Source organism: Lygodium microphyllum, unplaced genomic scaffold (genome assembly GCF_053477565.2).
Source record: "Lygodium microphyllum isolate KBCC unplaced genomic scaffold, Lygodium_microphyllum_v1.1.10 scaffold_106, whole genome shotgun sequence".
Classification (NCBI taxonomy): domain Eukaryota; kingdom Viridiplantae; phylum Streptophyta; class Polypodiopsida; order Schizaeales; family Lygodiaceae; genus Lygodium; species Lygodium microphyllum.
In genome coordinates this window covers 127,751-271,929 of record NW_028229589.1, presented here as the reverse complement: position 1 = coordinate 271,929, position 144,179 = coordinate 127,751, and the positions used below count along the sequence as shown (strand labels likewise).

The 144,179-nt window shown below is 42.5% G+C and overlaps 1 protein-coding gene and 1 long non-coding RNA gene across 2 annotated transcripts; one reads left to right on the top strand and one right to left on the bottom strand.

The window, feature by feature from the left end:
* Positions 1 to 23,558: 23,558 nt before the first annotated feature.
* Positions 23,559 to 97,603, bottom strand: LOC148008632 (agamous-like MADS-box protein AGL11). The gene is made up of 8 exons (XM_087674143.1): positions 97,050 to 97,603; positions 96,792 to 96,972; positions 57,246 to 57,295; positions 57,044 to 57,149; positions 56,902 to 56,943; positions 56,773 to 56,814; positions 24,291 to 24,445; positions 23,559 to 24,114 (listed from the first exon to the last, which is right to left on the bottom strand). Exons 1-8 carry the CDS (start codon positions 97,232 to 97,234, stop codon positions 23,991 to 23,993), a joined length of 885 nt encoding a protein of 294 aa, XP_087530269.1. The 5' UTR covers positions 97,235 to 97,603; the 3' UTR covers positions 23,559 to 23,990.
* On the top strand, positions 72,634 to 75,200 carry LOC148008633 (uncharacterized). Its single transcript, XR_015689978.1, has 3 exons — positions 72,634 to 73,460; positions 73,608 to 74,135; positions 74,219 to 75,200. It is a non-coding gene; the product is annotated as an uncharacterized LOC148008633 (long non-coding RNA).
* Positions 97,604 to 144,179: the final 46,576 nt, after the last annotated feature.

Genomic DNA, 144,179 nt, shown 5'->3' with positions numbered 1-144,179 from the left:
ACATAAACATTGAAAGAGCTAAAGATTGGATTTAATGGTTTTCTCTTGCCAACAAAAAGGGATTGTTTTATGTTGATGTTATAGCAAAGCATAGAAAGGCCTTTGCATTTCAACTTACTAAAATTGGGTACGTGGATCCAACTATTGTGGCTCTAGTGGCGATCTATATAGTGCCATGTGTTCCATGTAATCTTAAATCGATTCTCGTGCTTCACGCATACTTGCATAAGTTGATGAAGCTATTAAATGAGAAAATTAGAATGAAGATTTTGGAGCCATCTTCAGTTCCATACTCTAATCTCACTGGTTTAGAGTCCTAAAGAAGAATAGGAAATTGTGATTTATACATGATATACAACTAGTCAATAAGGTCATGATAAGGAATGTCAGTGCAATGCCTATTGTAGATGAGTAAAGAATTGGATATTCTCATTACCAAAGCCATTTTCTACAAGAAGTTCATTCCACAATGGCAGAAACATATTACCATCATGATGCAGGCTCTATGTTGGTGGACTATTTTCTCTCCTTGTTAAAGCAATAGAGACATGCATCTTGGTGAAAATTTGTTTAGGAGCCAATTGAAGTGCAGAGATAGAGAGAATGATCATCCATGGGAGATCTAGCATTCATTGAGAAGGGAAGTTGGTGGATAGAGCATTAGGAGAAATATCGACTCTCTTTTTTGCCCCTTAAGGGGTTTCTCTCACCTCTCTCTCTCTCTCTAAAAAGAGATTCCAAAATAATATTAAAATAAAAAATCTTCTACAATCAAGAAAATCTTGTATTTGCATTTTCAATAGATTTCACCTATTATCTTATTCTCAAACTATAAGATAAGATTACTTTTTCTCAAAATCCTCATAACTAAAAAAATACAATTCTTTTTTTTGTAAAAACGGAGCCAATCATTAATATACGACTCTTTAATGCCCTCATGACTTTTCAACATGAAAATATATTAGAATCATTCTCATTCTTGCTTCTTAAAAGGACGGAAGTTAAAAAACGATATAAAATGACATACACATCATATTTTAAGATTATTCTTTATCCAGAGATACCTTTTTGACTCGAGAGTTTCCTTGTAAATTTTTATTGTTTTTGGACAAGTGTAGCCCATTTCTAGGCATTTCTTCATTCCCTCTCAAAGCTCTAGTTTTGTCCAAAATTTTGTGTACTCTTCTCCTTCCCTCTAGAATATGGTTTCTTGTATATGAATTCTTCTGAAGCAATACTCAGTACTATCTACAATACTCTCTACCCTGCTACAAGCAATCTCAGGAGTGGTTTTGATAGCATTTACTGAAATCAAATAATCTCTATCTACAACACTCTCTACCCTGCTACAAGCAATCTCTCTCCTCAGTACTGTGCTATAAGATATCTTCCTCTTCAACACTCTATACTACAAGCAATCAAGTGATAATGGAGGTATCTTTATTTTTAAAATCTCTGTGATGTTATTATTCTTCATAGTTGTTGTTTAATCCTTAAGTGTCAATTCATATATATATATATATATATATATAGAGAGAGAGAGAGAGAGAGAGAAAGAAAGAAAGAAAGAAAGTTATATTAACGTCTTCTAAAGACCAAAACTGGCCTATGAGACAAACTGTGATAGAACTGATGAGGTCCAGCTATCCAAAATAAAAGTGCTGAATGAAAAGCTAAAAATTGGAAATTGAAAATACGGTGCTGTGAGTGTGATAAGTGTCATGTATGTGTATGTGTGTATGTAGCTCTGGTACTCCAGATAATGGCTACAAAAGGGGAACAAATGTCCGCTGTGATAGGGGAACAACTGTCGGCTGTGATAAAGTGGTGCGATGTGTATATGTAACAGATGCAGGGAGATATACTATCCTGGGATGTAGTAGCAGTCATCGAAGTCGCTAATAGCAGGTGATCCCTCCTGGATGCAGGATGTGGTACATCGGCAGTGGAGAAAGAGCAAACTGGAGATCTGAGATCCAATGTGTCGAGTGTCGTCGGATCTCAGTCTGCTGTCAATATAGATCAAGAATCCTCCGGATCTCCTGTCGGTGTGGTTGTGGGAGAAGGGAGGGGGGAAAGAGAGAGGATTGTGTGAGATGAACTAGGAAAATAAGTGATAGAGTGACATAGAGTAAATTAGGATAGAAGATAAGATGATGTTATTGTTCTCCACTAGCCAAGATTCTGTATAAATGTGTTTAAATATCTTTGATCATTTCTTCTTCTTCTTCTGAGAGAGAGAGAGAGAGAGAGAGAGAGAGAGTATTTTGGATAGAACAGAAGATAAGATTGGATGCTGATTAGAGGTAGATTAATAGCTAAGATTACATGCAGATTAGGGGTTGATTAGAGTGTATCATGACTGAAATCAAGAGAAAGAGACAAGATCCAATTGGGTAAAAAAGAGCACAGATATAGTGAATCAAAGAGGTGTAATTGTGTGATTTGAGCCAATCCAAAATTAATTGCATGCTGCTAGATTGATGCTGACCTGCTGCTCCCAAATATTTAGACGTTCTTGCTATTGATAAAAAAATTGGCATCGACTCCTTAGCTTACTATTAATCAAAGAGGTGTAATTGTATAATGTTAAAATTGGCATATATTTTTCTTTATAGGATGCAGGTGCAGGGCGTACCAAGAGAAAGAGAGATATTCACTTTCAAGTGGAGGATGAATACGCACCAATGTTCAAAAGAACTACAGAAAGGGATGATGCAATAAGATACAGGATGCAACAAGAAAGAAATGTAGGGAAAAAAATGTGGACCTTTGGGTTGATGGGTGCATTTATCCACCCGATTCAGTCACTCAAAGGCCACCACAATTTGAAGGGCTTACATCATTTGTAAAGTTTGTTTGTGAAGGCAATGAAGGATTGTATGGATACACATGCAGACTTGTCACACAAGGATTGGCAGGGGTTCATCAAGCCTTGACAAATATGCAGACAAGATTATAAGGGAATATGCAATCTTTGATGGAAAAGGATAGATTATTGGTTGAGAAGGATAGGGAGAACTAGAGCCTACAACAAGCAATGTCTGTCATTGAAGATGCTATGCAGGCTACACACGTGCAAAATATGGAGTTACAGTCTAAAGTTATGGACTTGGATAAGGAGAATCGAAACATAAAGAGGAAGCTCACTAAAACTTTGGAGATTGGGCCCACTTTAAAAACCAAAGAAGCATGTCAGTGCATCTGATTAATTAAACCAATTCACCAATTAACCAAAGAAAGTGGACAATATCATAGACAGATATATGCTCAATTTGCTACAATGAGAAATATGTTCTCTTATGCAGAGAATGATACGATTGCAAAAGTCCTAAGCAAGGATATGGTAAAAAATGCATTGGAAAATCGTAAATTCAGGGACATTGTAGATGGTGTCGCAAGTGAATATCTTAGGGATGTGAGCAACTTGTTTACTCCTACAGATGCTCAGGGGTTATGTGACAAGGTGGGAATGAGTTTTGAGTCATATAGTATGCTCTATCAACAATTGGATACAGGATTTAAGCAACTCTTCAAAACTAAGCAAGTAATGCCTTTTCCAAAACCACTTTATGTGAAGAAGGCTCAAAAACAACTAAATGAGAAAGTTTTAGAACTAATTGGTGAGCCAAAACATCCGGAAAATATACACATATTGAAGTATGGTTCCAAAGAAGTTGCATTTGTATTGAATGCATCCAACAACTTTGTATTGGATATATGTAGGGTTCAGAAACTTCCCTTCGAGGCATATTTTAGTGTTTTAAACAAGGTATACTATCACACTCCTTATAATATATAAAAGCAATTCTCTTAACTAATGTTTACACTTGATTCCTTGTCGCATCCTTAGTTTACAAACTATAAGCAATCTATTTAAAACAACTATTTTTAATTTTCTTATTCCCATATATACAATCGCCACAATAGCAAACTAATACATGAATTGGGTTACCACCTTTGCCCTATTCTCCTTGAGCCTTCCAACATTGAAGTACGCTAGGCTCATATAGGTTTCGAGCCCTATCTTAGGTCTGGGATAGAGATTACAACTCAAATCAGAGCTCAACTAGTTCTCATCTACCATATGTGGTGTGTAACCTTTCTATATGAAAGACCTAAAATGTACTTAACGGTGGTTAGCTACACAAAGCAGTATACAAAACCTTCAGGTGAAGAGTAACCGAGGTAGCTCCTCTAGGGATGGCAACACATCCCATTTCTTTTTGGCTACTCAAGCCATGGATGTAATTAGTATAAGTTCTACCATATTTAAAGGCAAACAAGATGAATTGCTAATTTTTCTACCATTCAATCTTTTCAAAACAATAATAAAAGAATTTTTCCATGAATTCACAACACAAAGTTCATCTTATGTGCTTACATGTATTTTGTTTTTCAAGCGTGTAGATTAAGCTTTTTTTAGAAGTAAATCAAGTATCACAATTTATTTTTTCTTGTCAGTGTGAATGTATCTAATTTTTCTATTTGTGGAAACAGTCTAATTCTTCTCAATACATATAAACAATCTTTAGTGAATGCATTTTACTTTCATGTATGTAAACACACCTTATTTGAATATGGAGATCTAGATTGACTTTTCTTTATAAAGGGAGAACAAATTTCAACAATCTAAAATACTACCTTAATTTATGTGAGTAAATAAATAATGAAAAACTTTGATTTTTAATTATGAGTATGCTATGAAGATGATGGATGAGGATGAAGAGGAGGAGTTTCTTGCTGAAAATGATAAAATTATAGCATGGATTGATTGTATAGGTACTATATATGCAAGTACATGTGATCTTAAATGCTAGTACAACTATCATAAATATTGAAGCAACGATAAATTCAACAAGTATAGTAGGTACACTATCTAGAAGTGTTGACATTGCAAGATTCAGCAGCAAACAAGGAGTTTTACCATGGGAAATGTAGGTATAATAGGAAGGAAACATCATAGGTATTATGTTTCAACTATGGAGATATTTTTCAAAAACGAATATGAAGGGGAATGGCTGAGAATAGGCCAATATCTTAGCACTCTTTCCAAGAGGAAAGAATGGTAAAGAGAGGAGTTCAAGTGGATTAAGAGAAAGGCAAATGGTCTCTTCTTGAAGGATGGATATTTATGGAAGCATGCTAGAAAGAACAGGGAAGCTTCACTATGAGTTATTGGCGATCGAGCCACACAGTTACAGATTATGCAGGAGTTCCATGAAAGGTTGTGGGCTAGTCATAGAGGTGTCTGAAGCACCTTTGAGAGAATTTAAAAAAGATATTGGTGGTAGGGGATGTATGCAAACATTTCTCTTTTTGTGGAATCTTGTGCTACCTACTAGATATATCCGTTAGTAAAGGATCGGGAAGCCAACTTATATCTTGTCTCTTCATTTTAAATGGGTAGTGGATTTAGTTACTATACCTACAAGTTTATGGCAGATGCACTACCTCATGCCTTGCACGTGAAGACTTAACAAATCAAGTAGATAGGAAACCACTTAGGACAAAGATTACTCAAGTAGTGTGTACATTTCTCTTTGCAGAGATTCTCTGTCAATATGGGTGTGCAAAATTAGAGCAAATAAGGGTAAATTGGATGTAGATGAAGCACGAGATTTCTTCTCTCACTTGGAGATAAAGCTGGCTCTTACTTAAGCCTATAATCTGGAAGGCAATGGCAAATGTGAATGTGGACATTCACCTATAGATAACACCTTGGCCAAGTCATGTGGACAGAAGATGAAAGAGTGGCCATAGCTAATCCCAGATTCTTTGTGGGTAGATAGAACAACTCATAGTACTGTCACGAAATATATGCCGATTAAATTGATTTATGGTGAGAATCCCATCATGCCAATAGAAGAGATGGCTATTACATAGAGTGTCATACCTTGGGAAGAGGGGTTGAATAGAGAGGAGTTGTTACCTTTACGCATTAGAAAATTAGAAAGGAGATTAGAATACATTAGGACAATAGGAGCAATTAAAGGTAGCCAAGATTTAGAATAAGAAATGGTTTTATAATAGATATAGACACTAGCCAAGAGCCATACAAAAAGGTGATTGGGTGCTAATTTATGACAATAGGTTGAAAAATCAACATAGTGCCAATTGAAAATTTTCTAAGTGATGGTTTGTTGAGGGTTTATTCCATATGTAGTAAGGTAGGTATTTGATGATACTACTTGATCACAAACTAAATTGGAGGGAACATTATTGTGCATTCCTATAACTTGTAAATGGATCAAGCTCTTTAAGCGAAGAGAATCTATAACGTATGAATTGGATGAGCTAGATAAAAGTAATGAATTTGATAGTGTGGAAGAAGAAGAAGAAGAAGAAGAAGAAGAAGAAGAAGAAGAGGAGGAGGATGACATGGATATGGATAAGGAAGACTCTAAATCCATTGAACACTAATACTCTAGCATATGCCAAAGGATGTGTAGATTCCGAGATCCAAGAAAATAAAATGGTTGTAAGAGACTACAATGTGGACAGGTAGGGTAGATTAAAAGATGTCAAAAAATAATAATCAAAAACAAATTAATGGTGATCAATGCATTCAAAATGGACTTTCATACATGGGGAAAGCCCCTACAATTTTTGGTTGTCATCTAGGTTTATATGCAAAAGTTACAGGGTCGAAAAGGGTGATGTCTATTCGAGACAACATTGTTAAGAATAGATGTAGACTTTGCAAAAACTATTTGGAGCTAATACCTTCAGAATGTGGCCATGGTGTCTTCAAAAAACTTGTAGATTGTGATTAGGGCTACATTTTTGTTTTTTAAAGCTTGGCAATTCAAGTTATGGTTTGGAAGATACAAGTAGTTTTCAACAAGTTGGTCTTATATGGCAATTTTTCGGTCAAGAGAAGAGACTGAGTCTGATGGATGTAATCTACTACATGTGACAAATGCTTCACCAAAGATACATAAGGATGACATGTGGGCACCTAGAAAATGGAAGAGGATTAGGATATACAAAAAGAGAGATGCAAAAAAAAAGGTCTCTCCAAAAGATGGAGCAGATTGACAGAAATGAGGAAGAGAAAATGGTAGATATTGAAGATGCAACTGAAGATGAGTTGACATATAAACTTGGGATGCCATGTGGATTTATAGGTATTGAAATGTTGCATGAGATATTATTGCTAGAGATGGATGTTGAGGGATACATGTAGGATGGGATGCCTATGTTCTTGATGCCTTGTGATATGGGTGGGAGTAATTGGACTTGCAACATGAAGATGATAGGTATTTGGATTTTGATCCTGCTAGGTTACTTGTATGGCACCTCCAGAGGACATGCAGGTTTGGGGGGGTGGATGTCATGGGATTTTTGACATGGAGTGTGAAAATGGGGTATGTCTTGTGGAAGAGTTCACGATTTTTCTACAGAATGGAAAGTGGCAAACTTCTTGGTCAATTGACTTCTCTACCTTGCTCATTGTCATGATAATAGGAGTTGGTCAAGTAGAATCTTGGGAGTTAATGACTATGTGGCTTTGAGTAGTGATTAAGAAGAGTGTTTGACTTAAGTGACTTGTTTTGTGGGCTATGTGGTGGAGAATGAAGCATGAGATTAAGAAGACCATTCACCATAGATATAAGGGTGCCAACAAGACTAATTGGGTGGCTACTATCCAATGTGGCCACATTGAAGGAAATAGCATGCTCACTAGGAGATGACACAAGGAAAAGGTGGGGAAAAGAGCCGACAAAAGTACGTGCGCTAGAGGCTCATGCATTGAAGAGGAGAGAGAAGTGTATCGGGATTTTTTTTGAACAAGGAAAATTAGGGGAAGACAATGCAACAAATTGTCCTTGAAAATATTCATGTCTTACAAGGTCTTTGAGGGAATCTCTCACTTGATTCTTGGTTTTGAACATCGAGGGAGCTTCCCTTGATCATTAAAGATGAGTTTTGATGGGTTTACGCTCTTCATGTGGACTGTCTTGGGATGTGTATAACAGCCAAGAAACAAGAAAGCAAGCTAAAAATGGAGTATTGATGCTCAAGTAGGGCTTCTCTTGAATTCTACCGCTTGATTCTTGATCTCTACCTTTGGCAAACATACTATAGATTCAAAATATAGAGTTTCTCTTTGATTTGTGGCAGCATCTATACCATGTTTTACTGCTATAATACAATTGTAATTACAAGGCTCAAGTGCTTGTGAAGACCCGTAGAGGGTATTTACAGGAAATTATGTATTTTGCTTCATGTGTCTTGTCTATGGTAGTGACATCTATCATGTTCCATCAACAAATTGAGGTATGCATGAGATTCTAAGGTGTTACCTACAACTTTTGGATTATGCTTAGCAAATATTATTCATGTATTAGTGTGTATACTGAGCCATAGTCGTAGTTTGTGTCGGGCTATCGTCCCAACTGTGTGTACATACCGTTTTCTTGAGCATATCTTTAATATCTATTAGATGTATTGTAGATTAATTACTCTACTGAGATGTATAAAATGAAGTCACTCAATTCCACCTCCATCTATCTCCACTAAATCTTCCAAATTCTAAATTCTTTTTCTTTTAACTTGTTCCATCTCTCAGTCTCCCTATACCCTTTTGTCTCTTACCCCTGAGCAATAGACCATCAAGCCTACATACTCCAATAGTGTAACAAAGTGTGCATGTGCACAAATGCTGAGGAGGAGGCATGGGAAGTTACTATATGTATATCCTCTACATCACATGCGTTCTAGGCCTATTTGTAAATATCCTTATCTATGTATTTTAGCTAAATAAAACATAACCCTTTTCTATTCAATCTGTAAATAATCCCTTTATATTACAGCTTTCTATATGTAAAAAATATATAAAATCAATATTTTAAAAATATCTTATTTTGAACTCACGTGATGTACACATATATTCATGAGTAACTTACCTTAGGGAGGAGGAGGAGAAAGGGAACCCTCCCTAGCACTTTCACACATGCAAACATAAGACAGGGGGGCATTGGCACCCCTGCCCATGCAGGGGGACCAAGCTTTTTAAAACCCCTACTAAAGCATTGTGGGGGGTCCCCTCCACCTCCCTCCAAACCCCCACTTACGTTTTAAAAAAGTGATTTTTTCTTTTTAATATGGTTGTGGCCGGCCATGGGCATCCCCGCCCATTCACGATGGGGGTACCCTTGGGAAGTGGCAATCATGATGGTGTTCAATAGGGGCATGACAATGTACTGAGGTGAGAGAGGAATAATGCTTGTTTCATTGGGAAAAAAGTCTACTAAAACATTTTAAAAGCTAATCCCTCACAACCTAACAAATGAGTACCTTGCCATGTGTGACAAATGACAGCTATTTCAAACATGTGAGATAGTAAATAACAGTCATTCATATAAGGCAATAATGGAATTTCCATAAGCTACCAAATGAAAAAATCAAAGCTTTGGAAGAATGGCTAAAGTGGTGGGAGAGTAGAATTGACCATTGGGGCAATCAAATATGTGTATTTTCTTCTTGCATTTTAACAATTCATAAAATATTTTGTAATTGACTTGAAAAATCACAATGGCAATAGCATGCACATCTCACGCTCTGGGAGCTTGCTCAAATTTCCAATACTAACTTGTCTAAGAGAGTGTATGCAAGTTGGTTGGCTGGGGAGGATGGGAAAAGAAAATTATCCTTGTACAATGCCTATGGGGCAAACCTCATCATCACAAAAATTCAATGTTCTCATCAATTGGCTTTCATGATGCGGAAGGCAATCCAAGGTGCAATGGCAATGGTGGGCAATCCATTATATGGAAGAGTCGATTCTAAAAGGAAACATGGAAACAATCCAAAGGAAAAGAAAGAGCAAAAATGCTTTCAATGCTCATAAACCAGACTATGTTATGGACTAAAGGGAGAGTGTCAAAATGCAAATATTGCAAAACAATATTTAAGCTTGCTCAATATGAAAGTACGACTATTGACTTAGAGGGGACATTGGTTGGTGGAAGTGATAACAACCAACCTTCACTAATCCCCAAAGAAGAGGTGCATAGAAGCTCATAGGCTTGGTGAGCCTTTGCATTACAAATTTAGTCAATAGTAAGTCTCTCGAATTGGTCATACCTTGTTTTTTGTTTGAGCATAAATTCCATGATAAATTGATCACTATGTGGTTTTGGTTTTGCAATCATGACATTGAACATGCTTGGGATATTGACAAACAAGCTCAACATATTCCTATATTGCCATTGGTTTAGCCTATTGCTAAAGGGACAAAAGTATCCCAAGATGGAATCCTATCTCTTAAAAAGGCTGAAGTCAAATGTTAGAGATGGGGATATTCCCTCTACCCTTGCCATCAATGTTCATTTGGGAGTATCAAGACAAGGTTCTTCAACTGCAAAACATGGCAAGAAGTGGACGCATGGTATTTCAAGAGATGCAGAAAATAAAATAGATCTAGCTAAGTCTTTGGATGTAATCTTTGTGGAAGAAAAGGTGGTACATCCTAATGCTATGGTCTCTTCTTTTGTGATGATGACAACGTACTTGTATGAGGTGCAAATCTTGATTATATTTTTGGAAAAAAGAAAGAGAAAACAAATCATACCTTGTGTGCAAACATTTGTATTCTGTATACTTGAGTGTTGGGATTGGATAAGAATCAACATATGTTGGTTAATCATCAGCCCCTGCTCTCACCAAGGGATGTATACTTTGCAATTAGATGACCAAGACACATAAAACCCACCACCATTGTTGATTAGAATAATCCATGTGGTTTAGCATGTGATATATTTTGTTTAAACAAAGAACCTTTGTACCTTTTTTGTAAATCATAGAGTAATTATAAATAGTGTTATACTACCTAAGTGTTCTCAATATATTATTATGTGCATAATTATTGCCTATTGTATTTATTGCAAAATCTAATTGAAGAATCTTTCATATAAGTTCTTATTTCTTTCCTATTTGCTTTGTTTTAGTGTCTTATCATTCTTATACAATACAATAATTTACAACTCTCCACTATGTTATGGTGGGACCGCATCAATCTTCATAGGTCTCTTTTGTTTCTTTCCTTTTCAAGATATCTTTCTTGTTGGATATCCATGACTTTTGGGCACTCTCCCCTATACAAGAGTTGAAGAATCAATAAGAAACAATAAATTGATTACATTTGTTGTCCACTTTAAAAGTTTTAATTTACAAGCACTAGGCAAAGCCATCTTAGTACTCAATAAATAATTGACCTAAATCGGTCATGAAGTTTTATAGAACTATTAAAACTTTTGTTCTATTTTGATTCGCATGGTTTACTACTGTGAATATAGGAATCTTTAGTATGACAACTCTTTGTCACACCTCTCTATAAAATTTTGTCATTTGATCCTAGATCATCACATATTCATCTCTTCCTCTCTTTCAAGCTCCAGAAGGACTACAAAGTAATCAAAAGATTTTTTAATTTCTCATGAAAACTCCAAAGGTAGTCTCAAAAACTCCAAATGAAAGACTCGCTTTTTTAAAACCGCCGCCATTTGCATAGAAATACTCTGAGCCTTCTAACATGACATTAGGGAGGTTATTCTCATTGGTGATATTCACACATTGTTGAAAGGAAAAGGCATCATTTTGTTTTCATTAATTTTATTATTGGTCTCCACCTACATGCAATCCATACGAAAACCCACTTTACACATATTTGAATGTGATAGATATTGAATTATAATCAAAATGATCCAAAATAATTTGATGCATTTTACCTTATTATATGAACTTATATTGAATTTTAGTGTATTCAATAGTTTTAGCCTCATGCATTCTAGTGTACTTTAGCTTATCGTATGAAGTTACATTAAATCTCAAAAACTACATAATATAGCCCACTTAGGTGCCTTAAGTGTAGATACCAGGATAAGTCCTTTGTCTCTCAAATTTGGAAAATTGTACACTTACCCCATGTGCACAATTAGGGTCTAAGCTCCAAGAAATTACACTTCACATGAAGCGCCACACACCTAGCTCATGTGTCTTTAGGGTGCAAATGCCAAGGATCTATTGGCTACCTCAAACCTAGAGATTACACACCTAACCCACATGTGGCGAGGTCCAATAAGTTATCAGCTACTCAATACTTAAACGTTGCACACTTAGCCCACATGTATAGCTAAGTGCAACTACTAGAGATGTATTGGCTACAATAGAAGCTACACAACTAGATTGTATGCATGGCTAGGGTACATGTGACAAGAATCTACCCTAAACGAACACTTAAGAGGCTACACACAACCCATATGTATAGCTAGGGTGTATGTGCTAAGGATATAAGGTTCCCAATCCCTAAAGACTATAAATCTAGCCCACGTGTGCTTAGATACAAGTGCAAAGTTAATATAAGACTTGCTCATTATTATTTCTTACTCCGTAACACTTTTCTAGTGGGGGCATTCTTGGCCTATAGATATGGCTAGGATGAGAGCACAAAGATTATCTTAACTATATAAAGTTAGGTGCTAAACTAACTGCTTGATTCAAAAAGCTAAGGAAAACATATGAAAATGACCCCTAACAAATAAAAACAAGCAAAGCTACAAGTCCTAATCTAAGAGGTACATCATATATTAAGGTTAAATTGATCTCATCTTTTAAGATGCCAAATTGGAGTGCGCCATACCACACTACACTACATATTAAAGTGTTGAAGCATATCTTTGAGCACCTGGCATGCTCCACAACTTTTGTCAAAGTTGGATACATGTGGGAAGCAAGCTTCTCATGTACACTTCATTTATAATGGGCTTAAAGTTGAATGAATGTGCAAGTATAATCCTCCACAGATATGAAGCTAGCTCACAACACAAGCCATGAGTTTGAACACTTAAGATACTCTCATAATAAGCTTGTGAGGTAAAGGAGCTAGTAGTAGAGGTGATGCCCAGCAAGTAACAAAATACACTCTGCTCCAATTTACTGATAGTTGTGCAAAAGCAATGGGTTTCTTAAAGCCACTTAAAGCTATGATGCATATTCTAATGTATTACATAAGAGCTTGATATGGGTTAGAATGATTAAGCGATTCGTGTCTTTTTTTATATTGAAATTTGTATACCTTAAAACAATGTATCCTTGAGTGTCATTCTATTCGCCCGTCATTCCTTTTTTGTGGACCCTCCATTTATAACTAAGTCTACTTGATAAAAAAAATCAAAAAGCACCAATTTTCTTCTAATTTGTGCATCATATGATGTATATAGTTGGGGAAATTGTAATCACTTGGGGAAAACCAACATTGGTGACTCTAACATGTCAACTAGATCTTCCTCATGATCAAGGCTTTAACAAGATTCTAAAAATGTGCCAACCCTTCATTTAGTTTTACCATCGCTCCCAAGAGTAACTTCCTTATGCAAAAAGTGGAACAAAGATCTAATTATGGATCAATTTAGAGAACTTGTTCCACAACAAAAGAGTTGCCCTCTCTCTTGAAAAGGCACACACGATGATAGGTACTTAGTAATGATGATTTTTTTCTTCTATCATGATTACCATCCCAACTAGCATCCTTCAAGGTTCAAGAATTTATATGAATTTGGGTCAAATTCTTTGATCCAAGTTTCAATTTGAAAGACCATGTAAGATTCACAATGATTCTTTCAAGACAAAAGAAACTCTACCTCCTTCATTTGACTTCTAGCGGCCAACCTTCCTCTAGCTTAATAGCAAAACATGTTCCCATGATACTACATGCCGTTGTTCAAAAAGAGAAACTCAGCCTCCTTGCTTTGACTTCTAGTGGCCAACCTTCCTCAAGCTCGATAGCAAAACAGGTTCCTATGATACTTCATGCAATTGTTTACTCTTCACAGAAGATCACAACAATTATCATATTAACTTCCTCAAATTTGTTCCACTTGCTCTATTGAAGCAATAGAAACATGCCATGTACACAAGCATGAAAGAAAACATAGACTTTGCGATTTATCCTATCATGCTATTCTCTTTTTGTTTGGCATTTTGATTTAATGAAATAGAACCAAGTCGCGACCTCTCCACTGGTATATTCCACCTTTGCACTCTCATTTTTACAATAATTATATACTTCTACGTAGTGATACATTTAACACTTCGCAATAACGGATGCAGCCCTAGGAATCATGGTTTGTGCCATAGCTTCCCACCTTAACATTTCATAATAAATCATGCACATTAATCCATGCAAACGACCTTCATCACTAATTATCATATTCCAATTCCTTGATGAAAGGGCATTAGTACTTAATATTTTACTGCTTAGTAGATACAAACCTATGGCCCCCTTTTAAGTGACATGTTCAATGAACCCACAGAAAGGACATCCGAGCTTTCCTTGTCAATCATGGTGTAAAAGCAAACGTAGCATCTATTCATAGAATTGAAGTTTAAGTTCCACTTAACTAGCAAGATAGTACCCGCTTGACCACAGCTCCCAGACTCTCAACAGCATCCATAACCCTAATCAATGTGCCCTATTTAACCTCTTGCAAGGCAAGACCAGGTTTGCACATAGCATACCATCTGTTGCTTCCCCAAATAATCTCCTTACATTTTGTGACACTATTAAATGTCTTATTTAGAGCTTGCTCATCTTATTACAATTCAAAGTCATCATCCCTTTAGTGACTGCATCTCTACTTCACCTTGCAGCATGAGGGAGTGCTGCCCCTTATGAATATATCACACTCCCTGATTTACCTACTCCATATTATCCTCGTCCATTTTAGTATCATTGTTCTCTATATTGTTAAGAAGTCTGTTGTTGAGGGGGATTTTCTTGTGGTTTCTGGTCAAGCTCCAATTTATCAGGGCATTCTCAAGCTAAGTGCCTAATTTTGTGCATATCTCTATATAGCCACCAGTGGGAAAATGTTGCAAATCTGACCTCGGGCCAGTTCAAGCCCATTTTGCATCAAACAATCCCAGAACAGAAGGTGATTCTCCACATCTGTCCCACAGAAAGCATGCTTTCTTATCAGTATGCAGAAGACCCCCATATAAAACCCTCCCAAGTACCTCAACAATGGCTCCAACCTCTCCATTTGAGCCATCAGGAAGTGCTGTAAATGACACCACATAGAGCACTCAGCAATCAGGCATAAAATTTGCAGATTAAGGAAACTTGTATACAAAAATCCCCTTATGGCAAACTGAGCTTTGAAGCACACTCACCTCTGCTATCGCACATCCAAAATGGTAAAATAATATCTATGGATGCATGGATGGGCTCTAGGAGCCCTAGCACACTACGCATTCAACGGAAAATCAATGGGAATAATGTTTTCATTTTAGTGGACAGCATTAGTAGCCACAGTTTTGTAAATAGATCAGCCATGCATAGGCTGCAATGCTTTCCCATTGAATTACAGCACCCCATTGAAGTACAAGTGGCGAATGGTTTTAAGGAAATCAACAGGAAAATATGCTCTAAGGTGCCCCTATGCTCGGCTGAAAATTATGTGGCATCAGTCAGTTTGATTGCAGTATAAATGGGCCCCATTGATGTTGTCTTGGGCCATGATTGGTTGAAACACTCGGAGCAAGCTTGTTATGGACTTCTCTCAGCTATATATGTAGTTTGTCATGCACAGGCAGCATGGTTGAGGAGGCTTGTGTCATATGTAGGTTGTTAACCACTTTTCAAGCTCTTATCCCATTCAGGATCCTGACCATGAGCCCGCCATCGTGCCGTTGCTGCCCTTCGTCCCTGCTCGAACTGCCGCCGCACCAGTCCTCCCCTCCCCCCGCCTCCGCCAGTCCCCCCCCGCCGCCCTGCACTAGGCATCCTCCCTCCCATTCGACAAAACCCCCCCCCTCCCCCCCCCAATTCGACAGCTCCTCTCCCTCCCGTTCTCCCACCTCCTGTTTCACCAGTCCTCCCCTTCCCTCTCACCAAGCCTCCCCCCCCGCCCTGTGGCCGCTTGCTCGTCCACCACCTGGCCTGCACCCCCCCCCCCCCCCCCATCCCTATCCGCTCCGTCTAACGTGCCACCCTCTATCGTGCCATCCCCGACTGCTCGCCCCCGCCCTAACAGCTCGCACCCGCCCCGTCTGGCTGCTGCCAGTGTGCCCCTCTGCCTGCCCATCGTCCTAGGACACACCTCCCCCATCCGCTGCCAGCGTAACCCGATATCCGCGGCGTCCAACACCTCCCCCACTGCCAAAACAGCAAAAACCCCCCCCCAACCCCCCCCCCCCCCCCAAAAAAAAAACCCCCTCTTGTTGCTCCCTCCATCTGCAGCAACTTCCCCCTTCAAGCAGCACCGCAACGTGACTAGTAGCTTTTCAGCGCAATGGAAACCTCTGGTGAGATGCCGGCGTACTCAGCGAGTGCCCCCCCCAGTCAAACACAACCTTGTGCGTCCTCCTCTCTTAGGAGCAGCTCCTAGCCATCCGGGCTAAAGAGCTAGAGCTAAAGGAAACAGTGATTTATGGTCAGGTAGTAGGACATTCCCCAGCCAAGGCCCAGCTTCGAGATTGGCTTCACTCCACGCTACGCATCAGCACTGCGCAGATCGTGGAAGCAATTCTAATGGGCCAAGGGATCTTCATGGTTCGGCTAAGCTTGGCAGACATAGCTCGGGAGTTACTTGCCAGCTCACCCTATGCGTCCACGAAGGGGGTTATCTACATGGTCCCTTGGTACAGTGGCTTCACTGTGGAGGCTTTGCATTCCACAACAGGTTTCTTCAGCACCCGGTCACCCTTCTCTTTCCCGGCCTGGTGATAGAGTATTGCCAGTTGGTGGAAGATTTTGGATGGCTCTTCGGCACGGTCCTTCCTACGTCCTTCGCGTATGCAGTGACTGCCGCAGAAGTCCCCAAGGTACAGGTGGCAATGAAAGAGGTTAAGAATATCCCACACTTCCTAGAGATTGAGGCAGGAGGACACTCCTTTAGGCAGTAGGTCATTGTGACGAGGCAGTCAGGGTAGTGCCTGCGTCGCCATGACTTTGGGCACCTGGCAGCAGAGTGTACGCACTTCGGTGCTAGGGTGGCTCCGCCGATAAGCCCACAGGTGGATGCGGATCGTTTCATACGAGTACAGAGACGACAGAGAGGGAGACGGCGGGGGGAGCGACACAGAGAGCAGGTGGGCGAGCGCCCCCCCCTCGGTAGAGCACTCCACAACCCCCCGCCCATCCCACCCAACAGGATTGCAGCCCCCCACATCCACCACCCACGCCACAAACTGCCTCACTTGAGTTCCCACACCCACCCACCTCTACATCTCATACCCCCCCCCCCCCCCCCCACTGACCCTGGCCCATAGCCCCCCCTTTCTAGGGCCACCACTCCCCCCATACACCCACCATGTATCCTTGTCCATTCCACCATCCCTCGATCCTCTTCCCCCCCACCACTTTCCGTACCGAGCACCCCCCCCCTGATCCACACCCGGTTCAAGTGGTCCCACCCGCCCACAGAACGTGATGAGCCACACACACCTACTTTCTCCTCGCACCAGCAGTCCTCCCCCTCCCATATATCCACCAGCTCATCTGCCCCTGCCGCCCATCACATCTTCCCGAGACAGGCACAATTGTTGCCACAGGAGTTCTTCCGCAGTGGCCCATGGTCCGACTTGAGAGTTGCGGAGAGCGGAGAGTTCCCACTACCTCTAGATGTGGTGATATTCATGGTTCGTAAGTCAAGGAGGGGCAAGGTCAATCTACTAGCACCACCAAATGGATCAAACTACGTCTTTTTTCTTCAGTCCTCTCACTTAGGGGAGTGGACAACTACACAGATAGAGGAGTTGAAGAGTCAGGTGGCGGATCACATCTCCCAGTGGCTGGGAGATGAAGGATTAGCATTATTTGCATAGCAGTGGCCTGGGTGCATGATGGACATTAACTAGTGGGCTGGTATCGAGGTCCCACACTTGAGCATTATCTTTCAAGCCCCTCCACAATGGAGAGCTCCGAGGGACGTGATCGAGTGGCCCCTAGCACAAGTGGCCCGTTTCTACCAGTGTACCGAGTCACGACTCTCAACATGACTGATAGATGCATTGATAGTACTACCTGGAGCATCTATCATCCCTATAGTCCAGCTGAGGGCCTCCATGGGGGACTGGAGTTCGCCATCCAGACCGGCGGCAAAGCATACTTGCACACCTCACAATTTCTCCTCCTCATCAATAGCCTCTACACTGAATAGATGCCTATTCGATCAGTCACAGGATTCCCCATGAGTTTACACCTAGCATCCTGGAATGTGAATAGCCTCCACTACAGTGGGGCATGTGGTTATAGGAAGTTGATTGTTCGGCAAGAGCTGTAGCCTGCCCTGGCTGGACGGATCGACATCCTGCTTCTATAGGAGCACAAGCTCACCCCCATTCGATGCCTGGAGAGACCCTCCCTTCCACAGGAGGGAGAGATCGTTGGACTTCTCTTGGGGATACAGGCGACTAGGTAGAGTTCTGCTAGAGCGGTTGGACAGGTTTTATGTGGGAGAGTGGGAAGTCTCTTGTGGAGGCTAGATTGAGCAGTTGAAAGGCACCACGTTGTCCGATCACTATCCGGTTCTCCTGACACTTGACCCCCCAGCATCCGCCCTAGACACATAATCTTGTCGGATCCCTGACTCGATCTATGGGAGGGAGGAGGTGACGAGACGGATAGAGCAGATTTGGACCAGAGAGTAGGGCAGGAGGGACCGGATAGCAAAGGAGGTTGTAGAGGTCCTAGCCGAGTCAAGTAGAATCTGCCAAGAGGCAGTCATACAGGCCAGGCAACAGAGCTGGGAGGAGGAGAGAGCACTCCGACGGGACCTTGCAGCCATGCAGAGATTGTTACAGGCGACACAAGGGGAGTTTGGCATGGATACCTTTGTGGCTAGAGATCTGGCCGTTGATGGATCTTGCAAAATCAGAGAATTCACAAGTGGCTCCATGCACGTGAATCCCTTGATATTCGTTGAACTCCATCCGTGGACCTATTCTGCGCATGCCACGTTGTCAAGCTCGCCATGACAGATGTACGAAACATGTGGTTTATGCGGGGGATAAGCAGAAAGTGTCAGAACTTTTTGAGGGATGGTTTGCCCTTGCAAGTCCTGTCGATACCTGTGAGCAACACACCAGCCGCTCGGAGTTCTCTTTCCAAACCTCAACAACCTTTCGGGCGTAGAAGGGGGACATGATATGCAGGGATTTTTTCCAGATGCACCAGCCTCGCACCGCAGGAGAGCAGATACACAGCCTTTGGGATCAGTATGGGAGGACTCGTTCTAGCCTAGATGAGGTGATGGAGATTGCCATCAACTACTACACGCACCTCTTCCAGCAAGAGAGAGCCTCAGCTAGAGGACAGAGATGTAGACAGCAGGTCTGGGATCACATCTTGTCCCTCGTCACAGACGAGATCGAACGCTCCCTCCTAGCCCCCTTCACAGAGAAGGAACCAGAGAAGGCTTTCCATACACAGGATGGGCAGAAATACCCGAGGGAGGATGGCCTCTCTAAGGCCTTCTTCACTACCTACTGGGAAGTGGTGAAGGACGCCTTTCAAGAGATTTTCACCGCAGGAGAGATGCCACGGAATCTTGGCAGGCCTTATCAGTCCTCTCCCCAAAGGGGGAGACCGGATGGAGCTTTCCCATGGAGACTAATCACCTTATTGTCAGTGGTCTATAAGGCACTGGCAAAGATGATTGGTAGGTGACTACACCCTGTGCTTCCAAATATCATCCATGACACTCATACAGGCTTTGTCCAAGATATGAGCATCCTAGACAATGTATTTATCTTCTTTGAGGCGACAGAGTGGGCTCAACACAATGGGCAGAGACTGGTTATACTACTCTTGGATTTCGATAAAGTTTATGATAGGGTGGACTGGGATTTTCTAGAGGGCACCGTGGTGAGGTTGGGATTCCCCTAGGCGTGGATTAGTGGGGTCTCGGCCCTGTACAAATCGGCCACCAGCAAGTTTTTCATAGGCGGAAGACGAGGGGAGGAGTTTTGGCTCGAGAGATCAGTTCAACAGGGTTGCCCCTTGGCCCCATACCTGTTTCTACTCTTCACAGAGGCGATGTCTCACTTCCTCAGGTCACGTGTGAGTGGATTACACGGCCTCCGACTTCCAGTAAGAGAGGAGACTAAGTTGTTAGACTCAGAGTACGCAGATGGTACAACCCTCTACATAGAGAACGATGAGTTGATGCTGGAGAGAGTGAGGCTCGCCCTTGACGTATTCTGCTCTGCAGCGGGAGCGAAGATCAACTAGCGAAAGTCAGTTTGTTTCCTCACAGACCCGGACTCTAGCACAGAGTGGGGAATCCACCTGGGTTTTAGATGGTGAGCAGAGGGCAAACCCTCCAGTACCTAGGGTTCCAGGTGGAACTCCGCATCACTCCTGCCCAGCATTTTCTTCCTGTCCTTGATTCTATTCAGAGGAAACTAACCTATTGGAGTACGATCCGCCTCTCACTAGCCGGCGAACGAGCCCTAGTGGTTAACCAGATCCTCCTACAACGGCCTGGTACATCGCCTCATGTTGGTGCTTCTCCTCATCATGTGTAGTGTAGCTTCGCCGCCTAGTGCAGAATTTCCTTTAATCAGAGTCTGATGGTTCCAGGGACTCTAGGGCCAAGGTGGCGTGGGCAACCATCATACGACATAGGTCAGAGGGAGGGCTTGGGATCATAGGCCTAGAGTATCAAAGTATGGCCCTCTTGGGCAAGCTAGTTATCTGCGGTCTCACACCAGGCGGGCAGACCTGGAAGGTCTTATTGCAGGAGGGCCTCCAGGACTGTAGACCGAGGCTTGGCGGTGTGAGTGGAGGCCGTCCCTAAGATGGATCTTCACATCAGCCCAAATCACCCCCCCTCCCAAATCACCTTTCCTTCGCAGCTTACTCCGCATGTGACAGGGCCTCCGTAAGGCCCTAATCTAGAGTCCCCAAAGCTGCCAGGAGGAGATACACCGTCAGCCGGTGATCTGGAACCCCGAGGTCAAAGATCGAGAAGGGGCACAAATAGGTGCGCGCCCCCACATCCAGTGGGTTGGGTAGGAGGCCAGCCCAGCTCGTAGCATCAGGACATGGCAGGAGGTGTATAGGATGGTGGACGAGGAGGTGTTGCAACGAGTATCAAGCTGCCAGAGAGGAGTGGAGTTAAGAAGAAGGAAGATAAACGCAACAATATCTTCGAAGTGGCTTGCTCCCCCGATACGAGAGCCTATAGAGCCTGGGGAGGTATGGGCAGCTAGGTTTTCACCAGCAAGCATCCACCCTTCACGTCGCAAGTAGAGTGGGTGATGTCTCGCACGGGACTTTCTTCACCGTTCAGGAAGGGGGTCGTCTGGCCCTTGACAGAGGGCAGCAGGATGAGGGGATTTCCGCCCTTTCGTGGAGGATTCAGGTGGTGGGCCTTCAGGGAAAGATATGGCGACTAAATCCCTATGGCTTTTGGAAGGAACTCAGGGAGTGGCGCCTTTGGATCTGGGAGGGCAAACCACTTGATGAGTTGGAGTGGGATCCAGGAGAGTGGCTATGGTTGGCCTCTGCGGTCGCCAAGAAGCCACCCCGGTTCCTAGAGTACACTGCCAGGATTGGCAGACATATACTGATGCAAGAGGATATAGACTGGGCGCCATCATGTAGTAGGTACCGGGCGGAGCACAGCATCACGGAGCCCTTCCAACGGACCTTCTGGCGCCGCCTATGGGATAGCTGGAGGCCAAGGAGGATGTCGTATTTCTTATGGATGGTGGCACATGGAGGCTTGGCGGTTGAAAGTTGGCTTGCCCAGATGCAGAAGAAAGGAGGTTGTAAGCGCTGCACACAACATCCTCTAAAAACCCCAAAGCACTGCCTTTGGTTATGTGAGGAGGCGCAGCTCATGTGGAGAGGAGCATGCCACATCCTTCGCCATATAGCACCCAGCCTAGGATGTATCTCATGGGAAGCTTTCTGTTGGCAGGTAGTAAGCCATGGCCATCACCTTCTGTATGAGACCGGGATGCAGGACACGATATTCATTATCGAGGCAGGGTCGTGCCCAGTGGTCGGTTTGGAGGCTCTACCCATCCGCCAAGTACTAGAGCCCACAACAGACCACTCGGAGGTATGGGAGATCATAGGGACTCTTACTGGATGGCATATCTAGAAGGCGCGGTGTTAGGAGGCTTTTGGTGGAGAGACTTTCAACACGTGCGACCTTAGCAGAGCTTTGGACCTCCATCATCCACTCCCTTCGTGGCCGATGGGATCAAGTGCAGGGCGAGTCTAGGGCTTGTCAAGAGCTCTGAGGTCACTTCATGCGCACTTGGGGCAGCCAAGGTCTGTTCTTCGTGATGCAAGCAGGCAGCCCCAACTGGCGATATCCCCCCCCCCCCCCATGGCTTCTTGCCCGCATCCCCCCTAGACCGCCTTGAGAGGCTTGTATACATGATGTATTGGTGACTTCGCATCAGCTCCAGCTAGTCTGTTGAGCATAAGCACTCTGTTGTAATCAGTTTTTTGAGTAATATAATCAGCCACATTTTACTTGCAAAAAAAAAGGATCGTGGCCATGAAGTGTAGATACACACCAGTGGCAGAAAATGAAGGATAACTCTATTGGTTGAGAAGGCTTTGTCATATGTAGTTGTTAACCACTTTTTAAGCTCTTATCCCATTCAGGATCCTGGCCATGAAGTGTAGATACACACCAGTGGCAGAAAATGAAGGATAACTCCATTGGTTAGGACAAGATAGTCTACTTAAGAGATTTGTCTATTGAGCATGAAATGGAAGATATTCTTCCTACTGCTTAGCAGATGTGTTGGAAGACACGTTGCAGGAAGCACATAGAGGGAATCACAGGAGACCATTTCAATGCCAATACCACAGCCTGAAAACTGTTGCAATCACAATTTTGGTGGCCCACACTATTCAAGGACATGACTTGTTTGATAAAGCACTGTGATGAATGTCAATACACAGAGGTGCCAATGCAATCCTATTGGAAATCCTCTAAACCTCTTAGACCATCAAAGAGTATGTAGATAAGAGAAAGTGTTAATTTATTTGCTTGTGGGAAGTCCGCACAAAGGCAATGAGCTTGTAAAGCCCAACCTCATGTGTACCTATCCAAAGGACATAACCTATACTAGAGTCCTCAATGGTAACATCTTGAGTGAAGACCATATGCATACGGAGCTGTGTCAAACTGTGGGAAAAAAGCCAGTCCACACCCCTTACTAATCACCTTGCCATGTCTGCCAATTTATACAGAGTTCTAATTTGCCAAACAACACAAAGTCCTGGTTTCCAATTTCTTCAAAAAAGCTATTTTAGGTGGTGTAGCTCATATATAAGTACCATAAAATCCAATTCAATACTGTCAATTGGTGTCACTAAAGGAATCTTGCATTCTGTGCAGCATAGAATTGACTGTAACAACATAAAATATTGAATCTATAGGCAAGTTCCTATTAACAACTGAAAAGACTCTGATACTGAGATTGCTCTCAAATTTCCTTGTGCTTCAAGATAGCATCAAGTATGTGATGTAAAAAAGTGCCAACAAGGAGATCATGCACACATTAGAAACAAATAATGTACATGATGATGCAAATGAAACAACATAACCCATGTCATGAGAAACCCTGGTGTACTGAGGATAAAATTCACAGTAGTTAGCCTGCCAATCTCCCCAAAAAGAGAAAACTTCAAAACTATAGATAAACCCAGGGTTTGATCAGAACCATTTGGCACTTGGAAGTAACATTAATGTGAACAGTAAGAGATGAACAAAACCTAGAACTGTCTACTAGGTTGGAACAATAATTGGTTTGTGAAAATTTCCACCACAAGGCTATCCATGCCATGAAAGATTCTTTCTTCTAAGTAGTTATATGTATATGCATTCTGTATACACATGCTGAACAGCAGCAACTCACAGATTTTGTACGATCGGAGCATTTTGTCTGCCAAGTTCTCATGATTCATCGGAGTATTTTTATCTATATATGCAGCACGACTGCTATCATAATCACATCTGCATTGTGTTGTCAATTGCATCATCTGAAAAACATGCATCTTCATCATTGCTCCAAGTCACTGAGGCTCCCACCTGAAGATGCTCTTCTTGCCTCACATAACCATATGAGTTTAACCTGCTTAAAGGTTTCTTGTAAATGACATATGCATTTCACTTGGAAGCATTCATTGTGCAAGTCAGATAAAAAGAATGTTGTATAAAAATTCCCAAATCTTCCCTTCCAGTTGTACACAAAAATGCATTAAAGTTGAACTATATGCAACACATGGCATAACACATCCTACTACTTACCTCAGTTCAAGCAGAGATCTGGAGGAGCTGGTCTCCTGGATCACATCATCTAAGGGCTGAGGTTCAGAATTGGAGGTCTGATAAGTTAAGAATTCGTTAAAGGAGATCAATCTTTTTGAATCTGAAGGCAGGTTAGCATTTTCTAGCTCCATGACCTACCAGCACACCTCAATTAGTAAGAGTGCATAAACCATGTACATACAGCACACAAAACATTGAATAACCAGTACAAAGTCTTAATAATTGATTATATTAGTAGAATGATTACAACTAATGTACGACATTGTATACTACACAAATAAAGCAGTTAGCTTAAAGAGAAGAACACATATCCAACATAGAGAAACCAATACCAAGTCCCAACCTCACAGAAGCCTAGAATGCAGAGCAAGAACTGAGACTGCTGTGTATCAGCTACTTTTGAGCCACTACATTCGTCCAAGAGTCATCACAGTAGACCATCAAAATCCATGATGTGCCCAGCAGACATAGATACTTCTGTTGGTACCATTAGGATCCTCGTCAGACTGAGATTGAAGTATTCCCATCTATAACGTGTAAAACTCTTATCCTTTGACTAAACTAGCCTCCTTTTGAAACATATTCTCACATAGATTTACAAATCATCCTCACAAACATGGAAAAAAAAATCTCAATGACATCTGCTACTAGGTGTATATGCACCTTTCACCAGTCACTTTTTGCCCTCTTGCATGGGAGGGGATTTCTCTCTATGTGACCACCCACTTTGAGTGTCCATCATATGCCTTAGGCTTTCTACCTTTCATTCTACTCTTGCATTAGTGCAGCTACACTGACGCGCAAACTGTAACTATTGCTCTTTTTATGTGCACAACCCTCCTGAAACCAGCCTTCCTGTTTACAGACAGATGGTGGAACCCAAAATAATTGGTTACAGCAAGCAATTTAAGTATAAAATCAATAACAAAATTCTAATCTCTCATATGGTATCAGAACTCGGGTTGGTGGACTTGGGCATCACTAGAACCTCAACGGGGTGGGGGTGGGGATGGTGTTGGACATGCAATCCACACTTCCTAGAGAAAACCGACTCAACATCAACACAGTAGCAATGTGTTGGGATTGGGTTTGAATCCTAGACCAATAGAAGAGGATTTCCATAATTGGATAGACCCAAGGTCATCCATCACCTTAAAGTTTTAGGAGCTAGATGGCTAGTCCAATTTGTGGAATCTTCCAATTAAGCACGTCCTAGCATGTGTACAAAATAGGATGTGTGACCTCCTCAGAGTTGTAGGACTCCCCTGCTAGTTTCAGATAGAAAACAGTGGCAAAGAAGAGAAGAAGGAAGTGAATGGAAAGGAAGCCTACAAGAAAAAAAGAGAAGAGTAGAAAGAGAAGGAAAAGGAGCAGGGCCCCACATGCAGTAGTGGCCACTAACAGGATCGAATCTGTGTCATGAGATTCAAGGGAGTCTCCCAACATCACCTTGATAAACGAGTATAAGTGAGGAGTAGAAGGAAAAGGAAAAGGAGCAGATCCCCACGTGCAGTAGCAGCCATCGGAAGGATCAAATCTGCATCATGAGAATTCAAGGGAGTCTCCCTACATCACGTTCTGAAAAAATGATATGGCAAACCCAAAAAAAGTAAAATGTATGGCAACACACATAATAAAATCTATAAAATGTTGAATGAGAATGTAGATGATGTTAAGAAATACCCTAACACAAAAACATAAACAAAAACCATACGACAAAGCACAGACTAATAAAACAACACAATCAGGGTTAGGGTAACTCAGAGACAATGAACACAATGAATAAATGAAGTGATATAACTACTGAATAATACGATGCTCATGTAGCAAACACACTATGCAATGAATGGATATTGAACCTCGAACTCGTATATCTCAAGGATCAGGGCAGGGGTAATGAGGTGGAGAGTGTGTCATACTCTGAACGGATCCCAAATCGCAACAAGGCAGCCTCCGGATGTCAAACACTAGCAAACGTAGAAGTGAGAAGTTGGATCTGATGCAGATAGCAGTGAGGAGAGAGAAAGACTAAAAATGCAGGCAGGACAGCCTACAGGAGAGAGAAAAACTAAAAACGTAGGCAGCAAGTGAGAGAAAGACTAAAAACGCAGACAGGACAGCTTGCAAGAAAGAGAAAGACTGAAAACGTAGGCAGCATGACTGTGATGACATGGCAGGCTGTACGGCACCACGTCTACACAAGAACAACAATCGCCTGACTGAAATCAGCTCCAAACTCCATGAAGAGAGCTAGAAATCAGGCGCCACAACTGATGAAGATAGCAATGGAAAACATCGGTTCAAATGTCCTCCGCGAAGGGGTGTGGGCAGCAAGCTGAAACACCTGAAATCTGCAAAAAAGAGATTGAGGGAAGAGTGGAGGACTGGTTGCCAATTTATAGAAAATTAGGGTTCTAGATCCTCTCCCACTTGACTCTCTCGATCCGCTCCCCGTTTTAGGGTTTTGGCTAAAATAAGCCTAAAATAAGCATGTTTTGGGGCTGTTTAAGTGACTAAGTGCATTTCTTAGCACAACACCCCCTTTCAAGCCCAAAATAGAGCTAGAAAAGTAGGCCAGCCTAAATTTTGATTTACCCCAAGGTATCCCACTCCAAAGTAGCCAAGGCATCAGACAAAGGCTGCACATCGGCTACCCAGTGGCCTACCAAGACTACAGAGGCGATGATTATCTTACCAAGGGAGCCCAAGTGATTACCCCAGAGAGACCAGGACATCGGACCAAGGGTGCACGTCGGCTGCCCAAGGGCCTACCAAGTCCTACAAAGGCGGGACAATGGACTATGTTGGCTGTGTTGTGGTTTTTTTTTTTTTTTTTGAAAAGTGTTTTGAAAATAAATAAGGAATATAGGGGAAGAGGCCAATTAAGTGACAAATAGGAAAGGATAAAGAGAGTTTTAAACCCAGTTCTGACACTTTGAACAAAAGTGCAACATGCACAGAAGGACAATGAGCCCCTATGGGTCTAGCTTTAGTAGCAGGAGGAGGAGCTTTAAGAGAAATGGTAGTGCCTCCAAGCCTATTGTGAGGACTTCTTAGATCTGACATACTCGTTCTAGGACCAGTTCAAGAGAGTGGCAAGAGATTCCATATTCCTTCATCGAAGATTGGTTGTGCTCACACCCATCTAGAGAATGGAATGCTTATCAATTAGGATGCCTTGTAGGACTTCTAGACTAGCTTTGAGACAATTGTGGGATGATTGGGAAGTTGTAGCCTAAAAATTTTAGGATACCTTGAAAGATCACTGCTCCTAGTTGCCACCCCAACCACAAACAAAAAATAATTTGGATATTGATGCCCAATTCCACCATCCAATTCACCCTAAAAATTCGTGCCATAGCTATTACTAACCCCGACACCACCACACCCTTCTCTTTAGGTCCTACAATCTCTCCCTCCATCACTGGCTCAACAATTGTTGACCCTCAGACAAACAAGGTGGAAAATCTAGAAATTCTAAAGCAAAAGATAAGGCCAATGCAAAAGCAGAATGGAGGATGAAGGCACATCAAGAAAAATTAAACAAGGTGACGATTAAGAAGAAGCATCCAATTCCAAGGATAGACCAATTACTTGATCATCTTCAAGGTGTAAAGATCTTCTAAAAAATCGATTTAAGATGACGTTATCGCATTGTATTGTCACCTACCAAATCACTACTATTTCAAACATCAATAGAGTTTCTTCGCATTGAAATCAGCCAAAGACATATCAAACTCCAAGACCATGTGCTAACAAAAATTCTTGACATGCCGGATACAATGACTTTAGTTAAACAGCTATAACAATTTCCCGGCTATTTAAACTCGGTTAATTCCCCTACACCAAATATTGTTCATTATTCAAAGGACCTTTACCCTTTACTTCATTAAGAAAATTTTATTTGGAACTAGCAAGCCAATCCCTCACACTGACTAGAATAAGTACCTAAGAATGATAAAAGTATGTGTGTGTGCCAATCATGTGGTGAATAATATATGTAGAGGCAAAAAAGATGATGGTGGGGTTAGCAAGACAAGCAAAGCAAGCAAGCAAGATTAGGAAAACTGCCTTTTAGAAAAATTGCCATGTGTTATGCCACGAATATGGTGGATCCTAGAGTCGACCACTCCAAAAGACCAAAGAGGAATAAATACGCATAGATGCATGTTTACATGAATAGAATGCCAATACATGGGGTAATGCAAAGGGAGATGCAAGATGACATGCTCATGCAATATGCTATGCAACGATGCCACTTGGACAGTGCTCTCGTACGAGAATTGTTCACTTTTCCAAGTGCCCTTTTACAATCATGTCATCCTGACAATGCGAATGAAGTTACAAATGTCCATAATACAATACAAAAGAATAAACGAATGTAATGTCTAAAAAATGTAAGCATCATCATTGTCACTAGCAAGAGTAGAAGCCGTCCCCTCTCAAACTGGAAGGGAAAGCAAGAGGGAAGTACCCTCTCCCCGTCAAGCTGAAGAAGTAGGGGAGAGTGTACCCAAGCTGATCCTGGGTAGCAGGTACTGAAGGACTGGCCGGTTGACCACTTTGGTGAAAATTTCTGCAAAATTATCTAATGAATGCACAAACTCTAGGTGAATAGTGCCTAGCTCAATCTGCTCTCTGGAAAAGTGAATGTGGACTCTCACATGCCGTGTCCGTGGTGTGATGATCAAATTGCCCGCAAGAGCAATGGCACTCTGGTTGTCGCAGTAGACAACTGTGGGAGAGTCACATGGTAAATGAAGTGCCGACACTAGACTCCTCAGATAGATGGCCTCGGTGGTGCCATCAAAGAGAGCCCGGTACTCGACCTCCACAGTGGAAGGCGCTACCGTCTCCTACTTACGGCTGGACCAAGAAATGGGAGCCGTGGCCATGGTAAAGAGGTAGCCGCCATGGAATGTCGGCGGGTATCAAGATCTCCTGCCCAATCAGAATCAATGTACCTCTACAAACATAAACCAGAACCATATGTCAGGTCGTAAGAATAAGTACACCACAAATAACGCAACACACGAAGACATGCAATCCAATGTGACATCCTAGGTGCTGTGAAATACTGACTGAGTATACTAAGTAAGCTAAATCTGGCCTAGTGTGAATTAACCAAAGAAGTTTTCCTACAACAGAGCAATAGGTATGTACATGTGTCGCTCTACAACTCCATTCTGAGAGGGGAAGTTAGTAGAGGTAAGATGGCGAGAAATGCCATGGTGCTGTAGAAACTCGAAGAACTCTTTGGAGATAAACTCATCACCGCTATCACACCTCATGCAACCGACACGACGACCAATCTGGTTATGAACCAATAGCACCCAAGCAGAAAAGTAGCATCGGATTTATGCTCGAGGAAGTATACCCACAAGTATCTAGAATGATCATCCACTATAAAAAAGAAGTACACTGCGCCATTCAAGGCAGCAGTGGATGTCGGCCCACAAAGATCAACATGAAACAATCTAAGAGACGCCTCAGCTCTATGAGAGGACTGCTGAGGAAATGGGGTACAGTGTTGCTTCCCAAGCTGACAAGCTTTACAGACATCTCAAGCGAACTTCAGGCGTGAAACGCCCTCAACCAGCTCACGGCATGACAACTCATAAAGTGAGTCATAACCAAGATGCCCTAAGCGAAAATGCCAAAGACGCTCATTGTTCGTAGGCTCCCGAGAGATGCTAAGGCCTGGAAGCTATGGAACACGGAACCCTCAACAGTCGGCTCGGTCAGAAAGTGTGTCATGTAGTACAGGCCATTAGGCTGTGCCTCACCACAAGCAATTACTAAATTAGTCAAAGAGTCGAGCATCTCGACTGTGGTCACTATAAAGAAAACAGCTCGCCCCAACTAGCAAAGCTGCTAAATTAACAAGTTTACCCTATACATTGTCCAGCATAGCCAAATCTGGACCCTTATTATCAGTGGCAAAACTGACACAACCTTGTGCCTGAATCTTGACCGAGGAGTTGTTTCCTACACGTACCCGCCCGGCTGCAAGGGCTCGGGTACGGAAGATGTCCTCTATAGGAGTCATGTGATGTGTAGCTCCACTGTCCACAATCCAAACAGGAGCTGAAGTACTTGGCTGTGTCGAGTGGGCCTCTGCAGTAACCGCGTCGGGAGGCAACTCACAGATATGGACGAGACTCGCATTGGATGTCTCTATGGAGATGATATGGGCCTTTGTAGACCAATCAGACAAGCTCTCTGGGGTTGAGAACGTTGTCGACTGAGATGGCTGTGCGGTGGCAGTGTGAGTTTGACCTTTAAACTGTCCCTTGCTATCACCCTGCCTCCCCTGCAAGGGATTGCCCGACTGAGGGGCAAGGGTCTGAGACTTAGGTTTTGGTGTTGTGCCTCTTGCCTTTGATCAGCACTCGTCATCAAAATAGCCATCCTTTTGATAATGTTGACAATACCTATTCTTTTTAGCTACATTCTGCCACCCAAGTTTGAGAGATTGGGATGTTCCTTGTGATTTTGCTTTTGATTTTGTTTTTTATTTTGATTTTGATTTTGAGTAGAGGTTTGGTTTTGTTTTCCCTTCCCTTGTTGCCCTTTCTGAGAATGAGCAACAAGAGGTCCCTCTGAAGGGAAATTCATATGAAACTGATCGAACAACCGTGTGTAACATAACAACTAACACTTAAATTCATAGAATGTAGGCATGGTAGGTTTTGAAATTATGCCTTCCACAAAATTATTTCCTAGGAAGTTTGTTTAGGAACAATGTGACCTGATCGTCAGAGGACTTAGAAGTCCCCGTAGTGGAGAATTCAAAGTCAGGAGACGCCGAAACTCAGTCAACTTGACTTTCAAGTCATCTCGATCAGTGATTTTGAAAAGCTGAAGCTTATGGTCAAGATTAATACAACGGGTCCTATCCCGAGCCGCATAGCGGTCACTCAAATGTGTCCATCGCTTTGATGCTAAGTCAAAATGCTGAAGCTGAGAATGAAACTCAAGCATTAAGCCCTGCATCAGCTCAACAATAGCGGAGGCATTCCTAGCCTTCCATGAGCGGACAACCTCGTATTGAACAATTGTAGGATCAGGTTGGGGTTCCAACCCGTGCACAAGATCCCATAGGTTCTGGGAGTCAAGAACATGTCTCATCAAGTTCGACCAAGTAGTAAAATTTGACCTGTTAAAACGAGTCTTGTCATTAAATGCAGCCTGAGCTAGAACCATGAGGTGTCGAGTAGGTAGGGTAAGATGAATACGGGGGATAAGATTGTGAAGGGTAAGATGGTGGAGGTGGATGTGTCTGATAAGAAGAAAGAAAAAGAGGGGGGGGGGGAGGGAGAAGATGGGTAGGCAGAAGTAGGTTGTGAGTGTCCAATGAGTGCCGATTGAGGCGGAGGCACTGGAACATGAATGTTTTATTGGCCCAGAGCATGTTGTGGGATTTGTTGCAGATGGAGAGCCTGCAAATAGGGCAGCAGGTGCTATTATTCAGGGATATTATCCACATATCACTGTTTCATATTGTATGGCTCATTGGTTGAACAACCTACTAAAGGATATTGGTAACCTGTCATGGATTGCACCTGTCATAGAGTAAGGAGCTAAAATGGTTAGCTTTGTTTTGAATCACCAATTTCTTCGCCATCACTTTTCTTTGCGGTCGAAGAAGACACTTTTAAAATACTCTGATACCAGACTTGCCTTTAACTTCTTGATGCTAGGCACGTTAAGAGAATGCAGTGGTGCCTTGAGGCAGTTATTTCTTAGTGATGAGTTTACCTCATCAACATTGGCAGATACTCCTACAGGTATCTTATGCTTGGAGAAAGCAAATAACTCCACTTTTTGGGATGATGTAAAGCTGATAGATGCTATGGTATCACCCATTGTACATTTATTGAGGGTTATGGATGCTATGCAACCTTGCATTGGCAAGGTATATGAGGCTATGGACAGGCTGAATGAAAAGTTGCAGGAGTTGGCACCAAATGATGAGGCGTATGACGAAATACACCATTTAGTTGTGACGAGGTGGAACTCCTATAGCTCACCCATGCATGCAGCTGCATTTGTTGTGGATCCTGAGTTCTAGGGCAAGGGTCAGGAGAATGATAGTGAGGTTATGGATGCATGGAGACTTATATTGTCTCGTCTAGTGCCTGATCATGGCACTAGACGAAAGATCAGAGATTAGCTTTTATGTTATAGGACCTTTCGGGGTTCTTTTGGTTGTGGGGATGAACAGGAGGATCGCTGTAAGATTGGGGCAGCTTTGTGGTGGGAGGACTATGGTTCGGATGGTCCTGAGTTGCAGCAACTAGCCATCCGTATTTTGAGTCAGTCAGTTAGCTACTCTTGTTTGAAGCAATTGTGGAGTACCTACGCTTACATTGCTTCAAAGAAGAGGAACCGTCTTGGTATGGAGAGGGCAAATTTGAGGATGATATGTAACAGTATGACAACAAAGCCTGATCCATTCACAGAGTAGGAGATGCAGCAAGAAGAGGAGACACATGCTGATGTTGAGGGAGATGCAGCAATTCATGGTACACATGATGATGAGGCTGGCACTTCAGGAGTGACTAGAGCAGCCTCAGATCATGATCATGATCTTTGATTTAGCTTACTTATCACGAGTCTCATGATACATGACACATTTACATTATATATGATATTATGATCATTGATGATACTGTGACACTTGGGTTGTTGACTGTTGTGCCATGTCGATATTATATTTGTACTTGAGTCTTGCAGTCTTGCAGTTGCCCTTTGGGCTATTTTGGCATGCCGCATTTTGCTTTAGTCTAGAGATTAGACTTTATATTTGCAGTCTTTTTTGGGGCAATGAGCATGTTCTTTCAAAGATTAGACTTCAATTTCATATTTGTAATCTTTTAAGTTTTTTGGCAATGATACCATAGGCATGTTCTTTTAGCTTAGACTTTTAAGTTTAGTTCATTGTTCATTGTTTTATCATTTATGATTTTTGGCATATGTATTATGGATTTTATTGTTTATAATTGAATAGCTTATCTCTTGAGCCTTGTAAGTTGCAATTCAATTTCTAATGAGTAGTTTTAGAATAATGCATGATATCTTAAAGTTAAAACTTAAAATGATTTGTCCTTGTGGATTATATACCTTGGTTTTAAGTTTTAACACTCCAGAGTCCACATGGATTATGAGTGAAATATTAATTTTTTTTCATGAATTTTGATTTTTTAAATGCCGTTCTCGTTCCCACGTCCCCGTTCCCTAGGTTTGGCGTTCCCGTCTCTGTCCTCGTCCCCGTTCCCCGTTCCCGTTCCCCGTTTCATGTTTCTATGCTTAGATGAATTGGTCAAAGCCATGCGGGATCTTCAATTGAAGGTTGCAAAATTGGATGAAAACGAACAAGAGGAAAGGGGATGGACAGCAACCCCTAAGCCAGGAAAAAGATGTATGTGGTGTGATAGTTAGCAGCATGAGAGAAAGGATTGTGCTGCCTATCAGGAGGCCTTGGTACGACAGCTCATCTTTTGGAAAGATGGCAAGATCCATGCACAGGAAACGAGATTGCCTCTTGCTTTGAATTTTGAAAAGAGAGGTATGCAGAAGTTGTTGAAAGACTTGGCTGTCCGAAATGCTTATGCGGCAGTACATGCTTCTACTTTTGGTCTACAATTGGATAGAATGCATAATCAAGTGATGGTTGGTCCAAAGGCTGAAATATGGACACATGATTTACATGCAGCTGAAAAGAGAAAGGTCACTGATAGTGAAATAACTCATGCAGGGCAAGACATTCGTGGCATAATTGGTTGGGAATCACCGGTAGATGCATATTCAGTGTATGCATATTTAGCAAAAGTACAAAACACGGATGTACTTGTGGAAGAAAAACGAAAGAGAGATGAAGATATTGCAAAAAGAGTGACAAGAAGTGTGGATCGACTTAAAGCTACAAATCAGCCATCTCCCAAGCATATTATGGAAGAGGTCAGTCAGGAGCAAAAACAGGATAACAAACAAGAGGGCAAAAAGAAGGGCAAGCAGCGAGGATATAAATTGCAATCTGACATTGAGACAGCTATAGATCTTAAGAAGGTTCTTGAATAACAGATCTTAAACAATCACGTGGAGTTCACCTTGGGAGAGGTGCTTGGCATCGCCAAGCGAGAATTTCATGACGAGATCATTGATATAATTAAGAGGAATCATCAGTTTCTTGGTGATACCACTAGTGCATCGCTGCAATTTGAAGAGCAAACTAGCTTGTTGGATATTCGGGCTGAATATGAGCATGAAATACGTATTGGATTATCTATGTAGGATACTATTAATCAGTGGATAGAATGTCGAAAAGAGAAGAAAGTGGCTGAAAATGCATTGTCTTGTAGCAATATGCATGGTGGAGTAAGGCAAATGCAATAATATGGGGAAGAGACTCTAAGATTTATTCCTCGAAGTCACTACACAAGAAATCATTGGGCTAGGGCTACCACTGAAACGGTAGCGAAAATAGAGAAACGTGAAACTCCTTGTGTTGCTTTACTTGACCATGGGTCTGAGAAAAATGTCATTGAGTGTGGATTGTATGAAAATGGTGCATGGCCTGTAGACACTAATCATGGTTGGCGTATGAGGGCTGCAAATAATTCTTCGAGAGAGCTTTATGCTGCATGTCCTAATGTAAAAGTGACAATTAGTGATGTACAAGAAGAGCAACACTTCTTTGTGTAAGATAATTCCTCATATACATGATTTTGGGACAGCCCTATATTACAAGAGTGCGTATGGAAACAAAGGTGCTTGATGATGGTTCTGCTTATACAAGAGTCAGAAGCAAGGATGGGAGGAAAGTAGTCCAATTTCTTACTGTTTGTGTTAATCATCCTAGAAATCGTGATACGCTTCGAGAGTCTCCTTTGGCTCCAAATACAAGGGAATTCAAAGACTTGGATTTTCATTAAGCACTGTTGTAATGCGAGGCTACAATAGTGCTGTTCAGAGGATGTACTCGCCCCTTAATGAAATGAAGCATGTATTTACTATTGGTTATTCTCAGTTTACAGCAAACAATTCATGTTGGTTTACGCCTATGGAAGCTATGTGCAAGGCTGAACGCATATCTATGAAACGCGCTACTAAGGAACTAAGAGCATTGGGATTGATAGCTGAAAATGAAAGCATTTCACACATCTTTTATGGGCTGAATATTAATGACACTATGGCTGAAATTTCAGCAACTATACATGCAAAAAATGAGGCTGAAAACAGAGTGTTGTCAGTATGTTCTTTGGATATGTATGATGTTATAGCATTGTTTGCTCAATCGGGAAGGATTACAATGGGCTGAAGCACTTGTGGAGACAAAGTATAAGATAGTTGACAAAAATGTGAAACCAATTGCTTTGCCACTTCCACTAGAGAGTGAGGGTTTGTATGAAAAAGTGTCAAGGCAGCCAAGCTTTCGAGATCCTAAAGATATAGGTCATCAGTTTACATCTGAAACATTACAGAAATTGAAAGTTGGTGCAAAACGGTTTCTTTTTCCTGCTGAGAGATGGATGCTCATGATGCATACAGTTTATTGCAGACCATTATGTGGATTATGAGAGGATTTTGACACGTCTAGAACAGGTGCATTTAACTCTTTCTGGACAAAAGTCTGTCTTTGGAGTTGAAGAGATTTTGGCTGTTGGGCATATGTGTGGGCCCTATGGGCGAAGACCATCACCAACAAAAAATAGATGGGATTGATAGAATGCAAGATGTATGCACGAATGTATCAGAGGTGCGTAGATTCTTGGGAGCATGTGTGTTCTATTTGATATGGATTCCTCACTTTGCACATGTAGCCGATACTCTATATCAACTTCTAAGGAAAGGTCAGAGATTTCATTCGAAAAGGAAGCATCAGAAAGCAATGAAGAAATTGAAGCAACTCTTAAAATATGCTCCTACATTAAGAAAAGCTGACTATTCACATGGAAAGCCTATCATTATTACTGTGGATACGAGCCCAATCGGGATTGGATGGGCAATTGGGCAAAATAATGAGGAAGGGCAAAGATATGCAATTCGCTTTGGTGCTAAAGTATTGACTGAATGACAGAGAAGGTATCCACAGGTTAAAAGAGAATTATGAGGAATTGTGACAGCACTTAAATGTGATAAGGAGTATTTTATGGATGCTCATGTAGTCATTGAGACTGATTGTTTGCTGGTATTGCGTATGATTACTAGTTGTGCTACCCGGGACATTGCTATGCCCTGGTGGATTGCATACATTAAATCTTTAAACCCTAAATATCAGCATATTGCAGGAAGAGCTAACCCAGTGGCAGACATGTTATCTTGAGCACGCTATGAGAATGGAGATGGGATGATGGATGAGAAGGAAGAAGATGACTTTCTTGCGGCTGAAAATGATGTTGCAAGAGTGAATTTAGCAATGCAAGGTGTTGCTAAAGCATTAACAGAAGCTTTGACAACAAAGAGAATACACTTTAGATGTTTTGCATCTTGTGTAGAAGTGTTTCTGGAAGACAAATATATAGGAGAGTGGCTCAGAATCGGTCAATACCTCAGTACATTAACAAAGATAGATGAATGGTCAGATGAGGAGTTTAAGAAGATCAAGAGGAAAGCCTATGGGTTTTTTTTAAAAGATGGATACTTATGGAAACATGCTAAAAAGAAACAGGGTATACCATTGCGAGTTTTGGGTGACAGAGCTTCACAAGTAAATGTTATCCAAGAATTTCATGAAAGCTTGTGGGCTGGCCATAGAGGTGTTTGGGGTACTTTTGCAAAGATCAAAGAAAGATATTGGTGGCAGGGAATGTATAAGGATGTTGCTCACTTTGTGGAAACATGTACAACATGTCAAATGTATTCATCTGTGAGACATCGGGATGGATCGCAGCCCACATATCCATTGTCTCTTCATTTTAAATGGGTGGTGGATTTGGTCACAATGCCTACAGGTCTTTGGCAAATGAGGTATCTGGTGCTTTCTCGTGAAAACTTCACTAATCAAGTGGAAGGCAGATCTTTACGTACTAAGACAACAAATGTTGTTTGTACTTTTCTCTTAGAAGAGATTTTTTGTCGATATGACTGTTTGGAAAAAATTACTGCATGTAGAGGTGAACTGGATGCAGATGAAGCTCATGATTTCTTTGCACGGTTGGGGATAAAGCTTGCTTTAACTTCATCCTATAACCCTAAAGGAAATAGAAAAAGTAAAAGAGGTCATCCACCTATTGTGAAGGCATTGGCAAAAGCATGTGGAGAGAAGGTAAAAGAGTGGCCACGATTGCTCCCTTATGCTTTGTGGGCTGACAAAACAACTCATAGTGCTATTACAGGATATATGTCTGCAAAATTGATGTATGGTCAAAAACCTATCATGCCAATAGAAGAGATAACAGTTACATGGAGTGTGCTACCTTGGAAGGAGGAGTTGAATCGAGAGGAGTTATTGGCCTTACGCATTAGACAATTGGAAAGAAATTTAGAAGACATAGAGACAGTAATTGCAAAGTTAAGGGCAGCAAGGATATAGAACAACAAACGGTTTGACAAAAGACATAGACTGAGACCAAGAACCATACAAGATGGGGATTGGGTATTGGTTTATGATAGCAGTTTAGACAACCAGCATAGTGCCATGCGTAAAGTTTCCAAAAGATGGTTTGGACTCTATGTGGTAAAACAGATGTTTGATAATGCTACTTATGCATTAAATGAACTGGATGGGACAGTCATAAAACTTCTGGTAGCAGGGAAAAGAATCAAATTATTCAAGAGACGAGAATCTACTACCTATGAGTTGCCAGAATTGGAAAAAAATGGTGGCCATGATACAGGGGATAGCCAGGAAGATATGAAAGATGAAGAAGCAAAGGATATGGTTATAGAGGATGAGGAGGACTTAGAATTCGGTGACAACTAGGATTTTGGCACATACCGAAGGATGTGCAAGTTCAAAGGGGGTGGATGTCGTGATGCTATGCGGACATAATGTGAAAAAGCATAGAAAGCATCATCATCCGACTTCTTTATTGATCTAGAGAGTCAATGTGATCTGAGTCATTAGTACTAGTGTGAGCATAGACTAGGATGGTATGCAAAAAGCAAGTTGCTTTTTCAGCTAGTTATGAGATTTTTCATTAAAAAAAACAGATTGACGAATTCGCGCGCATCGCGATCGCTATTGACAAGCTGAAAACTACAGTTTGAACTAGAAGAGAAAGAAGAAGTGATCTGGGAGATCCGTGAGTACACACACTGGGGTTCCGAGCAGCAGATTTGGGTTCCGAGCAGCAGAGGAGAAGCTGTAATTTTGATGCACGTCTTGTTCTACGAAGAAGCTCCAGGAAATCTAGTGCCTGGAGATTGCTTCTGAGTAGTGCAAGGATTCCAGGTTCTTTCAATACATATTGATTCATTTCATTGTGCTTTGTCTTTGTCGTGTTTACCACTTGTGTATTCTTTTTCTTCTCTTCCATCTCCTATCTCTACTTCCTTCTACCTGTGATCCCTAGTGGATTCGACCTTTCGACAAAAACCCCTCCGACAACGTGTGTTAACATACAATAATTGGGAGTTAAAATACTTTTTGTTTCGAAGAGAGTCTCAAAAACCGTCACGTCACAAGCTCTCCCCCACTTGCTCCGTCAGATCGATCGTACCCACCCCCCCCCCCCCCCGACTCTGTTTGATCACCCCTTCCTCACTCCGCGTGATCACGCCCAACCCCCCAAACCAAGCACGCCATCAGCGGCTCGTCACGCTGAGTCCCCTCCCCTCCCCCCCCCCACCCCCGGGACGATTCGCAACTGTCCGCCCCCGTCTGTCGTTCCCCCCCCCCCGCCTGGCCGTTTCCCCCAAACCTGTCCGTCCCTCCTAGCCTTTTGCGATTGCCACCCCCCCCCCCTCCCGGCCAGGCCTTCCTCGCTATTGATCTTTCGCCAGGCCTCCTTCCCACTGAAGGACAGCAGTTCCCCCCCCCCCCCCCCCCCCGCCATTGATCCCCCCACCCTCTAGTTGTTCCCTCTATCTGCAACAACTTCCCCCCCAGGTAGCACTGTGGCGTGATTGGTTGTTCTCACAGAAGGAACACCCGATGGAAATCTTTGGTCAGACGCCAACGCACTCAACGAGTGCCTCCCAGTCAAACACCTTGCACGTCGTCCTCTATAAGGATCAGCTCTTAGCCATCCGAGCTAAGGAGCTAAAGATAAAGGAAACAGCGATTTATGGTCAGGTAGTAGGACATTCTCCACCAGCTTCGGAACTGGCTTAACTCCACACTGCGCATCAGCACAACACAAATCGTGGAGGCGGTCCTAATGGGCCAAGGGATTTTCATGGTCCGGCTTAGTTCGGTAGACGCAACTCACGAGTTACTTGCCAATTCACCATATGCGTCCACGAAGGGGGTCATATACATGGTCCCCTGGTACAACGGCTTTACCATGGAGGCATTTGCACTCCATAACAGGTTTCTTCGGCACCCAATCACCCTTCTTTTCCCCGGCCTGGCGATAGAGTATCACCAGCTCGTGAAAGACTTTGGACATCTCTTTGGCACTGTCCTTCCCGTGTATTTCGCAGATGCAAAGACAGCAGTAGCAGTCCCAAAGATACAGGTGGCAGTAAAAGAGGTCAAGAATATCCCACAAGTCCTAGAGATTAAGGCGAGCGAACACTCCTTTAGGCAGCAGGCATTGTGACTAGGCAACCAGGGCAGTGCCTGCGCTACCACGACTTTGGGCATCAGGCAACAGTTTGTATGTGCTTCGATACCAAGGCGGCTCCGCCGACAGGCCCGCAGGTGGACATTGACGGCTTCACACGGGCCTAGAGACGACAAAGAGGAAGACTGCAGGGGGGGTCGCAGCCAACCCCTCAGACCCAGCCTCGGCAGCAAGGAGCAGGTGGGCATGCGACGCCCCCTCGGCAAAGCACTCCATAGCCCCCCCTGCCTGCCCCACCCGGCAGGACCGCAACCCCCCACATCCACCACCCGTGCCACAGACTACCTCGCCTGAGGTCCCATAGCCGCCACATCCACTTCCTATGCCCCCCCCACTGACCCTGGTCCACATCTCCCCCTTTTCATGGCTACCAGCCCCCCCTCCCCCCACTAACCATGGCCCATATCCCCCCCTTTTCAGGGCCACCAAGCCCCCCAACACCCGCCATACACCGCCGTCTATCCCACCATCACTCAATCCTCCTACCCCCCACTACCTCCCCTACCGAGCACTCTCCCCGACCCGCACCCAGTTCAAGTGATCCCCCCCAGACCCATTCCTCTTTCTCCCACACATGGTGATGAGCCACACGCGCCTACATCTTTCTTGCACCAGCAATCTTCCCCCTCCCATACAGCTACCAGCTCACCCGCCCTTGCCGCCCATCACACTTTCCTGAGACACGCACAGCTGTTGCCACAGGAGTTCTTCCGCAGTGGCCCATGGTCCTACTTGAGAGTTGCGAAGCGCGGAGAGTTCCCACTACCGCTAGGGGTGGGGATCTTCATGGTTCGTAAGTCAAGGAGGAACAAGGTTCATCTACTAGCACAACCCGATGGACCAAACTATGCCTTTTTTCTTCAGTCCTCTCACTCAGGGGAGTAGATAACTACACAGGCAAAGGAGGAGTTGAAGAGTCAGGTAGCGGACCACATCTCCTAGTGGATGGGAGAAGAAGGACTAGCATTGTTTACATGACAGTGGCTTGGTTGCATGATGGACATTATCTGGTGGGCTGGCGCCGAGATCCCACACTTGAGCATCATCTTTCGAGCCCCTCCACAGTGGAGAGCTCCGAAGAATATGATCGAGTGGCCCCTGGCACAGGCTGCCCGATTCTACTAGTGTATAGAATCACGACTCTTAACATGGCTGATAGATGCATTGATAGTACCACCTGGAGCATCTATCACCCCTATGGTCCGCGGCCGAGGGCCACCATGGGAAACTGGAGCTCGCCGTCCAGACCAGCAGCAAAGCGTATTTGCATGTATCATAGTTTCTCCTCCTCATCAGAGGCCTCCACACCGAACAGATGCCTGTTCGGTCAGTCAGGTTTCCCCATGAGTCTACACCTTGCATCCTGGAATGTGAATAGTCTCCACTACAGTGGGGCACGTGGTTCCAGGAAGTTAATTGTTCAACAGGAACTGCAGCCTGCCCTTGCCGGACGGATCAACATCTTACTTCTACAAGAGCACAAGGTCACCCCCACCCAGGCCCAACAAGTAGGGCACGTACTTCCGGGCAGCTCGCACAGTTACTGGGAGCACGCTATAGGTGCCCACAGCAGGAGTGGAGTCATATGCACCTCTATTGGCCCGAGCTTCACTGCCTGTGTACGAGACTACGGGATGATAGTGACAGGGAGGGTTCTTAGGATCAGATTGGATATTGGGGACTCCTGCCTTGGAGTCCTCAATGTCTATATGCCCCTACACGGAGGTTAGGACACGCAGCAGGTTCTAGATGGAGATCGCGGATGGACTCCCAAAGGTGGACTCCTGGATCGTTGAAGGAGACTTCAACCACCTGGAGGCTTTGGAGAACCAGCAAGGCAGAGGCAGAAACTACCAGGGCATGGCTAGGGAGGAGCAGGAGGCATGGAAGGTCTTTCTACTAGCAGTAGGAGCACGTGATGCCTGGAGAGACCGTGCTTTCCATAGGAGGGAGAGGTCATTGGATTTCTCTTGGGGATACAAGCGGCTAGGAGGAGTCTTGTTGGAGCGGTTGAATAGGTTCTATGTGGAAGAGTGGGGAGGATCTCGTGGAGGCCAGATTGAGCAATTGGCAGGCACCACATTGTCCAATCATTGCCCAGTCCTCCTGACACTTGATCGCCCAACATCTACCCTGGACACACGCTCTTGTCGGATCCCTGACTTGATCTGTAGGAGGAGGGAGATGACAAGACAGATAGAGCAGATTTGGACCACAGAGTGGGGCAGGAGGGACCGGATAGCAGAGGAGGTTGCAGAGATCCTAGCCGAGTCGAGCAGAATCTGCCAAGAGACAGTCATACAGGCTAGACAGCAGAGCTGGGAGGAGGAGAGAGCACTCCGGCGGGACCTTGCAGCCACGCAGAGATTGTTACAGGAGGCACAAGGGGATCCCACCCTCCATGCACAAGATGTGGGTGTGCGAGCAGCCATTGTCGGCCTAGAGGACAGCCGCTCAGAGTTCTCTTTCTGAACCTCAACAACCTTTTGGGCGCGGAAGGGGGACACGATGTGCGGGGAGTTCTTCTAGGTGCACCAGCCTTGCACCGCAGGAGAGCAAATACGTAGCCTTCGAGATCAATATGGGAGGACTCGTTCTAGCCCAAACGAGGTGATACAAATTGCCACCAACTACTATACACGCCTCTTCCAGCAAGGAGAGACCCTCAGCTAGAGGACAGAGATGTAGACAGCAGGTCAGGGATCACATCCCGTCCCTCGTCACAGAGGAGATGAGACGCTCCCTCCTAGCTTCCTTCACAGAGAAGGAATTAGAGGAGGCTTTCCAAACGCAGGATGGGTAGAAATGCCTAAGGGAGGATGGCCTATCTAAGGCCTTCTTCACTACCTACTAGGAAGTCGTGAAGGACTCCCTATTATTGGCCTTCCATGAGATTTTCACTTTAGGACAGATGCCAGGGAGTCTCTCGGCAGGCTTATTAACCTTCTCTCCAAAGGGGGAGACCGGTTAAAGCTTTCCTAGTGGAGACTGATCACCTTATTGTTTATGGCCTATAAGGCACTGGCAAAGATGATTAGTAGGCGACTATGCCCCATGCTTCCAAACATCATCCATGACACACAGACAGGCGTTTTCCAGGATAGGAGCATCCTAGACAATGTATTTACCTTCTTTAAGGCGACAGAGTGGGCTTAGTACAATGGCCAAAGACTAGCCCTACTACTCGATTTCGAGAAAGCTTATGACAGGGTGGACTGGGATTTCTTAGAGAACACCATGGTGAGGTTAGGATTCGCGGGGTCTCCGCCCTTTACAGATCGGCCACCAGCGGGGTTCTCATAGGCGGAAGGCGAGGGGAGGAGTTTCGGCTGGAGAGATCTGTTTGACAAGGCTACCCCCTGGCCCCATACATGTTTCTACTCTTTGCAAAGGTGATGTCTCACTTCCTCAGGTCACGTGTGAGCGGACAGCGCGACCTGTGAGTAAAATGCAGTCCAAAGAGGGATCAAATCTCTGTACAAGTCTCCTAACATGTATAGACCTCCTCACCCAATGATCTGTGTTATCATGCAATGGATCCACATCAAGGAGCCAAGCCATTGACCTGTGATGTGTCGCCTGCCACCTATCGCCTACTCGCACAGGTTGCATATCTGTCTAACGTGCCACACGCTGCAGTTCAACCTGCCTGCAAACTGTTCCCAACAACTGTCGCCTATAGAAAACACAAGCTATCTGTCACAATTCCGCCTAGCTTGCCAATGCTCTGATACTGTTTGAAGGACGTGAGAGGAAGCAATCATGTAGTGTGTGTATCAACTGATGTGTATTCATCAATGTAGTGCAATGAAAGAGTGTAGAGTCGAGAGATGGGTGTGTATTAGTGTGGTACACACAAAGAATAAAAGAATGTATTTATACTTAGGGTACGGTACACTTACACCCGCAAGGGTGTGTTCACATGTGTAAATAAATATATACGCAAGAGTAGCGTAAGGGCTTTTACACCCACCACATTTGGCTTTGCCACATGCTAGTGAAGATTGGCTTTCCTTAGCCTGGCCCTACAAAGCTGTGTGGACAACCAAAGTGCTCTAGCTCTAGCAAAGAACCCTCTGTTTCATGCTCGCACAAAGCACATTAAGGTTCAATAACACTATGTTCGAGAGCAAATCATAGATTTTGAGTTAATGTTGGCCTATTGTCCCATGGAGGACAACAGAGTTGATCTCTTCACGAAGTGTTTACCCCAGGCTTCTATGCTTCATTACATGAGGTTGTTGGGTCTTCAAACACTCCCAAGATCTAAGAGGGGGTGTTAGTCTGCCTGTGTTAGTCTTGTCAGTCTGTCATCTCTTGGTTGTGAACTCCTGTCATAGTTTGATGGAGACACAGGAGCTCTAGCAGTTTGGGTGCATTTGCTTTATTTGTCGGCTTCCTGTCTGCATTTCTAGGCTAGTTTCTGCTTTCCACAGTCTACCTACACCTGCCAAACATTGTCATTGTCATCTGAGATTTTGCCAAGGTAACTCCTAATTTTTCTTCCATGACCAGCATTGAATGCTGGTCAGTCAATTTTTTTGGCACCTATTGGTGCAAGTCCGCGAGATTTGGACATTTATGGCTATTCATAGCCAGTCCTCCTCACTTGACAAGCACACATACTCTTCAGTCTCCCCTTTGTAGGGGCACACTGCAACGCTCCGTGCTTGGTGCTGCCATTATCATTAGCCTAATCTGGTGCCCTCACTAATGCTTTAGGCTGCGTAGGGATTGATCAGTCCATCCCCATTGTATCGACATTCTTCTTCAGACAATGCAGTTTTCTTCATTCATCTTCTGCTTCCTCTCTCTCTCTCTCTCTCTCTGTGTGTTCATGTTTCTCTTCCGTTGTGCACTCTCACAAGTTGATCAAGCCAAACATATGCCTCATTGAAATCAATGAAAAACCCTTTTGGTCCCACACGAGATCATCAAAGCTAAGGTTGGGCTACACCAATTATAGTATAAGCTTTTACCATATCAATGTCATTCGTACATAGCTTGCAGGAGCTACCCAAACATAGATTTGAATGACTTCTTAAGTCCTCCGATAACCTAGATGTCATCTTGGTTGGAGTTACATGGTTGTAGCATGGATAGTCCATCATCCATTTAATATTCTTTTGATGCACTCTCTCTCACTTTGAGCCACTCATGGAGATTGGTAGGATCATTAGATAGGACCTTATTCATGTGGATACTATGAGAATAAGGTGGACACTAGTACATGAGCTAGGAACAAAGATGGCTTTCTACCAAGATCATCTTCTCCACACTACAAATGATGGCTTTATTGTGCACCCAACATATATATACACCGACCTTTCTCATGAAATCAAATGCGATATTAGCCAATTGTGCAACTCTTCACAACAGCTAGAGATTTGAGGCTAGACAATAAAGATCCATGCCTCCTAAAAGCACATGCGCCAAATTTGTCACCTAGAGCTTGAGATAAGGAGTGCTACATCAGTTCTTCTATTAGTAGTGCACATTTCATGGGTATTAGGCATGTTTATTTGGCTTGTACTAGGGCACCTCCTTGGGCAGCTCCATGGCTCATTTTGGGTTGGTCTTTTGTCTAGGATAGCATCTTGAGGCCTACATATATGACTCCACTCCACTCTTTGTATCTTGTCACATCCATCTTTGTCTTAAGTTATGGATTCCATTGCCCGTTCATCTATTCTCTAAGTTCTCGTGTTTCTCTCTTTCATTGTTCTTCATTGTTCTCAATGTTTAGCATTTGTGTTCATTTGTTTCTATTGCTTTGCTCAGTCTCACATGGTATCAAATGACCACCCTTACAACTTTCCCATTGGATCTTGGTGTAATATGAAAGGAGAAAAAGAAATTTGGTGCAGCAGTCAATCTCCAAATAACTTCAGTCCCCCCACCAACAAGAAAGCCTATACCATGGGAGTCTTACCTCTTGCAGGAGCTGAAAAAAGGTTAAGGAGAGTTGGCAGCAATGAAACAAGAAATGATCAAGAAGGAGCAACACATCAAAGAACTCCAAGAGCAACTGCAAGGCATGAAGAACAAACAAAAAAAAGCAAAGGAAGATCCCATAACAAAGTCACACAAGGAAAATTGGCCAACCAAATACAAAAAGTGAATTCATCTGATTCAACACATTTTGGTAAAGAGGTTATGTTCATAATTGAGAAGAACGAGAGGATTGAAAGTAGAGAGAGAGAGAGAGAGAGAGAGAGAGAGAGAGAGAGAGAGAGAAGGATTAGTGGTCTTCCCTCTAAATAGAATAGGGAGAATCTTGCTCCAAAGTTGGCAGCAATGAAATAAGAAGTGATCAAGGAGGAACACATCAAAGAACTGCAAGAACAGCTGCAAGGCATGAATAACAAACAACGAAAAGAAAAGGAAGAGCCCATAACAAAGTATTTACAAGTAAAATTAGCCAACCAATTTAAAAAAATGAAATCATCTAATTCAACACATTTATGTGAAGAGGTTATGTCCCTAATTAAGAAGAATGAGAGGATTGAAAGTAACAAGAGAGAGAGAGAGAGATAAGGCTTGGTGGTCTCCCCCCTAAATGGGGAAAGGGAGAATCTTGCTCCAAAGCTTGAACAATATTTCAGTCTACAAACAGATGTTTTATTAGCACAGTTAAGCAAGGTTGTCCCTTTCATAGATTTAGGAGAGCCCATTAGCATTATTCCAAAAGTCACACAAGCAAAAGTCAATTACATGGATATGACACAGAAGGTAGCTATGATGAAATGAATGGGAAGAAAACTAAGTCCCTACAAGGAACAAAAGTATGGGTAGCGTACAAGTTGACCCACTACAGCTTAAAAATCAACCAATACAATTAGCCAAGTCAAAGAAGCACGAAGCAATGGCAAGTGGCAAGTGTATCAAGAAGGAAAAGCAGTCATCATGAAGTTCCATACCCCACTTTCCCATAAATAAATGTCTCTTATAATGGGATTTAGCAACCCTCTATTTTTGTAATGGAACTCAATGTTGTAATTAAAACTCTTACGAGTCATAAGAGCTTAGAGTTTATTCGCTCTTAGTTAATTTCATTTTCTTTCGTTTTGTGTGCCTTAATGGCATTAGTACTTGAAGTGGAATGTAATGAATCATTTGATCTATCCTATAGGTCAATTTTGGCCTCCAAAGGATGCTAATAGAGCTTTCTTTCTTTCTACCTGTGGCTGTTGCAGTTCTTAGAAGATAGAGGTCTGCAATCAATGCATTTTACTAATGTGGAGCTGTCCCTAATTATGCTTTGGCCCCTTAGCTTGCTGATTGGTGTGGGCAGCCTCAATTTGACAATCTGTTTTTGAGCCTCAACACTGCTGGCAAACCTGCACTTTGGGCTACTCTATTGTCACCAGGGCTGGCTCTATTGTCACATGCTGTTCCATAAACCTCCTCAACTTTGTGTTTTGACTGGACTTTTCCTCTTCACTAAGGTACCTAGTGTTTTGATGATCTAATCATTTTCACACTTACATTTTGCTTTTTCAGCTTAAGAGAGGGTCATGTGTGTTACTTGCGATCTCTTATTATAACCACTTCACTATCCCAATCTCTGTGCTTCTTGAATCCTTGTGCTTTTTGACTGGCAACTGCTTGTGTGTGTGTGAACTATAAACTATCAGTGCCCTTGGTATTAATGCCAGGAGGCATATTCTACGGTGGATTCCATGAGGTTTTGCGGTGGATTCCGTAAAATTATATTTATTTGCCGGGGCTTGTACACAAGGTGGATTCCTTGTGTGAAAAGTAGATGGAGACGCCTGTTCTTTTCGGGTGTCACATTAATTTAATGTGCAAGTGGGTGATTCCATAGCGGGTGATTCCGCAAAATACATATTTAAATTAAAGGACGTTTATGAGTTTACAGTGCGCACTCGTATTAAATTAAGGTTAAAACAGAGTTCCAACCTATTTATTTATTTTGTAGCCGAAGACTACTAGATATTCACTTTTATCGGTTTAATTTTATTATTTTCTAAAAATTGTGAATGCTTCAGTTGATATGTAGAGCAGATGGCGATGGAACTAGGAAGCACTGGGCGATAGCGTGTATTCAACTTATTTTAAAAAAAATATCATTTTTTATAGGCGCGCGTTAGGTGTGGCGCAAATATTTATTTTAACGCATTTATTTATTGAAGCGCTTGATATATATTTATTATTTTTTATGTGCATGGGCATACGATTTAAATATTCATTATTGGTCATTGTATTTGGGCACAGCCCAACTCTTGGGACGCCCAACTGCTTTATTCTTTATTTGGACAAAAGCAAACACAAAAGCTAAAGCATGCTAATTGTAAATTTGGGCTATTTTTTATCTTGGAGATCAATAAAATATGAAATACATGCTTTGTAGAACGCTCACACAAGGCATGGGGGGAGATTGTACCCAATTGATCTTTTTGCTTCATGTCGTACAAGATTCTCTTGGATTTTGAGCAAAAAGTAGAATATCGCGGCAATCCGTCAATACCAGCGCATTCCTGGCAGTGAAGAATCCCCTACACGCATTCGGATTATGAAGGACCACTCCTTGCTGATGAAGGACCACTAGGGAAACTCCCTTATCAACACGTTTTTTTTTTCTCAATTAGCAGAGAGAATAGAGATTAGAGTTTAAAAGCTTAATAAGCTTTAAACAAAAAGCTTAGTCTCCAAAATTCAACACATTACGGCGGCAGCATGTACTGTTGTCGCCGATTGCACTGACGACATGCCGCCGTCTTGATCGAATTGTTTAAAACCATTAAGCTTTTACTAAAGCTTAAGGTTATTAAGTTTCCTAAAGTCTAAAGATTTCAATCTCTCCCATAGCAGCACTTCACACTAGTTAATCTCGAACCGGTTTTTAACCTCGCAAGCCCCTGTTTACACCTGCGTTGTGACAAAGACGAATTCCAGCAATCAGAGAATCACACACAGACTATACGGAAGACGTATCCGCTTGGAAAAAGGCCGACATCAATTTCCGTAACCGCGGAAAAGAAAGATTAATAGAAAGCCACTAACAAAAAAAGCAAGCCTTGTAAACCCGACTTAAGCTACACCCATCCCGCTAACAGCATTTCGAGTGTGAGATTGTTTGAAATTTTGCAGAATGGCTGATCAAAATATGGAAGATTTTATGGTCGAAGGTGATTTACAAGAACCAACGATGGAGCCAAAACTGGACCTAATTATGATGCAGCTTCAAGAGGAACAAAGAGCACGTCAAACTTTGCAAGCTCAATTGGCCAGTCTTTAATGATCTACTGCCGATCAAGATGGACCGCAACCTGAAAATATTATACGGCGCACAATCGATGCGACACTTGAAGCACAATCTATTCGGAAAGAAGCAAAGATAAGTAAAAGAAATTTCAAATTTCGTACTTTCAATGGGTTACGCGATGGAAAGACTGTACTTGTTTTTATCAGTCAGTTTGATGATTATTTCCATGAAGAACAATATGCCGAAAAAGACAAAATTAAGTGTGTCACTAATCATTTAGTGGACAGAGCATCCCTATGGTGGACTGTTGTCCGTAAAAGCATTGATTATTCTATTACTTGGGAGACTTTCCAAAAGAAGTTTTTGCGGAATTTTCTTACATCCCAATTCCACAAAAAAGCAATCAAACAGTGGGATCTCCTGCAACAAAGAGATCGCGAGCCTATTTCACAATATACCGAACGTTTTTTGAATGCTTTATTGCAACTTCAAATGCTTGAAGATGTACTTGAGGCGATCCATAAGTGCAAGTTTATGTTTGGTTTGCTTAGTCACTTCTATGCGAAAGTGAATATGTTCAAGCCAACGACTCTCAAGGATGCGATTTCTTTGGCTCATGACGCTATAGACAAAATTCAAGGACGAGAGAAGCGACCACAGCAATTCTCAAACAATGGTAACTTCGGTACACAACAATTCAATTCTAACTTTCAAAGATTCAATCAAAACCACTTTATTCCATTTTCATTTCGTAAATCTTGGACACGACTCTCTGCTTTACCATCAAACACAAATCCAAATTCTAAGCCATCTTTTCAGCCAAATCCCAACATTCCTAAACTTCCCGCTATTACCAATAATCCATACTCTGTTATAAATGCCATCAACCTGGACATCTAGCGGTGAATTATTAATCCAAAAAGTGACTGAAGATAAAGACCATGAAGAAATGCCAGATTTCACGAAAGACAATGACGATAACGACACTACTTCAGATACTTTACCAAGTACTAAATCTCCATTCTTTATTAACGATGAAATGTCTTGTGCATGGTAAAGAAAAGACTATTTTACATGATGATGAAAGCACACACAATTTTATTCATGCGAAATTGATCAAAGAATTAAATTTACATACTGTTTCCACTCATTATCGCATCAAGGCTACATTTTTAGGCACTAGATACAATGAAACACAATAAATACATAACTTAGAAATTAAAATTGGTGATTATGCTGAACGTAGAAATTTCTTAGTTATGCCTCTGCAATCTAGTAACATTATCTTAGAAATGCCTTTACGTCATCAATATAATCCTGATATAGATTATTTCACGCATTCAATGAAGATTTATTCTCATGGAAAACAAATCACATTGTATGGTATGCACACTTTTAATAATTTTTCATTGCTTAGTCATACACAAGCTAAACGTGCATTAAGAAAAGGTAACAAATCCTACTTAATCTAGGTGAATGAAATTGAAGTTAAAGAAAATAAGATGCATTCTAGGCACGCACAATTTCTTTCACAATTTAAAGATTGTTTTGCTGCTGACTTACCACTTAGTTTACCACCTACACGTCCTGAAGATCATAAAATAGACTTAATTTCAGATTCTCAACCACCATGTAAAGCATCTTATCGACATAATCAAATTGAACAGAAAGAAATTCAAACTCAAGTTGAAGAATTGTTAACCCGAGGACTCATTAGGCCCAAAAGTTCTCCATTTGGTACACCTGTCCTATTAGTTTTTTTTAAAAAGAACACCTATAGAATGTGCATTGATTATAGTGCCCTAAATAAGATCACTGTCAAGAATAGATATCCAATCCCTAGGGTAGACCTCATGGATAAACTACAAGAGTATGTAATATTTAGCAAAATAGATCTTAAATCTGGATACCATCAAGCATGACTAGACACATCTGATATTTTCAAAACTGCATTTAGAACTCAATTTGGAAATTATCAATTCATTGTTATATCTTTTGGTTTAACTAATGCACCAACCACATTCAGTCGTATCATGAATAGTATATTTTTGAAGCATCAGTATTATGTCATTGTTTTCTTTCATGACATATTGGTTTTCAGTAAGAATGAGAACGAGCATTATGAACATTTATCTTTGGTTTTCAAATTATTGAAAGAGAATCAATTATATGCTAATCCTGAAAAAAATGAATTTTTTCAAATCCAAATTAAATCCTTAGGACATATTGTTTCATCTGAAGATATTAAAGTTGAGCCTAAAAATATAGAAGCAATTTTGAGTGGGCCGATACCTAGAAATATATATGAATTACGTTCTTTCTTCGGTCTTATTAGCTTTTACAGAAAATTTGTCAGAAAAATTTCATTGCTTGCATTACCTTTGACAAAATTATTAAGGAAATGTATTATATATCATTAGTCTGAAAATCAGTAAAAGTCTTTTGATTTACTGAACCATGCCTTAACCCATGCTCCTGTATTGCAACTCCCTAACTTTAATAGACTATTTTTCCTAGTAGTCACTGACGCTAGTGGATCTGGAATAGGAGTTGTCCTTATGCAAGATTCCCATCCCATAGCGTACTCTAGCTGCAAGCTTAAACCCTCTGAACTCAAGTATTCTACTACGATAAGGAATTGCTAGCTGTATTATAAGCTTTACGTCAATGGAAGCACTATTTAATGGAATCTGAATTCATGATTAAAACTGACCAACAAAGTATCAAGCATCCCCTTAGTCAACCACAAATCTCTAACCAACATATTAAGTGGGCTGCTTTTATTCAAAGTTTTCATCCACTTATCCGATATCAACCCAGAAAAGAAAATATTGTTGCCAATGCCTTGAGTAGAAGACCAACTATTCATAATATCTCTGTGATATCTTTTGATTGCCTTATCCCTATGATCAAGACCCCAGTTTTCTAGCTAATTGAAATAAATTAATTGCCAATAACTGGATTCCAATTGATTCATTGTCTTATGCTAATGGATTTATGTTTTATGATAAAAGGTTATGTGTAACTGTTCCATTTAGATCATTTGTGTTACACGAAATTCATTGTCTCCCATATCAAGGCCATAGAGGTATTATTTTCACTTTACGTACATTAATTGAAAATTTCTACAGGCCATAGATGGAATCTGATATTTCTAACTTTGTATCTAAGTATTTAATTTGTCAAAGAGTTAAGCGACACCATGGTAAGCAGTATGGTTTATTAATGCCTTTACCAATTCTTGAAAGACCATGGGAACATATTTCAATGGTTTTTATTACTGGTTTGCTTATTACTCAAGCTAATCACGATATGATTTGAACTATTGTAGATCAGTTTAGCAAACAGGCATATTTCATTTCATGCAAGATAACATTAATTGCATCTCAAGCTGCTCAATTGTTTCTGAAAATTGTTTTCACTAACCATAGTTTACTAAAAGTTATTATTTCTAATCATGATTCTAGATTCTGCAATAATTTTTTGACTACTTAGTTTGCAAACTTAGGAACAAAGATTAATTTTTCATCGACATTTCATCTTAAAACAAATGGACAAACAAAAGCTACAAACAGTACAATCTTGGATTTTCTACATGCATACACAATTTCAAAACCACAAACATGGAATACACACTTGTATTTACTTCAGTTTGCATACAATAACACTCCATATACAGCTACACGAAAAGCACCTTTTAAAATCATTTATGGATATAAATTACCTACACCTATTACTTCATTGTCAAACAAAGTTAAAGCTGCTGATGATATTGCCAATATGCATGCTACTACTTTTTATGAAGTTAAAGATATAATTGCGAAAGCCCAGCAATCATATACTAAACAAGCTAACAAGAAAAGAAAAGCTATGAATTTCAAAGTTGATGATTATGTTTGGTTACGAATTGAAAAGCAAAGACTACAAAGTGTTGAGAAACACCCGGTTGTAAAGTTAGCTCCTAGATTTTATGGACCTTTATAAATCATTCACAAAATCAATGACAATGCCTTCAAATTAGAACTACCCCAACACTGGAAAATCCACAATACTTTTCATATAAGTTTGTTACAACCTTTCAAAGGCCAATTACCTGTCCACCCTGTCTAGGAAAATCCTTTTTTGTTAGAAGAATAAACTGAAATCCTTGAATCTGAGACTATTTTAGATACCGACTTTATGGCCACTAGAACTGGCCGTAAATATTCTAGATATTTCGTGAAATTTAAAAATCATCATGTTAAAGAGGCCCAATGGATGCACGCGCACGACGTAAGTGCTTACCCCTCACTACTCGCTCCACATTGAGCTAATAGAATTGAGAACAATTGCTATCCCACCCCGAGGGTATGATGCCAGGAGGCATATTCCACGATGGATTCCGTGAAATTTTGCAGTGGATTCCGTAAAATTATATTTATTTGCCAGGGCTCGTACACAAAGTGGATTCCTTGTGCGAAAAGTTGATGGGAACGCTATCCTTTTCGAGCGTCACGTTAATTTAATGTACAAGTGGGTGATTCCATAGCGGGTGATTCCGCAAAATACATATTTAAATTAATTGACGTTTATGAGTTTAGAGTGTGCACTCGTATTAAATTAAGGTTATAACAAAGTTCCAACCTATTTATTTATTTTGTAGCTGAAGACTGCTAGGTATTCACTTTTGTCGGTTTAATTTTATTATTTTCTAACAATTGTGAATGCTTCAATTGATGTGTAGAGCAGGCAGCGGTGGCACTGGAAAGCACTAGGCGATAGCGTATATTCAAGTTATTTAGAAAAAATTATTATTTTTGATAGGCGCGTGCCTTAGGCGTGGCGCCAATATTTATTTTGACGCGCTTATTTATTAAAGCGCTTGACATATATTTATTATTTTGTATGCCCATAGGCACACGATTTAAATATTCATTATTGGTCATTGTATTTGGGCACAACCCGACTCTTGGAACACCCAACCGCTTTATTCTTTATTTGGACAAAAGCAAACACAAAAGCTAAAGCATACTAATTGTAAATTTAAGCTATTTTTTAGCTTGGAGATGAACAAAATATGAAATATATGCTTTGTGGAGTGCTCACACAAAGCATGGGGGAGATTGTACCCAATCGGTCTTTTTGCTTCATGTCCTACAAGTCTATTCTCTTGGATTTTGAGCAAAAAGTGGAGTTCTTTGTTCTTGGGGACCTTCCGGCGCTCGCTACGTACGCATATGGCATCGGATTGGCGCACCAGGTATCTCTTCCTCTCTTGATTCTACATTATCATATTGCATATCACTTTCAGTATTCTTTATAACAGTTCATCTAATTGGCTTGATATTCTCTCACTATCACCTCACCTTTATCCTCTGAGGTTTCCTTTCATGGCTTGGAGGATGCATTCAAACTTCAGTTTCCAAGTATAGGTTCTCCACCTTATGCTTGGAACCTGTTCTGAGCTTCACAGATTTGATACACACCTTGATGAGTCTAGAGGGTTCTCCAAAGGATAGTGGTTTCAGCACACTTCATCGACTTTTATTGGTGGCTGCTTTCTCATGGCCACATCTCTGTGCTATTGAGATGAGATGGAGTCACAAGAATGGTGACTGATGAAAACTGGGTGACTCAGCTATTTGATGGCATGGCCAGTCCTGTTCTAGTGGTGGATACTGGCTGTTCTATTGCCCTTCACCCCTTGAACTGACTTGGATGGTGGTTCCATGTTAGGAAGGAAGTTTTATTTCTCTTACGGCATGGCTAGGCACAACCAGCAGTTAGTGGGTTTGCACATGAGAGTTGTAGCATTTTCTAATCTCCTCTATAACAACTATGATCCTCCAATGCATGCCTTGGCATGGAAGGAGGATGCCCCTACCGTATAGTAGTAAAGTGGTGCTCCTTTGATATCCATAGGCAAAAGAGGCATGATTACCAGAGGGCAAAGGTAGGGCATGTTGATGTGCATTTCATGGGTGTTGGCCAATTTATTTGGCTTTTAGTAGGGTACCTCAATTGGAAAGGGGCAGATCATTTTTGGCTGCCCTATTGTCTAGGGTGGTGTCTTGCAGCCTATATATGTGACTCACTCCTCCACTCTTTATATTGTGTCACTTCCACTTGGAGAGAGGGAGACTGGAAGCACTGCTGATCATCATTGTGCCATCACCTGTGTGGTTTGTACTTTCACTCTCCTGTCTGGAATTACTGATTCCATAGTCTTTCATCGTCTGAGTTCTTTATATATGTGACTCACTCCTCCACTCTTTACATTGTCCCATCACCTGTGTGATTTGTACTCTCACTCTCCTGTCTGGAGTTATTGATTCCATTGTCGTTCATTCTCTGAGTTCTTTATATATGTGACTCACTCCTCCACATAGGTGTCCTGCAGCCTATATATGCGACTTAGTCCACTCTTTATATTGTGTCACTTCCATTTGGAGAGAGGGAGACTGGAACCACTGCTGGTCATCATTGTGCCATCATCTGTGTGGTTTGTACTCTCACTCTCCTGACTGGAGTTACAGATTCCATTATCATTCATTCTCTGAGTTCTTTATACATGTGACTCACTCCTCCACTCTTTATATTATGCCATCACCTGTGTGGTTTATACTCTCACTCTCCTGTCTGGAGTTACTGATTCTATTGTCATTCATTCTCTGAGTTCTTTATATATGTGATTCACTCCTCCACATAGGTGTGCTGCAGCCTATATATGTAATTCAGTCCACTCTTTATATTGTGTCACTTCCATTTGGAGGAGAGAGACTGGAAGCACTGCTGGTCATCATTGTGGCATCACCTGTGTGGCTTGTACTTTCACTCTCCTGTCTGGAGTTATTGATTCCATCGCTGTTCATTCTATGAGTTCTTGCGTTATCTCTTTCACTGTTCATTCTTCTCAATGTCATTCATTCTGTGAGTTCTTGCATTATCTCTTTCACTGTTCATTCTTCTCAATGTTCAACAGTTGTGATCTTTTGCTTCCCTTGCTTTGCTCATTGTCAAATGTGATGAACAAAACAGCAGCCAACTTGACATCAAACCATCACTAGGTCCGTAAGAAACTGCAGAATATTAAGGGTGCCTTCGTCCATCAATGTGGGCAAAGCCCTTAAGCTGACAATGCCATCCTTGCTAAGCAGTTTTGGGATGAGTTTAAAGCAGAGAGTGGGTCCACACTTGCATAACTTCTCACTGTAGGTCATAACATAAATCTGTGGCATTGAGAACCATATCCAGAAGTTGAAAGAGCTTTCATTGATAGTGTTACTGTATGTTAGTAAAAAATAACTCCTAGGCCTTTCTGTAGCCTATGGGTGAACTATTTTCTTTGATTCTTTTACAACTGGTTTATACACACTTCAGACTATATTGTTTTGGAAAAGTTAAATTCGTGGAATACTGAAAAACCTGACAAAAGTTTGCGTGGAAATCAGGACCTTTGTTTCAACAACAAATGGTACTAATTGAATGTGGCAACATTGGCACATGTTTTGAGATCTACCAATTTTCGAAGGCTGCCATTTTCTTTTCGAAGCTCTTTCTCCTGCAACAAATAGTGCAAGATCAACGAAAAGTTATTTCAACTCCTTAACTGCAGCTCAACCAATGACAGGAAGTATTTAATGCATACCTTTTGAGCCAGAATCTCCATGCGTTCCGTGATCATTTCATCCTAAAGAACCGAAGCAATCATCAGTAAATCGACCACTTTTAGAATCTTCTTTTTATTTTCCATGTAACGCAAACAAATTCCAGGTTCAAAGAATGCATGCCTTTCTATGACGGATTTTCCTCAATGCCGTAGAGACATCTTTTTCAAGCTGCTTCATTTGGTCAAGTGAAAGAAGCCTTAGCTCTTGCATGTCCCCCTTCATTCGCCTACAAATGAAAGCACACACAAACCTTCATAGAAATCCCAGGATTTACAATGAACTTCATAATCTCAATGTTGTCGTCTGACGACGAGGAGATGACCTTTGCTCCAGTTGAAGCTGCTGAATCTCCTTCCTAAAGCCCATCGACTCCTACAGTAGTACCATGCAGATTATACATTACAAACATACTTTATCTCACAAGTACAATGCAGCACTATAATAGCACTTAGAAACGATTGCATATGCTCTTGCAATCTGCCTAGTTACATTACGTAATGCAAAAATAAATAAACATTACACAACACCTTCTGAGGAGATTCCCCAATTGTCTGGGTTAACTTTACCTAAGGTGCATTGGATTCAAACAAGTAATGTCGAAGACCAAAGAAATGGGCCGCACTGGCTTTTAATCCAAAGCAACTGGAAATTCAGGGTATTTATCTGGTTGCCCAAACTAAAGCTAAGAGAGACGGATGAGCCAGCTGATTGGAAGCTGCGCAATAGAGGTTGTGCAGTGGTCATGTGTCCGAAGAAACGCTGCAGTTGGTTGTGACTCAAGTATGGAAGGCTACACTATTTAACACGATAAACTCCTAACCTTCGAGGAAGAGACTGAGAACCTGGTCTCAGATGCCCTTTGTCTGCCCTTTATGCCGAATGAATGAGGAATCAGTTTAAAATTTGCTGTGGGATTGCAGGGAGGTGAAGGGTGGATAAAGAAAGACTCCAAAATGGCTGTAAACCGAACGGGCACATGCAAGACTGCGTGGAAACAAGCGTAGAGTGCAAAGGAAGAGAGAACCTTTCTATTTGGTTCAAGTGGCATGTGATAATAAGAGGGCTTACCTTCATGGCAATTCCGGAAGCAACTAATCAGGTTCTTTTGAGGACTGCCCCATGGATAATGGCTGACCACCTTGATAAGTTCTCCAAGCTCATACAATACAAGGTCTGCGGTCTATGTGCCGCAAAGGTCGTAAGAAGCTGCTACTTTTGCAAGCTCTCTCCTAAGGCAGATAAGTCACGTTTTTAAAACAAACATTTTTTTACTTTTTTGGTAACAATTCAAAGTGCCATATGAATGAGATGAATAAAACCCCAATGCAGAAACACAAATGTATGGGCGTGTGAAGCCTTTTTTGTTTTTTTGGCATAAACTCAGCTATGCACCAAAATGTAGGGTACCTATATATAGGGAGACTTTAAACCCCACATGAGAGAAGTCCCAAATCACAGGGTACCTACAGGCATACCTCACTAATTTCTTCACTCATTTTGTTTAAATGTGTAAATGTTGAAATTTGTATTTTTAAGAAGAAAAAAATTACAACTCCATAAAGGATAGCCTACTATCACTTTACAACACAAAACATTCTAGAGACTCTTCTTAATGAGGCTTTGTCCAAATTTTGCGGCACTTATGTTTCTTGCCTGCCTTCTTTAGACACAACAAAATATCTTGCATCAGCAAGTTGAAGAAGTTGGCTAGCATGCCCTTAGAGCTAGGGCATGCTTAGGTTGATTCAACTTGCGCAAGTCCAAGAAGTCAAGTTGAAGGGAGTGTGGCCAAGCAACTTGATTTGTGCTCAGATAAAAATGGAACTCCAGCAAGTGAAACTAGTCTCACTAAAATTACACATACTTGATAGACTCAACAAAGTTTTGTTACATGCCAACAAGATTCTCTCTCTCTCTCTCTCAAACCCCTTTTTTCAACAATGCTATTTTTACTGTCCAATCTGCATGGTCCACACAAGTCGACACGTGTGTGGCCGCAGTGCTTTTCTATCAGAGGCCCTCCACCCTAAGTACATGAACTTAGATGGCAAGGCTCTTGGTGCTCTTGAGATTGCCTGCCATAACACCATTAGTGGGCCACACTTATTTACTTACAAAGGCTCTAGTCACGTCCCAAATGATCTTCGTCTCCTCATTTTAAATTCCCTTTCATCCCAATTAAATGTTTGCTTCATGCTTAGTTTCTAAAGTAAACTAGCTTTGATCATGATACTGAAGATTCTATTCCATAACTGCTTAGCTTTTGGGCGAGACCAAAAGATGTGGATAGATTATCCTCTTGATAATGGCACAAAAAGCAACACAGGATTATGTCCTTGAACTTGGAGAATTTATCTTTAGGAGGCATCTTCTTTGCCAAAATCCTCCACAAAATCAAATTAAGTCTTGGCGAGGAGGTCAACCTCTTAACTTCTTGGGATTTCTTACCCCAAGATTTGAACAAGACAACCAGCATAGTTTTGAGTCACCTATGAGCTAGTACTAGGATCCACCTGGAGCTTGGGTTGATGAAATTCTTCCATTTTCTTGGCTTGTTAGAGAGGAATGCCAATATTTAGCTATCATTCCTATATAGGGCTGATCTCTTTAATTATGAAGGAGGTTGACCAGGTAGGGTCTAGTCTGCCCATTGTCTCCTCCACCCATGTTTCCTAGTCCCTGAGGCCCGGCTGCTCCTGAATCAATCTTTGACAATGAGTGCGTTGAATGGTTCTCCATTGTTATAGGACATGTTCTTAAGAGTGAATTACTTTTCGTCTTAGGTGGAAGGTTGATGGGGACACCTATCCTTTCCGGGCATGAGACTTGTAAGTGTGAATGTGGGTGAAGCCGTACATGGGTGATGCCACAATATTCATATCTCAAGTGCTAACATATAAGTGATTTGATTATTTAATGGAATTCCAATGATTAGTTGATTTAATATGGCTAGCTACATTTATTCAATTAATTATTTTTCTAACATGATTTTTTGAATTTTTGACAATTTATGTGTACAACAAGATGATTTTGATATATGCGACAATCATAATTTATTTCAAAGACTTCTTTAATAAATAAACACACCGCCATTTATTCTAAGGCGTGCATACATCCTCTTTATAAACTTTTATTGATACTTAAGATTTTCAAAAGACATAATAAAGATATTTTAGAAATAATTTACGGCTCTCACCAGTTGTGAGTTGTGTAACTAATTGTAACCATCTATTTAGTTAACTCAAGCTCTTTTGTGAAAACACTCATGCACAATGTGCACATGCACATGGTAATTCACTCCTTTTGCACTTAACCTTTAAATTGAATCATGCATTTAATATTCACATTGGGATGCATGTTCACATTCACTCTTGTGTACTCATTTGTTGACACACTCATCTTACAACACTATCTCAAACTCTTTACCCATCCTCTCACACATATTCACTGGTTCTTTCTTACATATTCATACTCTTTCCAACACTCCTAGTACACATTTCTCACCCATATTCTCTAAACGCCCTTATGTACGACGAGTGATTGTAAAGGGCCTATCTTTGGGCAAAGCAAGATTCATTTTAATATTATAAATACAACATGGAGGAGATCCCCACTCCATATATGGGGGAAAATTGCACCCAATGGTGTGTTGCTTAATTTTATTTTACTCTTCTTTAAGTCTATTTTGAGTTTTATGAGTTAGTGATTTCAATTTCATAAGAAAAGAAAGTAATGGAGAGCTTCTTTTGCTCGCTATGTGCAAATCTTGCATCCGATCTAAGGAACATTGGTATCAGATCTCAGCTTACATTTGGGGCTTCCAATCACCCATCATCTTGTGCAAGGGCGAGCTCTTTGGAGCACTTGGGCTCTACGGTCCATCTCAACTCAAATAGGCTTCACAGTTAGATTCCCAGGGCTTTAAAACCCCAAACCCCTCTATCTCTTCACGATCTTCTTCCTCCTCAAGCAATCCTGATGCCCCTTGTCATTCGATGTCGCACACTTAGCCTTCGTTGCTTTCTCATTTTTCTTATTTGTCGTCTACAACAGCTTCATCGCCCCTTAGTCCCGACTTCTCGTATTTCTTCTTGCGTCACCTTTTACATACTTTCCGTCCACCTCGATTCTTCCGTCAGCATCTTCATCGGCTCTCTGTGGCATGTTGTCCCTCCTATCGTCATCTCGTTTCTCCTTTGACTCTCCCACTTCTACATCTCAGCATCTTCCTCTCTATTGCACCTTTGTCTTTAGCTCAATCCTGAAGCTTCGTTGACCTCACCCATCTGTGTCATTGCAGCATCGCTCGCTCCTCCCTTTTGCAATCGTTATCCGCCCCCTTCTTCATCGTTGTCATTCAAGTCTTTCTCGTCCATCCTCCGTTACCCTCCTCTACGACTACCTCCTGATTGCCTTTTTATATTTGCCCACCACCTCAAAAATTCCACAAAAGCATCATAGCTTTTAAGATATTAATCTTCCTATTCCCTGCTTTTCTTGACACACACTTTTGACGTCATGATAAAGCAAACCTCGTCTTCCTTTTTTAATCGGCCCAACACCTGAAAGCACGTAGCTTTCCTATTATGAAAAAACTTCTGAAAAGCATCATACAATATCATCAATGATGACTCCTTGCTACGTTCTCAGTTTTGAGCGCTAATAGCCATTCTAATCGTCTTCATCTAGTAAAAACCTTTCAAACTTAAAAGTATATCATATTGCCGTCCTCCTCTTTTTTCTCCTCCATACTAACCACTTCTACCTTACCCCATATCTTGTTCTCGGTTTTCTCTTCTTTTTAGATTAATAATCCTATTCGTAGATACCATCCAAGCCTCCATGTGATGGGGTATACAATAATGCCATCTTCAACCTTGACACTACCGTGTATAAAGAAAAAGCGATTAAGGAAGTACAAAGAATCATGATTATGTAAAGTCCTTACAGGAGTAGAGAGAGACGGAGCCATTGTTTATGTTAGCTTTTGTTTTTCTTCCTATAGTGCAGTGGGTAGCTCCAATTTACATGGCTATCTCAGGCCCGTGAAAAACCTTGCCAAGAAGATAATGCCAGGATATATAAAAGATAGAAGGACAATAGTCAAATCTCCACTATCTCCACAAAGAATGCAGGTGTCTGATGTAGCAATTTTCCGCTTAAATATCCATGATATGAGTGGATAACTTTTAGCTTTCATGGACTGCTAAAAAATTGATCCAATTTTGCTTATGAAGAGACATATCATGTGCGTTGGAAACATCCACTACAAGGAAACAAAGGAATAGAGACGGCGGGTAGTGACACAGAAATAGCGGCGTCGCTATTTGCGTTGCATTTGTGACTTGCAACACTAATAGTGACTCCCCACAGAGAAAAAAAAGCGGGCCGAAACCCGAGCGCGTTTCATTTCGCGCATTCGTGAAACATTTCGAGAGGGAGAGCGACCGTTTTTCATAGAGGGTGAGAGAGGGAGAGGAAGAGAAAGAAGGCTTGCCGCCGCCGCCGCTGTTGTTCGTAAAGGAGAGGAGAAACTGCTGTCGCGAAGAGGAGCGGCCAAACCCTCCTGCAAATCTTTATGGTGAGTCCATTCTCTCTCTCTTTTACTTGTTTAGGGTTTAATTTGTGTATATTGAGAGAGGGAGAGGAAATGAGAGAGAAAGAGAGGGAGAGGGAGAGGGAGGGAGAGAAAGAGAAAGAGAGGGAGGGGGAGGGAGGGGGAGGAAATGAGAGAGAGGGAGAGGGAGGGAGAGAAAGAGAAAGAGAAAGAGAGGGAGGGGGAGGGGGAGGAAATGAGAGAGGGAGAGGGAGGGAGAGTGCATTCTCTCTCTCTTTTACATTTTTTTATACAATTTGTGTATATTGAGAGAGGGAGAGGAAATGAGAGAGAAAGAGAGGGAGAGGGAGGAAATGGGAGAGGGAGGGAGGGAGAGGGAGTAAATGGAAGAGGGAGGGGGATGAAATGAGAGAACGAGAGGGAGGGAGAGTATATTCTCTCTCTTTTTTTTTTGTATAATTTGTGTATATTGAGAGAGGGAGAGGGAGAGGGAGAGGGAGGAAATGAGAGAGGGAGAGAGAGAGAAAGAGAGGGAGGAAATGAGAGAGGGAGAGAGAGAGAAAGAGAGGGAAAGAAAGGGAGATCAGGGAGGAAATGGGAGAGGGAGAGAGAGAGGGAGGGAGAGAGAGAGAGAGAGAGAAAGAGAGGGAACCTTTTACGAAAAAGAGAAAGAGAGGGAGAGGGAGAGGGGGAGGGGGAGGAAATGGGAAAGGAAGAGGAAGGGAGAGGGAGTGAGAGAGAAAGAGAGGGGAGGGAGAGGAAATGAGAGAGGGAGAGGGAGACATTAAACATAATAGGGAGAGGGGGAGGGACAGGAAATGAGAGAAAGAGAGGGGGAAGGAGACATTAAACATAATAGGGAAATGAGAGAGAGAGAGGGAGAGAGAGAGGGAGGGAGACATTAAACATAATAGGAAAATGAGAGAGGGAGAGGGAGAGAGAAGAAATGAGAGGAGAGGAAGAGAGCAAAAGGAAATGAGAGAGGGAGAGGAGAGAGAAAAAAATGAGAGAATGAGAGGAGAGAGAAAAAGAGAGAAAATGTTAAACATAATAGGAAAAGAGAGAAAGAGAGGGTGTGGGTGAGGGTGAGGGCAAGGGAGGGAGAGGAAATGAGAGAGGGAGAAGAAGAGAGAAACAGAAATGAGAGAGAGAGAGAGAGAGGAGAGAGAAAAAGAGAGAAAAATCATTAAACCTAATGGGGAAAGAGAGAAAGAGAGGGTCAGGGTGAGGGAGGGAGAGGAAATGAAAGAGGGAGAGAAAGAGAGAAAGGGAAACGAGAGAGGGAGAGGAGATAGAAAAAGAGAAAAAAATCATTAAATCTAATAGAGAAAGAGAGAAAAAGAGGGTCAGGGTGAGGGAGGGAGAGGAAATGAGAGACAAGAGAGAAATGGAAATGAGAGAGGGAGAGGAGAGAGAAAAAGAGAGAAAAATTATTAAACCTAATAGGGAACGAGAGAAAGAGAGGGTCAGGGTGGGGGAGGAAGAGGAAATGAGAGAGGGAGAGAAAGAGAGAAAGGGAAATGAGAGAGGGAGAGGAGAGAGAGAAATTACTAAACCTAATAGGGAAAGAGATAAAGAGAGGGTTAGGGTGAGGGAGGGAGAGGAAATGAGAGAGGGAGAGGAGAGAGAAAAAAATGAGAGAGAGAGAGAGAGGTGAGAGAAAAAGAGAAAAAAATCATTAAACCTAATAGAGAAAGAAAGAGAGGGTGAGGGTGAGAGAGGGAGAGGAAATGAGAGAGGGAGAGAAAGAGAGAAAAAGAAATGAGAGATGGAGAGGAGAGAGAAAAATAAATATGAGAGAGAGGAGAGAGAAAGAGAGAGAAAATTTATTAAACCTAATAGGGAAAGAGAGGGTAAGGGTGAGGGAGGGAGAGGAAATAAGAGAGGGAGAGAAAGAGAGAAAAGTAAATAGGACCTTACAATAAGCTCATCCTAGGCTCATAGAGGTTAGGCCGATCCTCAACAAACCTAAGGGATATATGGCTAGAGAGCCCTAGCATAATTGTGCCTCCTAGCATAATGTTCTTCTTGCAAAGAGACCTCTCATATATGGGGCTTGTCCTAGCCTCCACCACGCAAATATACGACAAAGGCAATCAGCCTATCAGTATGAAAAACATTCATTTTTCATAATGTAATCCCAACAATAACTTTGGATATTCCATAAAAATCAATCTCTTCTTAAAAAGACAAATACAGAAAACTAAAACAACATCATTCATATATATGCTTTGCAAAACTAAAACAACATCATCGCAAGATCTCTTAGGAAATTCATCTTCAACTATCAATTTTAATTAATAAATATAATATAAAATCACTTGCAAGGAAGGACACTCTTTTATCATTAACCCTCTTTCTTCCTTAGAATAGTCTTAGGAACAAATTTATGCTCTAACAAGCATATATTTGAGCATAATAACTATTTTAAGGTTTATTCCATGAGTAGTAGTAGTATATCAAACCATCAAGCTAGAGATCATACTTTGGTATCTGTGGAGATCCCAATCTCATGCCCTCATAGAGATTGTAGTGTGCAATAGTGCGGAGAGAAGATGGGTGAGTTGTAAATGGTAAAGGAGAATTCTATTGATGATGGAGAGAAGATGAGGTGAATCGCCAATCCTATTCTTAGTGAGTGCAACCTACCCATAGTCGTGGTCGTGGTCGTGGTCGTGGTCGTGGTCGTCGTAGTCGTGGTTATGGTCATGGTCGTGGTCGTGGTCGTGGTCATGGTCATGGTCATGGTCATGGTCATAGTTGTAGTCGTGGTCGTCATAGTCATAGTCATGGTCGAGGAGAATAGGAGACTATGGAGACATGTTCAAAGTGTGGTGCTCACAAGTATCGACAGGACTTGCAAGGGCAAACCATCCCTCAAAAAGTTCTCAGACACTTTCCGCTTATCCCCCACATAAACCACATGTTTCATACGTTCGGCATGGCGAGCTTGACAATGCGGCATGCGCAGAATAGGTCCACAGATGGAGTTCAACGAATATCAGCGGATTCACGTGCATGGAGCCACATTGACTCTACCTTCCCAGGCTTTGCCCGAGAGCCAAGGAATCTTCGGCTCGTCTTGCAATGGATGGCGTGAACCCATTCGGTCTGCGCTCAACTTCTTACAGTGTGTGGCCTATAGTCCTTGTCAACTACAATATCCCTCCATGGCTTTCTATGAAGAAATAACATCTCATTCTTAGCTTACCCGTCCCCGGCCGCTACAAAGTCAAAAATATGGACGTGTATCTTCGTCCGATGAGCTTAAGATTTTGTGGGAGGACGGGGCCACCGTGCAAGATATGAGCAGGCGCGATGGTCAGCAGTCAGCCAATACTCGAGCCATTTTCATGTGGACGATGCATGACTTTTCGAGATTCGGAGAATGCTCAGGTGAACAGGCCTCCGTTCTCATTGGTAATATCTATATTTTATCTCGTTCAAGCTTGTATTCACTGGGTCGTGGTATTGGAATACATCTGGTTACCTCAGGTTATCATGCATGTCCATTGTGCGGGCCACAGTTAGACTCCCGAAGGTCACGAACCATGAAGAAAATGGTATATCAAGGACACGCTGCTTTCTTGCAAGAGGATCATGAACTTAGGGAAGGTTTTCTTGGATGACCTTCAACATGTATGAACGCCGTAAGCTCGTACGAGCTGAAAATGGTCCATGCGGAATCACATTCAAACGGAATGCGGCGGTTCTCAATTTTCTACGAGTTGCCATATTGGACCCACTTACATATCAACCACTTTTTTGGATCCCATGCATATTTTCAAGAATGTGGGCAGCTTGCTATGGGACCACATCATAGGAAAGAGAGACATTATAGGGGCACAAATGGATTTGAAGGAGGTAGGTAAGATGGAGGCGCTTTGGCCGCAGTCGAGTGCTGATGGTCACGTGCAGCTACCTCGCGCTCCTTGGGTTTTGTCCACTAAAGAAGAGCGCATTGTGAAGCAAGTAGTCAAGTCTATCCACACTCTGACGGGTATGATGCGTTCTCTCAGGTTTGCATTTTCTAAAGACGACCAATTATCAGGGCTAAAATCCCATGATTGGTATAAGATATGTAAGGTTTGTACTACAAATGGATTGTAATTGGCGTGCACATGTTACTATTTGGAGTATAGCCATTATTCATAATGCTTTCTCATTTATGGTAGTTTGTACTACCGATCGCGATCGCAAGATGTCTTACTCTAGAAATACGTGGAGCCATTTACAGGTTGTAGACTTTGGTGCAATGGATCTCACAGAAGGAGATTAAGATGTCCTCTATTGAATCCGCGAGGCGGGGAGCATTGGAGACAATCAGTCTCTTTGAGAAATACCTGCCCATCAGCATGCTCACGATACAAATCCACCTTCTTGTACATCTTGTAGATAAAGTGGAGATTGTTGGACATGTTTATACGCGATGGATGTTCTTCTTGGAGCGCTTCATGAAAACCCTGAAAGGCTTTGTGCGACAAGAGCTCCGCCAGAAGGTAGCATGGCTGAAGGTTGGTTGGTGTCTGAGGCGCTAGTGCATATTTCACAATGGCTACCAACGGTGGATCCAGACAACGAAATGCTATGGTCACTGAAGGACGATGATAGATTGATTAGAGATGTGGTGGTTGAAAATGGGGCAGAAAAAAAAATGGATGCCTCAATGGAGGAGAAGGTGAATCGCTTTTGTATGTTGCACCATGTCTCTATGGAGACATGGCTCGCCAAGTACCACATTGCTAGGTAAGATCGAGAGGAAGCGCGAGCTCAATTCCAACATAGTACGCATCATTGACCGATTCGATATCCCGAGGGCATGGAGAAGATGCCGCGGTTCATGTCAACGCGATGGTTGCATGGAGCTTTGACCGCAGCGTCTCGCGAAGGGATAGAGGTCTCAATGGAGGAGTGGGAATTCTCGAGGGGATGTAGTCCAAAGGTGATGATGTGTTTAGGATTTGTCGTATCTAAATTTTATATGCGACATCTAATTTGAGTGTTTTAATGTACAGTACAAAATATATAGTGCAGCGTGGTCGCGCGGACGGCATACTTGGAGATTGACATGGGACCATAGGATACTTCATACTTGGAGTATCCATTTACTCAATTCGTTGACCAATCGCTTATAAGGGTACACAATATATGCATTTTAAGCGAGATCTTTTTTTAAGGATTTATATTACTCTGCTTTGTATGATTTAAATTGATTATTCTAACATCATTTTTTGTCTGTGCAGGTGACATTTTCAAGATGAGTCGAGGGATGAGCGATGAGGAGTTACAAGATACCTTCACATGCATGTCTCCAGACCAGATTGCGAGTTTCAGAGATATGGCAGACCAGGAGCTGTCTCGGTCTCGATGCTCTGCTAGATCTACTTCAACGCAATCGGATGCTTTAGCTTCGAGCAGACGAGCTCGACGCTCCAGACTTGGGCCAGAGGGAGGGAGTGCTTCGGGGTCAGGGGGATGCTGTAGAGATACGGATACAGTGAGCCCGCGGTCGACACGGGATACAAGTGCGACTCCTCGCTTTCATGGCGGTTCCAGGGAGCGTGGCTCAGGCTCAGGTGGATGCTGTGGAGGCACGGACGCGGTGTCTCCGTCTCATCGTTTAGCTGGAGTTGTGGCACCTCCAAGATTTGTCACACTTGTGGGGATGTCTACTCCAGTTACTCCGGCTTTTGCTCAGCCCGTCAGCAACAGGTGGTACCCCTATGGATACCACTCCGAGAGATATTATCCCCGTCGGTACACCGGATGCACAGGGGTCTCCTGGATATGCCTAGGAGCATGGACGCAGATGGGAGAGGACCCATCTTAGGTAGACCCCAGGGGGATATGCATATCTAGTCGATGATAGGTTAGGAGCCATCATCATGAATGATGAGGGGAGGAGGGTGATGGCTCGTATGAGAGAGTTGTGCCAACAAGTTTTTCGCCACAACGTCTTAGATCATTGGAAGAATATATCGGAGGGGAGCAAGGACTACATAGTAGCATCCTTGCATGAGGAGTTTCCGGTTCCAGCCTCAGTAGATAGATTTTCTACGGGTTGGATGATGGATTGCATGCGTACATATATGTCACACAGACGATTCGATGCACGCAAGGCAATCAAGAGTGGGGCTGCAAAGCCCAAGTGGTTAGATGTGGACGACTGGCGCCGATTGAGGGAGGAGGTTACAGATTCTCTAGGGCGTTAGAGTCAGCAGCTCGAGGCGGCGAGGGCACGACTTGAGGCCGGAGTGGTCCATCATCTTGGGAGTGGCAGTCACAGGACATATTTGGAGGACTTTGTAAGTTTTTCTTTTGTTTTGCTTGTTTATTTTTTTGCAATATCCTTTGTACTAACAATTATATTTCTAACAATTAGCATTTTTATTTTTTTGCAGCACTCCATTACAAATCGCGATCCGACCGGCCTTGAGACTCGATATGCAGAGAGGCATGGTCTCACTTCATTGATTGACAGATTGTATAGACGCGGCGGCCCTGTAAGTCACTCATATTTCTTGTTCGTAGTTACCATGTTTAATTAGAATGCATTATTGTATGGTGGACTGATGTGTTGTTTTTTTTTTTTGCAGAGTCCATTCAATGCTCCTTTGCGGCGGGATGAGCTTTCGGAGGGCGAGGATGTGTAGCTCGCCCTTGAATCCTTGGAGCTCACACACCTTTATTTTTTGGTCGCCTGATATGTATAGACATTTTCTATATATTAGTGATATCTTGTCATGATTGTACCAATCGCTTATTATGCGATCATGTATTTATTTCATATATCAGTGTTATGATTTCAGTATATTTTGTTTTTGTTTGCAAGCGCATTGTACACAGTGCAGAAACTATTTTGTATGGCTCAGTCTCACAAATTATTTTTTTTCACTGTTACCGTCGCTATTAGCGTCGCAAATTTACTGCTCGTGTCGTTATTGGCATCGTTATTTTCGTCACAAACAATCGCTATCAGTGTCGATAAATGCGACGCTGATACCGATGCCAATATTTGCGACACAGATATCGACACCAATACCGACGCTGATAGTGATGCTGATACCGATTGTTCTATGGCGTCGCCAATAATGATGCTTTTTACGACGACAGGGGCAAATTTTGTTATTTGAATTTTTGTCATTTTTAACGTCGGTATAAGGCCTATATCTTGTAGTGATCGGAATTAAAATATTTTCATCAAGTCCTCGAGTCTTCAAAATGGGAACCTTCATGTGAACTGATTTTCCATGAATTGTGCCCTATTAAGAACATGCTTTAGAAAAGAGCTTTGTGCCCAATCACTCATGCAGTTTGCAAATTAGAGTCCATGCTATGCAATCAATAGAGCGATGCTTCCATGCAAAAAATTATGAATGGATTGAAGAAATCGTGCCTAGCCTAACTACATGTGCTTGTGCATCATGCAATTGCAAACACAAAAGATACACACGATGGAAAACAAACTCCTAATGACGTTGACTAATGTTTTTAAAATCTTGGTGGAGAACTTCCCCCTCAAATTTGCAGTGGTGGATGCGCATCGTCATATCACCATCATCATGAATCATGAGGGGAGGAGAATGATGGCTCGTATGAGAGAGTTGTGTCAACAAGTTTTTTAACACATCATCTTGGATCATCGAAAGAATATACTAGAGGGGAGTAAGGACTACATAGTAGCATCCTTGCATGAGGAGTTTCCGGTATCCATTGCAGTAGATAGGTTTTCCATAGATTGGATGATGAAGTGTATACGTACGTATATGTCACACCAATGATCGCACGCATGCAAGGGACTTAAGAGTGGGGCCTCAAAGCTTGAGTGACTAGACGCATATGAATGGCACCGACTCAGGGAGGATGCTACAGATTCTCCAAGACGTTGGAGATAGCAGCGTGAGGTAGTGAGGGCATGACCAGAGGTAGGAGTGGTCCATAATCTTGGGAGTGGGCCACACGACTTATCTTGAGGACTTTGTAAGTTTTTCTTTTGTTTTTCTCGCTTATTTTTTTGCAATATCGTTTGTACTGACAATCGTGTTTCTAACAATTGTATTTTGTTTTCTTTGCAACACTCCAATACAAACCGCAATCCTATTGGCCTTGAGACTCGATATGCAGAGAGACACGGTCTCACTATATTGATTGATAGATTGTATGCACATGGTAGCCCACTAAGTCACTTATATTTCTTATTCATAGTTACTAATTTTAATTAAAATGCATTATGTTTGATGCTCCTTTGCGGCGGGACAAGGGTGGAAAGAGCTTTCGAACGGCGAGGATCTATAGCTCGTGCTTGGATCCGTAGCGCACATCCTCTTCTTTTTTGGTTATGTGATTTATGTAAGCATTTTCTATACACTATGTTATTATCATCCTTTGTATCTTGCCATGATTCCACGAGCACTTTCATTACACGATCTTGTATTTATTTTATGTATTAGTCTTATGGATTTAAGTACACTTTGCCTTCATTTTGACGAGCATTGTACACTTTAATGTAACTCTTTTGTATGGCATGTATTTTATAGTGACATTGGCAGGATGAGTGCCTTGAATGGTTCTTCATTAGCATAGGGCATGTTCCTAAGAGCGAATTGCTTTTCGTCAGACGGAAGGTTGATGGGAATGCTTATCCTTTCTGGGCGTGAGAGTTGCAGGTGTGAATGCGAGTGAAGTCGTATGTGGTTGATGCCACAATATTCATATCTTAAGTATTAATGTCTATATGATTTGATTATTTAATGAAATTCCAATAATTACTTGATTTATTATGGCTAGTTACATTTATTCGATTAATCATTTTTAAAACATAATTTTTTGAATTTTTAACCAATGCTGTGTAGAGCAAGATGAATTGGATATATGCGACAAGTGCAATTTATTCCAATGACTTTTTCATTATATAGATGCACCACTGTTTATTCTAAGGCATGTGTATATCTTCTAAGCCGTGAGACTTTGGTGAAGTGGTTATAGATCCCACTTCTTAGGTGGGATCATGTTCAAGTTATTGTCCACGAACATTTGTGCTATGAATTTTCTGCCATCCACGACCGGAGTCATGAGACTTTGATGAAGTAGTTGTCGACCCCGAGAAGGGCTTCCAAAGAGCTCTTCTCATCTGCAATGACATTCGAGTTATTGTCCATGAATGTCTGTGCTATGAATTTACTGCCGTTGGGGAGTGGTGAGGCATTCATGGCTCCTCCTCTCACTTTGCGCTCGAGGTTCCTCAGTAGGAGATCATTGATCCGCGTGAAAAGTAGCAATGCCAGAGGGGAGCCGTACCTCACCAACCTTTGGGTGTGAAAGAGCCAACCTCATAGCTCTTAATAGATACCAATGCTGTGGCATTGGCAAATGGCGCTGGAACCATGTTACAGAAAGCAAGCCCAAACCCCAGGGCCTCTAGCACCCTGAGGATGAAAGGCCAGATCACTCTATAGTACACTTCAAATTCCATGTGGATGACCATTATTTTTGGCCTTTGCTAGCAACATAATCCATTACTAGAGCCTGTCTATTCATTACTAGAGCCAGTCTATTCATTATGATGTCACAAAGTTTTAATCCTGGATGAATCCGAACTGATATCTGCAAGTAAATCTGGTCAGGAGGAACTCGACTCTCTCTGCCGATGTCTTGGCCAGGACCTTGCATCACATTACGCATAGCTAGGGGGCACTATTGAAAGGGGTAGCCTGTGCAGCAAATGTAGTTGAGGGCATCATGCATGTTGCAAACAAGTATCCCGAAAGTGTTTGTAGAACTCCACAGAGATACCACCAGGCCCCAGGACTTGCCCTGTTTCATCTTTATAATCATGTAGGGCAGTTCATCAGTGGTGAATGGCCGACAAAGGCCTGCATCTTTCTCAGCCGTGATTTACATCTGAAGGGCCCTATCAAAGTTAGAGGAGGCAGCTCATGAGACTTCGTCAATCTTGGGGTTGGCCCAAAAGATGGCTGAGATGATCCGTAAATACTAAAAACCTTCCCTATGGCCCCATCATCCTAGTGCACAACACCATTGTCAGCCTCAATTATAGTAATGGTTCTTGCTGCTGCGCTGTCTTCTGCACCTCAAGGTAAAAGGAAGACTGCACCTCCCCCTCAGTGATCCATTGTGCTTTTAGTTGGATCCATACAGTCTCTATCTTCCATTGTGCTGCCCTTAGTCTGTGCTCGATTTCACTGGGTGCCTCACAGAGATGAGGATTGCTCCGGTCCCATGCCAAGACAGCTAAGGCTTCTATAGTTTGGGTCACAGCCGCCCCTAGCTACTGCCTTCTAGCACTAGCTGTCATTTTGCCAAATGCTAATGCCACCCCAGTCATGGCAGCCACAAAGTGCTCCCTCCTTTCCAATAATTAGTATTCGCTACTTCCCAAAAGTTTTTTATGACCTCGAGTGACCTCCCCCCACACTGCTCTATATAACTTCGTCAAAAGAAGCAGGCCCCTTCTAACTGGTGTCGGGATGCTCGGTTTGCCCGAGATGCTAATGGGCACATGATCGGACGCCTGGATATGGCGCAGTTGATTATTAATCTAGGGTGTGGGTGCCAGCCAACAGCTCCAGCTCCGAGATGCGTAGGCCCTGTGGAGAGTTGCCCGTCTCCAAGTATCTACTCCGTGTTTATTGTGCAAACTGCATTATGATTTCGTGAGGTCAATCAATCCATGAGCGGATATTAGGACTCCTGTCCTATACTTTTACTTCAACCTCAAGACCCTTGTGTTTGGAGCAACCAGTTGCCAAGTTTGCATTAATCTCTCTCTTTCTCGAGAGTCATCTCTCTCTCTCTCTCTCTCTGACCGTTAGTCACTCCTGACGTGATGGTCGCTGGTCGCTGACCTGTGTAGCTTGCTTCAGTAAGCTCTCTGGTCGCTGAATTTGTTGGTGTGAATGGATCCAAAATCCATCCAGACATGAATAGCCATGTGTCTGTTCAGATCATGCAAACATCCAGGTACAAATCGTGAATGTATCGCCCAATGATGAATGAATCAAGTCAATAATTTTGCTTCATATATAGATCATTCTCTCTTCTTGTCTATCGTACTGCTGTTCTCTTTTCTCGGTTCCTCACATGGCTCCTCTCCTTGATGCTCTACAGCCCCCAGGCTATGATTCCAACATGGTAACAGAGCAGGGCGATCCTACTGCCTGCGATGAGGATGATGCCATAATTTCCACTTTTCTCTTTTCTTTGGGAGTGATCAATTATCGGGACATGACCCCAACAATTCATGATGATGGCGACTTGTTGCTGCTGATGGTGCCGCTTTTATTGGTGCTGTTCATGCCTCTAATTCTCACGATGATCTTGATGTAGTGACTCACTTTGCGGATGGAGACACTGAGTATTCCCATGAAAAATCTTGCCACTCATGATCTTGCAAATGTTTCTGATCATGTTGTTGATGCTAATGCCACAATTACTTCCTAGCTGCTTCATTCTGCTGAAAACCGGGATCATAATCCAACGGCCCATCATGCGGAAGGACAATATACTTTTGTGGCCATGCGTGCCTCTGATCGAGATTCTCCATGCAACGTCCATGCCAATTTCCCACCTGTTGTTGCTATTGTTGTTTACCATGATGTTGGGAGGGGAGCGCTGTTCATTACTCAACAGAAAGAGGTAATGGTGAGTCATGTAATTCCTGCCATCAACACTAATATTTAAGCATGCTCCAAAATTTTCAGATGAAGTATTTCCTGCAGCATGCAAAAATTTATGGGAATCTCTCAATCAAGACGATGGCCTTTATGGTTTTCGTCATGTTGGTTCTCCAATATCAAAGCCTGCAGAAGCAGCCATTCCTGCAGCAATACGAAAGGTCTCCTCTTACTTAGGAAAAATTCAGAGGGTTCAATCCCCTCAACAAAGACAATCATTTTGGCAGGCTCAATCCCCTCTCCAAAGGCAACAACTTTAAAGGGTTCAAGCCCCTTTTCCAACGGTTCAATTGCCTCTCTAAAGACAACAAAGTCACAAAGTTCTATTCCCTTATTGCAAACGTCCTGGGCAAGTGTCACACAACCAATTTGGCATGCATTGGGACATCATCACATGGATTCAGTTGGTTCTTATGAGGTCATGATTTCAAATTTAGTTCTTTCTTTGGATTCTAATCGTGCGGATCTCAAGGCTTTTCTAAGTTTAGCGCAAAGGGAGCAGCAACAACAGAATGATCCTATTTCAACAATTATTCAATATCTTGCCATGCTTCTTATTTTCACTGATGGTGGACAAATACTCTTCATTATCGATATCATGAAAATTCTTCCCTTCAACTTGACGGAGGAAGTGGATGGAGCTCAATCAAGACAAGTCAAAGTGAAGAATTTCATTAAAAAATCTTGGAATGTCAACATCACAAGTCATGAACCACAAGTGGAAGCAAAAGTCAAGAAAAAATTTTCACTTTGTATTTTTTTCATGAATCAATTTCCATTTGAGCCTGGATAAACAATGTAAGGTCTATAAGTTGATCTATAAAGCTATAGACTTCTTTTCTTTCTAGTGCACAGTTGTCTCCTTGACAAAAAAAAAAGAGAGCACAATTTCATACCATATAGGCACTACATCATGCACTTGTAGTAGGAACACCAATGTAATAAAATACATCATCCCCTTTGATGGATTTTCAATCCAAGGGGGGGTGTTGGTGTGAATGGATCCAAAATCCATCTAGACATGAATAGCCACGTGTATGTTCAGTTCATGCAAACATCCAGTTACAAATAGTGAATGTATCGTCGAATGATGAATGAATCAAGTCAATAATTTTCCTTTGCATATAGATCATTCTCTCTTCTTGTCTATCGTACTACTGTTCTCTTTTCTCGGTTTCTCACATGGCTCCTCTCCTTGATGCTCTACAGCCCCTAGGCTATGATTCCAATAGAATTGACATGAATGTTTTGAATGCAGCCAAGTCAACGACGAACACACACAAGGCACTATGGACAATTGAGAATGCAGCAAATTGACATATGAATGCCTGAAAAGTGTTGTGACAATAATAAAGCCTATATCCAAACCCTATATCCTGAGGAGATTCATAAGACAAGGGTGTCCACCACCCCTGCTATTTGCAAAAGCCACGGATGCTCTTGGCTGGTTTCTAGAAGACCAATTGAACAAAGGGATGATACAAGGGATCAGATTGCCCAAGTATGACAAGTAGATGCTCCTGAATCTGTTTGCCAATGACACTACTAAGAATGATGAATTGTCTATTTGGACTTTCTGGAAATGTTTAAAAGTTTTCTGTCTTGCTTATAAACCACTCCAAAACAGGGATCCGGTCACTTCTAGGTGGCATTCCTTAATGGTTGAAGGATGAAGCTTGCAGGATAATCCCGGAAGGCCAAATCTTCCGCCTCCTTGGAATACCAATGGGCTTTAGGGTGACCCTCAAGCAACGATGGGAATGGATCATGGACAAGTTAGGGAAGAAACTTGAAAAGTGGAAGGGATTCCAAAAAGGCATAGCTACTAGGAAACCGGTCTTGCACCACTTTATATATCCCGTATGTGTCTACTTCTTGACCTGTGGAGACCAAGCAATGCGTGCCTGACGTAGTTTGACAGACTATGCAAAAGCTTCCTCTGCATTGGAGATATCTACTCTAATGTGTCCACCTGTTCCCTTCAGGATATGTCTTAGAAGTCCATCAGAAAGAAAATCTAGAAAGCTCCGCCTTGCACTCCCATGGAATGTTACGGGGTTTGCGATCTAGGACTTTCCGCGTCTGCCACGTAGCGGAAGTATTCTAGCCGTTCCCACTTAGGACCGACTTGAATCAAGGTTTTCCCTACTGGTCATTTCCTAAACGGCAACAAGCCTCGAGCCCCGAGCAAACTACTTTACGCAGAAACGCCAGGGTCGAAGCGGATTCACGTTGCACTTGGTTCAAGGAGAATGGGAAACGAGAGGGCTGCACGGCTTGACCTCTCTGCCATAAGGCATAGTCCCATTCCGTTCCCCTAAAACAACGTAAACCGGGATTATTGTAACCTAGAATCTATGTCAGTGCCCTTGCTGTTCATTTCCTTTGAATGATCTTCTTGCCGCCCATTATGATTGAGAAAAGTTCCTGGCCAATCGGGACCACCCATCCGTAGGACTGACCCATGGCCACATCCATCGCACTTTCCTCATTTGTTTTAATTGTCTAATTACCTACCACATTTAGTTGGACATGCATCAAGCAGCTTCCTTAATTAGCCCGTTAGGCACTGGTTCCTTCACGTAATCATAGCACTTGACATAGAAAAAGCAGTATCAATCAAGTTTCTCTGTAACAGGTTATCATATTTATCTTTGAAATACATTTATAAAGTCCAGCTCGTAAGCTTATCCAAAATCCGCCTGAAGGCTATCCAGCGATCCACATGGATTACTAATCCAAGATTTCGCCCGTAGACTAGTATGCGGGCCTCGAGATCCAATCCCGAGTCACATTGGCCTCTTGTGCAGGGCCCAGAAGGCGAGGGATTTACGCCCAGAGCCCCCCTCGCACCCAAGCGTCTTTCTGCTCCAAGTAGCGCTCAACGGAGAGACCTCACTCGGCGGGTTCGGTCCACCTTCCCGGCGTGATTAACAACCCCCTTGGTTAGGGTCAGACAGACAGTCAGGGGTAACTGAGGCTACCTCTCCCTTCAGGTCTTCAACCTCAAGCATTAGATATCTTTTCATCCTTTAATTCCTTGAGCAAACAAAGAAAAACAATGCTTTTTAAAGTGTTACAAGCACAATCATTTCCAGTGGTCGTTATTTGGTCAACTGCTAATAAAGGAGTGAATCCTTCTCTCCGAATGCGTCCAGTACTCGATCCGGGATCAATTGCGATTTGGCAAGATCCCCATGGGTTTGTTTGTTAACCCGTATGTCCTTGGGTTAGGGCCGTACCCTATTAACCCAACTTAACCAATACCTTAATTCTGTTAGCAGTAACTATGTTATTCCAAATTACTGATTGGTCTTTTGTTTCCAGGCAATTATCTAATCCCCTTATCTTGGTCACCTTTTCCAAGAAAGGTACTATATCAGGATGACTACTCGTACTCTTGCAAGATAAACTTGCGCAAGAATCTGCCAATCTCATTGCGAGGAATTGGCCATTCCCTTGTAATCAAACCACAAGATCATGCGACTCTGCAACTTGTTGCACAAGTGCCGCATCTAATCCATGGGACTATCTTACCCATCGAACGACGTCTTCTAATCACAGAATCAGTTTCTCGCAAGTATGTGCTATTGTCCCTACATTTCGTGAATGTGGATAGGTCTTTAGGGTATGAGAGTTTCAGCTTGGCAATAAGAGCGACTATGTCACGTCCTCAACGTGTTAAACCCTAGTTAGCATTTGGGATATGTTGCATCAATTTAACCACTCCTAAGCGAGTCCTTTGCGGTTTAGGTGTTTAGGGTAAACCAATTTACTTGTCTATTCTTGAAGATATTTACGATACCATTTTCGTAATCACATGATTCATTGCCTACGTATGATTAGATTTACAAACCCTAACTTTTCTAGTTAAGATCAAAGCGTAGGTTAAGTTACGGCATAATTTCCATTGATCCTTCTAAAACATGCATTCACGATTCATGTTGCTAGGCTTTTAGGGCTTATGTTAAAACGAACCATGTAGCCTTTTCCTAATTTCATTTCTGAATGAATTATTCGTATGCTGAATGAGCATTACACAACCTTTCGTAACTACTTACGTAATTGATTGAGATTTATGCCAACTGACTAGATTTTAATCTACTTCATGCAGCCCTAGAATCATTTCTATGCCTTGCAAATTCCTACTGTTGTTAGCCATCCTCTTTAATGAATCATTGCGAAGAAAGAGATGTCTAATAATGCAACATGCAATTTATCTTTCCATGCATAATCGAAGTGTACAACAATAATTTCGACTGTCATTAGTTGATCTAGATTCATTACCTTGCAATGCATAAAAACCACTTGCTAAGAATGCATAGAGATCTTATGCTCTTTTTTCATTCGTTTATTTGAAAAATACAAATGACCGATTCTTTGATTGTGAGTTATTTCCTTTAAAATAGCCAATAGTGCATCGTAATTCCATAAATTATCCATGCACAATTGCAATATTTCGTCGTAAACCAAAATTAGGAAGAAAACCTAGACTTATGGATTCGGTGAAATGTCCACATGAATGTTAGGAGATGATCCTCCTGTGGTTGCGCCTTGTGCCTTTTTAGGGGCCATCGCGAATTCGACCTTCTTGCCTTGGCCGCAGACTTATGATCTTGACCCGTCTCCTTCGCATGTGAAACTCCCTTTGAGATTCGGCTTCCTTGATCAATGCTTAGTCTTGTGGAATTGGGCTTTGGAAGACCTTATAGGCTTCCTTCTCGAAGCTTAAGAGGGAAAAGAAATTTGGGCTTTCGGAGGGTTCAAAAGGGAAGGGCCTTTTTGATTCGGTTAGAAAAATAGGCTTGTGGGAGTTGAAATGGGAAAGGGTTTAAAACCCGGCTAATATGGCTTTTGGGGATTGTAAGGGAAAGGGAACTTAGAAATTCCAGATATAATAGGCCTTCACGAAAAAGGATTCAATGGTTTTAAAAGACTTGTGTGGGAAGGGTTTTAAAAGGAAACCCGTGGTTAAAAGCCTTGTGGAAATGCTATGAAAAAGGGCTTAAAAAACCTGACTAGTATGAGCTTTATGGGGGATGCAAGGGAAAGGGTTAATTCTTGAGGATTCAACGGGAGGGAAGGGGGCTTAAATTCCAGGGGAGGCAAGGGGAAGGCTTAATTTCCCGGGGTAAAAAGAAAACCCCTTGTATAAGAATGCAAAGGGGGGAAAGGGGGCTTAAAGAGCCCCCCCTTAGAAGCTTCTAAGGCTTCTAGCTATAGCACGTGGCAGAGAGGGAAGAGGATGGAAGCTCGCTAGTGGCCATGATTCTTCAAGCAGCAACGAATGGAAACGGCACTAGCCGCGTACTCAGCCTTCAGGCGGTGGCAGCTGGCACAGCACGTACCTCTCATCTCTCTCCTTCAACCTCACGACTCCCTCCTCACGAATGGCGGCCTGTACCTCCTCACGATTGAGAATACTCTCTCTTTCTCCTCCCCCCTTAGAAGGGGTTTATATAGGACAAGGGGGGGGAGAGGGCTCCCTTCCACGTAGTGCCTTGCGTGGCTATCCCCCCCTGTGACCTCTCTCCTTCCCATTTCAGTCCTCTTGACCTCCTCCCAAAGAGCCCCTCCTTAGAAGCTTCTAAGAAGCTTCTAAGGCTTCTAGCTATAGCATGTGGCAGGGAGGGAAGAGGATGGAAGCTCGCTGGTAGCCACGATTCTTTAGGCAGCAACGAATGGAAACGGCGCTGGTGGCGTACTCAGCCTTCAGGTGGTGGCAGTTGGCGTAGCACGTACCTCTCACCTCTCTCCTTCAACCTCACGACTCCCTCCTCACGAATGGCGGCATGTATCTCCTCACAATTCAGAATACTCTCTCTTTCTCCTCCCCCCTTAGAGGGGGTTTATATAGGACAAGGGGGGGGGAGAGGGCTCCCTTCCACGTAGTGCCTTGCATGGCTATCCCCCCCTGCCACCTCTCTCCTTCCCATTTCAGTCCTCTTGACCTCCTCCCAAAAGGAGGTTCATACGAAGATATGCGGGTTTCTTTAAACCTTGTCTCGTTTGGCCAATGGAGATCAGGATACGTCGTGTACACTTTTAAAGATTGCACCGTCCGTATCTTCAATGCCGGCATCGTCATTGCATGAGACTCACGCGTGCACGTAATATTTTTCAGTAGAAATATTACATTCTCTCCCCCTTGGAGGAATCGAGTTGTCCTCATCTCGAGATAAACTAGGGATGTTGATGGTTGAGAGTGCTTTCATCCATCCAAGTGGCATCCTCCTCGGGATAATGTTTCCACTAGACGAGGTATTCTCTCAAGGTTCGGGATCTCAGTTGTCTCTCCCAAACATCTAGGATCCTGTCAGGCCGTAGCTCAAGGACTCCTTGGCTAGGCATTACAACTTGTTGGTCATCAAGTACATGGCTAGGATTAGGTACATACTTCTTCAATAGGTTGATATGGAATACATTATGAACCCTCAAGTTCTCAGGGAGTTGCAGTCTATAAGCATTAGGTCCTAGGCACTTGAGGATCTTGTATGGTCCACAATACCTTGGACTCAGCTTTTTGCAGTCTCCTAAGGATAGGGAACTCTTCTTTGGGCGTACGCGAATGAAGACCATGTCTCCTTCCTCGAAGATTCTAACTTGACGCTTCAAATCCGCGTATGCCTTCTGTCTATCCTTGGTGGCTTGGATGTCCTGTCTTATTGACTTTATTTGGTCATCCATCTCTTCCAACATCTGCCTTGAAGCTTCAACCCTCAAAGTTGGATCTCAGAAGTTTAGGGGACTTTGACAGTCATGACCATACAATGCTTGAAAAGGGGCCATCTAAATGCTTTGTTGGTAAGAAGCATTGTAGGCAAATTCAACCAAAGGCAAGTATTGAATCCACCTTTTTGTTTCACGATAGCAGTGTGCCCTTAGCATATCCTCGATGACTTGATTTACTCGCTCCGTTTGGCCATCAGTTTGGGGATGGTAAGCTGTACTAAAACAGAGTTGAGTCCCAATGGCTTCAAAGATAGCTCTCCAGAAATGTGATGTAAAGAGAGAATCACGATCACTAATGATCCTCCTAGGTAGCCCATGTAGATTGAATATCTCCTTGATAAAGGATCTTGCAATGTCTGAGGCTTTATAGTTTGTCTTTACTAGAATAAGGTGTGCAACCTTAGTAAGCATGTCAACCACAACCATGATGGAGTTCTATCCTCCCTGAATTTGGGGTAGGCCAACGAGAAAGTCCATATTGATGAATTTCCATTTCATTTGGGGAATGTCGAGTGGTTGTAACTTTCCTGGCATTTTGACATATTCAGCTTTGATACGTTGACAAGATAAACACTCAGTGACATATTTGAAAATGTCACCTTTAAGCCTCTCCCAATAGTAGCTCTTCCTAACTGCATTGAGAGTCTTGGCATAGCCAGGATGTCCTGAGAAAGGGGAATCATGAGCTTCCCACAATATCTTCTGCTTAAGTGACTGGCTTGCCGGTATACATACTCTCGTTCTATAGTAGACAAGTCCACTATTGATAGAGTATTCATGATACTTAGCCTGTAGCTTTTGGTCCTGGTCCTTGATAGAGATCTCCCTTAGCATCTTTTGATAGGATGGATCATGGCATGCTTCTTCTCTAGCTAGCTCAAGTATTGGGTTGTTTGGCATGGACACCTTTGTGGCTAGAGATCTAGCTGTTGATGGATTTTGCAAGATTAGAGAATTAAGGAATGCCTTGCGACTGAGTGCATCGGCAACTACATTCTCCTTTCTAGGTCGGTACTTGATTTCAAAGTCATACTCCTCTAGCACTTCAATTCACCGACGTTGCCTCATGTTGAGCTCGTTCTGGGTAAAGATCCATTTGAGACTTTTATTATCAGTTACTAGTGTAAACTTGTTACCCAACAGGTAGTGTCTCCAAAGCTTTAGGGCATGGATGACAGCTAACAGTTCTAGATCATGGGTAGCATAATTCTTCTCATGGCTCTTCAGTTTCCTTGAAGAGTATGCTACAGGATGACCTTCCTGCATGAGCACACATCCTAAGGCAAGTGTGCTAGCATCAGTTACTACCTTGAACTCCTTACTGAGGTCTGGAAGTTTTAGGTTATGTGCTGATATCAAACTTTGCTTCAATCTATCAAAGCTAGTTAGTTCGGCAGTTGACCATGCAATGGATGTTTGCTTCTTCAGTAAGTCCATCAGAGGTGCTGCAATCAAAGCATAGTTTTTGATGAAGACCCTATACCATCCTGTCAATCCAAGAAAACTGCGTATTTCTTTGATAGTTGTTGGTATTGGCCATTCTAGAACATCTCTGACTTTGGCCGGCAGATCCACTGAGATTCCTTCCACTGATACGATGAATCCCAGATATTTAATCTGACACTTGAAGAATGCACACTTCTTCATCTTAGCATGGATCTTATGTGCTCTCATTGTCTCAAGGACAATTCGAAGTTGGGGTTCATGATATTCTTCCTTTTGGAATAGACTAGAGTGTCGTCGAAGAAGACGAGTACGAAGTCATCAAGATATGGCCTAAAGATATCCTGCATTAACCTGTTGAAGATGGCAGGCGCATTCGTAAGCCCGAATGACATATCTAGAAACTCAAAGTGTCCATATCTTGTGTTAAAGCCCGTCTTTGGGATATCTTCTTCCTTGATTCTTATCTAATAGTAACTAGACCTGAGATCAATCTTGGAGAAGATCTTCGCACCCTGAAGACGATCAAGAAGCTCATCTATTCTAGAAATAGGGTACTTGTTCTTGCCAGCTGATTGATTTAACCCTCTGTAATCAACACACAGTCGAAGCGTTCCATATTTCTTTTTCTGGAACAGTACTGGAGCTCCCCATGGTGAACTGCTAGGATGGATGTAGCCGTGATTTAGCAGTTGCTTGAAATGTTCCTTCAGCTCAATTGCTTCTGGGATGGACATTCTATAAGGTCTCTTTGCAATTGGCGCAGCTCCTGGCACTAGCTCGATCTCACGATCCACTTTTCTTTGAGGTGGGAATTCTGTCAACTCTTTAGGAAATACGTCCGCGTATTCCTTTAGCCATGAAGGTTCTTCACTAGACTCCTACTTCTGATCTAACTTATTGAGCTTAATCAAGTAGAAAGGTAGTCTCTTTCTAACTCCCTTTATAATCCGAGATGATTTGGCCAATTGAATTTTTGGCTTCCCAACCTCACCTTGTGCTGTGACAAATTCCCCTTCAGATTTTCGAAAGGAAATTTGGCCCTTTCCACAATGGATTTGGGCGTCATTAGGTTTAAGCCAATCCATTCCGAGTAGACACTCATGGATACCTAGATTCATGACTCTGAACTGGACCGAAGTCGTCTTTCCTTCCAGAAAGAATTCCATCTTAGCAGTTTTCTTGGTACAAGTGACTTCACGACCATTTGCTAATTCCACAAGCAAGGTAGGTGCTTCTAGTGTGGCTATTCCTAATCTTCTTGCACAGGTTGGTGAGATAAAGGAATGTGTACTGCCATAATCAATCAAGGTCTTGAAACCTTTACCTTGATAGTCCGACGATGTCTGAATCACCGAGAATTGGCGATTTGGGCCTTTCTTGTGTAGAGTGGCATGTTTTGTTGCCCTTTTAAACTCTGCTTCCATGGTCAGATCTTCTTCTTCGCACATTTCCCTGTTGGCAACACAGGCGGTTTTTCCTCTGCCTCGGATAGCAGCTCCCTGGCCATGGCCATTTCCTTGGAAAGTTGCTTGGCGATGTCCTCCTCCAAGCTTGGGACATTGCCTGTTGAAATGATCGGGCTCGTTGCAATGGAAACAATGGAAGTTCCGGCCATTGCTTTGGGTAGGGACAAAGTTGTTGACATTGTTAGTCCTTGCTTTCTTTCTTTGTCCCTGATTCTGACCTTGAACTCTCTTCATTTGAGGTCTATATGCTCCTCTGTTCAAGTCATTATAAGACCAAGTTTTCTTACTTCTTGGCCTAGCCTGCACCTCCTGAATTATAGGTGCAGTTCGAATGAGTGCGTCCTGAAGATCTGATGGGCGCATAGATTCGAGACGGGTATTCATTGGTGGGTTTAAACTAGCACAAAATTTTGACACCTGTGCTGTGTCATGTCCATCTGTGGCGCATACTTAAGAAGTGAAACGAATTTAGAGTAGTGTGAGTCAAGAGTGAGTCCCAGTTGTTTCAGCTCGTAGAACTCATTTATTTTCTGTGCGTTCGATACGCAGGTGGTAAGTATCTTCCTTGCACAGATTTCTTCAATTTTTCCCAGGTAACGGACCCTTCCGCGATCCCTTGATCTCTGCACCATTGCTTCCACCAAAGCCTGGCTTCACCAGTGAGCTTCAGCTTGGCGAGCATAGCCTGGTTGGCGGGTGCAGTACCGACTGCTTCAAAGTAATCCTCCATAGACTCTATCCAAACTTCAACATCCGCTTGGACAGACCTAACTTTCCCGTCAAATTCAGGCGGTTTAATCTGCTTGAGAAGAAACTTCTTCTCTTGGATTACGGCAATACTTGATGTAGGAGGTGAACTGGGAATCTGTACCTGGGGTTGTGCCTGGATAAAGGATTCTTAACGTTATAACTCGCTAATCGTTATGATTCATATTTCATACCCAATTCAGCTATCAATCAAGAATCCTAGCCACTTAACTTTTTATCAATTCTCATGGACAAGACAGACATTGATAAAAAGAAGTCTTATTGCATTTATATGGGCATAGCCCTTTCGGAGTACAATATTTCCTGAGATGATAGAGTAACTGTTACATTTAGTTTGGGGAGAATAATGTTGTATTACATTTATCTACGGGAATTGGATAATAGTATGGTTTCGGGTCATGAATCTTCAGTAATTTGTAAGTCATCGGAAGATTAGGATATCCTTTTCTTTGAAACCCATTCTTCTCATAGTGCCCCAACACCTTGATCCTGTCGGCGGGGATTACACGGGTCACTTCCTCATATACATATGAGTACAGCTCAACCCTCCGACCTTGAATATGTAAAGTTGAGTTTACGTGAGCCTCCACAAACTAAGTACAGGTGTTTTGGTGGGCAGCCCAAAATCCTTGACCAAACGACCAAGCCAATTTGCTTCTTTTGAAGCTTTAGTGGCTGAAATATATTCAGCCTCAGTGGTAGAAGGGGCTACTATTTTTTGCAATCTAGAGCACCAAGAAACCGCCCCACCAATCAAGGTAAAGATGTACCTGCTAGTAGACTTGCAAGTATCCAAGTCACTTGCCATGTCTACATCACAATTACCCTGCCGATCTAACGTACCCTTGCCATAGCAAATACATTTTCTTTATGTGCCCTTTAAGGTACCGTAAGATAGATTTCACTACTTCCCAATGTGCTTTGCCAAGATTTAACATGAACTTGCTTACAACTCCCACTTGAACAGCTTTACGATCTTCACGTCTTCCAGCCACTTGATCCTCTTTAGGTTGGTTTGAAGGTATGCAAATCGGTGGGTAGCTATATAGTAGATTCTTGATTAACCATCCATCATCGATCCACGTACAAAGGTGATGGATTATAGATACGATCTAGGATGTTCATCATTTCAACCCTTTGTTGATAACTTGGGGAATGCATCGCGGTCATAAACATGACTCGGAACACTAAGAACCTGTTCTCCATGCTTCATAATTCTACAAGACAGCATTGAAAGTAAGGAAATGTTCGGAACAACAACATTTGCTTTACATCTTCTTATTAAGATTTCTTAAAAACAAATCCTTTGTTGGTTTGCTTTGATACCTATTGTAACGTATCCACCTGTTCCCTTCAGGACACGTCTTAGCAGTCCATCAGAAAGAAGATCTAGAAAGCTCTGCTCAGCACTCCCATGGAATGTTACGGGGTTTGCGATCTAGGACTTCCCGCGTCTGCCATGTAGCGGAAGTATTCTGGCAGTTTCCACTTAGGACCAACCTGAATCAGGGTTTCCCCTACTGGTCATTTCCTAAACGGCAACTAGCGTCGAACCCCGATCGAACTACTTTACGTAGAAACGCTAGGGCCGAAGCGGATTCACGATGCACTTGGTTCAAGGAGAATGGGAAACGAGAGGGTTGCAAGGCTTGATGTCTCTGCCATAAGGCATAGTCCCATTTCGTTCCTCTAAAACAACGTAAATCAGGATTATTGTAACCTAGACTCTATGTCAACGCCCTTGCTGTTCATTTCCTTTGAACGATCTTCTTGCTGCCCATTATGATTGAGAAAAGTTCTCGGCTAACCTGGACCACCCATTCGTAGGACGGGACTCATGGCCACATCTACCGCACTTTCCTCATTTGTTTTAGTTGTCTAATTATCTACCACATTTAGTTGGACATGCATCAAGCAGCTTCCTTAATTAGCTCGTTAGGCATTGGTTCACGTAATCATAGCACTTGACATAGAATAAGTAGTATCAAACAAGTTCCTTTGTAACAGGTTATCATATTTATCTTTGGAATACATTTATATATTCCAGCCCATAAGCTTATCCAAAATCCGCCCAAAGGCTATCCACCAATCCACAGGGATTACTAATCCAAGATTTCGCCCGTAGACTAGTATGCGGGCCTCGAGATCCAATCCTGAGTCATGTTGGCCTCTTGTGCAGGGCCCGGAAGGCGAGGGATTTACGGCCAGAGCCCCTCTAGCACCCAAGCATCCTCCCGCTCCAAGTAGCGCTCAACGGAGAGACCTCACTTGGCGAGTTCGGTCCACCTTCGTGGCGCAATTAACAACCCCCTTGGTTAGGGTCAGGCAGATAGTCGGGGGTAACTGAGGCTGCCTATCCCCTTACGCCTTCAACCTGAAGCATTAGATATCTTTTCATCCTTTAATTCCTTGAGCAAACAAAGAAAAACAATGCTTTTTAAACTGTTACAAGCACAATCATTTCCAGTGGTCGTTATTTGGCCAACTTCTAAGGAGTGAATCCTTCTCTCCGAATGCGTCCAGCACTCGATCCGGGATCAATTGCGACTTGGCAAGATCCCCATGGGTTTGTTTGTTAACCCGTATGTCCTTGGGTTAGGGCCGTACCCTATTAACCCAACTTAACCAATACCTCAATTCTGCTAGCAATAACTATGTTATTCCAAATTACTGATTGGTCTTTTGTTTCCAAGCAATTATCTAATCCCCTTATCTTGGTCACCTTTTCCAAGAAAGGTACTATATCAGGATGACTACTCGTGCTCTTGCAAGATAAACTTGCGCAAGAATCTGCCAATCTCATTTCGAGGAATTGGCCATTCCCTTGTGATCAAACCACAAGATCATGCGACTTTGCAACTTGTTGCACAAGTGCTGTATCTAATCCATGGGACTATCTTACCCGTCGAACGACATCTTCTAATCACGGAATCATGATTAGATAGGAAATAGGGTTAGGGTGTCTTCATATCCAATCCGTTCCTGATTGCACTAGGCTGACCTCGTCGGTCCTAGGGTTCCAATTCAAACCGAGTTTCATCTTTTTAGCGAGCGATCCTTAGGGCAGAAACCCTAGATCGTTTCTCGCAAGTATGTCCTATTGTCCCTACATTCCGTGAATGTGGACAGGTCTTTAGGGTATGAGAGTTTCAGCTTGGCAATAAGAGTGACTAGGTCACGTCTTCAACGTGCTAAACCCTAGTTAGCATTTGGGATATGTTGCATCGATTTAACCATTCCTAAGCGAGTCCTTCGCGGTTTAGGTGTTTAGGGTAAACCAATTTACTTGTCTATTCTTGAAGATATTTACGATACCATTTTCGTAATCACATGATTCATTGCCTACATATGATTAGATTTACAAACCCTAACTTTTCTGGTTAAGATCAAAGCATAGGTTAAGTTACGGCATAATTTTCATTGATCCTTCTAAAACATGCATTCACGATTCATGTTGCTGGGCTTTTAGGGTTTATGTTAAAACGAACCATGCAGCCTTTTCCTAATTTCATTCTAAATGAATTATTCATATGCTGAATGAGCATTACACAACCTTTCGTAACTACTTACGTAATTGATTGAGATTTATGCCAACCGACTAGATTTTAATCTACTTCATGCAGCCCTAGAATCATTTCCATGCCTTGCAAATTCCTACTGTTGTTAGCCATCCTCTTTAATGAATCATTGCGAAGAAAGAGATGTCTAATAATGCAACATGCAATTTATCTTTCCATGAATAATCGAAGTGTACAACAATAATTTCAACTTTGTAATGATGGTCATTAGTTGATCTAGATTCATTACCTTGCAATGCATAAAAGCCACTTGCTAAGAATGCATAGAGATCTTATGCTCTTTTTTCATTCGTTTATTTGAAAAATACAAATGACCGATTCTTTGATTGTGAGTTATTTCCTTTAAAATAGCCAATAGTGCATCGTAATTCCATAAATTATCCATGCACAATTGCAATATTTCGTCATAAACCAAAATTAGGAAGAAAACCTGGACTTGTGGATTCTGTGAAATATCCACATGAATGTTAGGAGATGATCCTCCTGCGGTTGCGCCTTGTGCCTTTTTAGGGGCCATCGCGAATTCAACCTTCTTGCCTTGCCATAGACTTATGATCTTGGCCCGTCTCCTTCGCACGCGAAACTCCCTTTGAGATTCGGCTTCCTTGACCGATGCTTCGTCTTGTGGAATTGGGCTTTGAAGACCTTTTAGGCTTCCTTCTCGAAGCTTAAGAGGGAAAAGAAATTTGGGCTTTCGGAGGGTTCAAAAGGGAAGGGCCTTTTTAATTCGGTTAGAAAAATAGGCTTGTGGGAGTTGAAATGGGAAAGGGTTTAAAACCCGGCTAATATGGCTTTTTGGGATTGTAAGGGAATGGGAACTTACAAATTCCGGATATAATAGGCCTTCATGAAAAAGGATACAATGGTTTTAAAATACTTGTGTGGGAAGGGTTTTAAAAGGAAACCCGGGGTTAAAAACCTTGTGGAAATGCTATGAAAAAGGAATTAAAAAACCCGACTAGTATGAGCTTTATGGGGGATGCAAGGGAAAGGGTTGATTCTCGAGGATGCAACAGGAGGGAAGGGGGCTTAAATTCCAGGGGAGGCAAGGGGAAGGCTTAATTTCCCGGGGTTTAAAAAAACCCCTTGTATAAGAATGCAAAGGGGGGAAAGGGGGCTTAAAGAGCCCCCCCTTAGAAGCTTCTAAGGCTTCTAGCTACAGCACGTGGCAGGGAGGGAAGAGGATGGAAGCTCGCTGGCGGCCACAATTCTTCAAGAGCAAAACGAATGGAAACGGCGCTGGCGGGGTACTCAGCCTTCAGGCGGTGGCAGCTGGCGCAGCACGTACCTCTCATCTCTCTCCTTCAACCTCACGACTCCCTCCTCGCGAATGGCAGCCTGTACCTCCTCACAATTCAGAATACTCTCTCTTTCTCCTCCCCCCTTAGAGGGGGTTTATATAGGACAAGGGGGGGAAGAGGGCTCTCTTCCACGTAGTGCCTTGCGTGGCTATCCCCCCCCTGCCACCTCTCTCCTTCCCATTTCAGTCATCCCCTTCCCTCAACCACGCTTCGGCTGGGGGAAGGAAATAAAAAAAAATTGCACTAATTATAACATTATTCTCTTGACCTCCTCCCAAGAGGAGGTTCATACAAAGATATGCGGGTTTCTTTAAACCTTGTCTTGTTTGGCCAATGGAGATCAGGATACGTTGTGTACACTTTTAAAGATCGCATCATCCGTATCTTCAATGCCATCATCGTCATTGCATGAGACTCACGCGTGCACGTAATATTTTTTAGTAGAAATATTACATCTATGGGTACAAGATTCCTAAAGTTGCCTGGACTACTTGTTGTCATGCAAATGATACATCCTATAGTAATTGGTTTAATTAGTGTGGTTAATTGTTATGTTTTAGTGGCATTGAATGTAATAATGCAATAAATGATGTACAATACTAACTAGTACGGAAAACTATTATGATCAAAATCATAGATGTCGAGTCAAATTCAAATTTTTTGAGTTTTCACTTAAAAGAAAGCTGAGAGAGAGAGCCAAGTGGTGTACAACCTGCTTTTCCAGCCATTTATTGATATTAACATAGCTTTCTCTCCCTACACACACACATGCACGCACACACGCACGGCAAAGCTCATCAAACTTACAAGATGTAGATGCTAACATTCCACTACACAAGCTCACCTAGTAGTTCAGTGAGCTCTACACACGACAATAGGAGCAACCTTTCCACATCCCATGCCGACACAGAGAGCCTCCACCAGGATGATATGGGGATGATACCTTGGAATAGCTAGTATAATGGAGTGCTACAAGACCAAAGTTCACCTAGAGAGAGAGAGAGAGAGAGAGAGAGAGAGAGAGAGAGAGAGAGAGAGAGAGAGAGCATTGGGATCCACTACCCACACACAGACACAACCACTCATTAGACACCTCATGCAATGGAAGATGAGCGCATTCTTAGCCTAGTTTTGCAGGGAATTATATCAACTGTTCCTCAGTCAGGATCCTAGAGAGGCATGGCAACTTTTCAAAGACCATTGCTCAACCACACCCATTACCTCGATACATGATGGCAACATGTAGTTAGTCTCTACACATTAGCAAGTCAGCCTCCTCTCCTTGATCCACCAAAATCGAACACACAGACCACCATTTTCTTTAAAGAGAGCAAAGTCTATGTGGCTATTGACAGACTTAGAAGAGGTCAAGCATAGGATCATGATGGATTAGTCCGCAGAGAACTTGATTCATGCTAGAGATTTGGTATCAAAGTTCCTAGCTTACATGTTTAACAAGGTCATGTGCAAAGGCCTCTTAGAAAATTGGAGTGCAAACACCATTCTACCTATCCTCAAGTTAGGAGATCCTAGTATATCGAGTAACTATGAAATTATTATGGTTGGCTACACATTGGCTAAATTATATGCCTCCATTATTGAGTAGGAGTTGAGAAAATAAGCAGAGATGTGGGGGCTTGGAGCACATAGATACGCTGGCTTTAGGAGAGGCTTCTCTATTTTGGATCACATCCTCACACTTAGAGTAGTCATTGAGGAGATCAAGGCTTATGGTTGTCAGATATATTGCTATTTTGTAGATTTCTACAAAGCATTTGATAGAGTGATGAGATACTAATTGATACAAAGACTACATGCTAAGGGAGTGCCTAATGAGCTCAATTGGGGGATTTAGACACTATATGAGGGGGGGTTGTTAGTTCCTATTTACTCCACCATTGGGGTGAAGTAGGGATGTGTCCTTTCTCCACCACTATTTGGCATATACATTGATGGAATTGTTGACTACATAACCTAGGGAGGAGATAGAGGAGCTCCCCTAGGGAGTCAATCATAAATATATGTATGTATCACGTGAGTTCAACATAAGGGATTTTCAAAATACCATTTTTACACATTTTTCACATACAGAAGGGTCCCATATAAAGGGGTTACTGACAAATTCAATAGAAATGGGTTATGTTTTATTATAGAAAATTCATAGATAAGGATATTTATAAATACACCCTGAACACACGTGATATATAGGTTATGCATATAGTGAATTACCCAAGGGAGCTCCACTAGTTGGTAGTTGGATACCTCTCCTCTTATATGTAGAAGTTATTGTATTGATAGTTGATTTCCCACAAAGAATATAGAGACATTTGAATGCACTACACTCTTATGGCTCAGATAGTGGGCTCTCAATGAACCTTGGTAAAACCAAGGTGATGGTGTTTAATCTACCACCATAGTGGGTTAGCAGATTAGCACTTAAACTCACATATGGGAAGGAGGAGCTAGAGTATGTGGATTCATATATGTATTTGTGGATGTTATATTTATAGGTCCCACTTTCTCTCTGAGGGAGGCAATATATATTAGATTGACACAAGGTTATGCAATAATAGATGGATTGGAGAGGATGTGCTCATAGGTCCAATTTTAGGAACCTCGCACTAAGATGTTGGATGGATGGAGCCCCACTTTGGATCACCATAGCCAAATTAAGTCCCACATTCTATGGAGTCCCATTTTGGATCACGACCACTAATTAGTGGTGCACAGATCGGTCGCCGTATGTGCGCGTAGTGAGTGTCTGAAGGTCCCCAAGAACAAAAGAACTCTACTTTTTACACAAAAACCAATGAAGAAAGCTTGCACGACATGAACAAGAGACCAATTGGGTGCAATCTCTCCCCATGCCTTGTGTGAGTGCTCCACAAAGCATGTATTTAATATATTATTCATATTCAAGCTCAAATAATAGCTAAAATTACAAAATAGCACGCTTTAGCTTTTGAGTTTGCTTTTGTGCCAATAAAGAATTAAAGCTAATGGGTGCCCAAGAAGTCAGGTGGTACCCAAATACAATGTCCAATACAAATATTTAAATCATGCGCCCATGCACATACAAAAATAATAAATAAATATCAAGCGCTTTGATAAATAAGCGTGACAAAATATAGGCGCCGTGCCTAAGATACGCGCCCATAAAAAATTGACGATAATTTGAATACACGCTATCCTCCAATGCTCCCCAATGCCACCGCTGCTTGCTCTACACATCAACTGAAGCATTCACAATTGCTAGAAAGATAATACAATTAAACCGACAAAAGTGAATACCTAGCAGTCTTCAGCTACATAAATAAATTGGTTAGAAATCAATCCTAACCTTAATTTATTACGAGTGCGCACTCTAAACTCATAAATGTTTATTAATTTAAATATGTATTTTGCGGAATCACCCGCTATGGAATCAACCATGTACACATAAAATTAATAAAACGCCCAAAAAGGATAGGCGTCCCCATCGACTTCTCGCACAAAGAATCCAATTTGTGTATGAGCCCCAGTAATAAAATTTTACGAAATCCACCGCAAAACCTCACGGAATCCACCGTGGCATGGAATCCATCGTGGAATATGCCTCTTGGCATCAATTAGGCCCCACATTCGATGGATGGAGGTCGATGGAGAGGCCAATTGTATCCATGATCTCTAGGATGATTAGATGTAAAGCTTCAATACTACATGAGATCATTAGAGTTGAGCTAGTGACCACACTGATTGTAGTAGAGGCCCTCGCTTGATCAATCACATACATACACAATCTATGGGATCTACACAGACATAGATTTGTACGATCGGCTCTTGAGTCCTCTTGACAACTTACCAATAAGGATAAAACTTCTTGTTGTTATGTGTAGATGTCAACTTGGTTTGAGTTACATGGCTTTAGCATAGACAGACTACCCCAATTCCAATACTCCCTTGATGCACTATTGTTGACCTTGAGCCACTCAAAGATCACCATAGTTATTATTATTAGGATGGATCTCACCTAACTAGACATCAAGAGGATATGGTTGGCACCAATACAAGAGTTAGGGATGAAGATGGCTTTCTACAAAGAGAATCTTCTTCATACTATAGATGTTGGATTTATTGTCCACCCAAGATACATAGACACGCACCTCTCACATGGGATTAGATGTGCTATTGGTTAGTTGCGTGCCTCTTCACACTTGTTAGAAATTGAGACTTGAAGATACATATCCATACCACCAAGAGAGTGCACATGCCATTTGTCACCTAGAGCTAGAGATAGAGGAGCACTAGGTTTATTGATGCCCAACATACTATGAGATCTAAGGCCGTTTCCACCGTTTATTTAGAAATGGATTCGAGCCACTATCTCGAGTCATGGATTTGAGCCACTATCTCAAGTCATGTATTCCAGCCCAACATGCTATGAGATCTAAGGCCATTTCCGAAATTTATTTAGGAACGGATTCAAGCCACTATCTCAAGTCATGGATTCCACCCACCAAGAGTGTCTTAGTATCTCTCTCTTAGAGATATGACAACCTTGGGATTTTATTGTCATGAGAATAATAGCTCCAGGACACTGAGGTCCCACCCAAAGGCAACTTACACATTTCTTTGTGAGAGAGACCCAAGAGACTTAAACACAACCACAATCTTACTCATCTACACATACACGTAGGACATTGATTGATCGAGCCATCTAGCTTAGTGATCTAGATGCCCTAAACCTTGACATTGGTGTTGATGACACTTTCATAGGCAAATACAAGAGATTGTTGCCTTGGCTAGAGTGAGCTCCTCCACATCCCCATGACTTTGTATCAGCTAGGGCTCTTTATTTGTTAGTTTGAGTTCTCCTTACTTCTAACTTCCAGCCTCATTGTATTGTTCATTATAGTTTCATTTATTGTTCTTTCTAGATAGTTGTATTGTCATACAAATGATTGTAACTCATGATCTCATTTCCCTGTTTTAATATATCATATCATTTCTCTTTCTCAGCTTCTAAAACCTTGCCCAACTCTTGGGGCACCTTTCATTACCATGCATATTCTACTCAATCCGTCCAATGCCCACAATGTTCTACTCAATCCATGCCCACAATGTTCATGAGTTCTACTATTCCCATGGCCATTCTAGGTATGAATAACCTTAACAAATAAAACATAATTCCAATGCTCCATTGCATTCCTACTTCTGCTGATGGGACATATGAGAATCAAGATGCTCTTTCTTTTGAGTCTAGTCAATGGTCATGCCACATCATTGTCACCTAAAATGCACCAATTCTTTTTTTACTTCAAGTTAATCACTTGAGACTTGCTTTCATGTGCAATTTGTGGTTACTCTGTATTACCAAGCTCAAGAACACCATGAAGAATGTTCATGGTAACATCATTCCTTCCAAGAGGAAGATGAGCTTGGAATGCATTGCCATCAACATGATGATAAATCTTCCTCCTAGTTATTTATGATGTTCTTAACTCCAATCTACTTAGTTCTCACCTTTTGCGATACTTTTAGTAGTTGGGAGCAACTAGTTCCTATAATCTTGGCCAAGAGGCTCAATGTAAAAAATACTACTAACCCTCATAGTGGTGTAGCACCAATGCATTGAGCAACTAGGGCCTCTTCTTGTGCTAGAAGAAGAGGAAGAGAGAAGAAAGAAGAAGAAAAAGAAAGTCATGTTAACATTTACTTGAGGCCAAAATGACCTATGACACCAAAATTGTGATCATAATTAACCCATGTCTCTCGTCATGAAAGAAACAAATAAAACAACTTAAAAGTAGACCCACTTGTATAAAAGAGCTCTCGACTCTCCTATTATCTAAACTATAAAGCATAGAGCTATTATGAAGGAATTTGTATACATCAATGACAGAATCTCCTAAGGTGAGGCTCTAATTGGAGAATGTTCGATGATCCATATTCTTGGATCATCTCATAGTCCATATCTAGTGCCAAGGTGTGGGTCCTCCTAGCTCTACACAACAATGTGGCTCTATCATTGGTCACTTTAGGGTGGTACTTTACTTTGTGTTTAGGTAGGTGGTAAAGCCTATGCTAGTGGCAACGAGGCCCTCGAGAAGTTACTTGGTTCATAATTAGCTTTCACTAACGACTATAATTGGTCATGATAATGAACGAGATGAATCACGTTACATGTATGTTTCGTGATTATTGTTTTGCAAGTTCCATGTAAAGTCAAGGTCAACAAATGACACATTGTGAAGGATCGCTACTTCAATTTCAGGAACTTTTGGATAACCAAACCACTCGAACTCACCTTTGTACTTTCAAATGTATCCCTCTAACTTTATTTGGCTCCTCCAATGTCGAGTTCGAGAAGGTAACTCCATCTTTGTCTCAGTGCTTGTATGCACGGTGAACTCAGGGACACAAGATGGGAGTTGATTGCTAGTATCATTGCTTGACACCTTTGAATTGCGAGGTGTAGTCATGTCGTCAACCTCCAAGATGCTTTCTCTACAGAAACTCTCTCCAGGATTTGGATAGTGATCGCTCATACTCTTCGTGAGAGATGGAGATGGTTCTAAAGGGAGGATGAGGAGGAGAGAGGCTTTCTTGTGGACATGGGATTCTTGCATCTTCTTTCACCTAGCCCCTCATCTATGGTCTGGCAAGATAACCCATTAAATTGTTTATTTAGTGCACAACCATTGTATTTACTCCTTACAGGGCCTTATTTGTACTTCATTTTTTACATTACGGGGAATTTCCCGAAGGTGTCATTCGTAATGATGATGATGTTGTTGATGATAAAAGGAAAAAGGGACAATGATAATGATGCTGATGGTGATGATAACATCATCATGGTCAAGATCTCATGCCTTGGCATGTTTGTGTCAAAATCTCTATTTCTTTCTCTATCATGCTGCCAAAACAAGAAACGGGACTGATACTTCGATGCCGGTGACACGAGGGTCATGGTTGAAGCGATACAATAGAAAACATATTGGTGGGTTGGTTTGATATAAGCATATTAAGCACTTGGACAACTCTAACTTAGTAGAGAAAGGAATATCCCATCTCCTTCTCCGCCTACTTGTCGTCAATGATTTATCTTCTACCACTTTCCATAAGAATCGGCCACACTCCTACAATGATACACACTGCGAGACTCCCTGCTTAGATTGCTTGGGAGAGCAACCATACGAAAGAAACATTGCACATAATTTTGTATGCGCATGAAAGCATGAGCCGTTAAAGTTGCATTTACACATGGAGTTCTGCTCATTGCTGCAAGAAAAGATAGTATACTGACTAAATGTCGTATGAACAAAAAGCCATGGATCATGGAACATACATGAGCAGCTACACGTTGAAGGTCGTCCGTGCCAGAGGCGGATGCGGAGCTGGGTACAGCTGCCCCACAGCTGGTAGTAGTAGTATTATTATGGAAGCTCTGAATCTCCTTATGATGACGAATATCCGTCAGGCTGCTGCCGCTCTGGCTCAAGTAGGCTTCCAGAATAGAGCGCATGGACCTGAGTCCATGTATATCCTTTACTAAATTTGTGCTACTACATATGATGAATTTTGCAAGACTGAATTTGTGACGTACCTGCGCGGACTGTTGAAGGTGAAGAGCTTGCCGGCGGCTGAGAGGACCATGAGGGCCACGTCGACGTCGCAAAGCACGGCCAGCTCCTGGGCCTTCTTGAAGAACCCAACCTTGCGCTTGCAGAAGCTCACGTTCCGCGTCGTCCCATTCTCGATCCTCCGCAGCTCCACCTTCCCTCGCCCCATTAAAATTACTCTTTTTGTCTTGTTGCTATCCTTATCAATGTATTTGTATGTACGTGTGATACCCTGTGTCTCTCTCTCTCTCTCTCAGAGTCGGAACACGTCCGCCGCCGCCCGCCGTATCATCGAGCCGCAATTACTATCGCTGACGTTATCTTTCTGTCATTATCGTTGTCATCGACATTTTTGTGATTCATTGCTTGTATGCCGATGCATATGGTTTCCATAAGTAGAAACACCGAATCACCGATCAGCCGCAAAGACGCGGCTGCCCTCATGTCTTTTTACAAAATGCTTTTTGTCGTGCTATGCTCGTCCTAATGTAACCTGGTTGAAAATGACTGTCCTTCCAACCTCTAAGTAGATCATCAGCTCTGCCTTTGCCAATGCCGAGCCAAGATCATTTTTTAAGCTTACAAATTTCTCATAGGTAGTGCAGCCCTTCAGAACACTTCCAGCTCCTCCACAATGACAAACACGGTGTGCTGCTGTATGGGTAAGCATAGTAAGATTCAATGGTGTCATGGTATCATCCCTTTGGATTATCATGATCCTTGCCATCTTCATTGTGAAGGAGGGCACTTCCTTGCTTCTTTGATCTATGTAGTATCTCTTCAACTATTGATTCATGTCTTTTTCATGCTTAAAATTGATGTATTGTGTATGTTATAAGCATCTTATATTATGAATTTTAAGTACAGAAGAAGTTCACTTGATCATCATTTAGATTGCAGATATGTTGAATTGTAGATATGCCTTGGTTGGACAACCTAAAAGTTTTTATTTGGAAAACTCTTAAGGAATCACATTTCTCAAGAAAACCAAGTTTTTTCATGTGCTAGGATTTACAAGCTTTCTTCCTATCAAATCCGTACTCAATTTGGAGTTCTGTGTCAAAACTTATGTCAGTTCAGGTAAATTGGACTTGAAACAAGAAAACAAACAAGACAATAGATCTTCGTGCACACTTCTACGACACAGGTTTCGTCACGATTACTCACTCTTGTATTTCTACGTTTTTGCCAAAATTAGACAGATCATCTTCAATTTTGGCCAAAAAGTAAAGCCATAACATTTTGAGTGTTGTTCATATTTCTTATCTATGTTGGACTGATTTCTCCTCTCACACGTTTTATCTATTTTGGGTTGCTTTATTCTTGCTCACGTTTAGTCTATCTTGGGTCTCTTTCTTTTGGAGAATACTTTTTAAACTAAACATATTTTGTTATAGCATAGTTTTTGCGTATGATTTGTTGTGCTGTAGTTTCGTCTCGTCGTTTCGTACATGGTGTGCAGATTCTGTGATATTATATTGTATGTATTCTCTCAGCCACCTATGTTGAATTCGATAATTGTCAATGGATTTCTTTCCAGGCAACGTTCCGTTCCTCACTTTCAAGGATAAGGATTCCTTGGGTGGAAAGTAAAAATGCTGCTAATTTTTTGAAGGCGATGACTTGCATAATGGCAATTATGAATGTCTGCCTCAACCAATTGATCAGGTTCATGATAATACCCTTGTAACTAAAGGACCTATCTTTGAAGAATGACAAACTCTTTATAATGAGTGGGTCGTTAGATGCAACAAAGCAGCTTGTCAATATATTCTTTCTACTCTTCAAGAACCTCTTATGCTTGATGTATGTAATCTTTAAACCTCGCAAGTTATATGAAAGTATTTGATATCAAATTTTGAGAAGAAATCTATTACAAAAATACTTTACCTTTGTAGTAAGCTCACTGAGTTACAATACAATATCATAACTTCTATGACAACACATATTGAATAATTCAAGAATATTATCAATCAGCTTGCTGCTTTTGCTAATGCTATTCCACGAAAGCAATTGGTAACACAACTTCTTGATACTGTAAAGGATCTTGCTTATGATAATATTGTTACCATATTATCTAACAAAGATGGGATCAATTTTGATAAAGCTTATATATCTTTGATTGAATATTCACAATAACATGAAAGATGATACCACAAATCAAGAAACGGTTATGATCTCACAAGAGGACACACATCTGAACAAATCGACCAAGCTTTACTTGCTCGAAGGTGTCCCTTTCCACGTTCTACACGTAGGAGCCGTGGTGGTGGTAACTTCTCTGGTCTCAAGCTTCCTACAGACATTGTTCTTATTGCAATAGAAATGGTCACACTACAGATGATTGTTGGGTAAAACAATATGATGAAGAACATAGTATTACAAATAAACAACCGTGTTTATCCAGAGATTCTTCCCCTTGTGACTACTGCAAAAAGAGTGAACATCCAACCCACCTATGTTTCAAGAGGCGTTTTGATTCAAATCGTAATAGAGCATATGCTGCTACACATGACAACACTACTGAATAAGCAAATTGTGTGAGTTATTCTCTCTCTCCGAAAAGGATACTTTATGTTCATGATGAATCTCTTTTTATTATTGATTCTAGTGCTACGGGAAACATGACATATCAGTCCCAATGGTTACATAATTATCATTCTATTCCCATCAAGAAATTGGTTTATATTGTTGATGACACAACTTGTCAAGTCAAAGGTATATGTGATTTATATCTCGATACTCTTTCTTCAACAAGAATTTTGCGTGGAAATTTACATGTCCCAGATCTACAAAGGAATCTTCTTTTAGTTGCAAGACTTGTGGATCTTGGTCTCTTTGTTGGTTTTGACCATACCAAGTGTCACATTGAGAAAGATGGCCAAACCATAGCTGTTACTCCTCAAAATGGTAATGTTCTTGAGTTATCTTTAAATGAAGAGGTTGCAAATGTTGTTACACCTCGTGGTGATCTTAACATCAAAATGTGGTATCATTGCTTTGTTCACTTTGATTTTTCTAAGTTTGTAGATCTTTATCGGCATGACCTTGTTCAAGGTGTGAAATTCAAAGCTCGTCCTTGTATGGGTATTTGTAAATATTTATACACTTGGAAAGGATTTTTGCAAAACCCTTTTCGTTTCCACCACAACTCATTCCAGAGATTTTTTTGATCTTATTCACACTGATATTTGTGTACCTTTTTCTCCATCAAAATCTCAATATGAGTATTTCATGACTTTTATTGATGACTTCTCAAGATACACCACTGTTTTTCTATTGCGACAGAAATCACAAGCTTTATTATATTTTAAGCAATATCAAAAAGCTGCAGAACTTTATATTGGTTATCACATCAAGAAACTTCGCAGTGATAATGGTGGAGAATACATTTTAAATGATTTTGATGATTATTGTAGTAATCACAGTATTCATCAAGAATATACGGTTCCCTACTCTCCTCAATAGAAAGGTGTTGTTGAACCGAAAAATAGAACTATTCTCAATGCCATGTGATGTATGCTCATTCATTTTGGCTAATCTTGATGATTCTTGGATGAAGTAATCTTAACAGTAGTATTTGTGCGAAATCATCTTCCTACAATTACTCCTTTTGGTAAAATACCAATTACTACGTGGACATGTGAAATTCCTTCTATTTCACATTTCGAACTTTTGGATGTATTGCTTATATTCATGTACCCAAAGAGACTCACATAAAACTTGATTCTCCCAGTTTGAAAGTAATTTTCATTGGATATTCAACTTTTTCTAAGGGATACAAGTTTTATGATCCATCCAAGAAGGTAATTATAAGTCGTAATGCTATTTTCAATGAGCAACTTATGGGCAGCGCATGGTCTCAACGGGATGGTGGGCGGATATGGTTAGTAGAGGACGTTGATAACACAAAGTTATTACTCACTTCTTTTCCTTTTCTATATGATGATGAACCTCCTTTAGGGGATAATATTGACTCTTCAAATCAGGATTCACAACCTGCACCTATTATTGCTGATGATTACAAGCTTGGCATCATCTTTATGTTGTTCTTCCAATTGATAATGAGCATGATACTTGTCATGTTTATGATGTTGATATTCTTGAGAATGCTCTTAATATTTGTGAAGACCGTGTCTCTTATATTGATGCCATGTCATCTTGACAAAGGCAACAATGGTAGGAGGCCATGGAAACCGAGTATGAATATCTTCTCTCTAAAGGTACATGGGTTCTAACTGAGTTACCACCTGGACGTACTGATATTCAATGCAAGTAGGTTTATAAGACAAACAAAAGCAGATGGAACATTTGAAAAATATAAAGCAAGGCTAGTTTCCAAAGGTTTCTCACAAATTGCAGGAGTTGATTATCAAGAAACTTTCTTACTTGTTGTTCGTATTACCAATATTCAGGTCTTGTTAGTTTTTGCTATTGAGTTTGATTTGGAGGTTCACCAAATGGATGTGAGAACTGCTTTTCTTAATGACGATTTAAAGAAGAGATATACATGGAGCAACCATAGAGATTTGTAGTCAAACATAAGGAAAATCATGCTTGTAGACTCCATCGGGCACTCTATGGTCTCAAACAATCTTCACGAGCTTAGTATCAAAAGATTGATCTCTTCCTTACAAAACAAGGTTTTATCTCTTTTTCTTCATATCCTAACTTATATGTCAAGTGTTGCAATGATAGTTTTGTTATTATTGCTTTATATGTGGATGATATCATACTTGTTTTTAACAATCTCAACTTCCTTCAACAAGTAAAGAAGGTTTTATCTCCTGCGTTTGACATGGTCTATCTTGGAGACATACACTCATGCCTTGGTATTTTGATTCAACACTATCGAGAAAAGGGTGTTTTTTTTTTGCGTCAAACAAAGTTCATTGAAGATATTATTTAGAAGTTTGGTTTGGGTTCTACACATCCTACTAATACTCCTTGTTTTCTGAGCTCTACTAAAAATTCTCACTTTTTGCAAAATGATGAACAATTAGCATTACATAAACCTTATGCTAATCTTGTTGGATGTCTTCAAATTGTTGGCTTAAATTCTTGCCTTGACATTCACTACAAGGATATAGGGGCATAGCAATGCATATTTGCAATGCAGATTCGTGGCGTCTCTAGTAGCAATGCAAATAGCAACGGTACTCTGAGAAAAAAAAAGCAGATGAAACCTGAGCGTTGCAAAGAGTTTGAGAGAGAGTGAAAGAGAGGGCAAAAGAGATCGTGGCTTTGGGAAGGAGAGGGGGAGGAAGAGAAAGAGAGAAGGAGAGCTTCTCATCATCGTTGCCACTACCATCGCCGTTTACGAAGAAGAGGAGGAAGTGCACGAAGGAAGAAGAGGGGCCATTGCGAAGAGGAGACGAATAATCCATCCTCTGACCTTTGCGGTGAGTACATTGCCCCCTCTTGGTTTGTTCTTGTTCTTTCTTTTTTCCTTTTGTTTGTTTTTCTTGAGAATGAGATGCATTGAGGGAGAAAGAGATGAAACGAGAGAGGGAGGAGAAGAAAAGAAAAGGAAGAGAGAATAAGAGAGAGAGAATAAACATGAAAGATAACAAAGAAAGAGAGAATGATTGAGAGAGAGAGGGAGGGAGAGAGGAGAATGAGTAAGAAAACATGATGGGGTTCTTGTTCTTTTTTTTGTTTTTGGTTTGTTTTTCTTGAGAATGAGGTGCATTGAGAGATAAAGAGAAGAAACAAGAGAGTGAGAAAAAGAAAGGAAAAGGAAGAGAGAACGAGAGAGAGAGAGAGAGAGAGAGAGAGAGAATAAACATGAAAGATAACAAAGAAAGAGAGAAAGTGAGAGGAGGAGGGAGGAAGAGAGGAGAATGAGTGAGAAAACACGAGGGGGTGGAGAATAACAAAGAGAGGGGCAACAAAGAAAGAGAGAGAGAGAGAGAAAGAAAGAGTAGGGGGAGAGAATATAAAATGAAGAGTGTAAAGAAAGCTGGATAAATTGTGTTAGGTTAGCTAGAAAACTAAAGCCAATTTTTTTTTTGTAAAGGGGTGAAGGGGGTGTTTAAATTGCCCATAATATAGCAAAGTGGTCTTGGTTAGCCAAGAGAATTCCATTAAAAATGTGAAATGCTAAATTAAGTCAAGTTAGGAATGATCGAATGTCAACTATCCTAGTGTGTTATCCTAGATCCAAATCAATGTTATTTTAGGGGGTGTGAGTTGAGACTATATCTTATTAATAAATTAAGTGGTTGATGCATATTACTCCCCTCGTTTCTCACTCTCTTTAAAGCAATGCAATGTTGTACTTAAGTTTGAGAGATGATAGCAAAGTAGTTATCTCAAGCTAATATTAGATAACCATGGTAGGAGACTATAGTCACAACTAAGGCTTGCTTTAGGTTGATCCTTGTGGGGTTGAGGTGGAACTTTCCCTATGAGGTAGATTTAATTTGGATGAAAATGGATCAATTTGTATAGACCTTAGATTGACTTTATTATCTTTTTGCATTATGAAAGGTGTTGGATATGGAATGACATATATTGCTTTATCAATGCCAATCATCTTCCCTATATTAGAACTAACATTAAGTAGATATAGTGGATAGAAAATCTAAAGTAAGGTGTCCAATTTCCATGTAGCTAAAGTTGTTATATGTTGTAAACTAAGATGTTTTAGTTGATGTTAATTTTATTGAGTTACAAGAGAAGAAATCCCTTCTCAAACAAATTAAAAAAGAAAAAGAGAATGAGAACAAAAACGAATTGTTTGTCATAACATAGACAAAATGGAAAATGATGATGGTCGTGATGTTCAAGATCGTGAGGCATATCTTAATCACTGTGTCACGTGTCCTTGCACTCAATGTAAGCTAGCAATTAGACGAAAGCGTCGCTTGTCTATAAAACATGTACGATGCTTTGGCGAGTTCCAATCGGAGATCATTGATCAGGCGATCTCAGACCTTGAGCAAAAGGTAATAAAAATGTGTATCAATCATGCCTTATATTCACAAACTAATTGAATATCATATACAAAAACATTAGACGTGACCTCAAAATTTATACAAGGAGGTGACGTCTCATCCCAAGGAGGAATACACCTATTGCGGCCAACTAGAAGAGTTCGTGGGCGTGCGATGGATGGAGTGCTTGAGCCAATCCAACAGTTGGAAGGCACAAACTAGTGTATACCATCAATACCAGATGAGACACGCAGCCTTTCAGACTTTCCTACAATCTTCGAGTCTAAGAAGGAGGCAATGATTGATGCATTGATGCCCATGGATGTTGAGACATCTAATCCGCTAAGAGAGAAAGCATCCATACCATTATATGATGGGTGCCTAGTATCTCGCCTGAAGATGCTGCTTGCACTCTGTATGTAAGCAAAATACGAGTGGAGCGATGTGACTATGATCGAGTTGTTTAGGTACATTCTACGTACGCTTGGTTGATTTCTTTTTGATACCATTATAAAAAACAATTGTGCTTTTTCAAGGTGTTTTATGATTTTTTTTCAGGTTGCTAAAGTATTATATATTGCAACTTAGAAATACTATGCCTGAGTCTCCTGATGATGCGTGTCATATTTTAGAAAAGCTTGACATGGACTACAATAGCATCCATGCATGTGTCAACGATTGTGCGCTATGTCGAGGAGAGTACGAGACTATGGAGACATGTCCAAAGTGTGGTGCTCATAGGTATCAATAGGACGTGCAAGGGCAAACCATCCCTCAGAAAGTTCTTAGACACTTTCCACTTATCCCCCATATACGTCACATGTTTTGTACATTGGGCATGATGAGATTGACAACGTGGCATGCACAAAATAGATCCACAGATGGAGTCTAATAAATATCAGTGGATTCACTCGCATGGAGCCACATTGACTCTACCTTTTCATGCTTTGCATGAGAGCCAAGGATCTTCGGCTTGGTCTTGCCATGGATGGTGTGAACCCATTGGGTCTCTGCTCAACTTCTTATAGTGTGTGGCCTGTAGTCCTTGTTGACTACAACATCCCGCCATGGATTTCTATGAAGAAAGGACACCTGATTGCTTATCCTGGCCACTACAAAGTCAAGAATATGGATGTTTATCTTCATCCATTAGTTAATAAGCTTAAGATTTTGTGGGAGGAGGGGTCACCGTGGAAGATATGAGCAAGTGTGATGGTCAACGGTCCACCAATATACGAGTCATTCTCATGTGGACCATGCACGACTTTTGGGGATTTGAAGAGTGCTCAGGTAAGTAGGCTTCCGTTCTCATTGGTCATATTTATCATAGCTCGTTCAAGTTTGTGTTCACTAAATAGGGGTGTTGGGAAAGGTCTTGTTACCTCAAGTTATCATGCATGTCCATTGTATGGACCACAGTTAGACTTGCGAAGGTTACGTACCATGAAGAAGATGGTATATCAAGGACATGTCTCTTTCTTGTCGGAGGGTCATGAACAGAGGGAAGGTTTTCTTGGATGACCTCTAATACAAATGAATGCCCAAAACTCGTACGAGTTGAAAATGGTCCATACGGAGTCACATCCAAATGAAATGCGATAGTTCTCGGTTTTCTACAAGTTGTTGTATTGGACCCACTTACAAATCTACCACTTTTTGGATCCATGCATATTTTCAAGAATATGGATAGCTTACTATGGGACCATATGAAAGGAAAGGGAGACACTGCAAGGGCAGGAATGGATTTGAAGGAGGTAGGCATGATAGAGGCGCTTTGGCCACAGCCGTGAGTGCTAATAGTCGCTTGCAACTACCTTGCGCTCCATGGGTTTCGTCCACTAAAGAAGAGAGCATTATAAAGCAAATTATCACATCTATCCACACTCGGACGGGTATGATGCATTCTTTCATATCCGCGTTTTCTAAAGATGACCAACTATCAGGGTTGAAATCCCATGATTTGGATACGATATGTCATGTTTGTACTACGAATGGATTGTAAACGGCGTGCATATTTTGCTATTTGGAGTCTAGTCGATGTTTGTAATGCTTCTTCATTTGTGGAAGTTTGTACTATTAATCATGATCGCAGGATGCCTTACTCTAGAAATACGTGGGGCGATTTACAAGTTGTCAAATTTATTGCAATGGATCTCACATAAGGAGATCAAGACATTCTCTATTGAATCCACAAGGCAGGGAGCAGTGGAGACGATCCGTCTCTTTGAGAAGTACTTGCCAACCAGCATGCTCATGATACAAACCCATCTCCTAGTGCATCTTGTAGATGAAGTGGGTGCATTTTGTCGCTTTGAATGTCGGTATGAGGCCTATATCTTGTAGTGATTCTTTTTGTTGCAAATTTTATTGCACAACATCTTAGTTTTCCATACCTTAGACATTGGACTACAGCTAAACGAGTTTTGAAGTATTTGAAAGGCATTAAAGATTTTGGGTTGGTTTGTTGACACCAACAAAACTCTGATTCTCTACATTCACTTCAAATTTTAGGTTGTATAGATGTAGATTGGGCAAGCTCTCACTTAACTATGCATTTTACAAGTGGATATTATTTCTTTATCAATGGTTGTCTTGTTTCTTGGACTAGCAAGAAACAATGTTGTGTTGTTGTTTCCACTACATAGGCTGAATATGTAGCTACATCTTTAGCAACTTGAGAGTTAGTATGGCTTCGACAAGTTCTATTAGATATTGGCCATCCTCCTCTCTCCAGCACACCACTTCGATGTGATAACCAAAGTGCTATTAGTCTTGCAAAATACTATGTTCAACATAACAAGTCTAAACATATTGCAGTGCACTATCATTATATTCGATATGAAGTAAAGAAAGCCACGATCATGATTGAACATTGTCCAAGTGATTAGATGACTGTAGATATATTCATCAAAGGACTCAATGAAGCACCCTTCACTCTGTTGTTGCCCTTGGAACTTGGAGTTGTCTCAACTTCAATCTTTGGGAATGAATCTACTGTGACATTGTAGTGCCATTGTACATAATCTTGTAGGCACCATACACTTCACATATGCACATACACCATACACTTGTAGTGCCATTGTACATACTCTTGTAGGCACATTCACCATTCACATTGTACATACTCTTGTAGGCACCATACACTTCACATATGCACATACACCATTCACATTGTAGTGCCATTGTACATACTCTTGTAGGCACCATACACTTCACATATGCACATACACCTCAGACCTCTTGGTCATCTTTGTACATATATATTCAATTTCACTTCACATACATTCACTTTACATGCACACAATAATCCTTCTTGATCATGTTTGTACATTTGTATATAGGAGCTTGGGTTTTTCCCTTATGCTCCCCACCAAGGGTATTTTCCCTTATGCGACCATCCTTCTTGAGGGAGGGAGAAGTTATCCTAGTAGGAGACTTTAATACCAAGTTTATGAGCTAAGAAATGCATTTCATACTGATTAGCCATTTAAACAGTCCCAAAACAAGCTCAATTTAATGAAAACCCTAAAACAGGGAGTGGTTTGAGAGAGAGTTCAATGAAACCCTAATTTGGAGGGTCCATCCTCATCTAAAAATAGACAGGTTGCCCCCATTCACTCTCATCTCTTTTGTGCAAGTTTCTCACACTTGTGTATAGATCTTAGCCATCAGTCTCCCACCACGTGGCGGTCCAGTCTTCGCGAGTATTGTCATCATCTTATTTTCTCCTCTAATGCGGCATTCTACTGCTATGTTTTAGAGTAGTGTTCTACTGCTATATTGTGCTATTTTACCCACATCATCAGGCATCATTCTCTGCAGCCCCCTCAGTTTCCTCACACTCTGGTGATCAATGTTTGGTATTTCTCACACTTTGTCACTCCCACCTAGTGGCCACATCACTTGGATTCGACACAGTACTCTGCCCTTGGGCACACTATATACTCTTACATTCATTTACAACATTCATTCACTTCAGAGTTGTGTTCTTTCTAAAGCATTCTTTTGTTTGTGTTTGAGTTTTGAGTTTTGCGTTTAGGGTTTGAGTTTTGCTTTTTGTGTCTATGTTTGTCTACTTCTATTGTGGTATCAGAGGTGATGGATATTGTGGAGTACTACTCTTTGCACGAGGCACACAATATGGCTCGCAACTGAATCATAATTTCATAGAAACCTTCTTCTCATGACCCCATGATATCTTATTATGCTTCTCCATCACTAGAGGCCCTGAGGAGGCATTATTGACTCGGCAAGGAAGACAACACTCAATATTCACCCTCATTATCACCCTCTATGTTTACACCCATGCCAGATATTTTAGATTTCACTAACCTCATAGAGGAGGAGTTTGAGGAGTACCAACCCATCAAATATGGACATGAACACATTGCTTCTTCTAGTTTTGCTATTGCTTCTAGACTGATTGGTAAGGCTGGCCACCTTTTTTATCACGGAGCCAATACGGCATTTGGAATGACTAGCGATCCATCTTCATCATATTGGCCATGCCCTGTGACAAGTTCGTACAATCCTTTCGAGTCATTTGAATTAAAACCCTCTCTTGTTTTGCCTTTTGGTGTGTAGGATCCAGATGGTCAAATGTATTTAAACTTAATAGATGGGGCTCAAGAAGCAGATATTCATCATCAAGTATACCCCCATCTTGTATTTCATTTGAGTAAGTCAATTACTCTTCTTCTCTCCCTCCCATCGCATACTCTTCTCTTGAAGCCATATCAAACTCATTTAGTAAGTCAATTACTCTTCTTCTCTCCCTCCCCTTGCACACTCTTCTCTTGAAGCCATATCAAACTCATTTCATGATCTCCGCTTACATTCCACATTTTCCTCTACCACACTGGGAGTTGGACCTTCTATCTCCCCTCGTAGCACATTCTCATTCTCTATTCCATATTCACACATTCCTACCACCTCACATCACGGTGTATTGTTAGGGGGCATCCCACCTCTTAACACTATCACCACCTACCCTTTCCCACAAGCCATTCCACACTATGGGGTGTCGTTATTACAGGGAATGACACCCTCTAATATAGTTCCCTCTACCTTTCCTCATGTAGGAACCTCTTTTCCCACTAGGCTGGCTATGATGGGCATCCCTCTCACTAGCCTTGGCTACACACATATCATGACCTCTTAGATGTAAGGATTTCCATCTTTGGTTATGGTGTGTCATCACACTTTTCATGGGTCACTCCAACACAGGGATTTCCATCCTGTGCTCCATGTGTCCCTATCCCTCCACCATGGGGTACTCTTGCAATGACATTGCCCATGCCTAGTCATCCCATGAAAACATTTGAATCCATTGTGCACACTTCTCGTATGCCTAGTGGGCACTCTGGGATCCATTCCCAAGTATACTCCCTTCCCTCACAATGCCCCCCCTAACTACCTTATCCTAGCACTACCACTCCTGTTGCATTGGCCAAGAATGCCTTCATGGATAAGACTCATTTCAACAGGTCAAATTTCACTACTTGGTCAAACTATATGTAGCAAGTGCTTGAGTCTCAGGGTCTTTAGGACCTTGTTATTGGCCTTGAGTGTATGTCTGACCCTCACCTCACCCACCCTAGTTACTTTCATCAATGATGAGCTCGTAGTACCATAGCCAATGTCAAGACAATGTGGGTTTTGCTTCTTAAGTTTCAATCTTAGTTACAACACTTCCCTCTTGCATTGGAACGTTGGAGTCATCTCATCCACCACTATGTGGCTAGAGATTGTACTCGGTATATAAACATCGACTTTAAGCTTTAGGAGTTTTCCATTAAGCAAGGGGATGATCTGAAAGTCAAGTTGGCCAAATATTGGCAGTTACCTACCACGTTTGTTACTACCATTGGCTCTTCTAAGTTAGATGAAGGCCATGTTCTTCTTGAACAAGTTGCCTAACAAATACTTCCATTTTATCCTGCACATTATCCCATTGCCTAGATTGCCGACCTTCTATGAGTTTGAGTGTTAGTTCTTGTGTTATACAAGACTGCATAATCAAGTCCATAAGAAGTCCTTCACTCACATCTATTTAGAGGACATGAGGATTGGTTGGCTCTTCTTAGTAGTAAAAACTCGCAAGATGCAAAGGCAAGCCAAGACAAGGGTAACACCACTTCTTTTGATGAAAACAAAGAACATTGACCCCTTTGGCAGGAAATTCCTAAGAGAAAAAGGTTTTACACTCATTGTCAGAGGTCAGGCCATGTGGATGAGGAGCATCATACCAAGGCAGAAGATCTTCCTCTTAGAAAATCACAGCAGACTACTATGGCTACATAGTCTAGTGGGGTTACTTCTCCTGTTGTTGCCTCATCTGCTCCTTCAACCCCCACGGCTACAAGACATGTGGCATATGAATAGCCTCAGTGGTCATCCTACTCTACTCATGAGGGGTTGACTGATTGGTCTGCTAGCACTGATCCTGTTGCACTTTACACATCCATTCCTAGGAACTCCACTACATCTTCTAGGCCTTCTTCCCCACCTCGCCGTATGCAATGGTGGCCACACACTTAGCCTTTCATTTTCAAATCTTCCATTGCATTTACACACACATACACATTTGCATTATTGTACTTGTTTATTTAGTTCATTTTTCATTTTAGTTTTTTTTTTTCTTTTCAAAGCATCTCACTATTGACCTCAGTGATTGTAGATCTTACCATGTTTTGTAGAATTTGTTTTTAGTGCAGGGCTAACAAGAAAGTTTGTCTAGTCCTCCATGGGTTGGAGACACGGAATGCACACAATTCCCTTCATGGTTTCATCTTCCTAGGAGTTTTGTTGTTCTACCCGCATGGAGGCTTTCCCTCTCGAGGTAGATTGTACAACATCTCTCTTGATGCCATCATGGTGGTGACTTCTACCTTGCTCTTCCTTTTGGGATGCTTCTTCTCATCATGGTTCTCGGCACCACATCAAGACCAACATTTGGCTCCTCTTCCTCCTTCGGCATTGCCATTCACAATTGAGAGGGGATTCCTACTCTTCTTGGTATTCTATAGGATTTCAACACTTGTCTTAGACATCAGCCTTTCTCTCCTATTGTACGTTCACCCTTTGCATTGTATGATTTCATCATCTTTCTACTAGGGCTCTTGGGTAAGTGAACAATTTCCCCATGAGGGACACTATCCAGGTGGAACCTTCTACATGAGCATTTCACATCATGTAGCAGACTCATTATGCACACCACCACTAGAAAATATCTTAAGTTGTTTCCACCAGTGGTTCATCCAATGCACCACAATTACTTCCTCACCATTCCATCGTCCTCAACATTCTTAAGTGGATGGGTAACTTGTCTGTTTTGTGATGGGTTGGACCTTATCATCCCTTCTCATTCTCCCATCTTCTCCTCAATCGATCGTAAACCATCTCTCACTTAAAAAAAAACCAAAAATCACAGTTCATTGTAGTTCCATCTTCCTTTTTAGGGCTTGGTAGACCATTGGGCAACTGGCAGTGATAAAGTTTGCAACGCAAATAGCGTCGCTTGTTTGAGAGAAAAAAAGCATCGAAAACCCGAGTACAGCATTGCCGCAAAAATGAGTGTGTGAGAGAGAGAGAGAGAGAGAGAGAGAGAGAGAGAGAGAGAGAGAGAGAGAGAGAGAGAGAGAGAGAGAGAGAGATTGTTGCCTTGAGAGGGAGAGGGAGAGGAAAAGAGAGAAAATGAGAGCTTCTCACTGTCGTTGCCACTATCACTACCACTGCTATCACCATACATGAAGAAGAGGGAGAAGTGTACAAGGGAGAAAGAAGGGATGCCACAAAGAGGAGGCAAAGAATTCATCCTCGGGTCTTTGTGGTAGGTACATTGTCTCTTCTTGCTTTGTTCTTGAGTTTTCTTCTTTTATTTTTTTTGTTTTTCTTTGTAATGAGATGCATTGAGAGAGAGAGAGAGAGAGAGAGAGAGAGAGAGAGAGAGAGAGAGAGAGAGAGAGAGAGAGAGAGAGAGAGAGAGAGAGAGAGAGAAGGAAAGAGGGAGAAGAAGAAAGGAAGAGGGAGAGAGAAAGAGAAAAAGAAAAAGAGGAAAGGTAACAGAGAGAGAGAGAGGGGGGGGAGAAAAGAATGAGTGAGAGAAAAAATGGGGGGGGGGAGAGAAACAAAGAGAGCGGTAAAAAAGAAAGAGAAAGAGAGAGAGAAAGACAAGGGGAGAGAAAAAGAAATGGAGAGTGAAGGAAGAGTTGGATAAAAGGATGAGGTAAAGAGAGGAAGGAGAGTGAAAAAAAAAGAGAGAGCTAGAAAGAGAGGAGGAGAAAAAGGGATAGAAAGAGAGAGATAGAGAGAACAAAAAATAAAGGGCGAGAGAGGAGAGAGAAAAATAGAAATAGTAAGAGAATTAGAGAGAACAAAATGATAGAAAAATGAAGGGAGAGGGGAATGAGAGACACAAAGAGGGGTAGGGAGAGAGGGTTTCCAATGTCTCTTTTTATGAGTTTTTTATTTTCTATCTTTGATTTTGAGTATAACGGGATGCATAGAGTGTGAGTGAAGAGGAAAAAAGAGAAAGACAGAGAGAAAAGAGGCGAGGAAAAGAAAAGGACAGAAGAAGTGAGAGTGGGGAGACGGAAGATGGGGGAGAAAGAAACATTGAGAGAGAGAGGGGGGGAGAGAGAGAAACAAAGAAGGATGAAGGGAGGCAAATAAAAAAAGAGAAAAAGAGAGAGAATTTGAAAGATGGGAAGAGAAATAAAGAAGGATGGAGGCAAATAAAAAAAGGGAAAAGAGAAAGAGAGAGGGGTAGGGAAAGAAACAAAGGGGTATACATAAAGACAGAGAGACATGGAGAGAAAAGGATCGGATAAAGAGAGATGGAGTGAAGCGAACAAAAAAAGGCAAAGGGTGAGAAATAGAACTAGAGATTAAAAAGAAGGAAAATCATCAATGAGGGGAACAAAAACCTGTTGTTTTCCGTAACATAGACCAAATGGAGAATGATGATGGTCGTGATGTCCAAGATCGTGAGGCATATCTTAATCAACATGTCCCATGTTCTTGCTCTCAATGCAAGTTGGCAATCAAACGAAAGTGTCGCTTGTCCATAGAACATGTATGACACTTTGGCAAGTTTCAATTGGAGATCATTGATCAAGCAATCTCAAAATTTGAGCAAATGGTAAGAAAAGTGTGTACCCATCATGCTTTACATTCACAAAATAATTAAATATTATACACAAAAATATTAGATGTGTGTGTAAAATTTGTACATGAAGGTGACGCCTCATCCTAAGGAATCCACCTATAGCGGCCAGTTAGAAGAGGTTGTGGGTGTGAGATGGATGGAGTGCCTGAGCCAATACACCAATTGGAGGGCACGACTCTGTCTACACCCTCAATACCAGAGGGGACAGTTGGCCTTTCGGACCTTCCTCCAATCTTGGAGCCTGAGATGGAGGTAATGATCGATGCATTGGTGGCCATGGATGCTGAGTCATTTGATCCACTGAGAGAAAAAGCATCCATACCATTATATAATGGGTGCCGAGTATCTTGCATGAAGACGTTGCTTGCGATCCTAAGTGTGCAGGCAAAGTACGGGTGGAGCAATGTAAGTGTGATCGACTTGTTCACGTACATTCTACACTCCGTTGATTTTTTTTGACTCTACTATAAAAAACACTTATTGTGCTTTTTCAAGGCATCTTCTAAAAATTTTCAAGTTGTTAAATTATCATACAGTACCACTTGGAAACGTGATGCTTGAGTCCTATGATGATGCATGACTGGTGTTACAAAAGCTTAGTATGGACTACAATAGCATCCATGCACGTGTCAACGATTGTATGTTGTTTAAAGAAGATTACGGCACCATGGAGACATGTTCAAAGTGTGGTGCTCATAGGTATCGATAAGACTGGAAACTGCAAACCATCTCTCAAAAAGTTTGTAGATACTTTTCACTTATACCACGTATATGTCACATGTTTTGTACGTCGGGCATGTCGAGCTTGATAATGTGGTATGCACAAAAGAGATCCATAGATGGAGTCCAACGAATATCAGTAGATTCACGCACATGGAGCCACATTGACTCCACCTTTCGAGGCCTTGCATGAGAGCCAATGAATCTTCGATTCAGTCTTACTATGGATGGCATGAATCCATTTGGTCTCTACTCAACTTCTTATAGTGTGTGGCCTGTAGTCCTTGTTAACTACAATCTCCCACCATGGATTTCTACAAAGATGTTAGCCATGGTCATGGTCTCACACTTTATGGATCATGTACTATACCCTTTGCCTGGTTGGACCTTAGTTATGTTAGTCTTTTGCGTGAGACAGTTATTAATCCCAAGTTGAGATGGCAGAAAAATGAAGGAAAAAGAAAAAGGAAGATGGAAAAAGAGCAAAGACACGCAGGCGACCTCTAAAGATGAACCGGGGCAAAAAGCGCAACTTTAAATGAAAAGGCACCTAAAAAAACTCGGAAAACTCTTGTAAAAGAGCGCTAGGCTCCCTCCTGTGCCGATTGTAAAATATTAGATGGGCATAGGCTAGAGGCATAAGGCTAGAAGAGGGAAATGGAAAAAGGACCTTGCCACAATGGCTGGTTATGTAAAAAAGGGATGGGTGCCCATGGGATTTTAGGGTTTGTATATATAAAGTTCAAAAAGTGAATAGAAGCTCATTCTTTGGTGTGTGGCAACAAGAATCTTCTTTTTCTTCTCTCCTTCTCATCTTCTTGCTTGTGTGTGCTCTTGAGAAAGGGAGTGTGAGAGTGTGAGGGAGAGTGTGTGAGAGTGAGGGATCAAGAGGGTGAAGCTCTTCACCATCTCCTCTTCTCTTCTTCTCTTCTCTTCTCTCTTCTTGCGCACACGGCTATGGAGGAAGGAGCTTGGAGGTGGAGGAGGCTTGAGGATACTTGAGCTTGCATCTAGGATCGTGGAGCTACCGGCGTGTGTGAGAGAGGAGGCAACTCATATCGGCATTAAGGGAAGCTCACTACACTCATAGGATCGACGGTGCGTCGGCTAGGTGAGAGATAGCCATTAGAGCTCGCTTGAAACGCTTGAAACAATAAGCAGTTCGTGGGTCTTGGCGGTTGAGCGAAAGCTCCCACATTTTGGTTTCATTGCTGGGACCACGGATTCAAGCTTGAGCACTTGCACGCCTCATATTGAGCATCGAAGTAAGGGATTCATCCCCGAAACGGAACTTGAGATAGGTAGGAAGTTTGGGTGTTTTTGATCTTCAAAACAAGTAAGTATTTTGGGTTATTTTGTTTGTTTGATGATTGGGAAACATGGAGAAATCATTTCAGTGTTTTGCTTTCGATTCTTGTTGCATTTAGAGTAGGTTAGGATTAGGAAATCGCACCGGAGAAGGGTAGGGTTTACTATTGCAAAATAGGGCAAAAATCGTGCAAAAAAATGGCAAAAAGCTCGCTTGTGATGCCTAAGATCGGCAAGTGAGTGATTGGGGGCACCAACACCATACCTCGGGAAGGGGTATAAGAGCCAAGAGGCCAAAGGAGGACTCATTTGCAACCATTTGAGAGAGAGAGAGAGAGAGAGAGAGAGAGAGAGAGAGAGGGGAGGGAGGGAGGGAGGGAGAGCGAGCTATTGCCCGATTGGATTCCATCGCACCAACGACGAGCCCACCATTCTATCCAGTTATATGAATCCCTTCCCTTACCCCCTTAGGTAGGATCTGGACGTTTGTGCCTGATACGATTGAGTAAATCACAAGGAGCAATCAAAATCAAACTCGTGCTATTGACGTGCGCTGCGCTTGGCCCGTCCGAATGGTCACTTCTGGGCCAAGTCCCAGAATCGGCCCTCAATCCCTTACCATTCGGCCCACTTGGCCCAAACCCTAATTGACCCACTCGGCCCAAACCTACTCGGCCTGTCTGAGTCTACCATTCCGACCGTGGACCAATTCGGCCCTCTGCCACGTGTCAAACTCGACCCTCGACCCACTTCCCTCGGCCCAATTGCCTTGGCCAGTCCGAGCGACCTCGTTCGAATTGACCACTCGGCCTGTTCGAGCCAATCTATCCAAGTGACTTCGTCCGAGTCCGCTCCTTGGCCCATCCGAGCCGCCCTGTCCAAGTCCCAAATTCGGCCCTCAGCCCATGCGCCTCGGCCCGTCCAAGTGACCCACTCGGACCCTGCAATTCGGACCAGTTGGGCCGAGTGTAGATTTTTACCAATTTTTAGAAATTTGACCTGACCTGGCTAGAACTCAGCAGCGCAAACTGTCCAAAGCCCTTAGGACACTCAGAACTTGATTCTGGCACACAAAATAGGCAAAATCGTAGGGCGCAGCCGCTTAGCAGCTAGAAGTAGGCAGTTGCTAGACCTAGAGACCTAGATGAAAACCGCTGAGTTGTAAAGCCTGATTGGGCAAAAAATGAATGAGGCAATAAATTAGGGAAACCCTAAACCCTGCCAAGACAGCCAGAAAACTGACCAACAAGCCTATTAGGCCCGAAACAACGTGAGAGTGTGTAAGACGCCTAGAAATTGGTTGCTGCACTCACCCTGAATTTTCGCACTTGAAGTACACTTAAGGAAACTGAAAGCCTGATTGAGCACAAGTGCACATGAAAAGACACACACATTGAGTGGCCATAAATTGAGGATTGTATTCAATAACTGAAGGAACTCACCCAGATAAACCAGTCAAGGAACCCACCAATAGGAGAGGACCCAAGACATAGACAAACCATCAACATGCAAAAGTAGGACCAAGGAAGGGGCACCGACGAAGTGGATTTGACAAGTCTATTGAACCTGATCGATAGCTTGGTGGAGCACGATAACTCAACAATGGGGCAGAAGAAAGTTCAGACCGCAGATCTAACGAGGAATTCAACTTAGGAGTCTTTCCAGATACTATTCAGCAGTTGGTCAGTAGTTACGACGCTCATGCCTGGTATGAGCACCACGGCAAGACAGCAGACGCTATCATCGCAGATCTAAAAGAGGAGAGAAAGCTGGCCAGCAAAGCATTGCAAAGCATGGCTGAATACAATAGGGATCAGCAGGCTATGAGCCAAAGGCAAAGCATGGAGTTGCGAGAGGTGCAGCGGGTGTTGAACCTGGCAGGCAGAAGTCGAACGGACCATGAGAGAGCACTAGAAGGAGACTTAACGTTGAGTGAGCTTCTCATGAAGCGACTACTCGATAACACAACTGCAGAGCAAAGTGCCACGGCTCTAGCGACATCGCTACTCGCAGGATTAGGAGCAAACCAGGGCTCAAAGAGCTAGTCTAAAATCCCTATTGTTGCTAAACAACTCGATAAGTACCAACCCCATGACGATCCATACAGCTTTGTTGAGCAGTTTGAGCAAGTCTGTGAAGCCAACAGCCTCAACGACCTAACTCAACGCTCTCAAGCATTCCGGCTTTGCTTGGGCGACAAGGGTAGAACGTGGTATACGAGCTTAGATACCGCAGAGCGAGCCAACTTCGATGGCCTCAAGGATCTCTTCATTAAGAGATTTGCCGAGCCCAGATACTCCGATAATCTACTAGTACGCTTGATGAACGTCAAGCAGAAAGAGAAGGAGGACATTCGCGATTACGTGACCCATGTGCGGAGTCTCTTCAAGAGAATCCCTACTGGAGAGTGGCCGACTGAAAGAGCAGTATCAACTGTATTCATCAGCGGGATTTAGAACGAGGAACTATATAAGGCTTTGGCAGGCAACTCGAGCTTGTAGCGAGATCACTAGCTAGAGTATTTGAGGAAGCCATCCAAGTTGACGATCAGCTGAAAGAACGAAGCTCTAGGAGCTCGAACTCTGAGCAAACCAACACGCGAAATTCAGAGAGAGCGTCAGCCTTGAGTGAGCAATCAGCCCCATCATCCCAGGATAAGGGAAAAACCACCGAGACGAACCAAGACTTGGCTAATGTTAAGATGGAATTAGCCAAGTTGCAAGACATGTTGAGACGACCAACGCGCCCACACATCCAATGCGTGTACTATGGCGGAAACCACTTGCCAGCCGAGTGTGAAGACCCTAGGTCAAGACCTTGTGCTAACTGCGGTAGGTTCGGTCATGACGTCGCGCATTGTAGATTGCCAAGAAGACTTCCATACTCACAACCATACGGCCAGCCTTACCTAGCGAACAGGCCGCAGCCATTTTTTAGAAGGAGAGCCCCATTGGCCCTCCCTACACCTAACGACATTAAGCCGACTGTTCCTAGGATGGAAATAAATCCTACAAGCATTCCTAGACCGCCTGGTCCTTATATAACCTATCCACCGAGTGACGCTCCTGTCCACTATGTGGAAGAACCGAACGAGGAAGAAGCTTACATATGCCCTTACGTCTCATATGACGATGAGGACAATGCTGTCCTCATGGATTATCGCCCCGTACCAGTGATGGCATTAGGAAGAGGACAAGGTAAAGGCCTAGGAGGGCAGACGCAGGATCCAATCACTTGTTGGACTTGTGGTCACCCAGGTCATGTCTCATCACGCTGCCCTGAAAGGGAGCAGCAAAATAGAGACAAGGTTGACCAAAGGTGTGCTGAGTGCGGAATCACCCATCTCTTCGTCAATTGCCCAAAGCGAAAGTCGTCTTCTAGCTCAACCAACGTGCTATCTGTCCCATTGGGGCTGTTTGGCGTCGAGAACCTCGATGGGGAGGCCACGCCTATCCCATTGCGTGTCATGATCTGTGCCCAAATGAAGTAGGCCGGCATCTCCTTGCTAGGACCTAGCAATCTCAATGCAGCCTTGATAGGAAAGAAGACCCGTAGACAGAGGAGGAAGAGGTCGGAAGCTAAAATCGCACTAAAAACGGAGAGTGACAACTCTGCTTGCTGAAAAGAAGGTCTCTGATGCAGAGGCAAAGACTTCAGTCCCTAAGACGGCTGCAAAGGGAAGTGCTAAGGTAGGGGAATACCCGCATCCGAAGCAACAGTCAGATGCCATAGAAAAGGTGAAGGAATGGGTGAAGGAAGCCCAAGAGCATCTAAAAGACGCTGAGCCCATCCTAAAGAATGAAATCGATGACCTCTCCAGCATAAGTACGCCAATCTCACCTCCACAACCAAAGTCGGGAGAAGCAATTGCACCACAAGCAGTGCCATTGAGGCCAAGCCTCGGCGCTACAGGGCCGCGGTTCAGTCACGGCAACTGGTCAGGACGATCGAGGTTAGGAGAGAGACGAACACCCAACGATCTCCTGACCACATTGGTGACTACCCCTATAACACTTATCCTTGGAGATCTGCTTAGGCAACACCCCACCCTATGGCAAGATCTTAAGCAGTGGGTTGAAGGGTCACAAGAGCAGGTCACGGCAGACCCTCATGACCATGATGCAGAGACGTAAATATCGAGTTTGACGCTGCACTCTATGCCTAAATCCTTGCACGTCAATGCCTTCTGGGAAGGTTCCGAGATGCATGTGGTCTTACCGGTTTTAGCCCTAGGCGATACAACGAGAAAGGGAATCGTGGACACGGGGGCTGGGGTTAGTGTGCTTAGCCACACAGTGCTTCAGACTTGGGGAAACCCACCCGTTGAGACTGCTAGGTTTAATGTCGCACTAGCAAATGGTATGAGAGTCAAGCCATTCGAGGTGCTTAAGAATTGGCTAGTGAAGATCGCAGGTGTCTAGTTCTCCGTTGACTTTATAGTCATGAAGGGAGTGGACTACGACATCCTATTAGGCCGACCCTGGATGCGCAACGCTAGAGTCATCGAAGATTGGGGTAACGGCTTCATCTTCCTTGGCAATAGGACGGACGTCGTGAGAGTAGATATGGACACCTGGAAGACCTCACCAGTCGACTTAGATGCCATCTCTGCTATGCTCAAGGGTAATGCTCAGGTCAAGAAGTCCTATGGGCCCTTGACCAAGTATATCCCATGCCCAGAGGACGAGTGGGATTGGATGCATGTCCTTGCTACAATCGACTTGCCGTTCTCTGATCACGAGGCGTATGAGTAAGCCATCAAAACAATTAGCAAGGCTAATGACACACCCTCCGTACTTGTCTGCATGATGACAGGAAGCCTTCGTGGAAAACCGAAGCCCGTCAGGTCCCAACCAACAAAAGGGAACTCCAAGAGATACTGGAGTACCTAATGGACAAGCTAGCTGGCAATCCAGCTGCAAATTTCAAACCACTCCAGGATCTCCTAGATGAATCCAAGTGGCAATGGACCAGAGTGCATGACTTAAACCTCATGTATAACTGGGCCCTAGTTCTTGACCAACGACAAGAGATATACCAAGCCCTAGGAGATGATGAGCAGTTTGATGAAGAGGATTCTAATGACGAATACGAAGACTGCCAATCCTTCAGTGATGAAAGTAAGGGTGAGGTAGATACCGTGGAATACGACACTGAAGGACAAGAAATAGAGCAAATACGAGCAGACTCCAAGCCGCAGAAAAAGAGTATCTTCAGGAGGGAGCGAGGAATCATGCGCATGGAGTGTGATCAAGCCTGGTTGGAAAACGTAGGAGCCATAGACCTTGAGCAAGCAGGCCTAGCCGAGCCAAGAACGACATCAGTACTTAGGACTGAATCACCATCTGAACTGTGCCCACCAGGGGAGACCACCTCTTCTAGCGAAGATGGAGGGTTCGACTCTGAATCGGAGGTTAGTTTGGATAGTGATCAAGAAATCCCTAGGCTGCCCACAACCAGACGCACCAAGGGGGACCTACCCATCCACCTGAGGCGCAGACGATTAAGGTAGGAAAAGGCAAAACAACCCAGGGATACACGAACGGAAGAATAGCGAAAACCGTAGGACCTCCCTAAACGATTTACGAAATTCAAAGAAGGGGATAGGGTGGTAGTTCTGTTAAGTGCCAAACGTCAAGCGCAGATGAGCGAACCAATCGAGGGGCCATCCAAGGTCAAGGAGGTGGACCTAGCCCAGGAAGGGGAAACACACCGAGCAGTCTTCATTGTCGATGACTTGACTGATGAAGAAGAAACGAGTCTTGTCGCTCTCTTGCGAGAGTACATAGACATGTTTACTTGGTCCTTAGAAGAGCTTAAGGGGGTAGATCCGAGTGTCGTGACTCACAACATACCCATGATGCCAGACGCAGCGCCGGTCAAGCAGCGACCGTACCCTATAAATCCAAAACACGCTCATGTTATCAAAGAAGAGATTGATAAGTTGATGAGAGCGGGATTCATTTACGAAATTGAGCACACAGACTGGGTTTCGCCCATAGTCATTGTGATGAGGAAGAATAGAAAAATTCGAGTGTGCGTCAATTACAAGAAGGTTAACGCTACTACCAAGAGGGACAACTATCTGTTGCCGTACACCGAGCACATGCTTGAGAGAGTGGCAGGCAAGGAAGCCTACAGTTTTCTGGATGGCATCTCAGGGTACAACCAGGTGCAAGTGCATCCTGCGGATGTGCCTTCGCCACTAAGTGGGGCGTCTTTGCTTACATAGTCATGCCCTTTGGGTTGACTAATGCCCCTACCACTTTCCAATGCCTCATGTGCACCATCTTTAAGGACATGCTTCGCAAGGAGTTAGAAGTCTTTGTCGACGATCTCTGTGTCCACTTGACACCTAGACAAACTCCGAGCAGTCTTCAAGCGGTGTTGCTTATATCGTCTCTCCTTGAATCCCTTAAAGTGCCAGTTTTGGGTAAAGCATGGATCCATCTTAGGGTATGTGGTGTCGAAGAACGGCATTGCCACTGACTTCTCGAAGGTCAGTGTTATTGTTGACCTTCCACCCCCAAACAACTACAAGGGAGTTCAATGCTTCCTAGGCCATACTGGATACTATCGGCGGTTTGTACTGAATTATATGTCGATCGCCAGACCCTTGTACAAGCTGCTTATTGTCTTCAAATGGACCGAAGCATGCCAACGCACACACGAAGAGTTGAAGAGGACTCTAACCACAGCACCAATCCTACGAGCCCCAGATTGGACCATTACTTTCCACAAAATCGTGCTGTGTCGCGAAAAAACGTGGGCCACCACAGTTGAGACTGCAACACCTTTCGTGCTGTTGTATCCTCGCTAAAGTGCCCTCCAGCAATGCCGTTGGGTGCCTCTGAAAGCACATCGTGCATCTCATGCTCGCAAATACATCTACGTAGCAATCCATCTTGCCCCAGCCTATAGAGTTGGCCTGCAATCAGCTGATAGGGCTGGATCTTAAGAATTAATCGCCTAAGTCAAACTTTTTCTGTCGGTCGGTTAGACAGTCCGTCCTCAAGCACTTGGACTATGTCATCTGCCCAATATGGCATTAGATCAGCCTTAAATAGATCTCTCTCGCTGGAAAGGTTAAATAGATGGGTGTCGGGCAATTCATCAACAACACCTTGTCCAGCGGCTTCTCTAGTGGGAATGTGTGACATGTGATCAGCCATATAATGTTGTTTTCCCTTCCGTACCACCACGGAGAAGTCGAACTCTAGAAGCAAAAGGAGCCATCGAGCTATGCGTCCTATAGCGCAAGGTTTGTTTACTAGATAGAGCAAGGCTTGATGGTCCACGAAAAAGGTAAAGTGCGTGGCCAAAAGATAATACCGGAATTTTTTCACAGCGAATACCATGGCTAATCCCTCTCTTTCCGTTGTCGAGTAGTTCATTTCCGTCTTAGTGAGTTGTCTGCTAGCAAAGCTCACTGGATAGTCTAAATTGTGTTCTCCAGGTTGTCACAACACCACCCCCACGGCAAACTTAGAAGCATCGATATGCCAGGCCGAATCGACGAATAAGATTCTTGTCAATGTCCTAACCAAGGTTGTCTCTGCTTCACGCAGCGACTGGTACAACAAGTTGATGTCAGCTTTGTGGGCTTATTGCATAGCTTATAAAACGGCTGTCGGTCAAACCCCTTTAGGGTGACATATGGAACAGAAGCGATTCTACCATTAGAATTCTTCGTTCTTAGCCTGAGAATAGCGCTTCAAGAACGATGGGAAGGGAAGGAGGCATGGACACAACGTCTAGTTGAACTCGAACGCCTCTCGGAGACTCGTCTTCTAGCCACCCATGCGCTGATCTGTGAGAAAGCCCAACGCAAGAGCTGGTTTGACCAGCACATCAAGTAGTGCGAGTTCGAACATGCTGACTTAGTGCTCCTCTACTCAGTTAAGGGGCATAAGCAAAAAATAAAATTTAGAGGTCTTGGACCCTTCAAAGTTCGTGCGATCAGCCGAACAGGCAATGTCGAACTTGAGACCCTAGACTCTGAAGGGATAGGCTTCTTCAATGGCAGTCGTGTCAAGAAGTACTACCCTCCTACGCACCCTTTGCATGAGCCACTAATGTTAGAACCGCCTGTCAAAGTATAAGTAGCCATAATCACTGAAATTGACGACGAGGATGAGGAAGCCGTAGAACTTGCATACCTCCATATTACGGTCACGGCAAAACAAACATGCGCTTTCAACGCCATGATCGACAAGGGAGCAGACTTCAATGTCTTAACCCACGATAATTGGACTCAACTTGGCAGACCACAACTTCAGCACACTAATGCGGAATTAAGCCCATATGGGACCCATTCCTACGCACTACTCGGCAAGTGCAAAGCAGCTGTTTCTATCGAGTCTGAGACTGTTCCAATGATTTTTTACGTGTTGCCAAATGCTAAAAACGCAGGCACAGAGTCACTGCTGGGGCGAACTTTCAAAAAGCAAACCCACGCAATGTTAATTACGAGTCGCAGCGCATCCACCTTGCAATAGGCAACGTTCGCATTGTTACAACTTTCAGCAAGGGCTGCGCGACCTCATCCCGGGCCACAAAGCCACAGGTAGAAACATATGTAGTCAAGTCTAAGGAGGGGAGTAGTGCACGGCCGCCACTCCCCGAATTTCATAGACTGCAACCCATAGCAGCCAAAGCTAAGGCCCCACAGTCTCGCCTTCAATGGATGCCTAAATAGCCACAACAGCTGCCTAGGAGTCGAGGTTCCTACCCTCATAAGACCAGAAACTCTACACCTAGGAGGCCCAGATGCAGTTACAGGAATAGATGCGTAATCAATCAAACATGGGTCCCCAAAGCCCTCTTGCACGCACAAGGCTACTATGAGGGCAATGCTTGGATATGGATACCTAAGGCCCACACGGCCAAAGGCACCACTCGTATGCCAGCCTCAAGCTTGGTCATCCCAAAAACCGTAAAACCTCAAAACCACAAGCCGTAGAGCTTTCCTGACCCGCAACCATCAAGTTCATCCATGCGTGAACCCAAGAGAGTCGCCCAAGCTTATCGACCCACACAACAGCCACCGTCATAAGAGTCATCACCCGCCAAAGTCGATCCGACTTCCCAAATCCATCTTGAAAGCAACATGCCATCACTCAAGGCTGTTGCTAATCCAACCATAGTTCCAGCGACCCAATCGCAAGCTCAAGAACACTCACCACCGCAACTTTTGGTTGACAAAGGCTCAAGTCCTACCAAACCCCAACCACCTGCTGCAGGCCTTAGGCCCTCTTATGAGAGGAAATCCTTTCTCACACTAGCAGTTGATTTAGTTGAAGAAATAGGGGATGACGTGGTGGATTGCATTAAGCGACTGGACGCTACTTTTGTGTCGCTAGCTCTGAGCTACGATCGCCTGGACTTAGGCCTATTGGACGAATCCTTCGCAATCGAAGTTCAAACGATGCCTTGTTCTTGGGAAACATTTGAATTTGCGTTCGCAAAAGCCGCTACCTCTGCTGCTAAATTGCTCAGCACTGAGATCTCCAAAGAGCAAGCAATTAAACAACGCCTCATCATGTCATATAATCAACGAACCACTTCTGCCATCACTGACCAAGAAGTTGCAGAGCTGTCAAGACTTGCTGAGACGGAATCCCAGTTCCTAAGGCATTGGTACACTCTAAGGTTGCAATGGGAAGTTGAAGGATGCCAAATAATGACCAACGCTGAGCAGCGCCACGCTATCAAAACAATAGAGTACGACCCCACATTTATCGCGCCAACCTCATATCAAGTGTTAACCACTCTTCGGGGCCGTCCTATAGAAGAACACATCAAAGGGCACCCCTACCTCGACCGCTTGTTGATCGAGGAAGAGTTACACATTGCTAGCCGAGTCAACTCTGGTGACTTCCTAACTGATGTTCTCACATACATCACCCAAGTGGGGATTAAACCCTTTGACTTAGACCGCGAAGCTCATTTGGAATACAATCCCAATTTCTATACTTGGCTCCTTCACAAGTAACCCCTACATCCCCATGTCGAAAGCCCTTAACCTTTTGACCCTAAATCCTAGGAAGGATTCTCCTCAAGCTGGAAGGGGAGGGGGGTAAGGTGAATCAAATCAAAATCAGTGAATCAAATCAAAGTCAGTGAAGCACATAGACATATATTATGGAAAACAGATGGGGTAGGAAAAGGGCATGAAAATTTTGAAGTAAAGAGCAAAAAGTCAAAGTCTGAAAAGGAGAATCTACATTGGATCTTAATGAATTCATTAAAAAGCATTTTGCTTTTCTTTTTCAGCAAATTATTATGCTGCAAGCACTAATGAAAATTACGGTTTATGACAGGAACAAAAGATGTCGCAGCAAGACCACGCCCATCGACTCCCGTTCACAGGCGAGGAAAGAGAGCAATATCACATCTACCTAGAAAATCGCACCTTCGGCTAGCTTAAGTTTCGAACCGTCCGCAACATAGAAGTTGTGGTGGCTAGGGAGGAAGTAGCTAGGAGGGTGGTCGAGCAATGTAACCTCAGCAAGTACCTTGAAAAATTCTCACAGGAGCCGGACCACCTGAAGTGTGTAGAGTTCCTCAGATCATACGACCCAGACCAAGAATGCGGAACAGTGACCGTGGGTAGAGGAGAAAGTGCCAAGCCGGTGCAGGTTCATCTAGACCCAGCCTTGGTGGAGAAGGCATTGGGATTGGAGCCAAAGACGGAGAGAAAACAGAAGAGGGATGTCTGTGCGATGCTGAAAATGAAAAAAGAGGAGGTGCTCACCAATGACGGCATCAGCATCCTAGACATCCCCGACACAGAAGCTAGGCTGCAAGCAAAGCTAGTACATGTCCTCTTCTCCAGCCAGCGCTACAACTCTGTGATGCATCGAATCAGCATGCCTGTGCTGGAGAACATAGCGGCCCACACTCTGGACGAAGTTGACTGGAACGGGTATGTATGAAAAAATATCAAGCAGGTAGCTAAAACATTGGCTTTAGGAAGTGTGCCAGCAAGTGGAGGGTCTCCAGCCTCCAAGGCTATAGAGAAGAAGAAAGCTTCATCCAAGGCCTCTTACATTGGGTATGGAGGTGTCTTAAGGGCGCTTATCCAGGAGGCCGGGAAGGAGGCATAGGAGGCAGAAGAGGGGGAGGGGGAAACACCCGACAGGTCACCTCCTCATCAACACCAGGAGAGGTCCAGTGATAGGACTGAGACTGAGGAAAAAGGGGAAGAATAGAAAAGCAAAAAGCAGGTCAAGGAGACTGAGAAGAAGGCACCGCAAAAGAAAAAGAAAAAGGATGACTAGGGCCGCAGGAAAGAGAAAGAGGACTTAGAGAAGGCCAAGAGAGAGTCCCTTAGGGAGGCCAAGGAGAGGGAGAAAAAGAAAAAACAAGAAGATGAAAAGGAAAAGGAGCAATTATAGAAGGCATCAAAGTAGGAGGCAGAGGAGAGAAAAAGAAAGGAAAAGGAAGAAAAAGAGAAAAAGAAGGAAGAGTAGAGAAAAGCAGAAGAGGAAAGGCAAAGAAAGGCTGATGAAGAAGAGGAAGAACTAAGAAGGAAGGAGGAAGAGGACCTGGCAAAGTAGAGCGGATGAACTGGGGAGTTTGAGCCCACATAGAGAAGAAAGGCCTGGGTCAAGCACGCAAGTGCCGGAGATTGTGCCACTCGCCGTCACTGAGGGCAAGGGCAAAGCCCCAATGCACCCAATTCCTACATTATTGGTGCCTTCCACCGATCCAACCACCATCACCCCCCACATCCCCACCAGTACAGATGTATCAAATCTTGTGGCATGGATGCAGTACTTCATTAACAAGGAGATAGCCCAGGGGACGAGCACTGAAACTACGGCTACAGGGCAAAAGCAGCCGGCCATAGACCCAGAGTCTAGGCAAGATCCTAAACGACAAAATGTGGAGGCCTCAACAACACCCATCCAAACAACGATGACGCCGCCAACTAATTATGACGAATACGTCGCCGAGCTACTCTCGCAGTTGGAGAGAGCTAAGGAGGAATGAAAAATAGTTGTGGCTGAGTTGGTAGCTGAGAAGGAATCAATAGCCACCTTTTAGGTTGACAAAACAAGAATGATAGCCATGCAGCAAAGGGAGATCACAGATCTCAAGCAGGAAATAAAGGCTAAGGATGACAGAGAAGAGCATTGGAGGCAGCAGCTCGAGAATGAAACACAGGAGCTGGTGAAGATGTAAAGAGAATATAAGCTCCTGATAATGCAATATCAGGAGCTCATTGCAAAAACTGCTAAAGTTGAAGAGCTCATGGTGGCTGAGCTCAACGCTAGGGATGAGAAAAGAAAGCAGGACATGGAGGAGCAGCAAGAAGAGATTGAGCGCCTAACCGATCAGTTGAACTTTGAAAGAGAAGAACAGGAGAGGCTGATTAGAGAATTGGAGGACCAAGAGCAAAGGCTCATGATACTGACCCTGAAGTAAGGGGAGAGCATGGAGAAAATGAACAAGAAAGCAGAGGAGTGGGCGGTGCATAATGAAAAGAGGGTGAAGACACCGGCACGACGCCTTGCTCTAGTAGGAAAGGAAAAGATCATTGCAGAGAACAAGGCGGAAGCCGCCTAAGTGGCTTTCGGTGCCCAAGAAAAATCCTTCCTCGACACCATCATGGACACTACCTGCCCAGAGGAGGGAGAGCCGTTGGAGGTGGCACAAAGGAAGCTCAGCATTGCATACAGAGCCCTACACGCAGGACTGCAAATGCCACCCCAACCTATGGAGGTTAGGCTGAGCCTAGACGAGCAACATAAATACCTACTGCTGGCCGGCCTAACCGCCCAGGAAGTGGATGCCCTAGGATTTGAAGAAAAAAGCACCACAAGAAAACTGGCAGGGGGAGGAAGCCGAAATCGAATTCGACATGGGCCGATTTAGGGAAGATGTGATCCCATAGCCCCCCTCGCGCACATTCAGGAACAACAACCACTTGACCCGCCCCTGGACAGACAAGCCATTCTCAAGGAACGACGGAAAAAGTTCGTGGAAGAAGCCATTTTGGACCCCAGAATCTGTTCGGATCATTGTCTTCGTTTTTACACAAGAATTAATTCTCTGGTCTGTGCTGAGGTCAAATTTTGCACCGATCATGGAGAATTTTAGACCGGAAGGTTTAAACAGAAAATTGTTACATGTATGCCATGTGGTACAAATTCCCGAGAGAGAGAGAGAGAGAGAGAGAGAGAGAGAGAGAGAGAGAGAGAGAGAGAGAGAGAGAGAGAGAGAGAGAGAGAGAGAGAGCAGTGGAGAAACCACCGTCTTGACGGGAAGAGGAGACACGTGAAGAGGAATAAGAAGAGGAGGGAGAGAGACAAACGGGCGCTTCAATCTCGCAGAAGGATTCGAGAAGAAGCCGGAGACAGAGACGAAGGACGAAGGTCGCAGAAGACAGAGGAACTTCTCGCGTGTTCAGTTGCTGCTTAAATATATCAGTTAGGCTACAACAATGCTGGCCGTTTTCAATAGCTCCGTGGTTTCTGCACCTCGGGAGCTCTACAGTCCAAGCACAGAGAGAGAGAGAGAGAGAGAGAGAGAGAGAGAGAGAGAGAGAGAGAGAGAGAGAGAGAGAGAGAGAGAGAGAGAGAGAGAGAGAGAGAGAGAGAGAGAGAGAGAGAGAGAGAGAGAGAGAGAGAGAGAGAGAGAGCACATTTTTAAGAAAACATAATAGGCATAAGGGGCATATGGGAGAATGAAGTTTGGAGGAGCTGAGGGTAGATTGCTGCAAGAAAACCAGCCATGGAGAGTACTTCTACGTCTTTGACTCAAGCACGGAGGGAGAGCTTGCTCCCTTTCATCACCTCTCTCTCTATTCTCAGAAGTATTAAACTTGACTTCCCGCACGCTGTGTAAAACCTATGCAAGGTTATCTCTTGCATCGTAATTATCGGCAACTTAATTCGTACCCCGCACGTGCAAGAATGAGGCCTCCACATTGTGAAATTGAGGCCGGGGTTGAAGACCATAAAAACCCACGGGCAAACACCCTTTTTGAAGGGGAAAAATGGATAATGGTAAGGTCAAGTCAAAATTTTTTATTATTATCCCTTCCCCTAGCCGATGCATGGCTGGAGGGAAGGGAGTGGGAGAAGGAGATGAAGAGGTGGAGATGCATGGGAGAAGAGGAAGCATGGGGGGGCTCCATGTGTGTGGAGTCTCTCCCTCCCCCCCTTAAGCTCTATATAAACCCCCCTTAGCCTTGGGGGGTGAGAAAGGAAAAAGAGAGCACCGTGCCGAGGGAGAGGAGAGAAAGAGTGGAGGCCGCCATCACAATCCCCAAGCCAGGAAGCTGCCGCCGTTTTGACTCCTGTTGTCGCCACAAAGATTCGCTGCCACTCATCATCAATGCCACCATCCGATTCATCATCCTCATCACCTTCCTCTACTAGATTCCCTCTCCACGTAAGCTTTGATTCAGAGCATAGAAGCTTCCTTGGAAGCTTCCACAAGGGGCTTCCTTAAGCCCTGGTTTTAAGTGATCTCCCCGGGTTCATAAACCGGCTTGTAAAGCTCAAATTCCTACGCAAGAGAGTAGGCATCGACCCACACGCAACCTCGGAGAGTGGGAATAGAGGCTAGGAGGAACCCGCGGAGTCCATATTTCACTACGTCCACGATGGCTCCAAAGTCCAAGTTGCAAGGCACATGCGCGGAAGCCTCGGACTTGAACTTGCACGTGGACATCACCGCAAGTCCTCATAACCAGGTTCTTGGAGTAATTTCCGCGTTGGGCATGTTTAAAAATTCATAGGGAAGCTAAGAATATAAATTTCTCATTCATCTTGCGTGCGTAGTCGCATGTTGCTATTTTGGTGCATTTCCAAAGTAATGAGTCTAAATGCCTATTGCGTAGGGCAAAGGGATGAAATTGTTAAGTGCATTTTTTACGGGACATGGAAAGAATAAGCGTATGTCGCATTTTAGGCAATATTTTCCTTGTAATGATTCGCATGAGGGAAAGTCGTTAACACTTGTAGGATGTTATCCGAAAAGAAATTGCAGAGCACGAAAATGATTCTATGGACTTTCATGTGGCGTATGCTTGTAAAATGGAATAAGTCAACACTAGTCCTACAATATTCACTTTGCATGAACTTCATTAACTACGTTGTAGTTAGGAAAGGGTTGTATGTTGCATATTCATCGTGCGTAAATTTCATTTCATCGAGTTGCATTTAGATAAGATTGCATGGCTTATCAAAGCATGAAACTCAATTGCCTAGACAAAAGGCTGTAGGCATGATTCTTTGATGTAAGTCCTAGTAGATCCTATGAAAGTTATTCTTCAAATTATCATGCGTTTTGACTTTAGCAAGAAAAGATAGGGTTATTGCGAACCTTGTGGTGCGTGGAAGTAATGAATCGCAAGTTTACATGTATTGTGACGTCTTGAAATTATTCACACCTTTAGATCAAGCTTAGCACCTCTAGGAAAGGCTTGTCCTTGTCGCAAGTCAAGTAGATCAATTTTACCCAAATCACTTGTGATATTATAACTATTAGGGATTCGTATAGGCATAACTAGTTAATACGATAAACACCTCAAGTACTAGCTAGGGCTTGGCACGTCAGAAATGCAGCCTAGTGTCGTACTTGGACGACAAGTCGAAGCCCCCAAACCCAACGGTCATACCCACATTCACGGAATGTTTGGGTCAATTGGACACTCATGCAAACAATGATCTAGGGTTTCTACCCTAAAGATCGTTCGACCTAATGCTAAAACTTGGATTGAGTTTGGAAACCCTAGGACCGAACATTGTTGGCCTAGTACAATTAGGGTTGGGTTGGTAAGAAGACACCCTATACCCTGCATCTTGTTTAAACAAAATTCCTTGACCAGGAAGCGCCGTTCAATGGGTGAAATGATCCCATGAGATAGATGCGACACTTGTGCAACAAGTTGCAACGTTGTATGGCCTTGTGGTTTAATCGCAAGATTGATTTGCCATTCCTTGAAATAAGGTTGGCAGGTGCTAGTGCAAGTCTAACTTACAAGAGGATGAGTAGTCATCCTGCTACATCACCTTTCTTGGGCTAATTTGCCAAGTCAAGGGAAGTTGTGTGTTGCTTGGTAAGCAAAGGATCAATCAAGTTAGAGTGACATGGTCGCCAAGATTTACTGTTAATTTATGAAACCTAAGGTGTTGGTTAAGTTGGGTTAACATGGTATGGCCCAAATCCAAGGACAAAAGGGTGAACAAACAGACCCTTGGGGATCTCGCCAAGTCGCAATTGATCCCGGATCGAATGCTGGATGCATTCAGAGAGAAGGATTCACTCCTTAGCAGTTGGCCAAATAATCGACCACTGGATTGATTGTGCTTGTAATAGTTTCGGAGCACTGTTTGCATTGTTTGCTCAAGGAACTGAAGATGGAATGATAACTAATGCTTTAGGTTGAAGGCCTAAAGGGAGACGCAGCATCAGTTACCCCCGATTGTTTGCCTGACCCTAACCAAGGGGGTTGTTAGCCGTGCCGGGAACGTGGACCGAACCCACCGTGAGAGGTCTCTCCGTTGAGCACTACTTGGAGCAGGAGGACGCTTGGGTGCCAGGGGGGCTTTGGCCGTAAATCCCTTGCCTTCCGAGCCCTGCATAAGAGTCCAACACGACTCAGGATTGGATCTCGAGGCCCGCACACTAGTCTACGGGCGGAATCTTGGATTAGTAATCTCTATGGATTGCTGGATAGCCTTCGGGCGGATTATGAATTGCCTTTGGGCGGATTATGGATTAGCCTACGGGCTGGATTATATGGATGTATTCCAAAGATAAATAAGATAACTTGTTGAAAAGGAACTTGTTGGACATTTTTTTTCTATGTCAAGTGCTAATATTACGTGAAGGAACCGGTGTCTAATTGGCTAATTAAGGAAGCTGCTTGATGCATGTCCAACTAAATGTGGTAGGTAATTAGACAACTAAAGCAACCCTGAGAAAAGTGTGGTGGATGTGGCCATGGGTCCATCCTAAGGATGGGTGGTCCCGGTTGGCCGGGAACTTTTCTCAAGCAAAATGGACGACAAGGAGCTCTTCTCGAAGGAAATGAACAGCAAGAGTGCTGACCTAGAGTTTAGGCTCTAGAATCCCGATTTATGGTGTTTTAGGGGAACGGAATGGGACTATGCCTTATGGGTAGAGAGGTCGAGCTTTGCATCCCTCTCGTTTTCCATTCTCCTTGAACCAAGTGCAGCATGAATCCGCTTCGACCCTGATGTTTCTGCTTAAAGTAGTTCGCTTGGGGTTCGACGCTAGCTGTTGTTTTGAAATTGACCATTAGGGGATCCTAAGTGTGAACGGCCGGAATACTTCCACAAGAATATTTATTCCTTCAAGTTAAGGAGTTAAGAAAAAGAGACTATGGGAAGATCATGATTCCCCATTCTCAAGACATCCTGGCTATGCCAAAACTCTCAATGCAGTTGAAAAAGGTATCATTTGGAGAAGATCAAAGGTGACATACTTAAATATGTAAGTGAATGCTTGAGTTGCCAAACGAGTAAAAGCTGAATGAGTTAAGCCAGGAAAGCTACAACCACTTGATATTCCTTAGATGAAATGGAAATTCATCAGTATGGATTTTGTAGTTGGATTATCCTCAGTTCAAGGAGGATACAACTCAATCATGGCAATTGTGGACATGTTACTAAGGTTACCAACCTTATTCTAGTCAAAAGAAGCTACAAAGTTTTAGATATTGCTAGGTTATTTATCAATGAGATCTTTAGACTTCATGCACTGCCAAAGAGAATTATCAACAATCGTGATTCTCTATTCACTTCACAATTTTGGAAGGGATTATTTGAAGCTCTTGGTACACATCTTTGTTTTAGTACAGCTTATCACCCTCAAACTGATGGGCAGATAGAGTATGTAAATCAAGTCATTGAAGATATACTTAGGGAATATTGTTGCAAAGAAACTAGATGGTGGATACAATATCTACCTTTGGTGGAATTTACTTACAATGCGTCCTATCATCAAAGCATTTAGATGACCCCATTTCAAGCTTTATATGGACAATAATGCCTTAACTCAGCTAAACTTCTTTGACCCTATCCCCTGAAGGTTGAAGCTTCTAAGAAGATGCTTGAAGAGATGGAGGAACAAGTCAAAACCATCAAGCAAGATACATAAGCTGCCAAGGATTGGCAAAAAGCCTATGTTGACCTAGAAAGACAAGAGCAAATCTTCCAAGAAGGAGACATGATATTTATCAGTGTATGCCCAAAGAAGAGTTCTTTATTCTTGGGAAAATTCAAGAAGGTAAGCCCAAGATACTGTGGACCTTACAAAGTCATAAAGGCTCTTGGACCTAATGTGAAAAAACATTGATCTAGAACTTGGCTTGAGGCACAAGCTATGGAGATTGGAAGAGAAAGAGTGAGTTCATGTAGACACTGACATTACTGACTATTACACAAGTGACTTAGGTTCCAAGATGTAAGCTTGGACTCATAAACACAATCTTGTGTATAGACTGACAATGACATAGAGACTTTACTGAAGGACAAAAGTACTATGACATTGCCTTAGAAAAGAGAGCAACTACAATGCTTTATAGAAAACTGGATGGTAGCACTTCTCCTACTGTGCTTATGGGATTTTAGTCCTCCTCAATAAGGCATTGTACTCCTCCTCAACACTTGTACAAAGTGTATAGAGGCTTTAGTGAAAGAAACACCTGCAAAGTGTGGGCACACCATAAACATGGCAAAAAACCAGAGGCCAGAAAAGACCAAGTGTGGGTACCATAAACATGATGGACATCCAGAGGTTGTAAACAGGGGCCTGAAAAAGTGTACAAAGGCGAGTTTACAAGTTTATGTTCGAAGCATTAGGGCTAGGCAATACAAGGCTAAAAAAGTCTATCCAAATAGAAGGACTGATGAGGTTTGTCCTTCTCTTGGTGGTCTTCTTCTTCTTCTTCTTCTTTTGCTCCATGTTCTTCTTCTTCTTTAACAACAACTAGATAGGCCTTTTGGGACCTCTTTCTGGCGTGGTAGAACTTCTCGGTGTGTCCAGTCCTTTTGCAAAAATCACAAAAAAGATGGTCCTTCTTACCTTTGTACCTGTTGCCAACATATAATGCTTGTTCATCTCTAGAGGTAGTTGGTTCTTCCTTAGTTTTTAGCTTCTTTTCCTCCTCTAATAGTGATGCCTGTATATCAACAAGCTCAGGGTTTGGCATATTGATCAGAGTTTTTGATACATTGTTATATTCAGAAGGCAAACTTTTAAGTAGAACACCAATGCAAACATCTTCTTCCATTGTAATGTTGATTTTTGTCCTTCCATGTAATTTAGATGTGTGGCAAGTGATGTGCTGGACTTCATTTCAAGCTTGAAAAATTCAATCAAGAGACCATACTTTGATGACTTGGACTGTGCACCAAACAAAGTATCAAGCCTCTTCCATGTATCGTGTGAAGTATCATAGTTATCTACATGGTGGATATAGCTGTCGTCTAGCTCCAGTTTGATAATGGCATGAGCCTTATCATCATTCTTCTGACAAGTGATTGCAAGGTCCACATCACGAGGCTTCTTCTCTTTGCCACTCGTGATGGCCCAAAGACCCTTCTTCATTAGGATGAGCTTTATGCGGGTGCCAAGTGTGAAACCCAACCCCTTTGAAGCGAACTGTCGGAGAGTCCTTGCCCATGGAGTTGGAGGATTAGCAGAAAATTAGCTTCAAAATTCTTAGATTTTAGCAACAGAAGACTTGGTCTTGAGTGTACTTGATAAACACAAGTGCCAAAAGACACTCGATAAATAGTATCAAGAGATACTCATGCTTGTGGTTCGAAGCTTGAGACTTCCAGAATCTCCCCTCCTTGATTTGATACTAAACAAAGTGTTGGAAAACTTTAGATTCAGTGGATCAAAGTGTTAAGCATATGATTTGAGTGGCAAGAGAGAGAAAATTAAGAATTTAAAGAGCTTGATGTTGAAGATGGCTATGGCTGGAATTAGAGTTTTTGTAGTAGCTTGATTTTCGAGTTACAATAGACGATATGCACAACTATTTGGAGTGATACTCAGTGGGGAATTAGCTTATACCTAGGGCTTCAAAAGCCCAATACGTGCAGGAAGAATGGAGGGATGTAGCAGTGACGCCAGCTGTATGAACAGGGATATGGCGCAGTTATGACAGCGATGACAAATTTCTGTAATGTCAGCCTATAGAGATGTTAATGTCGAAATGTAACGTGATGAATCATTGCATCCTGAATTATAGAAGAGATCTCTAGAGAAAATCATGGAAAGATACGGCCTGTAATGAAATATTTGAAAGCTCCAAGTGCTATAGGTCTAGTTTGGCTATGGCTGCCAAACAAGGCAAGTGAAGATTGGGTTGAGAAATAAGGTCATGAGTTGGCAGTGAGTTGGACTAAGGTTGAGAGGAACCAAGAGAGGCTAGAGAGACAAAGTGCCATGCCCGACTGGGCTGTGATACCATGAAAAAACATGGATCTAGAACATGGCTTGAGGCAGAAGCTATGGAGGTTGGAAGAGAAAGAGTGAGTTCATGTAGACACTGACATTACTGATTGTTACACAAGTGAATTAGGTTCCAAGATGGAAGCTTGGATTCATAAACAAAATCTTGTGTATAGACTGACAATGACACAGAGACTTTACTGAAGGACAAAAGTACTATGACATTGGCTTAGAAAAGGGAGCAAGTATAGTGCTTTATAGGAAATTGGATGGTAGTACTTCTCCCACTGTGCTTATGGGATTCTAGTCCTATGCCCTCACTGCTTCTTCCAAAGAGATTGAAGTAGGTGTGATTGCAAACATCTCAACATAATGCTTAAAAGTTGCAACTCCCTAAAACCCTAAAAGGCATGATGTATTCCACGTAAGTCTCTTAAAGCCATATGTACCCAATCTTGATCATATTCTTGATGATCAACAAGTTGTAACGTCGAACCAAGGTATACTTGAACTTCAACACGATAGAATTTTGGATGTAAAAGAAAGAATTCTTAGGAATAGGACCCTTAGAGAATTTCTCATCCAATGGAAGGATTATCATGAGGAGGATGCCATGTGGATTGATGAAGAAACCCTACGTAAACAACACCCCCAACCTCTTTCGAGATGAGGAAATCTCGATTCCTCTAAGGGGAAGAGGATGTAATGTTTTGACCCATAAGAAAAATTTTCTCAATTCACAATTCGCCTCTCTCCTTACAAAAAAAAGACAATGAATTTGTTAATTATATATCTTAGAGTATATATCTTAATACTTAAAATAAAACAAAGCATATAGATTACGTAAGATTTTTTTCGTTAGAAAAAAATGGTTCATTATAAGCTATATAATAGCTTGACGAACATCAATGAAATCAACAACGTCCTCATCATCGTGGACATCAGCATCCCCAACATCGCGGACATCCTCATCATCACAGACATCAGCATCGTCCTCACTATCATGTTGTAGACTTGGAAGAATAATAACTATCATGTTGTATACTTGAACATTGATGATGGACCGCCTGGCTAGATGGGTCCGCACGTCTACACTTAGTACGTTGGTGGTCATTATGATACTCACATGGTCACTGACTTATCACTTATTATATTTAGTTTATTACACCTACCTACAACTGGCAAAGACATAGTGCCAGTCAATTAGTGTAGTCAGTTATGCATTGTTCTATCTCCTATGACAACCAAGTAGGCTCCCCATTTCTATTAATAAGTAAAATGAATACAAGAAAGACATTGTATAGTGGGTAGAAGAAGAAGAAGACACCAGCAAGAAAACGTTTTGGTCTCCATCTCTCTTCTTATGTTCTTGAGTGAGCTTCCTCTTGTGTATACAGTGTGTGTTTGGCGCAACAGCTCAAGCAAGTTCCCCCACCACGCGATTCTTGACATGGTATCAGAGTCGCGCCACTGAGAGAAGCTGATTTCAAAGGCTGAAGTGAAGGAGAAGAAGTAAGGTTTCAGAAAGCAAGCAACGGGTAAGAAGCTCTCCCATTCTTCCATTCTCTCTTGGATAGTGCCTGTGGAAGCATCGGAACCAGGGTCGAGCAAAAATCTCAGATTGCTGTGAGATTTGGTGTGCGAGCACACCATTGTATATTCTACAGGTAAGCCCTTTAGGGCTTAGCCGTAGTTATTTTGGGCGTCTGAGGCCGTTTCAGGCCCCGTTTTAGAGCCACAAGGTTGCGGACATTAGTTTCAGGGTACACTGTGATTTCGGCTGTATTGACTAAAAGTGGATGTGCAGGTTACAGATTGCGAATCTGTAATTTTTGAGGTGTTTGCAAGAAGCAATCATAAGGTTTATATGCAAACAAGTTGCAGATTACATGTACTGTTAAGCAATTAGTGAAAAAGGTTGCTTGGTGTATTGCTGTGCACGTGTTGTGAAAGATTGGAGAAGACTAGCTTGTTGTGTTGTATCCTTGTTTGTGATAATGGCAGAGAACAGTGAAAATCCCATTATTGAGAAGCTCGACAAGAACAACTACCCTTCATGGAAGTTCCGTGTGACGAACTTCCTCATTGGAAAGGGCCTTTATGAGTTTGTCTCAGGTGAAGAAAAGGAGCCACAGATGGGTATCCCTTCGACTGCAGATGAGTTAAAAGCATGGAAAGAGTGGAATGCGAAAGACAAAAAGGTGATGTACTCGCTATTTGCACTCATTGATAATACTATGCTGAGACATATCAGGAATGCAGAAACTTCACATGTAGCTTGAACAATTTTTGAGAGCATGTTTTCAGTAAATACAAAGGCACGAAAGATTCAACTGAAGCAAGAGTTGAATGCCTTGAAGAAAGGCAAAATGTCTGTCAATGAGTATGTGTTGAAGGTGGGGAGCATTATAGATGCTTTAGCAGCGATTGATGCAATGGCGGATGATGATGATTTGCTTTCATCCACTCTGAGTGGCCTTAACAATGAGAAGGCATGTCAATCATTTGTTACTTCAGTATATGTACGGAAGCTATTTCCAGATTTTGATGAGTTGATCTTTCTCATGATTACTGAAGAGATCAATATGCAGGGTGATTAGTCTAAAAGAAATGGTGAATAGGTCCAAGCATTTTACTCGAGTTTAGGAAGGGGACGTGGTAGATTCTCTTTGAGAGGCTGTGGTATGGGACGTACTGGCAATAACCAGCAAAATAGGTTCAATCAACAGTTTGGTGAAATATAGGTTTCTGGAGTTTAGAGGCAGGGGGAGCTCTAGAGGAAACTGCAGGGGGAGCTCTAGAGGAAGAGGTGGATGGCAAAATAGAGGTTCAAGAAATACTGCTATTATTTGCCATTATTGTGGCAAAACAGGCCATATTGCAGCCCATTGCTATGCAAAGAAGGATGATATTCGCAGTGGTAAATTGCAGCAAGGAAACTATGCATCATCTTCACGACAAAATGAAGACAAAAATGAGCGTCTGTTTGTTATGCAAGCATATGATGAATGCAATTACAAGAAAGGGGACACATGATGATGTATGGTATGTCGATGTAGGTGCATCTAATCATATGACCAGTCATGTTGAATGGTTCGGAGAGATGCAGGACCTACAAAACCCAGGTTATGTGCAGATGGGTGATGATTCATGCCACCCAATTTTACACATTGGAAAGGTTCCCTTGTCCTTGTATGATGGCCATACAAAGAGTATGACAGATGTATTACATGTGCCTTAAATTACAAAGAATCTAGTGTCTGTTGGCCAAATGGTAGAACAGGGGTTGCAGGTCCGGTTCAATGCAAAAGATTGTTTTGTAGAAGACTTTAATGATAAGTGCAGGTTGGTCGCAAAAGGAAGTATAGTTGGCCGAATGTTCACTTTAGATGCTGGAATTCTTGCTAGGATGCTGCTATGTATGCTAAAGGAAAAGGAGTAGTTGCAGATATTGAAATATGGCATAAACATATTGGACATGGAAATGTGCAAAGGCTGAAATTGATGCAGTCTAGAAGATTGATTATAGGGTTGCCTTCTTTTAGAGTTTTAGAATTGCATAAAGTCTGTGAAGCATGCCAGTTTGGTATGCATGCAAGACAATCCTTATTGCATGATAGAGAAGTGAGTAGAAAAACACTTGTAGTGCATACAGATGTTTGGGGGCCTACACAGAATGTATCTCTTGGTAGCAGCAAATACTTTGTCACATTTATTGATGACTGTTCAAGGAAGTTATGGGTATACTTCATGAAGGAAAAAAGTGGTGTGTTTGAGCACTTCAAATCTTTTAAGGTAGCTGTTGAAACAAAAACAGGCTTAAAAGTAAAGTACTTTAGATCAGATGGAGGGGGAGAGTACCTCTCTAATGAGTTCAGTGGCTTCTTGAGGACTCATGGGATAAAGAGGCAATTTACTTACAGGTATACCCCATAGCAAAATGGTGTTGCAGAAAGAAAAAATAGGCATATTGCAGAAGTTGCACGGGCATTAATGGCTGAAAAGAATATGCCCAAACATTTTTGGTCAAAGGCTGTCCATATTGCTGTTTACATTATGAACAGAACTCCCACCGTTGTAGTTCATGGGATGACTCCTGAAGAATGCTTTACTGAAAAGAAGCCCGATGTATCGCACTTGAAGGTATTTGGCTGTGTTGCATACGTTCATGTGCCAGATGAGCTACGGAAGAAGCTTGATCCAAAGGCAGAAAAATGTGTTTTAATTGGATACTCTTTAGAGCAGAAAGGGTATCGCCATTATAACCCTCTCACAGGTGAGTTCAGAGTGAGCAGGGATGCTATCTTTGATGAGATGTGATGTTTTGGATGATAATCATCAGGACAGCTTTGTGTAGAAAGATAAACAAGAATCACGGAGTCTTAGTGGACCAGAAACATCATCTGATACTACACCTACATTGAGTCCTTGGTCTGGGAGACTAAGGAGTAGCCCCACATCTTCAGGTGGATCTATAAGTGTTGCAGGGAAGGACAAAGGAAAGAAGAAAGTGCTGGATGGTAATGATGCATCTACTAGTCATTTGGGATTGGATGGAGATTCTAGTGGTTTGGAGAGTTTGGATGATGAGCTTGGCATTCCTTCAGTCAGGACACCAGTGTACAGAGAGCTCATAGTAATGTAAAGTCTCCATTGAGTGATCTGGTGGTACGCAGATCTAGTAGGGTTAGATACCCTATTAAAAGATTTGGTTTTGAAGGTTATGCAACCCACCATTATGCTTATATGGTGAAACTAGTTGAGGATGTTGAGCCTACTTGTTTTGAGGAAGCTGTTGGTCATGCTAATTGGGATGTAGTAATGGATGAGGAGATGGCTGCATTAGAAGCCAATAAGACTTGGGATTTGGTACCCTTACCTAAGGGTAAGAAAGCTATTGGCTATAAGTGGGTTTACAAAGTCAAGCATAATGCAGACGGTTTAGTTAGCAGGTATAAGGCTAGGCTGGTTGCAAAAGGCTATGCTCAAACATATGGCATAGATTATGAAGAGACATTCAGTCCAGTTGCTAGGATGGCAACTGTTAGCTGTGTGATTGCCTTGGCAACAGCCAAAGGTTGGAGTTTGCAGCAAATGGATGTTAAGAATTCCTTCTTGCATAGTGAATTGCAAGAAGATGTGTATATGGAGCAGCCAGCAGGTTATGAGGATTTAGAGCATCCCACATATGTGTGCAGGTTAAAGAAGGTGCTCTATGGGCTGAAGCAAGCACCTAGAGCATGTCTGACAAGATTGGAGATTATCTTGTAAATATTGGATTTTGTATTTCTGATGTTGATCACTCACTTTATGTGAGAAAGGGAGATGCAGGTTTGGTCATCATAGTCATTTATGTGGATGACTTGATTATCACAGGTGACAATGACAAAGCGATTGCTGAAGTTAAGGACTTCTTGAAGAATAAGTTTGAGATGAAAGATTTGGGTGGGTTAAGATACTTTCTTGGTATTGAGGTGATCAGATGTGATGATGGTATATGGCTATCCCAAAGGTAGTATGGCTTAGATATGTTATCCAAGTATGGTATGAGAGCATCTAAGCCTCTTTCAGTACCATTGGAACAAAATGTGAAGTTGAGTACTGTTATATTAATAAGGTAAATTACGGGAAACAGGCACAATGGATGACCGTTCGGGGGCCTTGGGCGGCCAAACGGGGTTTAGAGGAGCCTAGAATTAAAGAGAGTCCAAGAATACTAGGACTCACCAAGAAGTGACGGCTGGCAATTGGATCACGATGGGAGTTGCTAGCAATTAACTAGGCAAGGCTGGGAGTAGAAACGTATCTCGTGCCCCTGTTAAGAATCGGACTGTGTGGTCTTCCGTTCTCCTCATCATATCAGTTTTTTCATTGAATCGCCATCTCGACTACAACATTGGTATCAGAGCCGCCATTGTGTTCTGCTTAGTCCCTGGAGTCGTTGGGTCTTGTTTCAGCCATCGGGTCCTGCTTTCGTCAGTTTCTCATGAAGGTTTTCTTCGGCGTCTTACAACGTGAGGGTCAGGCGACTAAGGCGATTTGACGGTATCCTATATGTTACCTGTCAGGCGACTTGACGGTACTCCGTATGTTACATGGGACTGCCGTGAAGACGGACACGTCACCTGTCATTCGTCAAAATTGGCCGCAGGGAGTCATATAGCGTGAGACGGTACCCCATACGTCACACGTCATACACGACTGTTTTCGGAGCTCAGTAATAGAATGGAAGTCAAACCCATCGCCAGCTGATCGAAGTTAGTCGGACCTGCCTTATACATAGAAGGTGTACTCATGGTTCACATGACCATTCAGAAGGGATATATTTAGTCCCCGCCTTACTAGCCGTTTCTGCCAACCAGCTTTATTCCCAGCGTGATTGGCTCAGGAAGATAAATTATCCCTCACTCTTCGGGCTTATTTATAAAACGAGTAACAGTTGCCCTGTCATTATAACCAGGGAAGTACTTTACTTTGTACGCAAATTTCTTATCTTTGCTTTCCAATTCCAGTGTATTAATGGCATAAAAAGGGAAAGAGGGAGTAATGGAAGGTTCTAGTTTTGGGGACCACCCTATGGTAGATCCCCATGAAACGCAGATGCAAGAAGAACAGTGGGAAGAATTCTTTGCCACACGAGAACAATTTGATGATCTAACTGCTCGTGTGCAGGCACAGGGGGTTCAAATGGAATTTTTAACTCATACACTCACCGAAATAAAATCTCAATTAACTTTATTACTAGAAAGGGATAAAAATAAGATAGAAACCTCGGATATCCCATCTTCATCGAAAGATTTAGATGTGACTATGCGAGATCCTAAGGAACCCCACCACAAGTTGAGGGATAATCCAGTTCTAAAAGATATGAAACCCCCTTAGTTTCACGGGGAGGAAAAAGATAGAAATAAAGACACTATCTTTAATTTTCTCCAAAAATGGAAAGATTTACACAAACTTAAAAATACTCCACCACATCTCCAAGCGCTGGAGGCCAGTTTAACTTTGGGGCCAAAGGCGTATAAATGGTGGCAAACTTTAAAGGAGGCAAATAAAATACCCTAAATTTGGGCTCAATTTGAATCCGTCTTTTTGAAAGAATTCCTTCCTGAAAATGAAATGGAAAGAAATTGGGAAGATTGGGATTATGTCAGAGAAAAGGGAAGACCCCTCCTGACATATGTGGAGGACTATCGTGAGATAATCCTCAAATTGGAAGGAATAGATGAATTTCAAAAGACAAGAGGATTCATTAGGGGACTAGATAAGACTTGTAGAAAGGAAGTAAAAAGGAGTTCACCTAAGACGCTGGAAGAGGCAATTAAATTTGCATTAATCAACGAAGATAGTACACGTCCAGATACACTCACTAGTCTCACTGATACGGAGCCCAAGTCTAAGGAATTGGAAACCTCAAAATTTGTAGGCAAATTTATAAGGAAAATGCCATTTTTAAAGGGCAAGACACAACCTTTTGAAAAGAAACAATATGTAAGGCCAAAGTTAAGTCCAGATGACTTTGATAAGGCGAAAAAAGAAAACTTGTGTTTCATTTGCCTATCCCCTAACCATGCTGCCTGGAATTGCCCTCAAAGGAAAAAGGGGGAAGACAAAGGAAAGGATAAAGACAAGGGCAAGGGAAAAGAAAAACAAATCCATGTAGTGCAGACTCTAGAATTAAAGGGGCATGAAAGGTATAAATCTTTAGAGGTCTTGCACAAGGATGTACAACATAGGTGTTGTATGTCAACTTCTATGTGGCAGCCTACCTTTGGGGCACATGATTTAGTTAGAGTGCATGGATTGATAGCTGGAAAGAGGGTTAGAGTCATGATTGATGACTCTGCTACCCACAATTTCATAAATTATGCACTTGTCAAAAAATTGAAACTTCCCCAACAAAAGAGTGGGCATCAATATGTTATTCGTATGATGCAAGGTCAAGATAATAAAATATGGGATACAATGGTATCCAATTTGGAAATTGAGATCCAAGGATATAAAGATAAACTTGATTTTAAATTTATGAATATTGAAAGAGCCGATATTGCTTTAGGGAGGGAGTGGCTATGGGGATTGGAACCATCCTTAAAACGTAGTTATCATCATAATACATTGGAATTTGAAAGGGATGGTAAGACTTTTGTGATTCAAGGTGAACATGAAGTATCTGATAATCCTTTGTTGTGTTCCACTGAGGTTCAGAAGCTGATAAAGAAGGAAGCTTGTGAGGTATATATGTTATGGTCTCTTCTTGTACAAAACACTTTTACTTTATGTACTATAAAGCAACAATTTTCTTATGTTTGTGAGTTGAATGTAAATAATGAATTAAGTAGTTTGTTAGATGAATTTAAAGATGTGTTTCCTTCTGATTTACCAAGTGGCCTTCCACCAGATAGGGGTGATATAAATCACCCAATTGGCACAAATAAGGATACACACCCTATTTCTAAACCACCGTATAAATTAAGTGAAACACAACACCAAGAAGTTGAAAGACAAATTAAGGATTAGCTTGATAAAGGGTT

Bases quoted from the DNA above. Each gene is read 5' to 3' on its own strand.
- LOC148008632 (XM_087674143.1), bottom strand. From the start codon at position 97,234: ATGGGGCGAGGGAAGGTGGAGCTGCGGAGGATCGAGAATGGGACGACG. The intron at 57,296-96,791 runs GTATGTTCCATG...GTACTACTGTAG, and splicing joins TTCAACGTGTAGCTGCTCAT to GAGTCGATGGGCTTTAGGAA. The intron at 24,446-56,772 runs GTAGATCTCAAA...GTGTGCTGGTAG, and splicing joins ATGGCAGCCTTCGAAAATTG to GTCATGGAGCTAGAAAATGC.